Raw genomic sequence first — 144,179 nt, 5'->3', positions numbered from 1 at the left:
AATTTTCACTGCTTCGATTAGAGAGTTTAAGGCTTTATTGTATCCTAAATACATAATTGCCTTTAAGAAAGTGTTCTTCACGCCTCAAAGCCAAAATTCTTTTCTATTATTTTTCTTCTCTTATTTAATTTTTTCTAATAATTTAAAGACAATTATAAAAAATTTGTATTTTGCATGGCGAAGATACAAGGAAAAGAAATAGGCATGATTTGAAGATCAATATCAGAGAAGATTCAAGGTGTCAAAGGATAAATGTTTCTATGGACCAAAATGTTAATTTTCATAAAAATCTTCATTAGTGGTATGTATTTTATTTTTTGCATAATTGTGGGTAAAAAGATTAACTGAATGAGATAAACACTTTAATAATTTATTTCATTAGTATGTAAAGTCAAAACATAATATGCAAAATATTGATTACTTTGCATAGGTTTATGCATATACTGAAATTGACTCCACATTTGGGTTTAATGAATTATATTATATTTATTTGAAAAATTGAAGCTTATAAAGACAGATGAGAAATAGCCTGAAAACATAAAAGACAAAGACATGAATTGATTTACGATTAAAAAAATTATCACTTGTTATCAAGTACTAAATTAAATTAGGTTTCAATGGAATGGCTGATTGTTTAATTATCATATCTTAGTTATATATATAATAGGCAAATTATCCCATAGTTTCTATGAAAGTGATCAAAAATGGGTAAAGGAATTTACAATGAGAAATTAGATGCAAGTATAGAATACATGCAAAAAATAAGATTTGGCTACAAAATTAATTTTATTATTAAATCATGGTATCAAAATTGAGATAATAAGTTGAGTCCCGCTATTTGTATGATTCTATCTTTGTTGATCATTTGTAAATCAAATGTTGATATATATATTTTTTTAAAAAAATTATTATTGGTTCAATTTTTGACTAGTGTTTAATTTTCATGAAAACCAATTAAAATTAAATTGATATATGTGAAATATTATTATTAAGATATGGTGTTTCATGGATTAATTGGTGGACAATAAACCAAATAATGATTATTATCATAAATATGGGCTGAATGACATGTATTTTGCCTAATGGGTGTAATGCACTAGCAGTGATTTTACAAAATAAAATTTTATTGTGAACAATCATAAAGTGGAAATCATAAAAAGCCATTAAAGAGTTAATCAATGGTTATAATAAAAAGAATTGTTGCTTTTCGCATATGGGATATTGATTAAACAAATTAAAAAATATTGAAGCATTTATTGGTTACTAGCATTTTGATGGATGCTTATCAATGTCTAATTAGGCATGTTTATAAATTAGAAAAGAACATGCAAATTTAATGTTTCAAAGGCACCAATACATGCATGTGCTTAATTTTATTTTGTTAGGCATGGAGAACATTGGTACAGTTTACCATATATTATGAAAATGAACTAAATGGGATAAAATTTTCTTTCTTATACATATAAGAAAGATATGGACTATGGAGATTGAATGCCATCATCCAATTAATACATTATTAGTTAAAGACAATGAAGGTATTTTTGCTTCTTGTACCCGAAAAAATGGCCATTTGCAGGCTGTTAAAATGAAAAGTGAACAAGTTTATGAGGTTTTCAATAGTTTCATGACAATGGTAAGGATGTGGCTGGTTATATACCATATTAACACATGGGCTTAGATAATAATATTGGTTTGTGAAAGCCGTAAACCTTAGAGTTAGCCAATCAATGATTTAACAAATGCAAATTCATCACAAATTTTTGCATGAAATATGAGTAGAACTCATATTATAATTATTTTTTATACTATTTTATGAAAATGATTCTTTAGATTCATGTTTTATGACTTGCATTGATATGGTGATCTAGCTATGAACATATTGGTCACAAAATGATTGTAAAAGTATTTGAAATTGGAGTTAAATATGTTATAGACTCTTATTATATATAGGTATATTGGTCCTATGAGTAAAGTTTGAATTTATTATATATCCAAAAATGTTTTGACCAATTAAAAGTGGTGAATAATAGAGATACATAGGCTACATACTGGTGGAGAAAAAAAGTTCTTATAAAATTTTGAAATCAAGTTTAAAGGTCTCAATAATCATGAACTTGGAATTGGCCACTAGGCAATTACTATATGCATTGAAAACTCATGATAAAATTTAAGATAGTTGATTTTCACTAAAAGCCATCATTATAAATGAGATAATTTTAATTGCCAAATCTACATCATTTGTAGGTATGAGGTGGACTATTATGGTTGGCTTAAAATAGCCATAAGCCAAAATTGATGCCACAATCTTGATCACATTGTCGCAATTTTTATTATATATATATGCTCTAATTCATGGATTATACAAATGATTTATCATCTATGATTTCATATAGTGAAAATTTTAAAGTGTATTTACTTTAGAAGCCATGAATGATTCAAAGATATTGTGAATTTGAAAACTTTTTATAATAGCAAAAAGAATGCTATTTGATCCATTTAGATGATGAAAATGGTGTTGTTCATGGTAATAAAAAATTATTAATAGTATCCATAATGAAATAGATTCATATAAATATTTATGAATTGACATAAAAGTCTTAAAAAGGAGACTATAAAAGCATATTTATATATGAAATCTACTTATTGATGTAAACTCTTATATTAAATTAAAATATAAAAGTTTTGAAACTTTTATTGAAATATTAAGATATCAACTAATTATCTTTCACTAAGGGTGGATTTGGAGACCTCTTACTTAAAAAAAAATAAAAAACCACCAAATAGTGAAAAGATAAATGAAATGACAACTTGATTAAGTATATATGATATCTTGATACTTGAATGAGATATTCTTTAATAAAAGAATGCATACTTGCATATGGTGGGGGTGATAAGAATCAAAAGAAATAAAAATTAGCACCATAGTGTTGTAAGATTTTAGTATAATTTTATGAGCAAATTATACAAACTAATAAGTTTAAACACTTATTAAAGTAAAATCATAAAAAGGCTCTTAAAAATCTTAAAAGGACTAAAATCGTTTGGTTTATTCATTGAGTTTATTCAATTGTACTAAAAGTATAATTATAATAAAAATGTATAAAAATATGGAAATAGAATAGTTGAAATTAATAAATAAAGTTGTGGCCACATCCAAAACTAACTAATTCTTAAAATGATAAGAATGAGGCAACAATGTTTGGAGCATATAAATGATATGCAAAATGAAAAGTTTAGACATATTAGTTTGAAGTGATTATATTAGAGATTCAATCTCAAGTGGGGGTAATTATCATAAAAAAAATTGAATTTCAAAATATTTGGTTAGTAGTACTACAAGTAGAATGGATTTAAACCCTTACTATTAGACACCAATAATGGAACCAAACTTTGAATTAGTAACCTTTAATTACAAAATTTAATGGGTAAAAACAAATTGCTGTTATGTGTCTGTTAAATACTAATAAAATCCATTCAAATTTTAGAAACTAGTGTGATCCATTGCGTGGGAAAAATTAGTTTTTATACTCTTAATGGAGTTTTAAATATCTAAAGCAATGGAGATATAATGGAAACTCTACATATATAAATATAGAAGTAGTGCCACTTCAATAAGAAGAATTGGAATATCTTTTGTAAATATTTATGAATAGGATAAACACATGGCCATAATAGTACTAAAACCGGTTATAAACCTTTGATAGAAAAATAAATAAGTATTATGTATGTTATATATTCAATTCTAACACTCAAAGTTAAGGTTTAATCTGCGGATACCATCAACTTTGTTAGAATTCTAAGATATATATGCTAATTAAAAGTTTAAATCGAGAGATACCTTTTTGTATTCATAACATTTACTTGTGTGAAAGGTAAAAATTAAGCACCAACATTCTAAACTAGTAGGGGATTGTTGGTAGTTTAAAATGTGGTGCATCCCATAAAGGTCATGATTATACAAAAATTCATAATCATATGAATAGAAGTTTATGTCTATTCATTCATTATAAATAAATTTTTCAATATAACTATTTTTATTACTTTTGATTGGAGACTTTGAGGCTTTATTGTATCCTAAAAACATAATTGCCTTTAAAAAAATGTTCTTCATGCTTCAAAGCCAAAATTCTTTTATATTATTTCTCGTTTCTTATTTATTTTTTCTAACATTAACTTCACTTACAAGCACAGATTATTCTCTTGTTCTGTTTTTCGTTACCTTTAAATAGTAAACTTTGCAGCAAGAAAACTGCAATACAACTTTCAACTTTGTTTAATTTATTTAACACTATGTTTGATTGGACAACAGAGAAAAGAGGATAAAACAGAGGAAAGTTATTGTTATATTTGCTACAAATGATGGAAAATGAAAGAAACGCAAGTATAGAATAAAACAGAACAATTAGTTCAAATTCCATGATAGTTTTCTTTTCATTTTTCTCTGATTTATGAAATATTGGATTTCTTGGATGTAAAGTTGCATAAATCTATTCATTTTCCTTTCCATTTTTTTTTTAATGAAAAATTAGTGATATTTTTTTGTCCTCATCTTTGCTTCGAACTATTTCATTCCTTCATCTTTTTCTTCCAAAGAACAACAATGTTTTACAGAAATCATAGTTAAAAAAAAAAAGAGATAAATGATTTTGCCCTTCTTTCTTAAGAAGCTTTACAACAACAATCAAATTCAAAGATTTGTGCTAAAAGTTTTTGGAAGGTTTCTGACTTCGAAGGAAAGCAAATTTATTTAAAAGTGCCTATAATTTTTACAGCATGTCCCAACTTATACGATTGCAAATGAAATGACTGGATTCGGAGCATTCATGTTGGAAGGTGTGCTTGCATTCACATTGGTATACACCATTTATGCTGCTGGTGACCCTAGAGCTCGTCCATTTGGGACCGTTGAACCCTTGGCAGTAGGATTGACGGTAGGAGCCATGGTCTTAGCAGCAGGTCAGTTCTCTGGAAGGTCAATGAACCCTGCATTGGCCCTGGGGTCTGCTGTCATTGCTTGTCACTTAAAAAACCAAGCAATTTACTGGGTTGGACCCCTCATTGGAGCCGCAGTTGCTGGGCTTCTATATGACATTGTTGTGTTCCTAGGTGAAGCATCAATTTCTAGAACTGGGGTTTAACCCTTTTTCCTCCTGTGCTAATTTGTTTTTTTAATTCTCTTTTAGGCCAGCAAGTTCCGTTGGGATTGGGCTTAAAGTCAACCATTTAAGACTTGGATTCAATCTATATCGTTTCGTTTCTTTTCTGGCTTTAAGATTGATTATGGGAAATTTCTTTTGACACAATAAATAAGCTGTGATAAGCCTTCTGACTTGCGAGTTGGGTGAGAAGCCAAGAGTTAACTTATACCCCATATAAGCAAATCATTCCATTGCCATTGAAAAGCAGAACTAGAGAACAAGAATGAAAAGAAAAGGCCTCATGAAACTATGCCTAATTACCAAGAAAAGTATCTCTCTCTTACTCTCTTTCTAGTTTTTTTGGTATTGTTTTCTTCCTGGCATGGCAATTCTACCCAAGTAGAGAAACTGAGGCCTTGCTCAAATGGGAAGAAAGCCTTGGAAATCAGTCTATTCTCCAGTCATGGGTCACTCCAACTCCTGCCAACGATACTACTCAGAGTCCATGCAAATGGCGTGGAATAACCTGCAACAATCCAGGAAACATAATTGAAATAAATCTTGCAAACACAGGTCTGAGAGGTACCATTGAAAACTTAGATTTTTCTTCCTTTCCACACCACCTCGGCTTGATCGTAAAGTAAACCAGCTCACAGGATAAATACCTTTCAACATTGGTTTGCTTTCAAAACTCCAGTTCCTTGATTTTTCCACAAATTCTTTTAACAGCCAGCTTCCTATCTCTCTTGCCAATCTCATTCAAGTTTATGAGCTTGATATTTCACGAAACAACATAACGGGTGAATTGTACCCGTCTTTATTCCCCGATGGAACTAGTTGATCGAAAACTGGCCTCATTTGTCTCAAATTTTCTCCTTCTAGATACTTTAATAAGTGGCAGAATTTCTAATGAGATGGGGAATTTGAAACATCTTTCTTTGCTAGCTCTAGATGGGAGTCATTTCTATGGTCCTATCCTTCCATTTTTTAGGTAATTTAGTTTAACTGTTCTATAGCTTTCCAGTCTTCAACTTTCAGTAAACATTCCTGTTAGTTTTGGAACTTTAGGCAAGTTAACTGTTCTGTATTTGCACATAAACCACTTAGCTGGTCTTGTACCGGATGAGTTGGGAAATCTTTCATCATTAGTAGTTCTACATCTGGCTGTCAACAACTTTAGTGGTAACTTACCATCACAAGTTTGTGGAGGTGGAAAGCTTGTCAATTTCAGTGCCTCCTTCAGTAACTTCTCAGGTCCCATCCCGAAGAGCCCGAAGAATTGCAAGACCTTGTACAGAGTTCAGCTTGAATATAATTAACTTACAAGAAACATTGCCCAAGATTTTGGTGTGTACCCAAACCTCACATATAATGACTTGAGTTACAACAAACGGAGTGGTGAGCTCTCATCAAATTAGGGAGAATGTCGGAATTTAAGAAAGCTGCTAGTAATATGATAGGAGGTACATGTTGGGAAATCAACATGGACACATAGCACATACACACAAAATAGCAAGCTCAAATCAAGAATAATAACACACAAATATATTTGTTTCGGTCCAACTCTAGATGGCCTACTCCAAATCTAATTTACTAACAAATAAATCTTTACAACTATGAGACTTTTGAAATGAGAAAAGTCATAAAAAACTCCTTACTTAAAACTTAACCCAAAACCCAATTATACCCTTTTAATAGCCTACTCACCTAGCTATTCTTTTGATATCTAACTATTTGGGATTACCAAACGAAAACTAAAACATCTTATTTATAAGGGTGAAACCCCTTATACCTTTACTAAACTCCCGATGTGGGATATAAAACAAACTCAAACTCACTTAACTTTCGATGTGAGATTATGAAATTCAAGGCAAATCCCAACAAATTCTCCCTTGACTTGAATCTCCAAACATTTCAATAGTATCTACAAAGCTGATATGCTTGCTTGCCCTTCTTCTTTTTCTTCATTGCAGGAATCTCAACAATTGAGCCTCCACCAAGCATGTACAAGTGATTTTTGATCGTATTCCCTTGTAGAATCACACAACCATTCTTGTACACTTTTAACCAATCATTACTACCATATGTGTACCCCTAAGAAGCTAACTCACCCAAAGCAATTAAATTGTAGTTACAACTTGGTACATACTTTACAGGATAAAGAATCCTAGCAATACCTTTGTGAGATCAAAGGCAAACACTCCCAATGCCTTGAATCTACACGTTTTTATTATTGGCAACCATAGTATCTGCATGCTTCTCATCTATTCTAACTCCACCAAGAAACTCTTATCATTGCAAACATGAAATGTACCAGCTGAATCCAAAACCTAACCTTTATCATCTTTCAAAGTCTGAATCTCATCTATACAAGTTGTTAAAATAACATCATTATCATCAGACACAACAACAGCAGTATCACTTTTTCTTTCATTCGATTTTTTTCATCATTAGCCTTTTTGAAAATAGTCATATTCTTTCTCAACTTCTTACAATGCACTTGGATATATCCTTTTTCACCACAATAATAACATTCTATGTCATTATAATATTTGTCTCTTGACTTGGATCTCCTTTTTTATCCATTAATCTTCTTTTGAGTCCTCCTTCGATCAAAACTCTTTACAGTTAATGTACTCTTTCCTATTTGTGTTCCCATAAACCTTTCGTTCTTATGCAACAGAGTAGTCACATTTATCCAACTTCAAAGTAGATCTACCCACTGTCATAACGTATAGATCTGAGGGATCTATTGCTAGATATTGGCTTTAGGAGTCGCTACCAATCTTTTTTGTTTAGGTGTGATTAGGCCACCTAAGGAATCTATCCTCTTAAGAAGCACCTAAGCTTGACTAAGAGTCTTTAAAAAATAGGTTCGGGTTTATTAACCAGAACAGGGTTCAGGAGTTCGGTTATGAGTGAGGAAGGTTATAGCACCTTCACAATGCCCATCGAAAGATAGTACCAGCTCAAATTCATGTTATCCAATAAGCCTAAAAAAATTTACCAAGCAATTAATTATTGAAAATTATTCTTAATTGACTCCAATATTTTTGGCAGAAAAACAAGAAAATTTCTTCACCTCAAGAGTATACAAGAAAACTACTATTTCACTTGCATAAGCTCCATCGTTGGATTATTTGACATTAAAAAAAATTCAAGAAAAGAAAGAAAAAAAGAATAAAATAAAAAAAAGAATAATGATTCAACTTTTGATATAAATTCTTTTCTTTTCATAAAAAAAAAAAAAAAACTCATTGCTTTTATACAAGAAAAATTGATACTTTCAACTTTTCCTTAAAATACTTTTCTTGATAATTTTATTTTTAAGAAAAATTGATAGTTCCAACTTTTCCTCAAAATGTATTTTTTTTGAAATTTTAATCTCAAGAAAAATTGATACTTTCAACTTTTTCTCAAAATATTTTTTTTAAGTTTTAATTTCAAGGAAATTTGATATTTTCAACTTTTCCTTAAAATACCTTTCTTGATAATTTTTATTTTAAAAATTTTATTTTTAAGGGAAATTGATACTTTCAACTTTTCCTTAAAATGTTTCTTTTTTATAATTTTTATTTTTAAGAAAAATTGGTACTTCTAACTTTTTCTCAAAAATATTTCTTTTTGAAAAATTTTTATTATTTTATTTTATTTTATTTTTATTAAATGAAAACATGCAAAAAAAAAAAACTCCTAAAAATAAATAACACATAAAAAAATAAATAAAATATAAAAAATGAACGGCTCGACTCGACTCCAGACACAAAGAATGGTTCGAAAGATGCGACTTGACGGTTCGGTTCGGCTTAGGTCGCCTACTCGAAAACATACGGATCTTAGTCCCTTCTTAATAGTGTATCATGGATTAGTGTTTGAAGAGTATTTTGTTAGCCTTGGAATTAATATCCACGAACATGCTAATCCTCTGGCAATATCATCTGACGAAAATCCAGCTCATAGAGAAAGTGCACATGGTCCTGGATCTGGAAGCACCGTTATTTGCTGGTGACTTATGGCAAGATGTGAAATGTTCTGAAATTTGAGTTACAACTCAAATCTAACTTAGGCCCACCTAAGCTAAAAAGTGGGCTTGGAGTTCTCGGCTTCAAATTGTGGGGTCTTGAGTCTGCCTCAAGTTACACTCAAAATTTGAGTTTTTTGAACTTAGACTAGATCTTCAAGTTCTAAAACATTTTTACAAGATCCTTCCCCTTTCTTTATTCTTTATTGCAAAAGGATAAAGCCCAACATCTTATTTCAGCAACACAGCTCTCAATTTAGTTTTTGTCTCTTTCTTTTTGCCGACAAGTTGCTATTTCCCTTTCTATTTTCTCCGCAAATGCAAGCACAAAGACCATTCTATCACTTCTCGAAATTCCTAATCCTAGCTACTCGGACCATTGAAAAACTCCTCCAATCCTTTCCCTTTCCTTTGCCGTTTAAAAGAATTCCAAAAGGTGCCTAACTAAAAGTGAATCCCAAACCGAAAACCCACTGCTAGAAGAAAATCTTTTGTTTTCGTCTTTCAGTTGTTGTCAATTGTTGATTCTATCTCTATGGCTATTTTTGATGCGTGACTCTGCCCTAGAAAGTAGCGGGTATGAACTCAGGAATCCCCTTCCTTGCTTTGTCGATCACCATATTCCCAAGGTATGTTCTTTTTCTTGTTTCTGACTTTTCCTCACCCGATTGAAGACCCAAAACCTTCTGAATGAGAGCAAACGAAGCCCAAAAAAATTGCTTCCTTGTTTCTGACTTTGCTTTATTGTTTTCTTTACCTTGTTAGCTTTCATTGTCAGCAGTGAACGACCTTTTGGCAGTAGATAGGTGATGAAGCTGGATTCCTTTTGGGCTTCTGGGTGGTGGTCGTAGTTACAGTAGCTTCTGGGTTGTGGGGCTGTTACTGTTAGGCTAGTGAATTCCCTAATTATTGGTCGGGATTGATTTTAAGACCCTAGTTGAGTATGCTGGGTGCTGCTTTGGTTCTACTTTGGTGGGTTTGCAGTTAGCGGAGTGATTTTGCCTAGCTTTTGATTTTTGGTTCCCTCAAATTTTTTATGTACTTGCTATGTGTTTCGAACTGCTGGGTATTTGGTGAATTATTGGTTATGGTAGAGCCTAGCGGAATTGGTGGTGGCCTTGGATCGATTGATGGTGACAGTGTGACGTGAAAAATAGTTTTCAACTTGGCAATGGTGTTGGCTTTTGGATGTTTGCTTGTGATCTCGTGTGAAAGTTTTTTTTTCTTTTTTTTTGCAGCTGGATGAAAATTAGGCACCCAGAACTTGTATCCGGGGCTGAAATTAGATTGGTTTTGAGGTTCTGTTTGGGACTTGGTTTTAGGGTCGGTATTGTGGATGTTGGTGGTGATGGTTGATAACTATGGAAATTTGGCTGACTAATGTTGGTAGGGGTGAATTGGTGAAGACAGTGATCAAGAATTGTGGTGACTCGATCACTTGCCCCCTTCTCTTTGTGTTTTTGTCCCTATATATATAATGAAAATCCAGAAGAATTTCCACTTATCCGTGACTTCCTCTTCAACCTTTATCTTGTAGAGATCAAGTCCTTCCACCATTCTGCCACTCCAACCACGGTCAAATTTATTATCTCCTAAAAAAACTACTGATAAATTCAATAAATAAGTAGATAAATCAACAAAAAAAATTAAAGATAAATAAGAAACCAAAAAATAATAAAATAAAATAAAAATGAAAATGAAAGAAAAGAAAGAAAGAAAAAATGGCTAATTGGGTCTAATACCCTGGCCCTATTAAGCTAAGTCCAATTAGTTTGGACTTAGGCCTGGATCTTGTTGGATCAGACCCAATAAGCTTAAGTCCAAATTAATTAGAGTGTTTACACCCATCAACAAAGTTTAAACTAAAAGTTTATAGGACTTATGTAAAGATGATAACAAAATTAAAACTTTTTTTTATCTTTTAACTCATCAGCATAAATAGTCAGAAATTGAGAAATCAATTTATTAAACTTATTCAGGTGATTATGAAGATTCGTACATTCTTTTATTTTCAGAGAATATAGATTCATCTTCAAACATAATCGGTTAGTCAATGACTTCGATGCATAAATACTCTTAAGCTTTTTTCACAAACTTTTTCAAGTACTCTCAATTAACATAGTATACTTTACCTCTGGGGCTAGTGCTAATCTAATAGTACTAATAATTTTTTTTTGAATTTCATTCCAATTACAGTCGGACATTCCTTCAGGCTTACTATTTTCTAATGCTTCATCTAACTCTTGTTGTACTAACATATCTTGAATCGTATTTTGTCATAACATGAAATTACTCTTTCCATCAAATAATAAAATTTCAAACATGGGCATAAGCATACTAAACATACATTCTTTAGACATTTTGAAATACTTGTTTCACAATCTTTTGAGCCTACCTCTTCTTCCTACAAACCTTAAACCTCACTCTGATATCACTTATTGGAGATCATCACAGCTTTGATAACACTTGTTAGGAAATCAACATGCATACGCAGTACCCACATACAAAATAGTAAGCTCAAATCAAGAATAAGAACACACAAATATATTTGTTTCAGTTTAATTCAAAATGGTATACTCTAAACCTAATCCATTAACAAATAAATCTTTATAATTATGAGACTTTTGGAATGAAAAAAGTCACTAAAAACTCTTTACTCAAAACTTAACTTAAAACCCAATTATACCCTTTTAATAGCTTACTCATCTAGCTATTCTCTTGGTGTCTAACTATTTAGGATTACTAAATGAAAACCCAAACATCTTATTTATAAGGGTAAAACTCCTTATGCTTTTACTAAACTCTTGATATGGGATATAAAACAAACTTAAACTCACTTAACTCTTGGTGTGAGATTATGAGATTCAAGATAAATCCTAATAGTATGATCCGAAATGAAATTAATCAGTTGAACCAATTAGTGGAGCTTGACCTTTCTTCCAATCAACTTTCAACAATCATTCCTTCACAAGTTGGAAAATTATCGAAATTGTTTTCCTTAAGCCTGGATGATAACAAGCTTTCAGGTCAAAAACTTGCAAGAATTGGAAGACTATCAAATTTGCAATCTCTAGATCTCTAGACAAATAGACTCAGCGGGCCAATTCCACATGAATTAGGGGACTATTCCAAGCTACAAAATTTATGTTTGAATGAAAACCGCTTGAATGGCACAATTTCATATCAAATTGGTAATCTTGAGCCTTACAAGATTTACAAGATTTTAGTTATAATTCACTTTATGAAGAGATACCATGACAATTTAGGAAGCTTACAAATTTGGAAAACTTAAACCTATCCCACAACAATCTTTTTGGTGAAATTCTTTCTTCGCTTAGCAATCTTTGGAGCTTGGTGTTTGTTAATCTTTCATACAACAACTTAGAGGGTCCTTTTTCGAACAACAACTTCTTTCAATTAGCTCAATAAGAGGTTTTTAGAAACAACAAAGATTTATGCAATGAAAGACAAGTTTTAAAACCCTGTAGTGCCACATCTACAAAGAAGAACAGTGGAAGTGATAAGAACAAGATTTTTGTTATTGTTGTTGCATCTTTGGCAAGTACATCAATCTTTGTAATGGTTTGTATATGGATTTTAGCATTTCTTCATCAGAGATTATTAAATCAGTCCAAACTTGAAGGCATACCGATAAGAGAAAATATTTTCTCAACCTGGTAGTTTAAAGGGAAATTCATGTACAAAGACATCCTTGAAGCTACAAATTGTTAGAAAATTTTAGAAAATAGAAATAAAAAGAAAGAAGAAAATATGACTTTGAGGCATGAAGAACGCTATTTTAAAGGCAATTATGCCTATAAGATACAACAAAGTCTTAAAAACTCTCTAAATCAGAAATAGTGAAATTGGTCAGGCAAAAAGATTTATTTTTAATAAATAAACAATCACCAATTAAACCAATTCAAAAAAATCATGACATTCCGTATAGTTATGTTTTCTTGTTTAAATAAATTTTATTTAAATAGTTATATTTTTTTATTCAGATATGTTTACTCGGACCATCATGTTTTTCTCTATTCAAATATGTTTATTCATAATTGTAATATTTCAAAATAAATAAAAAAATTTAAAAGATTTAAAAATTAAATCTATTTGCCAAAGTGTCCAAGTGCCTATCATTGACTTTTAAGATTGTTTGATCTACTAGGAAAACTTTTAGCAAGCCTAAATTACTTAACCCACTCCAATACTTAAAAGAGATTACTTATGCTCCAATACTTAAAAGAGATTACTTATGCTTAACTCAATTACTTAAATAGCATAAGTAATCTCTTTTAAACCACATATAAATGATCTTTTTACTCAATGTGGGACACACCACATTCTAAATTACCAACACAAAGAACTTTGATGAGACATGTTGCATAACAGTGGGAGGATTTGGAGAAGTTTACAAAGCTGAAATGGCAAATGGTCAAGCATTTGCTGTTAAAAAGTTAAGGTTTCATGGTGACATAGAGATGGAGGAGGTGAAAAGTTTCAAGAATGAGATTGCAGCCCTGACAAAGATAAGGCATCAAAACATTGTAAAGCTCTATGGATTTTGTTCTCAAAGTAGACATTTATTTTTGGTGTATGAGTTCATGGAAAGGGGAATCCTGGCTAAGATCTTGAGCAATGACATAGGAGCAAAGGAATTAGATTGGACGAGAAGGATTGGAGTTATTAAAGGGGTAGCTCATGCTCCATCGTATATGCATCATGATTGTGTTCCACCTAAAATTCATCGAGACATATCGAGAAAGAATGTCTTATTGAGCTCTGAACTCGAGGCCCGTGTATCAGATTTTGGCACTGCAAGGTTGTTGAATCCTAATTCATCCAACTGGATTGCAGTTGCAAGAACTTATGGCTTTGTTGCTCTAGGTAACCTGCATATGCACTCTCTCTTTCTCTCTTAATCTCTCCGCACTTGAGTATTCATGATCTAAGAATCCTGAGCCATATATCACTTAATCCTTAGCTGATTTCAGAAAATCCATTGTTAAAACTTCCATGCTCATAATAGTAGTAATTTTTTCAATACTCTCAAACGAATTTTTATATGGCAATGAACTGTTCTTAATTTCCAGTTTTGGCTTGAAAGCAAAAAAGGCAAAACAAGAGCATCAATATAACTTAGGGGACCATTTAGTTATATCTATATTTATTGCAAAACAAGGATGAAAATTTCCATCATCAATCAAAGAATGTTTGTTGCTGCAGAGCTTGCTTACTCCATGGCAGTCACTGAACAATGGATGTATATAGCTATGGTGTTTTGGCAATTGGCACTTGAAGTTCTGATGGCACTTAAGCTTTAAACAAGTGAATAACACTTCCTCATCAGACGAACATTAGTCCGATGATTCCTAAGTGGATGGCGGCAATACAAAATTATTTTTCCTTTTAAATTGGCTTATTTTGCTTTTTTTGTTGTTTCCTCCAAGTGTTACATTTATATGGAAATCCTTGATTGTATCAACAATTTAGCCTAATTGGTTGGCAATTGGGCTATGTGCTTCAAACGGGTTGAACATTTTTTTTTACATTTTTAATTCCACATCAAGGTGGGAAAAAGATAAAAAAAAAAAAAAAAAAGAAACTTTGGAATTGATGAATCAAAAAGGAAATGATATATAAAGCAATGCGGCATCATAAAATTAACCTTTTCCAAAAAAAAAAAAAAAGTGATAATTGGATTATTTATTGATTTGGGTCCAATAGACTATATTTTGTTTCTCCTTTTTTTTTTTTTTTTTTTTTTATGAAAGAAAAAAGAGAATTCCATTTTGTTTTTGTCGACTAAGAACTTTGGTTGGTTGGTTGGTTAATTTGCAAGAACTTCATTCTGGTTGGTGTTGCAAGTTAATTTCGTAACTTGGGTAGACCTTGGAAGCTTCGAAGGGATCCCACATTTCTGGAGATAACGTATCTTGTGGGTATGCAGAGTGAGGTGAGGTCTGTGGAAGTTGCCCAAACCCAAAGCATACGGACCTCCAACCCCAAATAAACTGCTAAACTTGGACTATATGAATTTGGAAATTTGACAGAAGTTTAAATTGTTTGACCATCTACATCTGCAAATAATATATAACGCATCTTGTGGGGGTGCAAAGTGATTGAGGTCTGTGGAAGTTGCCTAAACCCAAAACCGAGGGACCTATAACCCCAAATAAACTGCTAAACTTGGACTATATGAATTTAGCTATTCAACAAAAAGTTTAAATTGGTTGATCATTTACATTTGTATTGAGTTTGAGTGGTCCACATTCGTGATTTTTGTCAAACGATAGAGCACAATTGAAGCTCATGGTGGATTAAAAATGTAACCTCCTAATCTTATATCGGGATACTTTGAAAATCTACTATGATATATATGTAGAGATAATTTTTATGAGATAAAATTGTGAGACTTTCAGTTAAAGCTGACAATACTTTATAAATTGAGAGTGGGTCTCCATATAGTGTATCATGATTTTGAGTAATTTGACAATTTGTATATTTATATCATATAAAATATTAAAATTTATGTATTTATTCATATTTTATATGAAAATTATTTGTCACAATTTGTGTCAAAAATTTTTTTGAATTTTTTTAAATTTATATATAATTATTATTAAAATTTTAAACCGTATTACTTATATATATATATATATATATTTTCATATCATATTCATATTTTATATTGTAAGTTTTCTTGCTAATCTTTGAGCTAACTAGATATTATTTATAAAATTCTCAAAACATTGATATTCAGTCGAGACAAAATTAATCGAGTAACAAAGGTTATAAGAACGTTATTTGTAGTTTCACAAAAAAATCCAATTATACGCGTTTTTGTTATTGAATTTTGATTGTTAAAACAGAAGGTTTATTACCATATCAACATAACGCTATAGAATATTAGCATCTAGTTTACGAGTTAAACATGGATTAAGTTCCACAAGTTGAAGTTTTAGTGGTCCACATTCCTGATTTTTGACAAGGAGGGAGCAAAAGTCAGCAATTCAGACCTGCGTATTATGACTCTCAACCTCCCATTCCCGCTAACGGCCGACCTTTTCAAGTAGCTAGCGACGTCCACTGTCAAGGGACGACAGCGTCATCTCCCGTCTCACGAACAAATTGTACGTGACGAAGAATTGTGTTCAAAGTTGGAAAATATACATATCTACGTTTTTTAATAGCGGTCTTCCAAGTCTAGTTGTTCCGCTGGCCCACAATCTAAATTTGGTGGGAAAATTGGACAAAAACTTGGTCGGCATCGGATGGATGGGTATGGGCCTATATATACTCTGCGGTTTCACCTTCTTTCCTCTACCAACAAATAAAATGGGTTCTAAGAAGCTTATATTACTCTTCGCCCAGGTTCTCTTGGTTTTTAGTATTCTCCTTCTAGGCTCTGCCATGGCGTCAAGGAAACTCATAATGATCCAACCTCGTAAGGATTATAGCCTGGCCTAGCTTCTTGAGTATTTACTTCATTTCATGGCCTAGAATTTTATTATTATATATAGGTAGTCTGAGATATCATAATAATATGTTTAATTGTGCTATGTCTATATGCATCAACTACTTTTTCTTTCTGTGCTAAGTAATCACACAAAACATGCTCATTAATTCAAGCGACTGATTAAATATTACTTACCATATATAAACAAGAAAGAAAAATGGGAAATTAGTTTTACAGCCCTCAGTGGCTTTCCCAACTATATAATATGTATATATATATATAGTACTTTTTTAATTAAATTTAGGTATTTACTATATATATTTTTGTTGGAGGTTAAATTTTAGAAGGATATCCCATTAAAATAAATTGATAATAGATGAAGTGACTTTAGTTATATTTATGTGCTCAAAATATTTTAATTTAATTGATGTAAGATTTCTTTTGTTATCAATTCAATAGAGGGAATTCAAATTAATCAGCTGATAATTAATTGACAATTTTTTTTTTTAATTTGTTGGTGCTGATCTTACAGCGACGAATCCTTATGATAAGCCCGGGGGGCACGGTTACTGGCGTCATCCAGAAGAAAATGGTCCATAACCTGCGGATGAATATGGTTTAAAATATAAGTGTAATAAAACAATGGAGAGCTGAGGCTGAGGCTGAGCCACTTCAATTAATTTCAACATCTAGCTTCTTTGGTTCAGTTATTGAGTTGCTGTAATAATTTGGTAGCAATTACTGCAGTAATATTGAAAGTAGAAGTTTTTGTGTACTAACATACAACCTAGCGATTCCATTAAAAAAAAAAACACGATTTTTGGGTAATGCTATGAATAAAGTAAAGCGATTTTTGAGTTTCTTTTATAAATGCAATTTGAATGATAATGTCAGGAACTTGCTCCAAGTTTTGAATTGGTCCATCACCCCCCCAAAAAAAAAACGATATAGAATAAGTGCAGTACAGGCTTTGCCAGAAGGGGAAGTTGAGAATTTGGTTAACCTGCAATAGATTTGTGGTAGGGAAGACAATGTTCTCCAGTAATCCATTCCAGCCAAAATTAGATCGCATAAAGTTGATCACTAGCTTTATCCCCGGAGTTGCTTTCAGCATCCATAATATCTCATTCCTTCTTCCCAGCTCTGAACAGATCATCATGAAAAGGAAAAAAAAAAAAAGAATAGGCTTAACTTCATATAAAAACAGCTCAAACAGAAGATGGCAAATTTAGGCCTATTCCATGACAAAAATAATGCACACACACCCACAAACAAACAACCATGCATAAAAAATCTTTTGAGGCCAAGTAAAAAGGTAACTACATTTCTACTTGTCCTAAATTCAGGCAGGTGCCAGAGGACAATTAGATTCTCTATCTCCTTCCTCTTCTCTTATTCTCTTTTACTTTTTCTTTTTTTTGCTCAGACTCATATCTTCTTACTCTATATCTATTCAGACTTAACTGAAACAATATTCCAGTTTAGCACAAAATTTTTATTTTTATTTTTATTTTTATTTTTTGGCCAAAAACAAATTTTTTATATTTAGATATCCTTTAAAATGCGTTATCTTTTACTTGTATATGCTTCACCAAATTTCAAAATTATTTAAGGCGACATTCATACCTGTGATTGCATGTAACCTATTTTTCATTGGACACGGAGGAAATGCCTTGCTCAATACACTAGAGAAAGCATTATCAAGAAGAGAGTATGTATATCAGCACATCAGTTTATGCTGATCAAGTTGAAAGGCAACTAGTTTTGATATTTTGCAAGATCATATCAAGATACTGTATGACAGGCTAGGGTAGTAGCTTTGGAAGAAAAGTAAATATGAAATACAAAATGGGGATACAAAGATTTAGTTGACATATTAAATTATTGAAATTTGGAAGTTCAAAAGCTTGAATTTCCCCACCCCCACCAACAAAGTCTGGTTATGAAAACATTCTAACCCACTCTCCTTGGATAATTATATATATACCACCTTACAAGCAGAGCATTAATATTAGACCCCACAAACTCCTATTAACTAACATCCTACTTCAAACAAAAATGATACCATAACTGAACCACCAACTAATCATACTTCCTATATAGAATAGCAATGAGAGAACAGGACAACCCCAGCAGTGGATTTTTCTAAGCATGCAGCAAAGCAACTTTACCAGGTCCAAGAAACAAGGAAAAGAGAAGAGAAAGAAGTCTTCTAAAAACAGAGAAAATAAAAATAAATATATGGAAAAAAGTCTACACCCTCAAGAATTCAAGTGAATTGAAAGACCCATTCATAGGTTTTCTTTCTTAGCCAATTAGAAAACTCAATATAGACCCTCTTCTTTGTGATCAAATTAGCACAAAGTAGTCCAAAGAAAAAGCCCAACCAGTAAAGCTAATATGCCACCAGCCCACTCCTCTTTCCCACAAAAGATAAATGATCGCATTCCACTCAGACAAATCGCTTAAATAATCATTTAGCTGTCTTTCAGATGACGGTGGTTGATCCTTGGTGTCCGCCTTTGGGTGGGAACAGCTTGCAATGAAAATAACTCATAAATTAGAAGTTTTAGCTGAGACTTACTCTGAACTGTTTCCTTTTCAAATATCTAACTTATTAACAGATTGTACTGTGAAAGTTTATGAATGTTAAACGGTTTTAGGTTTTTCCGTTGCCACAAACTTAAGAGAGCCCTCTTGTCTCAAGTTTTAACTGTACCAAAATTTGTGGCGTATCACTCAACAAATATGATGCGTTTTTCACATGACGAAACTTTGTGCAAAGCCAAAACATTCCCTATATACAAATTTATTGCACAATAGTATCTCGGTGTCATTATAAAGAAGAGAACAACTTTTAATCTACTTTCATGGCTGAAGTGGAGAATCTAGTTGCATGCTTGTCTCATTTTCCAACTAAAAACTCCTTTAAATCTACAGCCAAATGAAACATAATGAAGTACCAATAACTCGTTTGACTGCAACTTCGAAAATCATCCATGTTTCCAGGTTGAAGAAGGTGTCAGATGGCAAGAACAGTTCTGGCTTTTACTATTAACAATTAGTTACCTAGTGTACCTGAAGAAGATATCCATGCAGCCAATCCAATGTTTGTGGAAATGTGGTCGCTGATACATTGACAACAGTTAAACCCTATTCAAAGGGGTGATGCACGAAAAACAAAAAACCAGAAAGTTCAACAACACTTCAATTTTCAAACAAACCAGCCAAAAAAATAGGGATGAATCAAACTACACCTCTAAAATTATGACAAATGGGGGTAGAAAATCACTGTTGATTTTCTTCCTCTTAAAAGAAAGGTGACACCTTCTTCATACCATAGTAAAAATTTTAGATACCTAAAATGATGGGGCAATCCAAGAAATTTGAAGTATAAGCCCACAACATCAGATGGTATTACCAACAAAGGTAAACCCATGAGATTATCTTGGAGAATGATAGATAAAACAATCAAGAAGCCCCTTGTATAAATACCAATGGACATCTTAGACATGACCCACTTTCTTTATCAGAAATCTAAGAGCACGTTCACCCAAAATATGATGCTTATAATGTTTACGCCTTCATACTCCACACAGTCATAACCGACTATATTTTCCAACTAAAACTGGTTTTACATCAAATCTAAAGATACCTCAATATGATGTTATATTGCACTAGACTTGCTACATATTAAGTTTTGATAGAAAGTGGCACAGAACATACAAGAGGATACAAAAAAATGTTTCATCCGAACAACCAATAGAAACAAGCATGAAATGGAATACCCGTGACCTGAAAGAGCAAAGATAGTCCTGAATGGTCTTCAAGTTAGTTATTAGACTGTCTTTATTCTGTAATGAAAAATTAAAAAAAAAAAGAATTTGATTTTTTTTATAAGTTCATCACAAAATGAAATAGAAAAATCAATCAAGTAAATAGTTGATTAAAGGAATAAACAATGAAAGCATCACTGCAGAAGAAATGGAACTGAGAGTAAGCAAAAGAAAAATCAAGGTATCAACATGCCCACTTTCGACCAGAAATGACAAAAAAAATTGGCATACATGTAGCTGGAAAGCATCATCTCGTGCCCTTGTCAAACATTCTTACTATTTCTTTTTTTTTTTTTTTTTTGCCAATGACAGTCCTACTTGATGAAGGTATCAACACCACACCACAACACCACAACACTTGATGAAGGTATCAACACCACAACAGCTTATGAGAATTCAGGACAAATTTACCATGCGCTAAAAATTCAAGTAATTTTGTTCATAGTCAAGGCAAATTATGACTGTACTTGAGAGGTCACAATATCCATGGAAAGCTAAAAGTCAAGCTTTAAAAAAACTACTCAATGGTAGCATCCCTATTTAAGGAAAGAAAGTACAAGAATTTGATTGCTTTCAACCAAATTTCTATGATCCACTTTACATGCACTAAATGAGAGGGATTATTGAAGGTATTTTTGATTAAAAACGCTTTTAATAATTCATACAAAATATTTTTTGTATGAATTATTTATTGATAGTCAAATTCAATAAGTAAATAAGACTTTTACTAACGGATTTTTAATACCATCAGAATATACCATACTTATACCAACACTTTATTTAACAATCGGTATAAATAAACTTTTTTAACGGTATATGACTATCTATTAGTATAAATATGTTATATACTAATATAAGCTCAAAAGAAAAAAACTATTAGTTTACAAAAAATTGAATGAGATTATTGAAGGCATTTTTGACTAAATATACCTTCAATAATCCATTCAAAAAATTTTGGAGAGGGATTATTGAAGGTGTTTTCAGCCAAAAATGCCTTCAATAATCCCTCATAAAAAATTTGAAAGGATAATTGATGGTGATTTTGGCCAAAATACTTTCAATAATCTATACAAAAAATTTTTGAAAGAGGTGTTTTGGGCACTCATAAAAATTTCTATGGATTATTGAAGGCATTTTAGGCTAAAAATACCTTGAATAGCCTCATTCAAATTTTTCTTTACCTCCACCTTTTATCGACTCTATATGCATAATCTCCACCTCCTACCAACTCTATCCACCTGTCGGTACCCATAGCTTAACCTCCACATCCCACCAACTCTCTCCACCTCTCACCACCTCTCACCGACTTTACAAACTTAAACCCATTGGCACCCATTTTGCTTGAGAGCTAAATCAAAGTTAAAGCATCAAGACTCTTGTAATTTCAAGTATTTTTCATTTTTTGCATTTCAATTTGTGTCATCGAGCATGCTTTTTTTTTAATCTTTCTAATGTCACTGGCTTTGATTTCTTTATTTGGTCAAAATTTGTAAAGGATGGCAGGGATATTTGGTTTCTCCAAAGGTTGCTTACCTATGTCTAGGTGGGATGAACTCAACATTTTCTTTAAAAAATCAAGGTAAGTAAACTTTATTACATATTTATGAACTTTGTAATTTATCTATTTCCTAACATTTAAACAGCTAGATGAAGTTTCCTTTTACCTAGATCCAATTCCTTTTATTTCCAACATAGGGCTACGATCGTTTGCAGCTTAATTGCCCTAAATGGGAGGACTTTAGGTCTAGACAGTTTTGCCATGGGAGCTTGGAATTCTAGTAATGCTGAATTGCTCACTAGATACACTATTAACCAGGGCTATACCATTCATAGATATAAAATGTTCTTTCTTTTTTTGGATTTGGCACAATGACGTTAGTTCTTGACTTATTTTAAATTTATGGATTATAAAATAATTTGGTTGTTGTTTTATTTCAAATGTTATTAAATATTTTTACTTTTTTTGTGTGTTTTTACTTTTTAGTGTGTTTTTACTTTATATGAAACCATATCATATTATGATTGTAGACACCCCAATCTGTTTAGGGGTCTACTAGATTTAGATTGTGTTAATTAAAAATAAAATATAAAAAAATGACAAAAAATGAAAAAATAGGTGATTTAGTTTGTGTGAAATTGTCTTAATTAGTTTGAGATAGGTTTAAGTTTGAGTTTAAAAGGAATTGGGATTCCTATTCGAATTAAGGTTTTTCATATTGAAACCCTATAAATACAAACCCAAATCACACAGAAGAGAACACAGCAACACAGATCAGATAGAAAAGCATAAAGCAATCAAAAAATTTTTTTGGAGTTTTTTGGGTTTTAAAAAAAAGATTTTTTTGAAAATTTTTCTAGAAATTTCATATTCCAGTGAACTTTTCAACACTGGTTAAATTTTTCAGTGAATTTATGACATCGATTGAATTTTTTGGCAAGTTATCAAGAATCTGGTAGAAGATTCTGGTGCCGGTTGAACTTATCGGTAAACTTTCGATAAACCAACCCATATTCCAGTGACTTTTTTCAGAATCTGGTGAAGATTCAATTGGAGTTCTTTGATTTCTAGAGAAAGAAAGAGAAAATAAAAAGGGAAAAAAGAGAGAAAAAAGAGAGATCTGAAGCAAAAAGCTAGAATTTGGCCTTTTATAGCCTCACCAAAACGATGTCGTTTTGGCATTTAAGAAGATTCAGGATTCGCATGTTTTTCATTAAGGCGACTCGACTTGTAGCATTGACCCGTTTTTGACCCATGTTTGACCCATATATTAATCGATCCCTCGAGCTGAGCCAAGCCACCAAGCCTCGTCCTCCGAGCCATTTTTTGTGCCTAGAGCCGAACTACACCAATTCCCTTGAGTTAAGCCATTTCATTTTTTTGATTTTTTATGTGTTTGTTTATTTTTAGGAGTATTTTTGCATGATTAAATTTGAAAAAAAATTAAAAAATTAAAAAATAAAATATTTTTTTAGAATAAATATTAATTATCCAATGATGAAAATTTTAAAAATTTCAAATGGTAAATTTTTATAAAATTCTTAGGTGAGAAATTTTATCTAAATTTGTCATAAATGGTGGAATAATTTAGATAAAGTTTCAATAACACTAATCAATAATTATTTTCAAGCCAAGATAAGAGAAAATAAAAAATAAAAAAAATTTTGGTTGAAAATATTTGACAATCATCCAATGATGAGATTCTTAAAAATTTCTAATGGTAAATTTCTAATAAAACTCTAGGTGAGAAATTTCTTTAAATTTGTCCTAAATGGTGGAATAATTTAAATGAAATTTCAATAAAAATAATTGTCATATTATTTTCTTTCCGAAAACCAAAAAAAAAAAGAAAATATTTCTAAATAGGGCTAAATGGTGAAAATTTTAAAAATTCTGAAAAAAAAAAGAAAATATTTCTAAATTGACCCAAATGGTCCTAAATGGTGAAAAATTTAGAAATCCAACAAAAAATAAAAAAAATATTTCTAAATAGGCTCAAATGGTGAAAAATTTAGAAATTCAGAAAGAAAAAATATTTCTAATTTGACCCAAATGGTAGAATAATTAAATATATTTTTAACAAAATAAATAAATAAACATTTTTCCGATAACGAAACCTTTTCAAGAAAACAAATGGGATCCTTGAATACTCTTGAGGTAAAAAAATATATTTAAAATTTTTGCCAAATTGATAGAGAGTCTTAAGAATTATTTCTAATATTTCAACATAAAATTTAAAGCTATTAGAATCAAGACCTTAGGATAAATTTAAAATAATATGGTACCATCATTTGGATGGGCATGTGGGGGTGCTATAATCTTCCCTACATGTAATCAAACTTTTGAACCTTATTTTAGTTTGTTGACCTGAACCTATTCTTTTAAGGACCCTTAGTCAAGCTTAGGAGCTCCTTAAAAGGATAGATTCCTTAGGTGATCAATCACACCTAGTTAAAAAAGATTGGTGGTGACTCTTTTTGTTAAGTTTAGCTATAGATTTTCGAATCTATATGTTATGACAGTTTGGCGACTCTATTAGGGATAGCCATCGAGAGTCAAGCCATAACCTTTTAAATTTATTCTATTATTTAGTTTAATGGTTTTAAATTGTAATGATTGGTGTTATCTGTTTGCTAACGTTTTTGTCTTTTTTGTCTGTTATTTTTGGGGCATGAAACCTATATGCTCTTTCACACACATTATCACATGCATTTGCATTACATGAGCTTTATACCCCGGCTCTGTCCCTCTTAAAAGGGAGTAAAATACTTACGCTCTTGTGAGATGATAATCTCTGCAATGGCTAGCAAAATACTCTCACTCAAATTGAATCTTTTTCGTTGGTAGCCTGTGATGGGTGTGAACTGGACTGCCTTACTAGTCTATGATGGACAATTATGTAAGGAATAATTTGAGAACCTTTAGTGGTCAAAACACTTAACCCAGCATATAATCTACACTTAAGAGGCCGGATCTAAGATAAAGTCCTTCCTATCCAGTGATAGATATACCTTGAAACTAGGACACAAAAAGGAACAATTTATGTTTATCTAATTGTTTTGATTGTTTGACTTTGTGCATTTGCATGTCATGCATCATTTTCATTGTCATATGTAACATTGTGCATCCGCATCATTTTCATATTAGATTTCATCTAAAAAAATGTACATTTCATTCATGCATCAACATATCATGCATAAAGCATAACATTTCTTATTATAATTATGGTATTTAAGGTTCAAAAATAGCTCCACCCACCAAGAATCTCACACACTCAACTCACCAATACAATACAAGGGCTTGAGCAGATAGATGAAAGAAAAAAATTTCAATCACCTTGAGAAGATAGAGAAAGCTTAAGAAAAGCTAGAAAAGGAGTTGAATAAGATTTTAGAGGCCTTGAATAAGTTAAACAAAGAAAAAAAAATAGAAAGGAATACTAGCCAGTAGGACTATCTATCATAAAAGATAGATAACCCTTTATACCCTCTTGGTTTTAAGCCATAACAAGCCCAGTGCATACAAGACCCATCACCATAGCAATTCACATATCTGATAGGGTATACATATCTTAAAATACCCTCAACTTTAAATCTAAGACAGTACCCACATTTATGTAAATCCTATCTTTATTGAAAAAGTATTAGAATCAGTTTAGGTCCCTAATTTGATTGATTCAAAGAAGAATGAAAAATTAAAACCATAAGGGGACTAGTCATTGAGGGACTCAATAGTTGACCATAAGATTAGTATACTGGAAGAAAGGCTAAGAGCAATGGAAGAAGTAGGTTTTTATGGTTTCGTAAATGCTGCTAAGCTCTATTTAGTCCCAGATGTAGTTATTCCTCCAAAGTTTAAGGTTTCAGAGTTTAAAAATATATGATGGTACTAAATGCCCAAAAACTCACATTACCATGTACTATCAAAAAATGGCTACCCATACTAATAATGAAAAACTGTTAATGCATGTGTTCCGAGATAGCCTCACTGGCTTTATTGCTAGGTGATATGTCCATTTGAATGGGACTTGTATTTGTTCTTAGAGTGATATGGCACATCACTTTATTAATCAATATCAACGTATCATAGATTTAGCTCATTCTCATCTTTTTTTGTAAAATATGAAGAATAAGGTGACTGAATCATTTAAGAAATATGCTCAGAGGTAGAGGGATATAGCTACTCAGGTGTAGCCTCTTTTAACTAAAAAGAGACCATAGTATTGCTCATCAACACTCTAAAATCTCTTTATTATGAAAAGATGATAGGACTGCAATAAAAAATTTTATTGACATGGTGATCTTAGGCGAAATCATTGAGAATGCCATTAAAAATGGCAAGTTGAAAGAAGGGGAAACCCAAAAGGCGCCAGAGAAGAAAAAGACTGAATCTTAAGCCATGAACTTTGATAGATAGTTCAGGGGTTATCAACCTTATCTATAAAGTTACTTTTCATACTATCCTACTATGAACAATACCTCATCCTACCCATACCAACCCGTATCACAACCATCTTACTCATCTATATACCAACCCATTTTCAGCCTTCATGCTCCTATATACAGCCTTAACATTCAATCTCCTATAAGATCCTAAATTCATCTTGCTAGCCCAACAAGTGGTTCACGTGAGTAACGAACTACCCGAGAATAACCTATATTTGACCCAATCCCTATGACTTATATAGAGTTATACCAAGAGCTTTATAATAACTACTTGATTACTTCTAGCTATTTGGAGCCACTCAAGCCACCTTATCCCAAGTGGTATGATTCTACAGCCCACTATGACTACCACTATGGAATTACCGATCATTCTACAGAGAATTGCACTAATCTAAAACATAAGGTTCAACAATTGATCAAGGATGAAATGATAAACTTTGACCAATGAGAGGCATCAACACTTAATGTTAGTGGCAATTCATTGCCCAATCACAATGTCAATGCTTCAAGTAAAAATCAAGAATGAGTGTGACTTGAAAAGGCTTTGTCAGCTTCGACAAATCAGGAAAGCAAGATATTAATAAAGATCATTCACTTGATTGCACATGGGTATAATTTTGAAAAATGATGTTAAGGCTGATTGAAAGTTATGTGTTATTTCTTTTAAAGTAATGTTAGAATTTCTTTTATGTAATAGGATTTCATTTGTTATCATTTTAATAAAAAGGCAAGGATAATGCATTTCATTACATTTTCTCTTTCATTCAACCATTGTTCCATGCTTTGTTACCTTTCATAACTTTTCTTTCACATTCTCAAATTTCATATAATGAATATTTAGACAATGATAACAATAATTCTAAGATTTAATTTTGAGAACTCATTCACATTGATTTGAGGAGACTATTTGAGCAAAAGAAGCCACCTACTAGCAAATGTAGAATAAATATATCTTAAATATGTGCAGTCATTTATAAAGATTCATAAGCTTATTTTTGTTCAATAGATGATTTTCAAGGAAAGTATTCACATTTGAGATGAAAAATGACTATCTTTCTTTTACCATTCGAAAAACCATTCATTGTTACCCCTTTGAGCCTATTATGATTTTTTTTTCTAAAGAACATTGACCAAAGATCACCCTCCATATTGGGGGTTAATTTTTTTTTTTTAAAAAAAGATAAAAGATCGTAAAGGGTCTCAAATAGAAAGAAAAAAAATAAAAAAATAAAAAAGAGAAAAAAATGGATGCCACACATGATTTGGCACAAAGTAATAAGAGTCTTTTTGTGAGGAATGAGATGAAAAAAAGGAAAAAGTAGTGAAATGAAGTAGAATGGGGAAAAATGCCAAGTTGTATCAAATGATGAGAAATGATCCTTTGGTTTTGAACCCTTTAAACACATGTTTGAGTCTATTTTATCTATTATTTTCATGAACCCTCACCATAGCCTACATTACAACCTTTAAAAGTTTATTTGGATCAAACGTGAATGCTCGAATTGAAAGATCATATATTAAGCTAAGGTATGTTTATATGGAACAATGAAATCATACTACATTGTTCTAAAGATTGATGTGTGAGAGATGTCAATAATGGTGAAAGATGAGAAAAAGAAAAGAAAGAGAAAAAAATGAAAAAAAAAGAGAAAAAAATGAAAAATGAAAAAAGGAGAAAATAAAGACTTAAATTGAAAACTCGAAAGGGTGATTTGGGTAAAAAAAACCTAGAGCTGAGAGTTAAATAGACAGTTTAAATAGTTGAAAGATCAAAGATATTTGAAGATCCCTTAAAGTTGGAGCAAAGTTCATTAAGCTCAAAATAATTTTAAAAGTCAATGGAATGAATTTTTAAGAAAGACTTCTAGATTAATGTTAAAAATTGTCTAAGTGTTAATTGTTTGGACATTGTTACACCATTCAATACCATCCTTAGTGATATGCTTTGAATTTGTTTGTTTGCCCATTTATTTTTGTACTAGACTTACACCTCATTAATTACCTTTCTCTCAATTCATCTTGTGTTTTTTTATTTTTACATCTTTAGAATAAATCAAGAAAAAGTATGGTTGTATTACATTTGTTATAATTTGAAATGATAATGAATGAACGACAATGTGCATAAAAGAGTCTTGCATTCCTTTGAAAAGAAATCCAAGATGATAAGGAAAAAAAATGAAAAGAGTGTAGAAACCTAAAAAGATGACTTGAAAAGATGACTGATCTGACCAAATAATGAATATGGTGATGGAATGGTGAACAAAATGAAGAGAGGGCAAAATTTGAAATGATAGTGACTAAGTGATGAATGACGAAATTTGTTCTAAAATGGTTAATGCTAAAAAACTTATGATTGATGACCAAGTGATAAAGGACAAAATTTGTTCTAAAATGGTTAGTGTTGAGAAACCTATGATTGGTGATAAGTGATGGAGGACAAAATTTATTCTAATGGCTAGTGTTGAGAAGCCTATAAGTAGTGACCAAGTGATAGAAGATAGAATTTGTTCTAAACTGGCTAGTGCTAAAAAGCTTAAAATGGTGGAGTCTTAAGATCCATATTACCACATTTAATTAGAATTTCATAACATTGACATCCGCATTACATACATTACATTTGCATTGTTGTTTAGGGAATATTTAAAATTTTGGTTTGGCCATGCACTTGCATTATGCAGTAAACATTTGACTCATGGTTGAAAATATGACATTTACAGTATTGTGAGAAGCTAGATTGTTGCATTTGCATCATTAAGAAAGCATTGGCATCATTGATCATGACATTCATTACATACAAAATTTTGATTTTGGTAAAAGTTTAAAAGTCATCTGATAAAGAATTTTAAATATTTTGATGGAGTCTTTTGAAACAAGATTGTGAATCCTTAAATGAGAATCTTTGAATTTTTGAGTTCTCAAATGAGGAATTTTGAAGTTTTCAAATGAGAATCTTTAAGTTTTAAATAAGAACTTTTGAGGCTTTAGATGTGAAACTCTAAATGTGAACCTTTGAACTTGAATGAAAAGTTTTAAACTTTTGGATGTGAATCTCCAAAATTTGAATGAAATAGCTTAAACCTTTTGGATGTGAACCCCAAATTTGTCTAAATGTGAACCTTTGAACTCAAATGAAAAGCTTTGAACTTTTGGATGTGAATCTCTAAAATTTGAATGAGAATCTTTAAATGTTGGATGCGAGTCTTGCAATTTGCAAATGCAAATCATGACATCTTGTAAATTTGAATTTTTATGAAAATAAAATTTTGAGAATCAAATTTCAGTGAATCCTTGTGAAGCTAAAAGGTTCTTACGAATCTGAACCTTTAAATTTTGAACTCAAATTGTGAATATTTGAGTTTCTATTACAAATTTCATCAGACCTAATTTATGACTCCTTTAGATATAATTGTCGAGGAGCTATTATTTTTCTAAAGTTGTTATACCTTTGTTTAGAAGAGCCTTTTATTTTCTAAAGTTGTTGTGCTTTTGTTTAGAGGAGTTTTTTATTTTTTAAAGTTGTTGTGCCTCTGTTTAGAGGAGCTTTTATTTTTCAAAGTTGTTGTACCTCTATTTAGAAAAGTCTTTTATTTTCTAAAGTTGTTGTGCTTCTATTTAAAGGAGCCTTTGTTTTTCAAAGTTGATGTGCCTCTGTTTAAAAGAGCTTTTTATTTTTTAAAGTCATTGAGTCTCTATTTAGAGGAGCCTTTATTGTTCAAAGTTGTTGAGCCTCTATTTAGAAGAGCTTGATTTATTTTTTCTAAAGTCATTGAGCCTCTATTTAAAGGAGCATTGTTTACTTTTTCAAAGTCGTGAAGCCTCTATTTAGAGGAGTTTTTATGTTATTTGAGGACTCTAAGTAAAAAAATAAAAAATAAAAAAAAATATGTCAAGTTGATTAGGTTGTCTACATCTTTGCATAATTCTTGTTTCACAAAAAATGTGCAAAGAAAGATAGCCATAGACACCCCAATCTACCTAGGGGTCTACTAGATTTGGATTGTGTTAATTAAAAATAAAAAGTGAAAAAAATGAAAAGATGAAAAGAAAACAAAAAATAGGTGATTTAGTTTGTGTGAAATTGTTTGAATTGTTTGAGATAGGTTTAAGTTTGAAGTTTGAAAGGAATTGAGATTTCTATTCGGATTAGGGTTCTTTGGATTGAAAACCTATAAATACAGACCCAAACACACAAAAGAGAACACAGCAACACAAATCACATAGAAAAGTAGAAAGCAATCAAAAATTTTTTTGAAGTTTTTTTGGGTTTAAAAAAAAGATTTTTTTTGAAAATATTTTTTGAAATTTCAGATTCTGGTGAACTTTTAAGCGTCAGTTGAATTTTTTTATAGGTTTTTCAGAATCCGGTGGAAAATTTTGATGTCAGTTGAATTTATCGATGAATTTTCGCCAAACCAACCAAGATTTCGATGACTTTTTTCGAAATCCAATTTGGTTCAAAAAGAGAAAATATTTCTAATTTGGTCTAAATGGTAGAATAATTAGATATATTTTCGACAAAAAAATAATAATAAATAAACCTTTTTCCTACGACAGAGCCTCTTTAAGAAAACAAATGGGATCCTTGAATACTCTTGAGGTAAGAAAATATTTTTAAGAATTCTGCCAAATTGATAGAGAGTCTTAAGAATTATTTCCAATATATTAACATAAAATTTAAAACCATTAGAATCAAGACCTTAGGATAAATTTAAAATAACATGATACCATCCTTTGGATGGGCATATAGGGGTATTATAACCTTTCCCTCATGTAATCAAACTCCCAAACCTTGTTCTGGTTTGTAGACCCGAACCTATTCTTTTAGGGACCCCTAGTCAAGCTTAGGAGCTCCTTAAAAGGTTGGATTCCTTAGGTGGCCAATCACACCTGGTTGAAAAAGATTGGTGACAACTCCTTTTGTTAAGTCTAGCTATAGATTTTTGGATCTATATGTTATGAAAATAATTATAAATAAATTAATATTAATAATTGAAAATATAATTAAAAAAAAGTTTTTAGTGACACCATAAAATTTATATTGACGTATTTTACTATTGAAATATTTCAGGCTATACTAACAATCATTATAGACCGTTGGTAAAAGTTAAAACACATAAGGCTATACTAATGGACATTAATCGTTAGTAAAAGATATACTGACGAAAACATCATCGGTATAAGTTTAAAAAATTAAAACATACGAGTCTATACTGATGGGAATAACCATCAATAAAAGGTATAACGTGGAACACATAATAGTTGTTATACCTATAGCTACACATATAGTAACAAACTAAAATCATTAGTATATCTTTGTTACATATTCTGACAGCTTAAAAACCATCAGTATAGGTCTATTTCGATAAGGGATATACTGACGGTTAAAAATTTATCGAAATAGATATTTTAACTATCAGTATAAGGTTTATTGTACTATACCGGTGGATTTTTAAGTTTTACTAGCAATTTTTTGGACGTCAATATAGAGCAGTTTTCTTGTAGTGACTTAATGTCCAAGTAATGATCCTTTCGTCTTGTAATGCTTGCATATAAAAGAAATTGTTTAAAATTTAAAAATCATGCAAGATCGAGAATAGAGACATTATGGGGGAAAAGGTGAAATGCAATCCTAACTAAAAGACACCATCTTCATACTATCAAGAATAACTTTAAATGAACCTAATTATATCTTTTTAACATTAAGAAAAAAATTTAACAGTATCTTAGCTTAGACTAATTCTAGAATATAACTGTTAAAAGAACCCATTGGTTTATAAAGTTACATTTAGAATAGCCTATCCACCAAATGACATCTTCCCAGAATAAGAATAGTGGAAAAAAAAACTCTCCATCCTCCACTAAATGAACCATCTATATTCTTAGGAATTAAAAATCCTTAACAAGGGTTTTCTCTCTGTACAAATAAAAATTTTTAAAAGTACCAGCTCTACCAAAAGAGAAAGATTTCAAAAGAGAAATCAGAACCTTTAGTTTGCTATCTTTTTTTTTTCTTGCCTTTTACTTTTTTATTTTTCATAAAAAAAAGTAAAAAAAAAAGCATCAATTAAACAACGCCTATGAAAACGTTTAAGAATTTTAAAAAGATAGTTAATAGTAAAAGAAAATACTTATATATTTGATAACAGTGGTTAAGTAAAAATGACTTATATTTGCTAAAAGGATCAACTCTAGGCCAGTAAGTTCCGTTGGGCTTAGGCTTAACATCTGCCAATCCAATGGTTCTCGATAATTAAAGCCATCAACTAATAACTAGGCTGGATGTCTCAGTGTTTTAGCCTTTTAATTAGGCCATGAGCTTCTAGCCCACCCTATTATTTCAAAAATAATTTGCACATCCATTTCCTGTTCTTGGCTTTTCCCTTTTTCATCATCACCACCAAACACCAGCATCTCACAAAAGCTTAAATTTTCAAACTTTTAGAAAGCTAGAAACCCTCCAAAATTTTTACATTTTTTGAAACCACGATTTTAATCTCTAGCATGTTTGCATTATCCGAGTTCGACAGCTATTTTTTCCTTTTTCTAAAAAACCTTATTTTTTCTTTTTTCAAATTTATAGCTTCTAATCTCCCACTTGACTACTTAAGAACTCCAAAAGAAACCCTTATTTGGTAACCGAGGTAAAGCTAATAGGCCCGAAAGGTTCATTATTCAATGAAAGTGGATACATTTAAAATATCTGAATTTCATTGTTCATTGTACTTGTTGAGATTTCCAAGTGGCATCTTCATAATTAACCTACTACAAGTCCATAGAAGGTTTTTGGTTATTATGTTATACTTTAGATAATTACAAATAGCATAGTAACAACATGAAACAAGAGAATAGGCAATTATGGCTTGATATAGGAAGATTGTTAAGACAAGTTAGATTTTAAAGTAATTTCCAATTTTATGTTTCATGAAATGATTTATTAATTATTAAGTGTTTATCCATCTAAAGACACTTGCAAATACCCATACTTGCATAATCATGGTATTCTTCAAGGCTTAAGTTTTCTTTTGGCACCGTAGTTCTTGTTTTACTTTTTCATATTGTACTTTATTGTTTGGAGTAAATTATTTTCATGAAATGATAATCGAAATGACTAACTTCTTTATGAGATGGTTGCAACAAGTTGATGTTGCTCTTCATCTAAACCACACTTAGCATATAGGAAGAAAGGTTAAAGCTCGCTTTCCACACCCTCAGGTTTGATGATTCTTATCATAATGTATAGATTTGCAAACCTATAGTTAGACCTGATTTTAGGAGTTGCAATCAATTTTTTTATTTAGGTGTGATTGGTTACCTAATTAAATTTGTCCCATTTTAATGAGAAGTCACAAACTTAACTTAGGTATCTTTAAAAATAGATTCATGTCTATGAAATGAGCACTAGGTCCAGGAGCACAATTATGTGTGAAGAATGTTATAGCAACCTTACAATGCCCATCAAAGGATGGTATCAGTTTGATTTTATGTTATCCAGGCCTTAAAATATTTTTAACTTTTTACCAAGTAAATTTAATTATTAAAAATTGATCTTAAAATTACTCCAATTGTTTGATAGTGATTTAAGACAATTTCCCTATCTTAAGAGTATTTATAAAGACTTGTGTCAAACTCTGAAGAGATTCTGTCATCGAATTTATTAACATATTTTCTAAAAAATTATTTTTTAAAAACAAATAATAAAATCCTCCAATCGTGTGGTAAGATTCATATCAATGCATATCCCCTAATCATTTGGTAGGATTTTTATTTGAAAACCTCGAAAATTTCTTTTGAAAAAAAAAAGTCATTAAATCCTCCAATAGTTTGGTAAGATTTAATAAAAATTTGAATTCTCCAATTGTTTGGTAGGATTGAAAATTTATTTTTCAAAAATTCATTATGAAATTCTCAAATCATTTAGTAGAATTCATAATTCAAGATTTAAATCCTCTAATCATTTGGTAGGGATCATGAATTTATTATAAAAATTTATTTTAAATATACATAAAAGAAGAAAGAAAAATAACTAAGTAACATAAATAAATATGCAAATAAAGATGAAAAAAATAGAAATTACCTTATTTTCTTTCTTATTTCTCTACAAAATAGTCTATAGCTTCACTAGCACTCTTATCCTGAGGTGATTATCTTTCTTTCTAGTTTAAACAAAAATCAAATAGAAACCTAAAACATATATACCCAAAACTCTCAAAAATTTTGCTACAAAAACCTTTTATTGAATTTCTCCCTTTATTGTTTCATTTCAACTCCTTTCCCCAACACAGAACTCCCAAGAGAAATGTTAATTATCTAAACCCAAAATACCAAAAAAGATAATAAAAAAGCATTTTTTTTGCTTTTTCTTCCCTCTTTCTCTTTTTTTTTTTTATTGATTTTCATTGTATCTAATTGATCCTAATGGGGTCTTTTTATAAGACTCTAATCCAAATCCTAATAGGAGAAGATTTTCTTAATTTCCATCTCCTAATCAAAATCAATTTTAGATTTTTAATCCAAGTCCACCTTTCAAATCAATATGTTCCCTTTTTCAATTAGAATACTAAACTTCAAATCAAATCAAACTTTTTTCTTTTTCTTTTTTTTTTTAAAACTATAAATCAATTAATTAACAAAATAACTAATTCTAAACTAAACAAAAAATACTAAAATCCTAAAATTAAATTAAAACAATACCTTGACTAAATGAAGTGTCTATAGTTGCCCCTTTTTGTATATTTTTTATGAATCATGAATTGTGCAAAGATAAAAAGATATCCATTTTGTTCGAGCTTAGAAAAATCAAAAATAAAATTACAAAAGTTCTTCCTTAATAGAGGCTTAACAACTTGGAAATATAAAATGTTCCTCTTATCAAAGGTTCAACCATTTTGAAAAATATAAAATTTTAAACATTCTACCTAGAGAACTTACGAATCTTGCCTAGAAGACTTGGGATTATACTTGGAGGCCTTACAAATCTCAATACAAAAAAAAGATTCAGCTACGAAGACTTATGAATTTTGCTTAGAGGACTTAGAGATTATTCCAAGAGGTCTTACAAATCTCGACATTTAAATGCTCCTTTAAATAGAGGTTTCACAACTTTGAAAATGTAAAAGAGATTTTTATCTGAAGTAGATCAAAGGTTCATTCAAATATTCAAATCGAAGATTTGAGATTCTTACTAAATGAAAGGTTAAAGCTCACTTTCCACACTCAAGTTTGATGATTCTTTGTTATTTCCCCTCCCTTTCTTGAAAATTTTAGTTTCAAGAATCATAGGTTGCACTAAATGAATATTAGTATTTTCAAGGAATCATCTTAAGCATATTGCAGATAATATTGGACATAGCTACGCCATTTAAAACCTCAATGGAAATGTTATAGTTGCTTAGTGGTGGAATTAATATAGCATGCCAACTCATCTGGTTCCTTTTCAATTATATATGCAGTTGGCACGGTTGGTATGAGCTTTGAAAAGTTAAATTAAAACGTGGGATATATATATATATCTTTTTAAGAGTATATTTGATTGATAATTTACTTTCTCTTAGGAAGGCAACCATTTTTTTTTGGTGTTGGCTGATAGTTACTCTATTTTTGTGATAGTAGTGTAGCCTTTACTATAGAGACCTACTGTGATACCCCAGCCCAAATAATAATTGGGCTAGACTAATACCAAAGCCCATCAGTTTATTAAAAGACTAATTAGTAAAAGAAAAAGAGTTGAATTATTAAATGAAAGAAAACTTGGCTATCGAGAACCAAAAAAGAAATGAGAGTTCTTCTTTCTCATCTTTCTTAGGGTTAGAGAATATGAAAAATCAAGTTGACGATTCAAAATTAGAGATTACAATGAAGGTAATCCCTTAAAGGTGAGTATATGCTCTCTTTTTATTTAAGAAGAATATCAAGTTGATTGCTATTATTTGGAGTTAAAAATTTTGAGAGCAAAACCAAGAAAAATTATGAAATCTTTCATTAATCTTTATGATCTATTTGGGTATATTACTAGGCTTTGTTTATTTCATGTCCTTAAGATTTATTGATGATTATTGAATGGAGTTTAAAGGCTGAAAGTAGGGATTTGAGTTTTTTTAAAAATTGAAGAAGAAATTCTATTTTTGGATGAGATGTTGTGATCTATAATAATAAATTAAAATAGAGTTTTGTATTAATGGATAGATTATTCTATGATTATTATATATCGTTGGAAAACTTGCTGAATTTACATTCCAAGAAAATAACGGGATTCTATTCCGAGTTTTCTATAAATAGTAGTTTAATATTTACTTTAGGATGTGCTGGCTGCCTAGTAATAGCAGCAGTGAGGAATTACGAAATTCTTCTTAATTTTTATACAAGGAATTATGTATTGAGCCAGACATGTTTGAAAAGGAATTGAGTCTACTTTTCAATGAAATAAGGGAAATTGAATTTGGAGTTTCCTATGAATAAATACATAATTTTTATTAGAAGGTATACAGGTTGTCTAGCAGTAGCATATAATGTGGATTGCAAAAATTGTTATAATTAATCCATAAGGAATTATGAGATAGGCCATATAAGGTTATAAAGCTTATCAAGTCTAGTTTCTAACACATTAAAGGGATCTTAATTCTGATTTGGATATTTTGAGATATGATCGTTTTAATGAAAAAAGTTTAGGCTGCCAGTATTAATTAGTTCAGTTAACCCTTGTGTAAGTTATTGATTTTTGTATAAATAGTCTCAAAAAAGGGTTGATTAAATTTTAATTTGTTGAAATTATCTTGAATAGGCCATTAATTATTTTGGGAGAAAACTAAGTGGTGGAATCAAAAAGAGGTAAGTAGAATCTCACACACTTTACTTGTTTTCGAATCTATGTATATATGTATGTTTCTAAATGAATGAATATTTTATTTCATTATTTTTTATGTATGAAAATAGGATCAAGCATATGATTATTTTGCATTTCTCTATAGAAATGATGGATCATACTTATGAATAAAATGAGAAAATAATTTATGTTTAAAGAATGATTTTATGATGGCTACGTTTTTATATCCCTAGAAAGTGGGATCATAACACTAGAACTAATTCTAAGACCCTGGCTAACGGGTAATAATAGTTAGTAAAGATATGATCATACAACCCTGGCTAACGAGTAATAGTAGTTAGAGTAAGACTCTGGCTAGCAGGTTATAATAGTTAGCAATGATCATGAGGATGAAATTATCGATACAGCCAATGTCACGGGTTATAGTAGTGACCGTAGTTAATGATAAATGAATGATAATGATGATTTATGATGATTTTAAACATTGATCCATGATTTGTATGAAATATGTATTTGATCATGTTTTGTGATTTATAATTATAATTGATGAATTGATATGTTTTGATATTGATTTATGAATTTACGAAATGTTTGACAGAACGATGATCTTGAAATGTTTTGACATTATGATTTGATGATTATTTTGAATACTCTATATGATACATATAAAAATGATGTTTGATCCGGTAAGGTGTGTGAGCCTATACTTACTAAGCTGTAGTTTGCTCATTCTCCTTTTACTTTTTCTTTACAGATGAGTTAGTGATAAGTTTGGTTAGTCTTGTGAGAAGCTAGAAGATGAAATAGAAAAGATTACTTAGTCGTCGGAGAAAATGTTGGCCAATGAGACATTATGAGACGGTTTTGTATTTTATATAGTTTGTATTTGGATATATAAAGATATATCATCAGTTAGATTAAAGATATGAATTTTACTTGATAGATTATTTTATTGAAGAATTTTAGAATGGTTAAGAAAGAAGGCTTTGTATTACTTTGGGTTTACTTCAAAGTAATATGGTTGTGTGGCATTTTAGTCTCGGGGCGTGACACCTACGTTAAATAATATATCTAGAGCTGACAGTCATTAGTTTTATTTATTTATTTATTTATGAAACTATATCAACATGGGTTTATGATAAAAGATGCTTAGAGGTTTTCATTAGGGACCACTGGATATATAAATGTGATAAGTTATAGGTGATGGCAATGCATGCAATTCTGGAAGTACATTATATGCCTAGTTTGCATTGAGTTATAGAGATGATCAAAATATGTAAATCTTATATCATTGTACATTTATCTTGGCCTATTCTGCTATTGATCTCATCTTGAACTTTGTGTTTAAATCTTGCAATTTATTGTTGTTTCACTGAAAGAGGGCTCGTTTAATAATGTGAATGTTCTTTTCCGGACAAAATTCGTGGATGGTGTTTCCACGCTCCAAAGAACCGTTGCATCTAAGCCTAGCAAGTGAACGCCATTATATCCACCCACAAATAGAAAAACAAGTTGTGAGCACATTGCAGTTAATTAAAATTTTATTATGAACCGGGAACTCTGTCTTGTAGTGTTTGTATGTTCATGCCTTGATTGTGTAAATTATGGAGTTTGGGTGCTAGTGAGCAGTAGTGACGGTCTAGAAATCCTTGACCAGAATAGTTTCTTATATTTAAGATGCAGTATCCGTAATTACCTATTGTAAGTTCTAGCGTTGTAGACCACATGCTTCTCAATTCACATTGGATTGATGTATTATTAGATGTGATTCTCAACTGAGCTCTTATCTTGAGTTGGGCGCAAAGGTTGGCTTAAAATCACGGTTAGTAGCCACATATTGGATATTGTTACAGGTTGGTTGAATCGGCTGTTTCTGGCTTCCCGTTCTACTCAATTTTCCATGTTTTCTCAAATCACAAGGAAGATCGTTTCGTTTCAAAGGATGGCTTCAAGTCAACCATTTAAGACTTTGATTCAATCTATATTGTTTTGTTTCTTTTCTGGCTTTTATGTTACCAGAAAGGAAAGCGATATGGGCATGCTGATTGAGGTACAATTCTTTTGACACGATAAACAAGTTGTGGTAAAACCTGTTTATTAATAGGAAGTAGCATTTGAGGTTTACGTTCTTCACTAAAGTTTTTAAATCTTTTATGCACAAGATTTTGTTTTCCTGGAACCGAGTCCAGCCTTCTTTTTTTTTTTTTTTTTCGGGAAGCTTTTAGGAATGCAATAATGGCATGGCTGCGAAGAAGTCAACCAAGTTTCCTCTTGGTTTTTAATATATCCATATGCTGTTTGGCCTTTCTTCAACTGGGTTGGATTTTCAACTTTACTTCTTAAAATGCCAATATTGTACCACTTCAATGCCATTAATAACAAGATGAGCACTTTTTTGAAGAAACTATACCGATTAAAAGACTTTTGTTTCGTTTTGCAAGGGATGATTCCAGTGTGGTGTTGATGGAAATTTGCCACAAATGTCAATTCAAATCGTAATCTATATTCCACATTAACGTGGAATTTATAAGTCTTGGGAAATGTCGCCTTCTGACGTGGGAGTTGGGTGAGAAGCCAAGAGTTCACATATTAATCCATTTATAAACCATAAGCTAATCATGCCATTGCCATTGAATACCAGAACCAGAGAAAAAAGAAAAGAAAAGGCCTCGTGATACCATGCCTACTTACCAAGAAAAGTATCTCTCTCCTACTCTCTAGCTTTATTGGTATTGCCTTTTTCCTGCAATGCCAAGACTGTGCCAAATAGAGAAGCTGAGGCCTTGCTCAAATGAAAAGAAAGCCTTGGAAATCAGTCTATTCCCCAGTCATGGTTCACTCCAGCTCCTGCCAATGCTTATTTTTTTTAATTTTATATTTTCTTAAAATAATGACCATAATTGAATTTATTTAATCCAAAAATTAATAAACAACAAATATAATGAGACGTGAGGATTAGCAATACAAAGATTTTACATCAATAAGGCAATTAAAAATAGCTGATTCTTCAAATAATCTAAGAGGAAAAAGAGATTATTCAAAAAGCTAATAGTAACAATTGTGTCATAGTTTATTTCAATATCAATGTAGTAAATAGACGATATTCAAATTTGATTAAAATGAAAAAAAAAATTATTTATGATGAAAATTGGTTTAAATAGAGCTCACCTAATAATTTGTAAGATAAAAGATGGTGAAATGTGTTAGACAAAATAAATAAAAAAAGAGAAATAATAAAAAAAAAATTTTGATTTTGAGAGATGAGGAACACCTTCTTAAAGGCAATTATACTTTTAAGATACAATAAAACCTCAAACTCTCCCATCAAAAGCAACAAAAATGAATATACTGAAAGATTTATTTATAATAAATGAACAAAAATAAACTTTTATTTAGATAGTTATGACCTTCTGTATAATCATGATATTTATGAATAATAATCTATTTATATTTAAATAGTTATGACAATTTATCATATGATAATTGTTTTTGTTCAAATATAATTATTTAAAATATAAATAAAATTAATATAAAAATTAATTTTATTCATCAATAATTAAATCATTCTATCCAATATGGGATGTACCACATTTGAAACTACCAAAAATCCCCCACTAGTTTGTAATGTTGGTGCTTAATTTTTACCTTTCACACAAATAAATATTATGAATATAAGAAGATATCTCTCGATTTAAATCTTTAATTAGCATATATGTCATAGAATTCTAACAAAGTTGATAGTGTTAGCAAATTAAACCTCAACTCTTACTGTTAGAATTGAAGATGTAACACACATAATACTTATTTATTCTTCTGTTAGAGGTTTATAACCATTTTTAGCACTTTTATTGCTATATGCTTATCCTATTCATTAACATTTACAAGAGAGACCTCAATTCTTTTTGTTGAAGTGGCATCATTTTTATGTTTATATAGATAAAGTTGCCATTATTATGTCTCCATTGCTTTAGACAATTAAAATCCTATTAAGAGTACAAAAACTCGTCCTCCCCATGTAATAGATCACACTAGTTTCTAAAATTTGAATAGATTGCTTAACAAACACATAACAATAACTTGTTTTTACCCATTAAACTTTATAATTAAAGGTTACTAATTCAAAGTTGGGTTCCCATTATTGCTATTAAATAGTAAGGGTTTAAATCCATTCTACTCGTAGTACTACTAATCAAATATCTTGGAATTCAATTTTCTTTTATGGTAATTACCCCCATTTGAGATTGAATCTCTAATATAATCACATTAGGCTAATATGTCCAAACTTTTCATTTTGCATATCATTTATATGCTCATGGCATTGTTGCGTCATTCTTATCATTTTAAGAAATAGTTGCTTTTGGTTATGGCCACAACTCTATATTCATTAATTTCAACCATTCTATTTTCATACTTTTATATATTTTTAATACAATTATACTTCTAGTATAATTAGATAAATTCAATGAATAAACTAAACCATTTTAGTTCTTTTACGATTTTTAAGTACTTTTTTATGATTTTACTTTAATAAGTGTCTAAACTTATTAGCTTGTATAATTTGCTCATAAAATTATACTAAAATCTTACATCACTATGTTGGCAATTTTTATTTCTTTTGATTCTTATCACCCCCACCATGTGCAGGTATGCATTATTTTATTAAAGAATGTCTAATTCAATTGTTGAAGATATCATATATACTTAATCAAGTTGCCATTTCATTTATCTTTTCACTATTTGGTGGGTTTTTCTTTTTTTAAGTAAGAGGCTTCCAAATCCATCCTTAGTGAAAGATAAGTAGCAAATATCTTAATATTTCTATAAAAGTTTCAAAACTTTTACATTTTAACTCAATATAAGAATTTACATCAATAAGCAAATTTCAAATGCAATCATGCATCTATAGTCTCCTTTTAAGACTTTTTATGTCAATTCATAAATTTTTATATGAATCTATTTCATCATGGACAATATTAATAATTTTTTATTACCATGAACAAAGCCATTTCCATCCCCCAAATGGATATTCCTTTTGCTATTATAAAAGTTTTCATATTCATAAGATTTTTGAATCACTCATGGCTTCCAAAGTAAATATACTTTGAAATTTTCACTATATAAAACCATAGGTGATAAATCATTTGTACAATCCATGAATTTGCATGTTCTTTTTTAATCTATAAACTTGGCTAATTAGACATTTATGAACATCCTTCAAAATGTTAGTAACTGACAAATGCTTCAATATTTTTAATAACATGCATTTTTGTTTAATCAATATCCCATATGTTAAAAGCAGCAATGCTTTTTTGTAACCATTAATTAACTTTTTGATGGCTATTTATGATTTTTACTTTGTGATTATTCACAATAAAATTTTATTTTGTAAAATCACTTCTAGTGTAACACACCTAACAAGTAAAATACATGTCACACTTCCCTTATTTCTAATAATAACAATCATTTAATTTATTATCTACCTATTAATCCATAAAACACCATATCTTATTAATAATTATTTACATACATCAATTTAATTTTAATTGGTTTTCATGAAAATTGAACACTAGTTAAAATTTGAACCAATAATAAATTTTAAAAAATTTATGTATCAACATTTGATTTATAAATGACCAATAAAGATAAAACCATACAAATAGCTTGACTTAAATTATTATCTCAATTTTGGTGCCATGATTTAATAATAAAACTAAACTTGTAACCAAATATTATTTTCTGCATATATTCTTTACTTACATCTAATTTCTCATTGTAAATTCTTTTAACCATTTTTGATTGTTTTCATAGAAACCATGGGACAATCTACATGTTCTATATATAACTAAGATATGACAATTAAACAATCTATCATTCCATTAGAATCCAATTTAATTTGTTACTTGATAACAAGTGATAATTCTTTTAGTCGTAAATCAATTCATATCTTTATCTTTTATGTTTTTAGGTTATTTCTCATCTTAGTCTTTATAAGCATCGATTTTTCAAATAAAAATAATACAATTCATTAAATTCCATTATGGAGTTAATTTCAGTATATGCATAAACTTATGCAATGTAATCAATATTTTGCATATTGTATTTTGACTTTACACACTAATGAAATAAATTGTTAAAGTGTTTATATCATTCAATCAATCTTTTTATCATCAATTATACAAAAAATAAAATATATACCTTTAACGAAGATCTATATGAAAATTAACATTTTGGTCCATAGAAACAGTAATCTTTTAACACCTTGAGCCTTCTTTAATATTGATTTCTAAATCATTCCAATTTGTTTTCCTTTTATCTTCCTTATGCGAAATATAAATTTCTCATAATTGCTTTTAAATTGTTAGAAAAATAAATAAAAGAAAAGAAATAATAAAAAAAATTTGGATTTGAGGCGTGAAGAACAATTTCTTAAAAGTAATTATATCTTTAGAATACAATAAAGCATCAAACTCTTCAATCAAAAGCAGTAAAAATGGTTATACTAAAAGATTTATTTATAATGAATTAACAGACATAAATTTCTATTTCGATAGTTATGATCTTTTGTATAATTATAACCTTTATGAATAATAATTTATTTATATTCAAATAGTTATAACCATTTGTTATATAATGATTGTTTCTATTCAAATATAATTATTTAAAATATGAATAAAATTAATATAAAAATTAATTTTATTCATCAATAATTAAATATCTTTATCCAATGTAAGATATACCATATTCTAAACCACCAACAAAATGAACTTAATCTGAAAACTAAACATTAAAATAAATGGAAATCATAAATGAATCAAATTAAGAAAGGAAAAATGCCACTAAAGCAAATATCAAAATGCATACTAAAGGTGTCCAACTATTCATAAACAAATATGATTGACACTTCTAAAATTGAGGTTCAAACCTAGATATACATATTTAAATTATAGTTATCATTCAAAAATTAAAAATATTTTACAATTAAATAATTATTTATTATTATACTAATATTTTGAATTGACCTGAATCCAAGTCTAAACAAAATCATAGACAAGCCCAAGTCAAGTCCATGGATGAATTTCAAGCTTTTAGCAAATTAGATCAGTATAATGGTATAAACCGCAGAACACCTGGCCAAAAACTTGTAACCCGGTGCCTTCCACGTGGCTATTGGGCAGTTAATTTTTGTACTTGAAGCGCCATGGAATAGCTACAACCTTTTTTACTTGTTATAAACTTGGCTTGCCGTTCATGTCTCTTTATTTGTAAAGATGTTAGAAAAAATAAATAAGAGAAAAAGAATAATAGAAAAGAATTTTGGTTTTGAGATGTGAAAAATATTTTTTTAAAGGTAATTATATCTTTAGGTTACAATAAAATCTCAAACTCTTTAATCATAAGTAGTAAAAATGGTTATACTAAAAGATTTAGTTATAATGAATAAACAAACATAAACTTTTATTCAAATGATTATGATCTTTTGTATAATCATGACCTTTATGAATAATAATCTATTTATATTCAAATAGCTATGACTATTTGTCATATGATAATTATTTGTGTTCAAACATAATTATTTAAAATATGAAGAAATTTAATACAAAAATTAATTTTATTCATCAAAAGTTAAATCTTTCTATCCAATGTGGGATGCACCATATTCTAAACTACCAATAATCCCTCACTAGTTTGGAATGTTGGTGCTTAATTTTTTAAGTTTCACACAAATAAATATTATAAATATAAGAATGTATCTTTCGATTTAAACCTTTAATTAACATATATATCTTAGAATTCTAATGAAGTTGATGGTGTCAATAGATTAAACCTCAACTTCTAGTGTTATAATTAAAGATATAACGCATATACTACTTATTTATTTTTCTGTCAGAGGTTTATAACCGCTTTTAGCACTATTATGACTATGTGCTTATCTTATTCATAAACATTTACAAGAAAGACTCTAATTCTTCTTGTTAAAGTGGCACCACTTCTATGTTTATATAGGTAAAGTTTTTATTATGTCTCAATTGCTTTAGACATTTAAAATTCCATTAAGAGTGTAAAAACTTATTCTCCCTATGCAATAGATAGTTTCTAAAATTTGAATTGATTTTACTGGTGTTTAATAGACACATAACAATAACTTGTTTTAACCCATTAAACTTTGTAATTGTAGGTTACTAATTCAAAGTTGGGTTCCCATTATTGGCATCTAATAGTGAGGGTTTAAATCCATTCGATTTGTAGTACTACTGATCAAATATCTTGGAATACAATTTTCTTTTATGGTAATTATCCGCATTTGAGATTAAATCTCTAATATAATCACTTCAAGCTAATATATCTGAATTTTTCATTTTGCATATTATTTATATGCTCTAGACATTATTACCTCATTTTTATCATTTTAAAAAATAGTTGGTTTTAATTGTGGCCGCAACTGACATCGAATAATTGAAGCCAATATCATGGTTTCAAGTAATGATAATTTATATATTCATATTATGTAAAATATTAAAATTTATATATATTTATATTATATTTTATATAAAAATTATTTATCAAAATTTATATAGATACAAAAATATTTTTTTTAATTTTATATATTTTTAAATTTTATTAAATTTATATATAATTATTACTAAAATTTTATTTTTTATTATATTTATATTTAAATTTTAAGTTTTCTCACTGACCTTTGAACTAGTTAGATATTATATCTATAAAATCTATAAAATTCTCATTCATTAATACTCATTTGAGACAAAATTAGCGGAGTGATAAAAGTCACAACAGCGTTATTTGTACTTCCACAAAAAAAAATCCAATTATATGCGTTTTTGTTATTGAATTTTGATTGTTGAAACTGAGCGTTTATTACCATATCAACATACCCCTAAGAATATTAGCATCTAATTTACATGTTAAACATGGATTAATTTCCACAAATTGAAATTTTAGTGGTCTACATTCCTAATTTTTGTCAGCAATTGAGAGCAGAATATTTTCGCTGACCTTTTCAACTAGCTAGCGACGTCCAATGTCAAGGGACGACAGCGTTATCTCCGGTCTCACGAACAAATTGTACGTGATGAAGAATTGTGTTCAACGTTGGAAAATATACATAGTCTACATTTTTTAATAGCTTTCTTCCGAGTCATGTTGTTCAGCAGGCCCACTATCTAAATTTCGTGGGAAAATTTGAGAAAAACTGGGTCAGCATCGGATGGTTGGGTATGCACCTATATATACTGTGCGGTTAACATTCTTTCCTCTACCAACAAATAAAATGGGTTCTAAGAAGCATTTATTACTCTTCGCCCAGGTTCTCTTAGTTGTTGGTATTCTCCTTCTAGGCTCTGCCATGGCGTCTAGGAACGTCGGGAGGACCGCCAAGCGTTGTAAGCATTCTAGCCTGGCCTAGCTTCTTAAGTATTAATATATATAGGTAGTTGAGATATCATAACATGTTTAATCGTGCTATGTTTATATGCATCAACTACTCTTTCTTTCTATGCTAATTAATCACCCAAAACATGCTCATTAAATCAAGCGACTGATTAAATATTACTTACTATATATAAACAAGAAAGAAAAATGAGAAGTTAGTTTTACAGCCCCCAGTGGCTTTCCCATCTATATATATGTAAGGTATTTTTTATTATTAAATTTTGGTCTTTATTATTATTAATTTTTTTTTGGTTAGAGATTAAATTTTAGAAGGATATCCGATTAAAATAAATTGATAATAGATGAAGTGACTTCAATTATATTTATGTGCTCAAAATATTTTAATTTAATTGATGTGACATTCCTTTTATTTTCAGATCTATTTCGTAGTCCTGGAAATCAACCTGATCATCCATGGAACCACGGTTTTTATAAAACAGAAAATCGTCCATAACCTGCTGTTGAATATGGTTAAAAATAAAAGCGTCGTAAAGATGGAGTGAATAAAAAATGGGGGGCTGGGGCTGAGGCTCAGGCTGAGTCACTTCATTTAATTTCTAGGTTTGCCTGACCTCTGCTTCAACATCTAGCTTCTTTGGTTCACTACTTGAGTTGCTGTAATAATTTGGTAGATATTGCTGTAGTAATATTGAAAGTAGAAGTTTCTGTGTACTAGTATACAACCTAGCGATTTCATAAATAAAAAACTTGATTTTTTACTTAAGCGACTTTTATGTTCCTTTTGTAAACACAACTGGAATGATAATGTCTGGACCCTACTTGCTCCAAGTTTTGAATTGGTCCATCACAAAAAAAAAAAAAATAATAATAATAATAATATAGAATAAATACAGTACAGGCTTTGCCAGAAGAGGAGGTTGACAATTTGATTAACCTACAATGGATTTGTGGTAGGAGAGACAATGTTCTCCAGTAATCCATTCCAGGCAAAATTGGATCACATAAAGTTCACTAGCTTTATCCCTGCAGTTGCTTTCAGCATCCATAATATCTCATTCCTTCTTCCCAGCTCTGAACAGATCATCATGAAAAGGAAAAACACAAAAATAGGCTTAACATCATATAAAAACAGCTTAACCAGGAGATGGCAGATTTAGGCCTACACCAAGACAAAAATAACACACAAACACACAAACAAACAAACATGCATATAAAAATCTTCTTTGGCCAAGAAACAAAGTAACTACTTTTCTATTCGTCCTAAAATTCAGGCAAGTTCCAGAGGACAGTTAGATTATCTATCTCCTTCCTCATCTCTTATTCTCTTTTACCTTTTTTTTTTTTTTTTTTAGCTCAGCCTATTCCAATTTAGCACAGAATTTTTATTTTTATGGGCCAAAAACAAATTATTTATACTTAGATACACTTTAAAATGCATTATCTTTTATATTTATTTGCTTCACAAAATTTCAAAATTATTTATGGTAATTGTAAACACCATTTGTATCCGGATTTAATTAGACCGATTCTTTTTGTATTATGATATATTATCACTATCATCATCATCATCATCATCATTATTATTATTATTAGTATTTCTATGGTATTTCTATATATATATATTTGTTGTTATTATTATATTATTACTCTTATTATTATTATTATTATTTCTTTGGTATTTTTGTATATATATTTATTGTTATTATTATTATTATTATTATTATATTTCCGTTCCTTCTTTCCTTTTTTGTTCTAATCGGCATGTGGACAAAGAAAGTTTAGAACATGATCAAAATCCCACCACATGGTCAAACTTTAATGTCAAATTGTATCAATATGTGATTACTGAAATTTTGGACCTAAAATCTCGTCTAGACAGAATGCAATCCCAGGATTCAAGCCTGAGATTGATTCTGTCAGTTTCCTAAAACTAATCATAGGACTGCCTATAAATTGAATCTGTTCTAACAAAGGACACATACAGAGAAATTTGGAAGAGAGAAAAGTTTGGAAATTTTTAGGGTAGTAAGAACATTTTGGGAATTCGATTTTGAGATTTTAGGGTTCAATCTGAAGTGGTGGGTTTGATTTTAGGTTTGTAAGCTAGAATCAAGATTATAAAAGTAATTGGGATGAAATTTGGGAGAAATTTGGAAAGATTTGAAGAAATCTGGGTTTTTTTGGAAATTTCTAGGTTAGGATGAATTTTTTGATGAAGGTTTAAATTTTTTGGTGAAGTTTCCAATGACCGATTGAATTTTTTGATCACATTCTAGCTAGTTTTTTAGAAACTAGTGGGTTTTTTAGTTTTCAATTGAATTTCTCGGTGACATCCCCAAAAACCGGTAGGCTTTTTAGTTTTCAGTTGAATTTACCGATGGGTTCTTAAGGAATTTTTAAAAAGAAGGCAAAGAGAAATTAGTTAGAGAGAGAGAGAAGGAAGGAGGCTTTTGAGTATAAAGGCGTTGAACATGATTTATGTATCGCCTCTACATGACATCGTTTTGGCTGCTTAGAATCCATGTGAATCTGAGTCAAGATCCGCACGCCAACCTTGGTATCGACCCGACCCGATCGCAGGTTTTATTTTTTTCATTTTATTTTTTTATTTTATTTTATTCTTAACTCTTTTCATTATTATATTATTGTTCTGGTTTTATTTTTTTTAAAAAAATGTTATTTCTGTTATTTTATTTCTAAAGGTAAAAATAAAAAATAAAAAAAATCTTTTCAAATAAAAACATATTTTCTATCAAAATAAATTTATGGAATTTTATCAAATTATTGGAAAAATTTTATGGATTTTTTTTTTTTTTTGGAATCAACTAAACTATTGGAAAATTTCATAAATCAATTCTTAAAAAAATAAAAAATAAAAAATAAAAAATAAAAAGTAAGTCTTACTAAACTATTGGAAGACTTATAATTTCAATAAATCTAATGACAAAGCCTCTTCAGAATGAGACACTAGTCTTCATGAATACTCCTAAGGTGAGAAAATTATCTTAAATTGCTATCAAACTATTAGGATAATTTTAAGATATATTTTCAATATTAAATTATTTGGTAAATTAAAAATATGATCAAGGCTTGGATAATCTAAAATCTAATTGGTACTATCCTTTGGATGGGTGTTATGCGGGTGTTATAACTTTTTCCATACGTAATCATACTCCCAAACCTAAACTCTAGGTTTATGGATTAGAATATGCTTTAGGTAGCCAATTACACCTAAACAGAAAAAATTGGTGGCAACTCCTCTAATCCATGTCTAGCAGTAGATCCACGGATCTATACGTTATGACAGTTTGATGACTCCATTAGGGACATTGAGAGTCAAGCCAGTAAATGATTTCTTATTATCTAAGCCTCGCTTAAAAAATTTGAAATTATTTTATTCCTTTTTATTGCTTATACATGCTTTATTATTTTTCATTGTGTATATTTGCTTATTCATGGGCCTTTTTTTACTCATTGCTTATATTATCTATTTATTGTATATATACCTATCATTCATTTGCAAGTACATAACATAAAGCTCTCTACCCGAGCTCTACTTTTAAGAGGGAGTGAAGTACCTATGCCCTCGTGAGATTTAATGGCTCTGCATGGGCCTACAAAACACTCTCACTCAGATTGAACCTTTTTCACTTGTAGCCTATGATGGGTGAGAATTAAGGTGCCTTACTATTCTGTGATAAACTATCATGCAAGGAACAATTTGGGAACCTTTTAGAGGCAGTCTAAACCACATATAGTTAACTTTAAGAGCCTAACTATGATAGAGTCATGTCCTTCCACCCTTTACAGTTAACCCAAATCTAGGGTCATGTTGTTATTTTACTTGCTTTATAGTATTTATACTTTATTTTTATTGAGGTGAATAATTGATTTTCTTATCTTCTTTTTATTTTTTTTCTTTTTCTACATATTCATAAACATATATGCAGATCATATATTATGCTTACTAATTTTTTCTCATGTATGCATACATTCATTCATTCTCATGCATAATCTGATAAATCTATAAACATCATTCTAAATTTGCACTATAATTGTGGAAAAGCAAGGTTCAAGGATAGTTCAACACTAGTACTACACCTAGGCTAAAGCTAGAAAAATGGAGCAAGACAATGTAGATCGACTTGAAAGAATAGAAAAGGCTCAAGAGATAATTGAAGGAAAATTGAGTAAAATCCTAAAAGTTCTAGAAAAAAAAATAAAAGAAAGGTAACAGAAGAAGATATCTCATATGAAGATACTGAACCATTATATCCTCTAGGTTTCAATCCACGTCAGATTTAGATCACTTTAAGCTTTCATCAACAACAGACCACATTCTCAAATTTCAATCAAGGGAATGTTCAGAACTATACCAATCATGTCTTCACTGAAAAGGTAAATGAGCCAATCAAAATTCTCAAAATGGATAAGACTAAAAAGAAAAAAAAGTTGTAGATGACTGTAGCTTCAGAAGACTCTAAGATTAATCAAGCTATGAGTATGATTAAAGTAAGATTGTAGAGGGCATTGATTTCTATGGATCCATGGATACTGCCAACCTTTGCCTAGTTTCAAATGTTGTGATTCATTCAAAATTCAATGTACCAAAATTTGAGAAGTATGACGGTACCAAGTGCTTCATTATATAGATCACAATGTACTGTTGTAAAATGGTAGCATATGCTAGCAAAGAGAAATTGTCAATGCATGTATTCCAAGATAGCTTAACCAGGTCTACTACAAGGTAGTATGTCCAGTTGGATAAGACTCACATTAAGTCATGAAAGGATTTGACTCGATCCTTCATCAACCAATACCACCACATCATAGATATGGCTCTTGATCACCTTTCATTACAAGATATGGAGAAAAAACATTTGAGTCTTTCAAAGAAATGCTAAAAGGTAGTGAGATATTACCGCTCAGGTCTAGCCTCCCTTAACAGAGAAAAAAATAATAGTACTATTTGTAAGCACTTTAAAATCACCTTACTATAAAAATATGATAAGAAATACGACTAAAAATTTTACCAACATGGTGATTTTAGGGGAGATCATTGAAAATGCAATTAAGAATGGCAAATTAGAAGAAGGATAATCTTCTACTAAAAAGATACCAAAGAAAAAAAAAGTGAGACTCAAGCTGTGAGTTTCGATAGGCAACAATCCAAAAACTACCCTCAGCCAATCTATCCAACATATCATACTCCTGCAAGTTATGTTTCTACTATACTCCACCAGTCAACTCTACGACCCTCTTATCCATCCCCTCTTAGGCCCTCTATTCATTTAACTACCCCAACAAGTGGTGTGTGAGAATCATAGAACTAGAAAAAGCTTACATTTGGTCTTATCCCTATGAGTTACACAAATTTGTACCAAAAGCTTTACAAAAACCATATGATTGCTCCTATTCCTACAAAGTAACTTGAACCTTCTTATCCCAAATGGTATGACTCCACTACCTACTGTGACTACCCTTTTGGGGTGGCAAGACATTCCACTAAAAATTACATCCCTTTGAAATGTATGGTGCAAAGTATAATCAAATGAGGGTTGATAAATTTTGATACCAGTGGAAACATGGCATCCAATGTCACAATAACCCATCACCCAATCATCTACGGGTATAATTTTAAGAGGTTGATGGGAACTACCTATCATCTTGAATCATTTGAGAATATGGATATTTTTTTATGTACTTAGATTTCATCTTATTTTTCATCATTTTAATAAAGTAATAAAGTGACATGCTTGATGCATTTTTATTCTTTTTTTGTGAATACCCATCATTTACTTTTATCATCTCATACCTTTTTTCTTTACCTATTCTTTTTCAAATAATGAATGTTCAGACAATCGTGACAAGAATTTAGGATTTGACTTTGAAAACACCATTCATGATGTTTTGATTGATAAATTTGAGATTGTTGGGACTATTGAATAAAAAGATAATTTTAGAAAAAAATTTCAAAAGTAATGCAACATGTGATCTTTGCTCATGCACAACCCTGCTCTTAGTCCATAACAATTCTCTATTAAAACTATTCATGTTCGAAATGAGAAATGGTCATCTTTCTTCTATCTTTCAAAAAAATTATTATCTCTTGCTACCTCATTTGAGCCTGTTAAAAAATTTTTTTAAGAAATCTTAACCAATGATCACCCTTACACTGGGTGTCAAAGTCAAAAAGTTTGTTTACCCTTTGTAATTTTAAGGGCAAAGCCTTTTTGTTTATCATAGAAAAATGAAAAGAAAAAAGAAAAAAGAAATTGATGGGGTAAAATGCCAATATGCTCCACCAAGGGAAAAAAAAGAAGGAAAAAAAATTGATGGGGTAAAATATCAAAGTGCCCCACATGAAGAAATGATCATTGGTTTGATTACCTTCCAAATACAATTTGGGCCTATTTTATCCCTTTCCTTGGCATCCTTTACCTTAACCTACGTTATGTCCCTTAAAAGTTCATTTTGATCAAATATGAATACTTGATTTGGAGAATCATGAATTAAATTAGGATAAGTTTGCCATTGGATTGTGTGAAGCTTTGATCCAAGTGTCACTGATGAATAAAAGGAAAAAAGATGGAAAAATGAGAAAAATTATGCAAAAAAAAGAAAAAAAAGAAAAAAATTACAAAATTACTAAAAAAAGGGAAAAAAAAAACTTAAACTGAAAACCCGAAAAGGCAATTTAAGATGAATACTTCAAAACAAAAAAAAAAAAAACTTTATGTGAAGGTCTCAAGAATGAGGATGATAATTAGCTCAAAGATTGAAGATATTAATGGAATGTGTTTTTGAAGGATGATCCTAAATTTGAGTTGAAAATTATCTGAGCAATCATTATTTTGGATGTTAATGTCCTATTTGAATAAATCACAGTATTTTACTTTTATTCACCTTTGAGTTATTTCTTGCCGTACGTTTTGTTTTTTCAAAAATAAATACCCATTGTTCTTATTTTTACCTAATGAGCATTCCTTGAATGAATCAAAGAAATGTATCATGTTAGTCACTGAATTAAAATGATGGTAAATAAATGACTGACACTGTTCGTAAAAGATTCTTTCATTTTTTGAAAGAAATCCAAGATGAGATAAATGAAAGAAGCATGAAAAATTGATTTACAAAGGGGCAAACAAGGCAACCCAGTGATAAATTTAGTGATAAACTGGTTGACACGACTTGTGGGGTATGACTAGATGAAGAGAAAGACATGGATCAATTGACAGAACTTGTCTTGAGATTATTAATACTGATAAGCCAAAAAAGACTAGTGGAGTCTTGAGAACTTTGCTACCACAATTGAAATTTCATGAAATTAGCATTACATAAATTATGTTTACATTCAAATCCCAAATAAGACATGCATTTGCATCGTTACCTATTACCCATTCGATCTTGGCTCAATCTAGATCATTTTTAGAGCCTTTGCAAAATTTAGAGTCTTACGAATCTTTTTTGTAAACTTGAAAATTCTTGTGAATCTTGCATCTTTGCGAATCTAGAACCTTTGCGAAACTTAGAGTCTTGCGAATCTTTCCTTCTTGTAAACCTAAAAAATGTTACAATCTTGCATCTTATGAATCTTTCTTTCATACAAACCTAAAAATCCTTGTGAATCTTGCATCTTCGTGAATCTAAAACCTTTACGAAACTTGAAATCTTACGAATCTTTCATACGAATCTAAAAATCTTAGCGAATCTTGTATCTTTGCGAAACTTAGAATCTTGTAAATCTTTTATTCTTGCAAAACTGAAAACCTTTGCAGATCTTGAATCCTTGCAATTTTGTTAAACTTGGCATATTGGGATCTTTTCAACTCCTTTTCCAAATTGCGAATCTTTGAATTCAAAGTGAAATCTTGAACTTTATTTTTTTTCAACCCATGGCATCTTTCGGTCATCCATCTTCGACGTTGACTTAGTCTTAGTTGTTTCATTTTTGACTCGTGGTTTTGTCCTGGTTACCTGATTTTGGCTCAGTCCTGATCATTTCTTATAACTCGTGGTTTCGTCCTAATCATTTATTTTCAACCTTAACTCGGTCTTGATCACTTTATTTTTGACTCATGGTTTCGCCTCTATCACCTAATCTTGGCTCAGTCCAGATCATTTCTTGTGACTTGTGGTTTTATCTTGGTCATTTATTTTCGACCTCGACTCGGTCCTAGTCGCTTTATTTTTGACTCGTAGTTTCATCTTGAACATTTATTTTTGACCTCGACTCGATCCTAGTCACTTCATTTTTGACTCGTAGTTTCATCCTAGTCATCTGATCTTAGCTCAGTCCAGATCATTTTTTATGACTCATGCTTTCTTTTTGATCATTTATTTTCGACCTCGACTCGATCCTAGTTGCTTCATTTTTTACTCGTGGTTTCATCTCAATCATCTAATCTTAGCTCAGTCCAAATCATTTCTTATGACTTGTGTTTTTATCTCGATCATTTATTTTTTATCTTAACTCAATCCTGGTCACTTCATTTTTGACTCATGATTTCATCTCAGTCACCTAATCTTGGCTCAGTCTAGATCATTTCTTATGACTCATGATTTCATTCCAGTCATTTATTTTTTACCTTAATTCTATCCTGGTCGTTTTATTTTTGACTCGTAGTTTTGTCTCGATCACTTGATTTTAACTCAGTTTAGACCATTTCTTATGATTCAAGGTTTCATCTTGGTCATTTTTGACCTTGGCTCGATCTTGTCGCTTTATTTTGACTCGTGGTTTCATTCTAGTCACTTGATCTTGGCTCAGTCCAGACTATTTCTTATGATTGGTGGTTTCATCCCAATCATTTTTTACCTCGACTTGGCTTTGGTTGCTTTATTTGACTCATGGTTTTGTCCTGGTCACTTGAACTTGGCTCAGTCCAGATCATTTTTTATGATTCATAATTTTGTCCCAATTATTTTTAACCTCGACTTGGTTTTGGTTACTTCATTTGACTTGTGGTTTCATCTCGGTCACTTGCTCTTAGCTCAGTCCAGATCATTTCTCATGATTCATAGTTTTGTCCCAATCATTTTTTACCTCAATTCGATCTTGGTTACTTCATTCTGACTTGTGGTTTTATCCTGGTCACCCGATTTTGGCTCAGTCCAAATCATTTTTCAAATTCATGGATCATCTTTGATTTGACTCAAACGGAATGGTGTCTAGGTCTTTGCAACATCCTTGTCTAATAGGGATGTGCAAAGAGGGGCAGCTATAAACACCCATTTGTGTTCGGGCCTAATTGGACCAATTCCTTTTATATTATGATATATTATCACTATTATTTTTTTTCTTTCTCATGTATTTCTATATATATATATATATTTGTTGTTGTTATTATTATTATTATTATTATTATTTCTTTGGTATTTCTGTATATATATTTATTATTGTTGTTGTTATTGTTATTGTTGTTGTTGTTAATATCATTATTCTTATTCTTATTATTATTATTATTATTTTATTTCCATTCCTTCTTTCCTTTTCTGTTCTAATCAGCACATGGACAAAGAAAATTTGGAGCATGATCAGAATCTCACCACATGGTCAAACTTTAATGCTAGATTGTATCAATATGTGATCACTAAAATTTTGGACCTAAAATCTCATCTAGACAAAATGCAATCCCATGATTTAAGCTTGGGATATATTCTATCAGTTTCCTAAAATTGATCCAAGGACTACCTATAAATTGAATCGACTCTAAAAGAGGACACACACAGAGAAAAATTTGGAAGAAAGAAAAGTTTGGAAAATTTTGGGGTAGTAGAAACATTCTAGGAATTCGATTTTGGGATTTTGGGATTCAATCTAAAGTTGTGAGTTTGATTTTAGGTTTTTTTGGCTAGAATCAAGATTCTAGGAGTAATCAGGATGAAATTTGGGAGAAATTTAGTAAGATTTGAAGAAATCTAGGTTTTTTTAGGTTATGATGAATTTTTCGATGAAGGTTTGAATTTTTTGGTGAAGTTTTCGGCAATCATTGGAATTTTTTGACCACATTCCTGTCAGTTTCTCAAAAATCGGTGGGTTTTCTATTTTTTGATTGAATTTCTCAGTGACATCCCAAAAAATCGATGGGCTTTCTAATTTCTTGTTAAATTTGCCGGTAGGTTCTTGAAAAATTTTTAGAGAGAAAACAGAGAGAAATTAGCTAAAGAGAGAGAGGGACAGAAGCTTTTGAGTAGAAAAGCGTCGAACCTGACTTATATATCACCTCTACACGATATCGTTTTGGCCACTTAGGATTCGCATGAACCCAAGTCAAGATCCATGCATTGACCTTGGTATCGATCTGACTTGATTGCAGGTCTTTCTTTTTTTTTTTTTTTGATTTTATTTTATTTTATTTATTCTTAATTCTTTTTATTATTATATTATTTTTTGGCTTTATTTTTTTAAAAAAAATGTTATTTCTATTATTTTATTTTTGAAGGTAAAAAAAAATTCAAAAAAACATCTTTTCAAATAAAAAAATCTTTTTTGTAAAAAAAATTCATGAAATTCTACCAAACTATTAGAAAATTTTTATGGATTTGTTGTTTTCTTTTTTTGGAATCCACCAAATTATTGAGAAATTTCATAAATTCGTTCTAAAAAAAATAAAATAAAAAATAATTTTTATCTTCTAAACTATTAAAGAATTGTTTCAAAGTAAGTCTTACCAAACTATTGGGAGACTTATAATTTCAATAAATCTAACGACGATGCCTCTTCAGAATAAGACATTAGTCTCCATGAATACTCTTGAAGTGAAAAAATTATATTAAATTGCTACCAAACTATTGGATAATTTTAAGATATATTTTCATTATTAAATTATTTGGTAAATTAAAAATATGATAAATGCTTGGATAATCTGAAATCTAACTGGTACCATCCTTTGGATGGGTGCTATGAGGGTGCTATAACCTTTTACATGTGTAATCATATTTTCAAACCTAAACTCTGGTTTTATAGATCAAAATCTGCTTCAGATGACCAATCACACCTAAACAAAAAAGATTGGTAGCAACTCATCTAATCCATATCTAGTGGTAGATCCATGGATCTATATGTTATGACAGTAACATTCATACCTGTGATTGCATGTAACCTATTTTTCATTGGAAAACAAAGGAAATGCCTTGCTCAAAACACTAGAGAAAGCATTATCAAGAAGAGAGTATGTATAGCACATCAATTTATGCTGAACAAGTAGCATAAAAAGGCAATTAGTGTTGATATGTTACAAGATGATATGAAGATACTAAATGATAGGCTAGGGTAGTAACTTTGGAAGAAGGATAAATTGAAATACAAAAAAAGGGATTTGGAAGACAATTATTGGAATTTCGAAGTTCAAAAGCTTGAACTTCCCCACCCCCACCAACAAAGTCTGGTAATGACAACATTCTAACCCACCCTCCTTGGATAATTATGTACACACCATCTTACAAGGAGAGAATTAATATTAGACCCACAAACTCCTATTAACTAACATCCTATTTCAAACAAAAAAGATACCTCACCATAACTGAACCACCAACTAATAATGCTACCTATATAGAACAGCAATAAGAGAATAAGGCAATCCCAGAATTGGATTTTTCTAACCAGCAAAGCAACTTGATCAGGTACAAGAAACAAGGAAAAGAGGAGAAAGAAGTTTTCTACAAACAGAGAAAAAGAAAACAAAATATGGAAAACAGTCTACACCCTAAAGAATTCAAGTGAATTGAAAGACCCATTCACAGGTTTTCTCTCTTATTCAATTAGAAAGAGCTACATAAACCCTTTTCGTCGTGATCAAAGAAACACAAAATAGTGCAAAATAAAAACCTAACCAATAAAGCTAATATGCCACTAGTCCACTCCTCCTTCCCATAAAAGATAAATGATCACATTCCACTCAAACGAATCATGTCAATAATTATTTAGTTGTTTTTCAAATGATGATATTATTTAAGTTTAATTTCAATCAACATAAATATACTATTCCCTTTTATCTATTTTGTATGTTTATATTTGATTTTTTTCAGTAGATTTCAATTTGACTTTGTTATTTTTAAAAAATTATATTGAATTAAAATTTTTAAAAATCATGTTTTAAAATTTTGAAATTCAAACTTTACAAATCTCATTTTTTTAATTTTATTATTTTCTTAAAATAATGACCAAAATTGAATTTATTTAATCCAAAATTAATAAACAACAAATATAATGAGACGTAAAGACTAATAATGCAAAGATTTTACATCAATAAGGCAATTAAAAATAGCTGATTCTTACCCAAAATAATAATAATAAAAACGTAATCAAATTGCCGTTCAAGAATTTGGTAGCAAGATGTAAAATCTACTTTTTCATCAACCAAATAATCTTAAGAGGAAAAAGAGATTACTCAAAAAGTTAATAGTAACAATTGTGTCATGGCTTGTCTTTTGTTGAAGGTCACTACTGTTTCAGAGGTAAGGAATGACTCTGGTTCATCTGTTATATATGTAGTTCAATTTTTGAAGATTAAAAAAAAAAGTCTTACTACTAAAGTTTATGGGATTCCACTTCTGTCATGATTGCTAACCTCATTTACAAGTAAAGGTTATTCTTTTGTTCTGTTTTTCATTACCCTTAAATGGTAGACTTTGTTGTAAGTTTAAACACCATTTTTTTTGTTATCATTATTATTTTTATTTTTTTTCTTTTTCTATTTTTTTTCTTTCTTTCTTTTTCCTTCTTCTTCTTTCCTTATCCGATTTAATTTGACAAGATCCAGTGTATTAAATGCACCATCACTAAACTCCAAAATGCTAGCCACCGCTACCACTGACAGCCATTTAACACACTGCCTAACTTGGCAGTGTGGATTTTGGGTTGAAAATATGGGATTCAAATCCCAAAAAATCTGAGATTTGAAACTTAAAAAGCTATATAAATAGAGTTTGTTACTTGCAAAAAGAAAAGGAGGATCGATTATAAAAAAAGAGGGAGATCGATTGAAAAAAAAGCATTGTTGAAAAAAAAAATAGATTCAAAAAAAAAGTTTACCAAATTCAAAAAAATAACCTTTTATCAAATACAAAAAAAAAAAAAACAAAAAATTTAGAAACACAGTCCCCTAGAATGAGGAACCCAATGCCAGCATAAAAAAAAACACACACACATAAAAACACAAAAAAAAAATTATGGCTGAAACTTCTAGGCTAGATCTATGCCATTTGGGATACTTTCAGGTGAAATGGAGGCTGGATCTGTGTTTAAAGGGTTGAGGAGAACATTTTAGGTGATTTTAGCTTTTTTTCGATCACCGATGATGGTGGTTAGCGACCGGTGGCGACGGTGACAGCAACCAGCAGCCATATAAGTTTTGGCTTAAGAAAAAAAAAAGGGATTTTTTTTGTGAGAAAAGAGAGAATGGTAGAAAAAAATTTTAGGCCTTTACATAAATTGTCAAAACAAAAATGACGCCATTTTAATAAGGATCAAAACGACGTCATTTTGAGCTCTAAGGATCTGCGTGTTAACCCGTGACCCGATCTGGTGACCCGCGTCTCCTTCAGCCTCTGACTAGTCCAGATGAATTGGATCAGACTGACCCAGACCGTGTCAAACTAGACCAGACCAAATCGAATCGTTGAGCCAATCGAACCCGTATTAACCATTGACAAGTTCGGTTCAGGTAAAAAAAAATTTTTTTTGAATTTTTTTAAAGATTTTTTTATATATTATTTTTGTTATTTTAATTATTATTTTTTATATTTATGCATGTTAAAATGTTTTAAATTTACTAGAATAAATTTTTGTTGTTTTATAATAATAAATAATAAAATATAATAAAAGTTTTTGATAATTTTGAATAAACCTTATAAAATAATTGGTAAAAAATTTTAATTAAATAAAAATAATACAAAAATAATTAAAATGTAAGAAAAGGAAAATTTTATCCGATGATGAGATTCAAAATATTTCGAGTAGTGATGCCTACAAAATCTCTAGGTGAGAAGATTTAAAAAAAAAATACTACCAGTGTATTTGAGTATTTATAAAAAATTTTCAATACAATAAATTTTTTTTTTGTTATAAAATAGTAAGTAAAAATTAATTAATAAAGTAATAAAGTGATAAAAAAAAGAAAAAGAAATTTTTATCCAATGACAGGATTCTAAAAGTATTTCGAATAGAAATGCTTTAAGAAATTCTTAAGTAAGAAGATTTTTTAAAAATATTACTAGTGTATTAAAATATTTATAGAAAATCTTCAATATAATAAAAATTTCTCTTTTCTTCAAAGTTTTAAATAAAATAAATAATCAAAAATAATAAAAATCAATAATAAAATGTGTGCATTAACATATTAGCATTTTTTTTTGCATTACATGCACTACATGATTTTTTTTTACGAAAAATAAATTCGAATCTTCGAGGATGAGATACTAAGGTATTTCAAGAAGCGATGCCTAAGAAATATCTAGGTGAGAAAAAGTTCTTCTAATGTTACCAACGTACTAAAACATTTTAAAAATTATTTCAATAAAAAGATTCTAATTTATTTTTCTTGAATAAAAATGAAATAATAAATAATAAATAAAAAAATCAAGAAAATTATTTTTCAAATGCATAAAATGAGACTATTTTTTATCAAAATCAAAGGATAACACATAGTTAATTGGTATCATTTTAAACGGCACTGTAAGGGTGCTAATCCTTCCTCACGTGTAACCGACTTCCGAACCCAGACTATCACACAAACCCTAAAATTATCCTTTTAATAAATTTTAATTAATTTTAACATTTCATTTAAAGAATATGTTTTAATAGGTGGTCAATCGCACCTAGCCAAAAAAAAGATTAGTGACGACTCCGTTATTTTTATTTCGTTTCCAATTTTGTCGGACGGACACAAAATCATTACAACAGCATGACAACTCCGCTGGGGACTGTTTTTGTTTTTGAGAGTCAGGTCAAAATTAAGTATGTGTTATCCTCAAGTTTTGATTTAAATAGTCCTAATCGGTTTCTTAGATTTTTATTTTTCACTTTTAACAAAAAAAGGGTAAAAAAAATCGAAAACAAAAAGAAAAATTCACACACCTTTCTTTTATTATGCCTCTTATGCTTTATATTACTCTTAATAAATTTGAATATATTTGCACATATAATAACATGATGCATCTCATTCATAAGCTCTATGCCCGAGTTTTATCCCTTATAGGAGGAAGTAGATTACCTATGCCCTTGTGAAGTGATAACCTCTGTAATGGCAAGCGAAATACTTCCACTCAAATTGAAATTTTTTCGTTCATAACCTATAATGGGTGAAGATCAGGGTGCCTCACTAGTCTAGCGTGGACACCAGTGAGGAACAATTTAGGAACCTTTAGACACATGTTAATCCAAACCCAACATGTAATAAGCCTAGGAAACTAGCCTTAGGTAGACCCTAATCCATCTTTTTGTAGGAAATACCTAAGAATAAAAGTTGTGTGTAATGCAAAACAAAAATCTCAAAACTAAAAAAAAAAAGTTTTTTCTCAAACCGTATCCTCACACTAACTTAATTTTGTTTTCTTTTCTTTTTTTTTTTACATAAATTATATCATATAGTTCTGTATCGAGATATTTGCTCTATGACATATTTTTCCCAAGAAGTTTTCATGGATCCAATAAAACTATAGATTTGCTCATCCTCAGTCAGTGTCTCATGTGAACCATATAATGAAGTACATGTTTGGTCGAAATAAGCTCAACAAAAGAATGAAGTTGCTTACCTATTGGCTATGTGTTTGAATTACCTGAAAATGTGCATTTGGATCTCACATAGAATGATTTAAAAGACTTAGCCATCATCTAGGGTCAGTTAAGTGAAGAAAGAAAAGAAAGCTTTTGTAAGAAGTGCAAGCAAATTGTATCCCTCATCCCAGTAGTGATCGATGAATAGCTGGTCAAGGCAACTATATAGTTTTGGGATCCATCCTATAGATGCTTCATTTTTAATCAAGAAAATTTGGTGCCAACTATTGAAGAGTATTCGATTTTGCTTGGAATAGAACTACATTGTCCAGATAAAGTGTTTACTCGAAAGCCAAAATCAGGTTATCGCAAAAAGTTGATCAAGCTTATAGGGTTTAAAGTGGAAACCATTGATTCATTCGTAAAGCCTAAAGGTGAACATCTTGGCATTCGTTGAGACATTCTCTAAGATTTTATTCAAGGGCATTTAAATGATGATCAAGGCATGGCTATGTTTTTTCTAGCATTGTATGGCATGGTAATCTTTTTGAAGACTTTGAGTTATATTAAGATAACTGTGGTAGGTTTTTTCGAGCAAATTGAAACCCAAACAATTAATCCCACACCAACAGTCTTAGCAAAAACCATCCGATCATTGAATTTTTATTGATGAAATGTAAATGGATGGTTCATAGGATATGCGTCGCTATTGTATGTGTAGATCAGAATTCATTTCAAGTGAAGGAAGAGTGCTTTTTCAAAGTCGTATTTTTGAAATAAGACACTAATTGAAGAATTATGCAAAAGTGAATGGCCGACATTGAATACCAAGAAATAGTGGGTTTTATTCTTGCAAAGGCTTACTAGAGATGAAATTGAATGGATGGTGCCTTGGATGTCTCATGTGCCTTTATTGTTTCGTGAAGAAAATGAGCCGTGGATATCGTTGTTAGGGTTGTGAGGTATTGTAAGTTACACTCCATTGATGGTGCTTAGGCAATTTGGTGCAAAGTAGTTTGTTCCTACTACTCATGGCTTAGTCCAAGTAGAATTCATTTACGGAGAACCAAATCCACCAAGAACCTCAGAGCAATTGATACAAGTATGTAAGAAAACATAAAAAATGAGATTAGGGCCTCTCATTGACAAAGTCACCCTTGATTATCATATTTGAAAAGTAAAATGACCTAAAGACATAGTACTCCCTCCTGATGATAGCTTACACCAATCGACTAATCTTTTCACAAAAGTGTAATTATCAGAAGTTAAGCTTGTTAAGAAAGAATTAGAAGCTAAAAAAGAAGAAATAAGAAAAGAAAATTTCAGACTTCACAAGAAGGTAGGCCAATTAAAATATAAAGCAGACATACAATGCAGCATATTGACAAATATCATAAAAGAATGAGACGTGGCTAACAATGATTTGAAAGATCTACACTAAGAAAATAAGAGATTGCACATTCAAATCAAAACTGAAAAAGTCACCAAGTCTTACCTTAGTCAACAATGTGAAATGGATGAGCTTCGAGAGGAAATAAACTAATGGAAAGGCAAAGCTCAAGAAAAGCAAAAGGAGATTATCAAAATTTCTTAAGAATATCAGCATTGGAAGGGGTTATATTCTACAACCTCTACAAGATTGGTGGAATGCCCAAAAAAAAAAAGGAAAGGTTGAAAGCCATGTTCACAAAAGAGAGAAGAAAGCACTTTAAAGTACTGAATAAAAAAAAATCACTTTACTAAGTGATCTAAGGGTTAGAGATACAACTGCAAGACCACAATAGCCATATTTCAGTAATAATAGATGAGTGGCATAGAAGGGAAAAAGATTAGATCTTCACATGTGATTCAGAAAGGGATACTCACATGAGATGAAAAGCAGAAAGCTTAGAAAGGCAATAGTACATAAAGCACTTGACTAATCAAGTTTACAAGGCAATGAAGAAAGCATGGGAAATGGTTGGAAAGGTAAAAGCATTAAAAAAAAAGGTCAATCCCATAGGAGAATATGGACAGCACCTAGTGAATTTTCTAAACAAGGCGAAGGATCATTATGAACAAGTCAAATGTTTTTATAGATATAATTCTAGGATGGTAAATCTTATGTAATAAAAGTTGTATGGAATCAATAAAAAATTTTAGTGTTGAAATTTATCCAAGAGCAAATATCTTTCACTTGCATTCATGCATCATGTACATCATTTTCATAAAATAAATAAAATAAAATTTTCAACGCATGGCATTCTGAAATTTTTTTTCAAAAAACTTTTATGGTAATAAAAGTTCAAGAATAGCTCATCCATCAAAAATTTTGACCCAACTTACTCGTCATTCATACAAACTAAGACTCAAACAAGAATCATGGAACAAGAACAAGCCAGTCGATTTGAGAGAATAAACAAAGTTTAAGAAGAACTAAGAGGGGATCTCAGTACAATAATGGATATGCTTAGGAAACTTGACAAAGAAAAAGTAGTAGAAGAAAATCTCAGCTTTCAAGAGCAATCGTTAGATATGGTAGATCCTATTTACCCTTCAGGGTTTGAACCACGACTAGCCCAACCTTTTCAAGAAACTAAAGTACAAATTTTTACTCCCGATGGATATCCTAATCCTTATCCAAGAATGACATCCACACCTGTTCCAGGATGATTTCTAAATTTTGTTAATCCTGTTATGATAGAAAAATCACCTAAGCCAATCTTGATCCCTTACTTAGATGATCCCAATAAGAGAGAAAAGCTAGGGATGAAGACACTCGAAAAAGTAGAAGATACCAATGCCTAACAGAAGATGAAAGTATTAAAAGAAAGACAGATAATGGCTAAGGTTTTGATTGATAATGGTTCATCTATCAATGTTATACCTGTGACTACTCTGGCAAAACTCCCTGTTGATGAATCTTATATGAAGCCTAGTCATATGATAGTGGAGCTTTTGATGGAACCCAAAGAGAGGTGTTAGAAGACATAGAAATGCCATTGCCAATTGACCCGTGCACTTTTAACATGAAATTTCAAGTCATGGACAATTTTTCTTCATACAGTTGCTTATTGGGTAGGCCGTGCATCCATATGGTAAGTGCTGCTCCATTTTTATTACATCAAAAAGTCAAATTCATTGTTGAAGGAAAGCTAACATGTGTGGCAAGAGAAGAAGATTTATTGGTAACTCAATTAATAAATACTCTTTATGTGGAATCAACAGATAAAGCACTAGAATATTCTTATAGATCTTTTGAGATTGCCAATACAACATATATGGCTGAAGGATCTAAATTGTATTCACCACACTTGTCTACTACAACTAAAATGGTTGTCAAATAGCTTACCAAGATGGGATGGCAACCTGAAACTGGACTAGCGAAGAACCTGCAACAAATCATAAAGCCACCAACAGTATATGACAAGAAAGAGAAATTTGGCTTGGGATATAAGCCAATAAAAGGAGACAAAATGAAAATGGTGAATGAGAAAAAAGATAAGAGGATAGCTAATCTTGGGGGATACGAGCCAAAGTCAGAGCCTATAGTCTTTTCATACCTCTATGATTCTTTTTATTCGGGAGGATATATTTACCCAGATTTGCTTGGAGCCCTAAGTGCAGGATTTGTGAAAGAATTTTCAAAGCTAGCCATTCAAATGGTGGATGATAGAGAAAAAAAGAGTCAAGATAAAGAGCTATTCATGCTCCTTTGTCCTTCAGATGTTGAGCTAAATAATTAGAGAGTCATAGAGCTGTCTGTTATTTTTAAAATTTTTTAAAAGTAATGTATTATGGAACTTTAAATCTTTAATTGCTTTTATGAGCATTGGGTGATCTTTTATGGTGTCTTTATGTTTGTCATTTTAACAAAAGACTTAGAAGATGCATATGTATTTCTTCTATTGTTTTCATCTTCATTTTGCTTTCCATTTTTTATTTTCATCATTTCTTGTCATTCCATTTTCATATGCCAATATTCTCTTCATCTTACCCTTTGTAAGGTCCCAAATAATGAACATGAAGATAATTATGGCAATAATATCATATTTGATTTTGAAAACTTAATTTATATTGACAAACTTGATAATGAGAAAGATTTGGATAATTACACATTACCTCTTGATTTGTTAAAATTAATAGAACATGAAGATAAGCCAATAGAGCCCCACCAGAAAATTATCGAATTAGTGAATTTAGGGGATGATGAAAATAAAATAGAGGTCCGAGAATATGTAAATGTATTCGCATGGTTTTACTATGATATGCCAAGACTCAACACTAATATTATAGAACACAAGTTACTTTTGAAACCAGAATGTAAGCCAGTACAGCAAAAGTTAAGGTGCATGAAGCCAGAGATGCTGTTGAAAATTAAAAAAGAAGTGAAAAAATAATTTAATGCAAGATTTTTTAAGATGGCAAAATATCCTGAATGGGTAGCCAACATAGTGCCAATTCTTAAGAAAGATGGAAAAGTGAGAATGTGTGTCGACTATCAAGATCTGAATAAAGTAAGTCCTAAGGATAATTTTTCTTTGCCCCATATCAATACCCTAGTGGATAATACTGCTAGGCATTTCATATTTTCCTTTATGGATGGCTTCTCAGGCTATAATCAGATCAAGATGGCTTTAGATGATATGGAAAAAACTACATTTATGATCATGTAGGGGATATTCTATTACAAAGTCATGACTTTTGGGTTAAAAAATGTCAGTGCCACTTATCAAAGAGCAATGGTGACTCTCTTTCATGATATAATACATAAAGAAATAGAAGCATATGTGGATGATATGATCGTAAAATCTCGTGAAGGAGAAGATCATGTAGTCGATCTCAAAAAGCTATTTGACAAGTTGAAAAGATTTCAGCTGAAGTTGAATCCTGCTAAATGTACATTCGGTGCGAAATCAAGAAAACTATTAGGCTTTTGTGGTTAGTGAAAGAGGAATCAAAGTGGATCCAGATAAAATACAAGCCATTCAAAACTTATCTCCTCATCATACCCTAAAAGAAGTGTGAGGTTTCTTAGGGAGATTGAACTATATTGCTCATTTCATCTCTCAACTCACCTACAGTGCGATCTTATTTTCAAGCTTCTTAGAAAACATGATCCAAGAGAATGAAATGATAAATGTGAAGAAGCTTTTGATAAGATTAAAGAATCCTTGTCAAATCCACCTATGTTGGTGCCGTCAATCTCGAGGAAATATTTGATTTTGTACTTAACAGTGCATAAAAATTCAATGGGATGTGTGATGGGGCAAAGAGATGAAACTGACAGGAAAGAACGAGCAATTTACTACTTGAGTAAGAAATTCACTGATTATGAGTCCAAATATTCACCATTAAAGAAGATGTGTTGTGCATTGACATGGACAACTCAAAAGCTTAGACAATACACGCTTTACCACACTACTTGGCTCATAGCTAAGTTGGATCCTATTAAATATATCTTCAAGAAGCCCTTATTAACAAAAAGAATAGCACAATGGCAAGTTATGCTTTCAAAATATGATATTATTTATGTAACTCAAAAGGCTATTAAAAGGAATGTAATAGCCGAATTCCTTACTGATTGTGTAGTCGAAGATTATGAGCCAATGAAATTAGATTTTCCTGATGAAGATTTGATGGCTATTGAAGAAAATGAGCCTGTTGAAAAGTCTTGGAAGATGTATTTTGATGGAGCTACTAATGCTTTGGGTCATGGTATTGGGGCAATTTTAATATCTCCCGATAAACATTATTATCCAATCACAGCTTAGTTGAATTTCGATTGCACAAATAATATGGTCGAATATGAGGCTTATGTTATGGGTCTGCAGGCAAAATTTAAAAAAAGATCAAAAAATTGGATGTGTTTGGAGATTCAGCTTTAGTCATCTATTAGTTGTGAGGAGAATGGGAAACGAGAGATTCCAAGTTGATATGGTACTATAAATACATCTCTAAGTTGGTTAAACAATTCAAAGAAGTTCAATTTGAACATTTACCTAGAGAGGAGAACTAAATTGCTAATGTATTGGCTACTCTAGCTACAATGATTAAATAAATGCGAATATTGGGATCTAACCCATAAAACTAGATGTGAAAGATGTACCAGCACATTGTTTAGGCAATTGAACAAGAAGTTAGTGGGAAGCCATGGTATCATAACATTATGCAATACATTAAAAGTCAGCAATACCCAAAAAATGTAATAAAAAATGATAAAAGGACTATCAAAAGATTGGCTATGAGTTTCTTTTTGGATGGAGATGCCTTCTATAAAATGGGTCGAGATCAAGTGCTTTTAAGATGTATGAGTGCAGCTGAAGCAAAAAAGATTATTGAAGAAGTGTATGATGGAGTTTGTGGGGCACATGCAAATGGTCATATGATGGCTAGACAAATCATGAGAGCTGGCTATTATTGGTTGACAATGGAGAGTGACTTTAATAATTATGCCAGAAGATGTCATAAGTGTTAGATCTATATTGACAAGATTCATGCTCCACCATCAGCATTACACGTTCTGGCTCCTTCATGACCATTTTCTATGTGGGGCATAGATGTCATTGGTACTATCACTCCAAAAGCTTTGAATGGACATAGATTTATCTTTGTAATGATTGATTACATCATGAAGTGGGTAGAAGCTGCATCATATGCTAGTGTGACCCGATCTATGGTATGCAAGTTAATAAAAAAAGAGATAATATATAGATATGGGCTTTCAAAGATAATTATTTTTTATAATGCCAAAAACTTGAACAGCAAAATGATGAATGAAGTGTGCATTCAGTTCAAGATTCATCATCGTAATTCAACACCATATCATCCAAAGATGAATGGGGCAGTGGAGGTTGCAAATAAGAATATCAAAAGAATCTTGGAAAAAATTATTGATACTTACAAAGTTGGCATGAGAAGTTGCCCTTTGCTTTGCATACTTATAGAACATCAGTCTGAACATCTACTGGGGCCATCCCATTCTCTTTGGTATATGGAATGAAAGCTGTGTTATCGATCGAAGTAAAAACTCCCTCACTGAAAGTCCTGATAGAGGTAGAGTTAGAGGAAGCAGAATGGGTTCAGAATCGCTACGAGTAATTGAATCTCATTAAAGATAAAAGACTTACGGCACTTTGTCATGGTCAATTATATCGAAAGAAAATGATGAGAGCACATGACAAGAAAATTCGTCCTCATCGCTTTAAGGAAGGAGACTTAGTGCTAAAAAAGATCCTTCCAATAGTGCTAAAAAGGATCCTTCCAAATGAACATGACAATAAAAAAAAATGGACACCAAATTGGGAGGGCCTGTACGTGGTGAAAAAGGTCTTTTTTCAGTGGGGCATTAATTTTGGCAGAAATAAATGGAAATGATTTACCTACTCCAATAAATTTAGATGCTGTAAAGAAATATTTTGCTTAAAAAAATGAAAAAGTTAAAAAAATGAAAAATAATGACTCATTTAAGCTAAAAACCTAAAAAGGTGGCTTAGATGTACTTACAACACATGGGCAAGTGTAGTTTGATGAACTCTAAAAGATCAAGGAAATCATCTGATTTAGTTTTAGAAAAAGAATCTAGAAATATTTTGTTTGTGATTATCTTATGATTATTATTTGAGGCATATTTGTTTCGACTCAAACACTTTGCCATGCACTTATTATCAGTCTAATGAAATATGTTATCTTTCCTTTGGAAATAATGTTTATCCATTCCTTTATTCACATTTGATATTTTTATTCATCGTACAAATAGGAGAACTGTGTGATTGCATTTTGTTTGTCTTGAACTTAAAATGATGAAAAGAAAAACAAACATGAAAGATCTCAATATTATTTTTTTAAAAGTTGACAAAGACAAATGAAAAAGGATGAGAAAAGCATGACAAGACATTGATGTTGTAGACTTTTGAACAAAAAAGTATTGTTAAGGAAGAATACAATGGTCAGATGTTAAGAACAGATTGGTCATATGGCAATTATTGATAATTCTTATAAAAGAAGCAAAAAGTGAGAGATTTTGATAACCTTTTTACTACAATGAATAATTTTGATTGCATTACATGCATTACATTTGGAGCACTTAGTACATGCATCCATGAGCAGTTATAATAAAGACAGAGACTTTCCATTTCCTAATGAAAAACAAGAATTTGATATTCGGATGAAGACAATGATCAAACAAAAGATTTCAAAAGAGAGAAATTTATTTATTCAAAGATAAGAACTCAATTTCAAGAATAGACAAAATTTTTAAAGTTGTTGAGCTTTTGCTGAGAGGATCCTTATTCAAGATAAGATTTTTTAACATGATGAGATTTTTAAAATTGTTGAGCATCTACTTAGAGGAGCTTTTCGAAGATAAGATTTTTTTAAAGTTGTTGAGCCTTTGCTGAGATGAGCTTTTTCAAGATATTTTAAAGTTGTTGAGCCTCTATTGATAGGAGCTTTTTCGTGATAGATTGAGTTTCTGCTGAGATGAGCTTTTTCAAGATATTTTAAAATTGTTGAGCCTCTACTTAGAGGAGCTTTTTCAAGATGAGATTTTTAAAGCTGTTGAGCCTCTGCTTAAAGGAGCTTTTTTTTTTTTTAAATTGTTGATTCTCTGCTCAGAAAAGCCTTTTAAATTTTTAAAAATGTTGTTGAAAAATTTTTTTTTGTGCTCAATGTTTCTTCTTTCATAACAAAATGGTTGTTTATTAGTCTTTACCTTATTTCTGATTCTCAAAAATAGGCAAAGAGGGGCAGCTGTAAACACCATTTTTTTATTATCATTATTTTTTTATTTTTTTCTACTTTTTTTCTTTTTTTTCTTTCTTCTTCTTTCCTTATTTGATTCAGTTTGACAAGATCTAGTGCATTAAATGCACCATCACCAAAGTTCAAAATGCTAGCTATCGCCACAACCGACAACTGCCTGACACACTGCCTAAATTGACAGTGTGGATTTTTGGTTGAAAATATGAGATTCGAATCCCAAAAAATCTAAGATTTGAATCTCAGAAAGCTCTATAAATAGAGCTTATTACCTGCAAAAAGAAAAGAATGATCGATTAAAAAAGAAATGAGGGGGATCGATCGAAAAAAAAAGCTTTGCTAAAAAAAAAATAGATTAAAAAAAAGTTTGCCAAATTCAAAAAAAAAACTTTCTATCAAATACAAAAAATAAAGAAGCAAAAAATCCAAAAACATAGTCCTCTAGAATAGGGAACCCAGTGCCAGCATAAAGCTGAAGTGTCTACCATTGATTCAAAGAATAAGTTTGTGCGTAGACCAGTAACAATTTATTACAATGAAAAGTCAACATTGAGGCTAGAAAAACCCATCTCCCAACCAATAGTGATAATTAAAGTTTCTGGCCCTTTTTCATACCATAATGACAAAGTAGTATTGTGGAAGTATGATCATGATGTTATAGTCAATCCAAATACTGCAAACATAACGAGCGTAGGATGTATGACTCAAAGTGGAATATGTTATACTCCAAAAGCTTTAGAGAAAGCCAAAAAAGAGAAAGCTAAGGTAGGAGAAGAAAAGGAAAGTCATAGTAATCTTATCACAGTCCCAAAAAAAAAAATGTCAGAAGCCAGTCTCTGAGAGTGAAGATTGTGAATTTTTAAAGTTAATAAAACATAGCGAGTATGGCATGGTAGAACAGCTTAACAAAATACCAGCTAGAATTTCGCTACTATCATTATTGCTAAGCTCAAAGTCACACTGCAATGCTCCTACTAAAAGCGCTCAATTAAGCATATGTGTCTCACAATGCTTCTGTTGAATATGTGGAACAACTTGTTGGCAATCTGACAATTTGAAACTATATCTCTTTAAGTGATAAAGAGATTTCTCCTAAAGGTCGAGGAAGTACCAAGGCCCTCCACATTACTCTTAAATGTAAAAGTCATATAATGGCTAAGGTTTTGATTAATAATGGCTCATCCATCAATGTTATGCCTATGAGTACTCTGGAAAAACTCTCTGTTGATGGATAAAAAAAAACGGGGAACCCAACGCCAACACATAAAAAAAATGCACAAACACAAAAAAAAAAATTGTGGCCGAAACTTTCAAGCCAAATCTACATCATTTGGGATACATTCAAGTGAAACGAAGGCTGGATCTGTGTTTAGGGGGTTGAGAAGAACATTTTAGGTGATTTTGGCTTTTTTTTTACCACTAGTGGTGGCGGCTGATGACCGGTAGCAATGGCGACGGCAACCGACCAGCCACCTGCATTTTGGCTAAAGAAAAAAAATGGTTTTTTTTTTATGAGAAAGGAGAGAATGACTGAAAAAAATTTTTGGGTCTTTTATATAAACTGCCAGAACCAAAACGATGCCTTGCAATAAAGACCAAAATGACGTCATTTTCAGCCGTGAAAATTTGCGTGTCAGCCCATGACCCGACCCGATGACCTGCATCTCCTTTAGCCTCTAACCGGTCCAAATGAATCGAACCAGACCGAACCAGAATGACGTCGAATCAGACCAGATCGGACCGAATCGTCGAGCCGACCGAACACGCATTGACCGGACTGTTCACCTATCCAATTCAGGTATTTTTTAAATTTTTAAAGATTTTTTTATATATTATTTTTGTTATTTTAATTATTATTCTTGATATTTATGCATGTTAAAATGTTTTAAATTTACCAGAATAAATTTTTGTTGTTTTATAATAATAAATAATAAATAATAAAATATAATAAAAGTTTTTGATAATTTTAAATAAACCTTATAAAAAAATTGGTAAAAAAATTTAATTAAATAAAAATAATACAAAAATAATAAAAATGTAAGAAAAGAAAAATTTTATCCAACGATGAGATTCAAAGGTATTCCAAGTAATGATGCCTATGAAATCTTCAGGTGAAAAGATTTTTTTAAAAAAATATTACCAGTGTATTTGAGTATTTATAAAAAATTTTCAATACAATAAAAAAATTTTTTTGTTATAAAATAGTAAGTAAAAATTAATTAATAAAGTGATAAAGTGATAAAAAAATAAGAAAAAGAAAATTTTATCCAATGATGAGATTCTAAAAGTATTTCGAGTAGAGATGCTTTAAGAAATCCCTAGGTGAGAAGATTTTTTAAAAATATTACTAGTATGTTCGAATATTTATAAAAAATCTTCAATATAATAAAAATTTCTCTTTTCTTCAAAGTTTTAAATAAATAAATAATCAAAAATAATAAAAATCAATAATAAAATGTGTGCATTAACATATTAGCATTTTTTTTGCATTGCATACGCTACATGATTTTTTTTTGCGAAAAATAAATTCGAATCCCCGAGGATGAGATTCTAAGGTATTCCGAGAAGCGATGCCTAAGAAATCTCTAGGTGAGAAAAAGTTTTTCTAATGTTACCAACGTATTAGAACATTTTAAGAATTATTTCAATAAAAATGTTTTGATTTATTTTTCTTGAATAAAAATGAAATAATAAATAATGAATAAAAAAATCAAGAAAATTATTTTTCAAACACCAAAAATGGAACTGTTTTTTATCAAAATCAAAGTATAACACGTAGTTAATTGATACCATTTTAAACGGACACTGTGGGGGTGCTAATCCTTCTCCACGCGTAACTGACTCTCAAACCTAGACTATTACACAGACCCTAAAATTATCTTTTTAATAAATTTTAATTAATTTTAAGATTTCATTAAAAGAATATGTTTTAATAGGTGGCCGATCGCACCTAGCCAAAAAAAAATTGATGGTAACTCCGTTATTTTTATTTTGTTTTCAAATTCGTCAGACAAACACAAAACTGTTACGACAGTAAGAAAACTACAATGCAACTTTGTTAATTTATTTAACACTATGTTTCATTGGACGAAAGAGAAAAGGGGATAAAACAGAGGAAAATTTTTGTTGTATTTGCTATAAATGATTAAAAATGAAAGACAGAAGGGCAAGTATAGAATTAAAAAAAAACTATTAGCTCAAATTCCATGACAGTTTTCTTTCCATTTTTCTATGATTTATGAAAATATTGGATTTCTTGGATGTGAAGTTGCGTAAATCTATTCATTTTCCTTTCCATTTTTTTATGAAAAATTGTGATATATATTTTTTTATCCTCATATTTCCTTCGACCTATTTCATTCCTTCATCTTTTTCTTCCTGCGAACAACAATGTTTAACAGAAATCATAATTAAAAAAGAATATATGATTTTGCACTTACTTTCTTAAGAAGCTTTATAAGAACAATGAACAATCAAATTCAAAGATTTGTGCTATAAGTTTTTAGCAGGTAAAATACTTCCGATTGTGAAGGACAGCAAATTTATTTAAAAGTGCCTGTAATTTTTACAGCATGTCCCAACTTATACGATTGCAAATGCAAGCACTTGTTTCGGAGCATCCATGCTGGAAGGTATGCTTGCATTCGCATTGGTATACACCGTTTATGCTGCTGGTGACCCTAGAGCTGGTCCATTTGGGACCGTTGGACCCTTGGCAATAGGATTGACGGTAGAAGCCATGGTGTTAGCAGCAGGTCCGTTCTCTGGAGGGTCAATGAACCCTGCATTGGCCTTTGGGTCTGCTGTCATTGCTGGTCGCTTCAAGAACCAAGCAATTTACTTGGTTGGACCCCTAATTGGAGCTGCAGTTGCTGGGCTTCTACATGACATTTTTGTGTTCCCAGGTGAAGCAGCAGTTTCTGGAACTGGGGTTAGCCCCTTTTTCTCCTGTACTAAATTTGTTTGCTTAATTCTCTTTTAGGCCAAGTCTAATTCATTTTAAGATTTGATAGGGAGATTTACATGACTTCCGATTGCTACCAACTGATTAATTTATTATTATTTCCATACATTAACAGTTCGACCTTACTTTTGTTTCAATGTGTTTTTGAATTAATGGTTATACTTTTTTTATATATATATTTTATATATACAGAGAGTTAATTAGTAATTACACAGTTACTTCTATTATTTTTGCACCGTACAAATCATTTGTAAATACTGATAGTAACCTTTTCTATTTATTTTTCATAATACATATTTTTATTTTTTAATTAAAATCTTAACTACTTAGTCAAATATCTCTTTTTTTTTAATCATTTTTTTAATTTTTAATTATGTACTATTTAACTAGTTACGGTCCATTTAAAAGCTTGGGAGGGCTCTCACCTAATTGAAATATGCTTTTTAAGGCTATACCTTCAAAGTGAGCACCAAAATAAAGCCAAATGTCTTTTAAAATCATACGTAAATACTGATAGTAACCTTTAGTTTGCTTTTTTTTTTTTTTTTTGCCTCTTACTTCTTTTTTTTCACAAAAAATCAATAAAGAACAAGTGTCAATTAAACATCGCCTATGAGAAAGTTTAAGAATTTTAAAAAATAGTTAATAGTAAAAAAAAATACTTATATATTTGATAAGAATGATTGAGTAAAAATGATGTTTTATTTGCTAAGGATGCATTTAATACATAAAGTTATGACAAAATAAAATAAAATAACATTATAATTAGGATTAAATTAAATATTATCATTTTATTTTATATTTGATATGTGTAAGAATTATGATAGAATAATTTATTTATCAATCAAAATTATCTTTCATCAAAGTTTATAATATTTAAATTGTTGATATAATTTTTAAGGACATAATACTAAATGTAAGTTTAATTTTATAAATTAAAAATAATCTTATTTATTTTGAAAGGATTAAATCATCTTATATTAAGAAAATGATTAATCATCTTTATAATTTAATTTTTTTATTTAAATATAAATCAAACATAATAAATTATTATTATTCTATCGTATTCATCGTCATATTCACCAACCATGACATAAAAAGATCAACTCTAGCCCTATAAATTTCGTTGGGATTGGGCTTCAAGTCAGCCATTTAAGACTTTAATTCCATCTATATCGTTTCGTTTGTTTCCTAACATTAATACTGATTGCGGGAAATTTCTTTTAACACAATAAATAAGTTGTGATAAAAGCTGTTTATTTAGTCCCCTCGTCGTTTTTAATTGATCCATTTGTTGTTTGGCCTTTCTTCAGCTGGGGCTGGATTTTCAACTTCTCCGGTCTTCACTTCTTATAATGCCAATATTCTACCTCTTTAATGCCATTAATAACTTGCAAGATGAGCACTGATTTTTGAAGAAAATATGCTGATTAAAAGACTGGTTTCATTTTGCAAGGGATGATTCAACTGTGGTGTTACTATCTAGATGGGAATTTGTCACAAATGTCAATTCAAATCGTAGCCTGTATTCCACATTAACGTGGAATTTGTGATCTTTAGAAACGTCGCCTTCTGACTTGCGAGTTGGGTTAGAAGCCAACAGTTCACTTATACCCCATATAAGCAAATCATGCCATTGCCATTGAATAGCAGAACCAGAGAAAAAGTAAGAAAAAGAAAAGGCCTCGTGAAACTATGCCTAATTACCAAGAAAAGTATCTCTCTCTTACACTCTTTCTAGCTTTATTGGCATTGCCTTCTTCCTGGAATGCCAATTCTGCCCCAAATAGAGAAGCTGAGGCCTTGCTCAAATGGAAAGAAAGCCTCGGAAATCAGTCTATTCTCTAGTCATGGGTCATTCCAGCTCCTGCCAATGCTATCACTCAGAGTCCATGCAAATGGCGTGGAATAACCTGCAATAATGCAATAAATGTAATATAAATAAATCTTGCATAAACAGGTCTAAGAGTTAACATTGAAAACTTAGATTTTTCTTCCTTCCCACACCTTCTTCGGCTTGATCTTAAAGTAAACCAGCTCACAGGCAAATACCTTCGAACATTGGTTTGCTTTCAAAACTCCAGTTCCTTGATCTTTCCACAAATTATTTTAACAGCCAGCTTCCTATCTCTCTTGCCAATCTCACTCAAGTTTATGAGCTTGACATTTACGAAACAACATAACGGGTGAATTATACCCGTCTTTATTCCCCGATGGAACAAGTCGATCCAAAACTGGCCTCATAAGTCTCAAAAATTTTCTCCTTCAAGATACTTTGCTTAGTGGCAGAATTCCTAATGAGATAGGGAATTTGAAACATCTTTCTTTGCTAGCTCTAGATGGGAGTCATTTCTATGGGCCTATCCCTCCATCTTTGTGTAATTTGAGCAGTTTAACTGTTCTCAGCTTTCCAGTCTTCAACTTTCAGGAAACATTCCTGTTAGTTTTGGAGCTTTGCACAAGTTCACTATTCTATATTTGCACATGAACCACTTAACTGATCCTGTACTGGAAGAGTTGGGAAATCTTTCATTATTAGTAGTTCTAAATCTGGCTACCAACAACTTTAGTGGTAACTTACCGTCAGAAATTTGTGGAGGTGGAAAGCTTGTCAATTTCAGTGCGTCCTCCAACAACTTCTCAGGTCCCATCCCAAAGAGCCTGAAGAATTGCAAGACCTTGTATAGAGTTCGGCTTGAAAATAATCAACTTACAGGAAACATAGCCCAAGATTTTGGTGTGTACCCAAACCTCACATTTATTGACTTAAGTTACAACAAACTGAGTGGTGAGCTCTCATCAAATTGGGGAGAATGTCGGAACTTGACACTGCTGAAAGCTGCTGGTAATATGATAGGCGGTAAGAACCCAGATGAGATTAGTCAGCTGAACCAATTAGTGGAGCTTGACCTTTCTTCCAACCAACTTTCAGGAATCATTCTGCACAAGTTGGAAAATTGTCGAAATTGTTTTCTTTAAGCCTGAACGATAACAAGCTTTCAGGTAAAACACCTGTAGGAATTGGAAGACTATCAAATGGCATATTAGCGGCAGTGTTGTAGCAGCCTTTTACTTACAAACATCGCTAGCTTCCGTGTTTTTATAACACTTCAGGTGTTTATTATCCAAATGCCACTAAATATTCAAAGAGTGGCGTTGTTACTTATAAACGCTACCTAAAACTTGATATTAGAGGCGTTTCTCAACTAAAGCACCTTGAATATTTTTTATTAAAAATTTCAATGAATAGTTAAGGCATATTTTTGACAAATAACACCTTCAATAATCACGTCATAAAAAATTGTATGAGATAAATGAAGGCATTGTCTACAAGAAACGCCTTTAACATTTGAACCAAATAATTCCATAGACTTATTAAATTTATTTTGTTCAAAATTACATTCAATATTAAGCTTATCAAATTGTTTAGATTGTACAGATGTTTACCATAAGGTTGTTGGTTCGATCTATCCTTTAGCCTTTTTTTTTTGTTTTTGCATATATTATTTGTTATTGATTATTTTAGGCATTTTCTTGCAAAAACGCCTTCACCAATTGCTTTTAAAAAACTTTCATAGAATATTGAAGGCATTTTTCATGGAGAGACACCCTTAATAATCCATAGGAAAAATATTGAGTCGATTCTTAAAGGCATTTTTGGTCGAACTCATCTTCTATAATCCTATCAGTAAAATTTTTTTGTGATTTTTAAAGGCGGTTTTGTAAAAAACGCCTTCAATATTCCATAGACAAAACTTTGATAGGATGCTTGAAGGCATTTTTAGCTCAAATCGCATTTAATATTCCCAACGATAAATTTTAATTGTCAGATTATTGAAGGCGGCTATATCCAAAAACGCCTTCATAAACATTTTGTATGGGATTATTGAAGGCGTTACCCATAGAAAAACACCTTTCATAATCCATTCGATTAATTTTTAGTTGGTATTATTGAATGTGATTTTGGTAAAAAAACACCTTCAATGTTTTTTGTTAGGGGTGATTGAAGGCATTTCCTTGCTAAAAATGCCTTCATTAATCGCATCTAAAAACCATATTTGATATTGTATATGTGAAGTCAGTTGTAGGTTTATATATGCCCAGAAAAATGTTTGCTGTCAGTTATATATTTATGCCTAGAAAACATTTGGTTTATATATCTAATACTATGAATTACATTTTGGAATTTACATAATGAACATTGTTGTATTTCAATAAATTAACCACACATCCAAAATTAAAACTGATAACATTGTCATATTAATATACTTTTATGAAATAATCATACTCATTAATTTATTAAGTACACATAGTGTATTCATATTAAGTATAATAATAATATTAAACCAATACCCCTAATGTACAAACTTAAAGTTTCCATTCAACATGGCATGTTAAAAACATTATAACAATTTGTGCAATATATATTTACATTCAACCAACAATGTCTAACCTAAAGGTTTATCAACATTGATAAATGACAATACAAAATCACACCATTTTTTACGGATTTCATCCAGTTATTCTTTCGTGAAGCTTTCTTTTTCCTTCCACTACAAAAAAATATCATAAGTAAATGTTAAGAAATGAGACCATAATGTACCATTTTATTTTTTAAAATATATAATGAGTTTATGAAATTTATACTAACCTTAAATGTGTGGTCATAAAATCATGTAACACTATCTCCCGCATAAAATTAAGGACATAATATCCACATTCAATATTACTGGGTTGATAAGATACTTGAAAATTAAATTAAGTCGATTTAAAAAATATTTATCTACACAAACTAAGCATTAAAAGAATATATTTCACATTTATCGGTAATGACACCTATTTGGATTTCTTTCTCTTCTTATTGAATACAGATATTACCTTAAATTGAAAAGAAAAAAATTAATGGGAACATAAATAAAATTACTTATAAAGAAATAGAACATATATATTATAATAAAGTACTATAATACTTCTTTATAAAAGTTTGAATGTCGAGGTTAGGCATCACCGTTGGATTTACTGAATTAAGAAGGTATGGCATTAAGGATTTGGTGTCAATCACAATAAGCACCCAATGACGACTGTAAAATAATAACAATGATATACTTAAAATATGCATCAGATCATAGAATGGAGCAGGTTGGAGTAATTAAGGTTGGAATATAGCTTACTGCGCATTATAAGGAAGCAAATAATAATTAGTCAATCTTTTCATGCATAGGATCACATGATTAGCATGATACATAACTGTGCCACTCTGCTCACTAATAAAGTTGGGGTCAATGAATCTAAATATGTTTGTCAATTGTCTCCCATTCAGCTCTCTATATAAGAAGCTACACGATAGCAATCAACACTGCTAGTTAGTATTACACCCTAATACTAACTTATTACATATTGAATGTGCATATTTGTATTTATAAGCTAACTTCATATAAGCAATGATTTCAACAGCTGATAATTCATCCATTTCACAAAATTCTTTCACCTCATCCACACCAATGAAAGAAAATGATTGTTTGTCAAATAAGTCTTCCTCAAACTCAATGGATATAAAGTTTCTACCAAATAAATGCTCCAGCGAATATTTTGTTAACTCATCCATGGAAACCTGGGCAAGGGTCATACTTTGAGTTTGAACATCCTCCTATAATATTTAATGAAATACAAGTCTAAAACCAAATCAATTAATATAATAAACAAATTAATATTCAAATTACAAATAATATCATACTTCTTGGGTGGTAGCGGATGATGGGATCACTTCTTTACTTACAACGAAAGCTTCTCGTACGGGGATGATGCTATCAGGCCGGGCTACTGGCATAACCTACTACATTGCTGCCAACATGGACTCCAAAGCAGTGAGTCTTTGCTGTTGGTCATTGAGGTGTTGTTCCTAGTCATTAATTTGTTGTTATTGTTGCTCAATTATTGCTTCATATTGTGCATTTCTCATTCGGGGGGTTTTTGGTTGTTTACTAAAATACGTTGATGGCAAGACAAATTTACTAACCCCACGAACTCGACCAGGCCTTTCTTTAGCACTTAATGCTAAAGACAAAGGATCTTTACCATACTAGGTTGCCAGTTCACTAGATTTTACTTTGGTAGCATAATCATCCTGAAAGACAATAATAAGTTGGGCTGTTAGAACAAATATACACAAGCTAGTATACACTCATGCATACAACCACAATGTCAATCATACATTATATCAAAAAAGCAGTTATACATACAATCTTTTTTGCCATTTCCTCGGTTGCTTCATCTACGAAAGATCTATCCTTTCATAGATGTCTTTGTTTCTAGACATCCCATCTAGAAACTTTTAAGTTTGAGCTCACTGATTTTTATTAAATTATCGTAATAAAAGAATCATAATGTATGAAATGAATATTCATAAATATTCATTAATGAGTATAAAACAAGTGTCCGAATACATATAACCCCATACTTTACATTTGCATATCCTTTTCTTATTGTTCGATGGTGATATTGTTGTTTGGCCCAAATGTCCCGATGTTGTTCTTTGATTTTCTACAAAATCAAGAAATTACATCAATCACATATGAAGATGAAAGGCTGTATTGCATTAAAGACTTATAAACTTGGACTATTTTGGTAATGGGTTTGCATACTAAGAAATCTTCTAAAAGCTGATATTGAAAAAAATTTATCCAATCTTTAACACTTATGACATCTGCATATGCTGCAGGTAGAACAGCCAAAACATCACATTCACTAACCAACGGTAATATATATTGGGTTGTCAATCTGCTTTTAAAATCTTTGAAAGCTTTCTTAGCAGATTGCACCACAATCTTTTTACATTCAATTGGGAAGTTGAACCGTTCCTAAATAAGTTAACACAATTGTATCAACATATTGAATTTCAATTAAATTATCATTTAACAAATTTTATGAAATAGTTGAATAAACATACCACAACATACTGCCATATCTTATCTTTTAAATCATCAAGAACTCATCACCAATTAGTGTTCGTAATTGAAATCCTTTGACGGACGATGGCTCCAATATGAGTAGCCATCTTGGCAGCTTCCTTCGACACAGGCTGCCCACTTTGATTGAAGTCAACATGAATTTTTGTGTCATTCACTTTGATTTGTTTATTTGGGCCCCTTCCCTTTCTTTTTTGGCCTACACTTTTTTTTTTGCATGTTCATTAGAAGGAGAATGATGTTGTTCGGAGTCTATAATACCTGTAATATTGATCATAATTATACGAATTACACAATATAACCATCTAAATTGATCATTATACTTAATTTAATACAACTAATACCATACTATGTACAGAAACAACATTTAGCACATCATTCAACAAAGTGCTCATACACACCCTTTAGCAAACCACTTAGAAACACCATTTAGCATACGATTCAGCCCATCAATTTCATTCAAACCCATTCAGCAAAACAATATTAGACAACAAGATTTAGCAAACTATTCAGCATGAAATATGATTCAGACCCCCAATATCATACAATACCATTCAGCAATACATTAATAGTCAACAAGGTTCAACAAACCACAATATTTAATGCATACTACATAGAAACAGCATACTTGCAATATGAATAGAATCTTGGACGACTATGCTGACGATGATATTAATGAAAATATATAAACGCATATGTCAATATTAAGGAACCGAAAAAACAAAAATTCTCTAATAAATATTGTAAATAATATAGTAAACTAAAAAAAAGACTTATCGATTAAAATAAAGGTTCATAGCGATGATTTGTTGAAAGTCGATGGCGAGGAATGGGAGAAAAAAACCAATGGTCTGCTAGAAATGTGTTTAAGGGTATGGTTTGTTTGGTTGAATAACTCAGCTTTTAATCGTTCTGGGTTCCAGCCCCTTACAAATTCCTATGTTCAAGGTAGGAAAATGAATATAAAATTAATTATTAAAGGCATTTCCATGGAAAAACGCCTTCAATAATCACTTGAAAATTTTATTGGAGATTATTGAAGGCATTTTTTTACAAAAAAGATGCTTTTAATTATAAGCCTTTAAAATTGTCCAACCAACTTGTTAAAGGCATTTTTTTATTAAAAAAAATACCTTTTCTAATTCTTAATATAAAAGGCATTTTCAGTAAAAAATTACCTTTACTAATTATCTACAAACTGTGATAGAAATTATTAAAGGCATCTTTCTTGGATATACGCCTTCAATAATCATGTTAGAATTTGTGTGGCGGTATATAGAAGGCATTTTACACTAGAATATGCCTTTAATAATTCTCAAAATTTTTAGCAAAAAAATTTTGAAGGCGTCTGTTATTAATAAACACCTTCAGTAATGGATTACTAAGTTTAAAGGTAAATTAAAGATGCCTTTTCAAATAAACGCCTTCCATAACCATCATGGTATATTAAAGGCGTGTCATAATAAAAGACGCCTTTAATAATCCGAAAAATTTTTTTAGAAAAATTATTAAAGGCGTTGTTATCTACAACAGTCTTCACTAATTATATACAAACTGTGATAGGAATTATTAAAGGCATCTTTCTTGGGTATACGCCTTTAATAACCATGTTAAAATTTATGTGGTGGTATATAAAACGTATTTTATAGTAGAAGATGCCTTTACTGATTCTCAAAATTTTTAGTGAGAAAATTTTTAAGGTGTCTGTTATTAACAAATGCCTTCAGTAATGGATTACAAAGTTTAAAGGTATATTGAAGGTGACTTTTTGAATAAATGCCTTTCATAACCATCGTGATATATTAAAGGCTTTTCATAATAAAAGACACCTTTAATAATCCAAAAAACTTTTTTTAAGGAAATTATTAAAGGCATTATTATCTGAAACCACCTTCACTAATTATCTATAAACTGTGATAGGAATTATTAAAGGATATATGCCTTCAATAACCTGTTAAAATTTATGTGGTGATATGTTCAAGGTGCCTATAATATATTCAAAAAATATTTATGAGGGAATTATTGCTGGTGTTTTTTGTTAGTAAACGCCTTTTATAATCCTGTCCAATAAAAATCTTTCCAAACTTAGCGCATCCAATCACTAACTTCAAGCTGGATCTTTATTATTATAATATTTCTCTTTCTAAACCATGTACAATTTACTTTCCCTTTCCTTCCACTTTTAGAATTCGAGCATTGTCTTTTAGAACCCTATTTTGACTATTCATTACTTGTTGACTTTAGCTTTTACTTCATTCGACTGATTCTTCAACTTTTGCAATTCAAGATTTTCTTTTTGGTGAAAGAATTTTTCTCCAAAACCCACCTTATTTCACCTTATGTTAACCCCAACTACAAATACTCTTGGGTACTATCTACATTAGTAGCAGAGTTTTAACAATCATAATATCTGGTAGCTAATAAATTACTTCACAACAAGGAGTTCTTGTTTTACGTAAGTACTAGTCTTGTTATTATCTTTTGTTTAAAACATAGTAAACTTAAGTATTGTTCATGTTCATTTTCATATTAATTATTTATATACATTTGGTCTAATAATGTAGCAACTAATAAATGAATAAGAGTTGAATGCAAAAGTCAAGATTAAGTCAAGAGTACGGAGATAGAGTGAAAAATTTTCTTGATTTTACATTTGAGAATACAAGTGAAGATAATATGATATTATGCCCATGTATGAAATGTGCTAATATCAAGTGGCAAATGCATCAAGTTGTTTATGAGCATTTAATTTGTATTGGATTTCATCGAGATATGGTAATTGGTATTGTCATGGAGAGTCTGTACTATCAAGTCTTTTACTATAGTTCTTTCAACATCAAAGGCTCTCCATCACTAACATGATCCTTTTACAGCAGATGACATCGAGGGCATGTTGCGAGATGCTTTTAACATTCATAACCAAAATTTTCGTAATCTTTCTCCCCAAAATGAAGGATTTAATCAGTCTAATGTTGAAATGCATGAATTTGGTAAACCTGGAATAGGTGTACATGACCAACAACCTAGAGAAGAAACATCAAAGTTTTATAAGTTACTTGAGAAGATGAATGAAAAACTTTTTGAGGGATCGAAGCATTCAAGGTTATCTTTCTATGTTCGTCTTTTTCACTTAAAATGCTCATGTGGATGGATAAAAAACTCTTTGACTTTATTATTACAATTTATGAAAGAAATGTTTCCTTATACAAAAATCCTTAAATCTTGTAGGGAATCAAAGAAAATGATTAAGGATTTAGGTCTCAGATATGAGAAAATTCATAGTTGTCCTAATGATTACATGTTGTAATGAAAGAATAGGAAAAATCAAGAATCTTGTCATTTGTGTGGTATCTCTCGTTGGGTCGACATAAACCTCGATGAAAAGTTGAATGATGATGGTGATGAGGTATATATAAAAAAAAAACCTGTTAAGGTTTTACGCTATTTTTCATTAATACCAAGACTTTAACGATTCTACATGTCTTTCAAAACTACAAATTCAATGAGGTGGCATCATAAGAAGTGAACAGATGATGGATCATTGAGGCATCCTAAAAATTTTTTGGCATGAAAGTCATTTCATTCTAGGTTTTCAGACTTTGCATTTGATCTTTGAAATGTTATGCTTGGACTGGTATCTGATGGATTCAACCTATTCAAAATGATGAGTACTTCTTATAGTACTTGGTCAATTATATTGATTCTTTACAATTTGCCACCATGGATTGCTATAAAACAACAATCATTTATATTGTCTATGATAATTTTTAGAGAAAAAGATCCGGGTAATGATATAGACATCTACTTACAACCTCTTATTAAAGAGTTAAAGCAATTATGGGAAGGAGTTAAGACCTATGATGCATCAAAAGCAAAAAACTTCAATATATGTGCTACTTTATTATAGACTATCAATGATTTTCATGCTTATGCGAATTTATTTGGTTGGAATACAAAAGGTCATTATGCTTATCCATGTTATGCTGCACAGACATGTTCGACGTGGTTATGTAATGGTAGGAAGTTCTGTTATATGGGACATCATCAATGGTTAGATGATAATCATTGATTTAGATTCAAAAAACATCTCTTTGATGAAACTGAAGAGTTGATGAGATCGTTTTTACCCATTAGTGGGTCTAATATCTTGTCAAAGTTAAAAGATATCAATTTCACATATGAAAAAATGACTCCATCAAGGAAAAGAGTGAGGGACATCTTTGAAGGTGTCTGGCCTCATATTACGAAAGTTGGTGATAGTCATACAGAAGTTGGTAATCTTGATGTTCAAAGTGATAAAGAGGATGATGAAGTAAATGACCCCAATAAGTATGAGTTGGGGAAAAAAGAAGTATATTTTGTTGAGTTGCCTTATTGAGAATATAATTTATTATGCCATAACCTTGATTTGATGCACATAGAGAAAAATGTTTATAAAAATTTTATCAAGACAAATCTCAATATGAATAGAAGATCCAAAGATGACTGAAAAAGTCAGCTTGACCTAGTTGATATGGGAATTCACCCAGACCTTAATCCAATGTTGCTTTCTAATGGAAAATATCATTGGCTGCTACTTGTTTTCAGATTTCTAAAGCTAAAAAAGATGTGTTTTGCAAGGTTTTGAAAATGTCAAAGTTTCTGATGGCTATACGTCAAATATATCAAGATGTATGAATATGAAAGAGCAAAAACTTTCTTCATTGAAGTCACATGATTATCACATTTTGATGCAAAACTTACTTCTAATTGCTTTATGTTCATCAATGTCAAAGCAAGTGACTTCTGTGGTAATTGAATTGAGTAACAAATTTAAATTTCTATGTCAGAAATGTATAAATATAGAAAAGCTTGATAAAGTTCAAGATCGAGCTGTGATTACTTTATGCCATTTAGAAAAGATCTTTCCTTCAAACTTCTTTACTATTATGATGCATTTGGTTATCCACCTTTCATATGAAGCAAAAGTCGGTGGGCTGGTTTATTATCGATTGATGTATCTTATTGAAAGGTATTATTAGTTAATAGATTGATTACCTTTTTATTCATTATCAAGCCAATCTACTTAAAATAACATATGACTAATATTTTATGCTATAGGTTTTTGGGGAGGTTAAAGTCTTATTCTCATAACAAACGCTATCCGTAAGGTTTTATTGCTAAAGGATATTTAGCAGAAGAGTTTATGACATTTTGTTCTCATTATTTGGAAGATGTTGAAATGAGATTTAATAGACCTTCGAGAAATGTTAGTATACAGCATACAGACTCAGCCTACAATTATCTTTTTCAAAGTTTTGGACAACCCATAAGCAAAGCTGCATTGGTGGAGTTAGATGATAAATCTTGGGCACAAGTACATCGATATGTTCTTTTTCATCATGACTTAATTGAATCATTTTGCACATAAGTTGTTTAGCAAGGAAATTATTCATTACATTAGGCATAATTTATTGTGTCTTTTTTATTGCTAATACTTTATCATGATGCTTTATAGTGAGTATAGAAATAATTTGAGAGATCATGCACATTATCGACGATCAAACCCTCAAGTGCTTGATAAGTTGTTCATTGAAAATTTTCATGAATGGTTAGGAGCAACTGTAAGTAATGCCATACTTCCCATTATTTTTTATCTACATAGAATGCTAACGGTAAAAATAACATTAATAACATATATATATATATTTATTCCACTTTTACAGGTTTGGAGTGGAAGGCTTGTTAGTGAAGACGTGACATGTCTTTTACACGGTTCGAACTGGATTGTGAAATGATACAAAGGTTTCATCATCAATGGATTTAGATTTCACACAAAATCTCGTAAGAGATTTAAAAGTACACAAAATTTAGGAGTTATTGTGATTTCATCAACTACTAGCTATGCTAGTGCTAGGGACACAAACCCTTTAGAGGAAAATGTTGACTATTATGGCATGATTAATGACATCATTGAGTTGGATTATTATGGCAAGTGAAAAGTTATCTTATTTCGGTATGATTGGGCTGATGTGAATAGTGCGAGGGATCTTAAGAAATATCAGTATGAATTTATACTTGTGAATTTTTCTCGATTAATTCACACTGGACAACAACTCATCGATGAACCTTATGTATTTTCACCTCAAGTCAAACAAGTATTTTACTCTGAAGATCCAAAAGAATTGGGTTAGTTTGTTGTTCTTCGAAACACACCTAGAGACTTATTTGATATGGGGTTAGATACCAAAGATGATATTGAACATGGAACTGAATGTTATTCTTTTGCTTAACAAAACTTGGATGAGAATATCTCCAATACCTATGCTCAGTTCGTCCACGAAGATGTTACTGAAGATATTTACGAACCATGATTCCATGCATCTATAATTTGTAATTCGAGTGTTTAAGACATAATGTAGTAAATAATAGTATGTAAATAATATCGCATTCACTATTGTATAATTATTATCTTCTAAATCATACATTATATTTTGATTTAATTAAATCGATATGTTCTTTATATATCATAGGTTTTGATTTCTTAAGTTGTCAATGTCTTTATATACCTTTTGAACTAACATTTTTTCTATATTCACTTTTATGATGTAGGTAAGCTACAACGCGGAGAAGTAGGTTGAAAGGAAAACATATCAGAGATATTAGTTTAAAATCGTCTGTGGCACCTATAGATATTGGCTATGGACTGAATCTTTTAGAGCTAAATGAACGTACTGTCGGATCTAACTCTGTACTTCTAACCTTTTAACTGATATTGGATCTGGCAATATAAGAGGTCAGGTTTAGATAGTACCCCATCAATTAATTATGCTTTAAATTTGAATGCGGGTATGATATACTCTAATTTTAGAATTCAAGTATAATGATAAAAGTATTACGATTTTACAAATATATTTTATATTTGTTGCAGTTGATAACAATGGTCAACGAAGGACTAGAGGCCGGACAACTTTAAAGGAATTGTTTGCACCGCCTCTTAACGAGCATATTGTAGTGTCTGCAAACTTTGATGGCAACCAATTAGTGAAGAGGATCAACTATTAGCTGGATTTCTAGGCATGCTAGCCCGTAATCGAATGAAATTGCCTATTCATTATGAAACATGGCATAATGTTCCATAAAAAGTTAAGGTCGATGCGTTAAACTTTATTGAAGTATTAGTATGATTAATTAGATAATTCAAATTTTTTATTTTACATTTTGTTTACTTATTCAAACTTTTCTTATTGTATTATTATAGTTAAGATTTGTACTTGAAATACCAACTTCATTTGTGCTTAAGTCATTAAGAAAGAAATGGAAAGATTATAAGCATAGTTTAAAAAATAAGTATTTCGATCGAAATACTACTGCAGAGGCGATGATGCAAAATCTACCCCGTAATGTGATTAGGTTGCAATATGAACAACTGGTTAAATTTTGATTCTCAAGAAAATGAGAGGTACTAGTTTATAACTTTGTATAATAGAATGAAATGACGAAAGTGTTTGATAGTTCAGTTGGTAATATTTGTATTACTATCATATATGCAATTATTTTTTATGATAAGAAAGAGAACAGATTGGGATTGGTAGCAAAAAGCAACAGAAATATAACCACACAAGTGGATCAAAAAGTTTTGCAAGAAAGCAAAAAGAAATCATAAGTTTATGATAATTAACTTATTCCAATAAATGAGTTTTTTCTGCCATTAAAAGGTAAATATGCTAATTAACATTTATTGTTCTATTTTAATAGATTTGATTGTTTCAATACATGATATTAAACTTATCGAAAGTTTTGAACTTAGTTACACAGATGATATGTATGAAAAGTTACTGTTTATGTATATTTAGGCCTTTAATATCTGGTTGTTGTTATTGTTGTATTTTAACAATTTCGATAACTTCAGTACTTGATATTAAGCTTTTTTGGTTGATTGAACTTAGTTTCTATGGTTGATATGGGAGAAAAAGTTATCAGTTATGTCTGTTTGGGAATATTTTTGCATATAAAAGGCAAATATACAAATAAATTTTGGATGCCATTCAACATATTAAATGGCTTCAATCCTTCATATTGAACTGGGAGAAAATAATTGAATTTGGTTTCCATGATCGATATGTGTGAAAGTCTAAAATACTTTTATTCTTTGCGTATGTTTAATACTATTATGTTATTACAAGGCCAAAATATAAATAAATGAGATTAAAATTATTCAAAATTTTAATACTTGATTGCTATGATTGATATGCATAAATAAGTTGCAGTTGATATGTATCTTATCAAATAACATATGTTTTTGTATAGGAGAATGAGATGGGTGGTACAATTGGACGTGTGAAACTTTTTCGCATAACACACACAAAAAAAGATGGATCTTACATGAATGTCAAAACATAAGAAATTGTAGTAATTTGTATCATCTATTTTAACATAAAGTAAATATTTACTCTTTTTAACATATAATCAATTAATCGTTAAACTTGATAGTTGTATATGACAAATTCATAGAAGAAAGTGAAAGAGAAAATGGCTGCTGAAATTAAAGGTTCTCTCAACATACAAGAAATGAAAAATCGAATATTCATAGAAGTTGCTAGAAAAGAAAGGCATGGACGGGTCTGAAGCCTTGGATTGGATCCAACACCATCTGCCTACTATAGATATAACTCTCCGTAATTTATACTATTTGCAAGTCAGTCTTCACGAGACATTTCAATATTGAGAGGGAAGTTGCAAACTAGCAACAACGTTTTCAGCAAATGAAAGCAAAAAGAGAACAGGAGCGTACCAAAATTAAAGAATAACGTGCTAGAATAAAGCTAAAGCGTGCAAAATTTCAGCAATTGCATGATCGATTCAATCATTTTATGAATTTTGTGTAACAATAATTTCCAGGAAATGATCTTGGTGCTCCACCAACTCAGGTATTATATTTAGTAAATATTAAAATTTTTAAATAAAAAAAAAGCATACAATGAAGTGTTAAAATTGTATGGTATTATTTAGCAGGTTCTTGAGCACGTTAGTGATCAAGGTGAAAAATTTTCTTCATCAATTGGTAGCCAGTAAAATGTATGCAGTCATCCATTTATACATTTTAATTTTTTATTTTGTTAATGTATTAAAAATATTTGAATGTTATTATACTAATTATTAAACTTTGTATTAATTGAATGTATATTTAAACGTGAATGAAGTTAATATTAATTTTAGTTTCTGAATAACAAATTAAAAAAAATACATTTTTACATAATGGCGGCGTTTGCGTTGGGTAATGCTACGAAATGAATAATTTAGTGGCATTTGTAGCATAAAACACTACTATAAGTAGTTGTGCTCTTTCCAGCAAACGCCGCTAGTTAGGTGGTATTTTTTATAGAAACCCCACTAAAGAACGGCGTTTTTCTCATAACAATGCCACTGAATTAGTGGCGCCTACAATATACAAATGCCACTAATATTAAGGCATTTTAAGATTCAAATGCCTCTAAAGTAGTGATGTTTTCTGATACAAATGCCGTCAATGCAACGGTGTTTTTCTCATAAAAATGCCACAAAATTAGTGGCGAGTAAAAGATACAAACGCCGCTAATATTGAGCCATTTTCAGATTCAAACACCTTTAAAGTAGTGACGTCTTAAAGATATAAATGCTTCTAAAAATGTGACATTTTAGATATAAATGCCACAATATTGAGGCATTTTTTTGAAAACGTCGCTATTTACCACGACACATGTATAGGCGACACTCTGTGTAGCATTTTTTGCAAACATCACAAACCTTATAGTGGCATTAATAAACGCCGCTAAACGATAAAAAAATGTCTCTAAAAACCAAAACCCCTATAGTGAAACCTAGGTATTTAAATAGCTATCGCAATGACATTTTCGGTCGCATCGCATTTATCGCTTTTTCAGATATAACGAAGATCATTGCAGTCATCAAGGTCATCACGATCGTGAATTTTTTTAACTTTGCACAATTTGTTATAAAATATAATAATTATAATTATAATCATAAAACCTCTTATTTAATGATTTTAAAAATAGTTTATCATACTATATTTTTTATTTTCTAAAAACAATTATTCACAATTTAAGTTAGATTATAATAAAACATTCATATTTGGTTTAGCAACAAAATTTTTGCTTAAGCCAAGTTCATATTCAATGTTAATTCTAGACAAATCAAGATATTAACAAAACATAATATATTAAATACCAAGCATCTATATTTAATAAAATTACAAACTTAAAAATATAATAATTTCAAATTCTATCAACTATAACTATTGATATATATTTCAAATTTTACCACATGGTAGAATGACGAGGAGGATCAAATTCTCTATTTTCATTTTGAGAGTCAAGTTGACTCCATCCCCATCCTTGTGGCCTTTGTTTTTGATGCATTTGAGGTGAAGGATATATTTGAGGATGATACATTTATGGTGGGGGATACATTTGTGGTAAATGATACATTTAAAATGGAGCATACATTTGAGGTAGATGATACATCTGTGGTGGATATTTAAGGTGAATGATACATATGTGGTGGATAATAACTATATAAAGGTGAATAACCATGAGGAGGTTGAAAATTAGGTTGTTCCGATGGATAGTAACATCCTTGAGTACTAGCAGATGATTCACTATACTCAAAGTTACTAGAATTTAGTCTCCTACCTAAAGATGAAGAACCTCTAGAAATATCATAATGGTGTTTCTTGGCTTTTCTCTTTGATCAAGCTGTATGTGAACTTTGACCCCCACTAGATTTAGCAAATGGATTTACTCCATATTCTACCATGTTAATAAAAAGTCCACTAGTAGCAACAAAGCCAAATTCTCCTCTAAGTGGGCTATATGGTTGATTTGCATCCATATTACCACCAAAATTTGCACCATCACCATCACCATCATTTGGACTTAAACCCCAACCATCATCAATCTGACTTAGTGTTGGACTTGAACTTGAATGAGACACATTCCTTTCTTGAGATTGGCATGATTGTTCAAAATTCATTTCATTATCATAATTATTTGTAGGTAACCAATTAGAGTTTTGACCATTTAACAAAGGATTTTCTTTCTCTTGCAACCATTCTATTAGTAGATCATCATCTTCAAAAATATGGTCAAGGCTAATAAGATTAAAACTATTATTTATCTTGTCAATGCTCATTCTTTTTTAATGCTTATTCTTTTTTGATGTCTCATCATCAGCCTCATGTTATAATGGGTATATACAAGTTTCTAAAGTTTTTCAAACTTCAATCTGTTTCTTGCTTTGGTGTGAATATAGCTAAATGTGCTCCAGTTATATTTACAATTTCTAGCAAATATCATTTGACTAAGCACTTTTATTGCTAGTTTTTGTAATTCAGGAACATAAGTGCCATATATTGTCCCCCCCCCACTTAGCTATATAAAATTATTTAAATTAAATTTGAATGTGCTATTCAATTAAATAATATAAATAAATTATAATTATTTAATTTTCTAATTACCTGGATTCATTTGCTTCCAAGTTCTATGTGCCTGTGTAGTACCAAATGTTTCATACTTGTCTTGAAATAATAGCAACTACATCAATTAAAAATACAATAATAAATGAATAAATAAAAAATAATTCTATTTTTAATGCATAAAATAAATGTCAAAGTTATAAAATAGTATTAAATACTAACCTAATTAATCATTTTGATTTAAGTATCTATATAAGGTTCTAATCTTTCAATAACTGCTCTTGTACCGTCTAATATTTCTTTAAGTACATTTTCATAATGCTCCACTCCAAATTGAAATTGTGGATTTAGACAGTAACCTACCAATAATTCATAATAATATAATATTAAAGTAATAAAAAATAAATATATAAGCAATTTAAGCATAAAAAATAAACATATTTTTTAAATACAATCTATATTCTTGATTTACTTACCAGCTAAATGTAAGTCAAAATGTATGAAATTCCATCTATTATCAATAATCTTTTCATATTTAGTAGAATAATGATAATTTTGCTGGATTGCTTATTTAGCTCTATCCATCGCCTTGTAAATAAATCCCATTGTTGGATTTTCATCACCATCAACAAGGCACAACACTTTTACCAAAGGCTCATAAACTTTTATTATATCACTTGCTTTTTTCCAAAAATCTTTTCCCAAAATGATTTCTTTGGCTTCATAAACAGGTCTTGATTTTTGTTGCCTCATTTTGATTCTCTAAATTCCTATATATTCAATAATAAATTTTTAGAGTAATATATTTTAAATTAATATTTTAAACAATGATATCATACAAAGATGCTAGATTAAATAACTATACTAATTACTAAGTACTAACTTTTAAATTGAACATCTCTTTCAAACTTTTCTTTTGCTTTGTTATTTCTTCTAACTGTATAAAATGAGTGGCAAATCAGGTAAGAGCAGGATGAAGTATTTGCTTCCCTTGTGTATATTTCTTCATCAAATTAACAGTCGAAATGTGATTGTATATAAAACAAGTCACTTTTTTTGCATCATCCAAAACCTTTGCCATATTTTTTTTTCTTGCCAATATCCTTAAGGCACAAGTCCAAACAATGAGTTGAACATGCTATCCAATACAAATATTGTCTCTTCTCCATTAGTCTTTTTCTTACAGCCTTAAGTGTTGCCTCATTATCAGTGACTATTTGAACAATGTATTTTTTCCTAATTTCTTCCACAGCTTCATCCAATAATATGTAGTAGAAGTTTGCATCTTTACTACGAACATTTAAGACATCTATAGATTTTCAAAAAATGGTCCCTTTACTACAATAAACAAGAAAATTAATGATATGCATTTGATTCAAACGGTTGGTCCAACCATCACACATCAAAGTGGCACCCAATTCATTCCAATAAGCTTTTAATCCATTAACCCATTCATGAATTTGTTGATACTCAAACTCTAAATACACATCTGAGACCTCATAAGGTGTTGAAAGTTTCACATGTTGGTCAATTTTTGCTGCCACATAAATCAAATTATGCAACCATAGAGAGTTTGTTATTTGAAAAAGAAGTCGATTATATATCAAAAATTTTGATACTAATTCACCCATCTTCTTTTTTAATGTCTTTAAAAATGAATCACTTATTTTTAGTTGCTTTGAACTCTTACTTCTAACTAATTCAGGTATAGCCCCTCTTAATGAAAATTCAAACTCACTTGTAGTTGATTTCCTTGTTTTTTTCTCAAAATATTCAGCAACTAAGCCATGAAAGCTTTGTCCCTCTTCATGTATATTACTCCAACCACCAGTTCTTTCTCTGAATCTTGTCTTCTATGCCACTCATATTATGATTGGATACTGTCTTGCATAGCTTGTCTAGTAATAATGTTTTCATCAATAAAACCTTCATAGTTTGCTTTCTTGTCTTCATCAATTCCCTTCTTAATTATGATAAGAATTCATCCTTTCTCTTTTTGTTCTCAACTTTTTTTTATTTGCTTTCTTGAAGAAGCTTCATTATACTTTCTTTACTAAACCTATTAACAATATAGTTAAGAAAAAAGGAAAAATTAGTTGTACATGTTTATATAATTTTGTAATTTTTATTGAGAAATTAACAATAATATTTTCAAAGGAATTATAAAAACATAACATACCAATAACATTGGGGCATGGTGCAACATTGGGTGTTTTATGAGCAATATGTTACTTGAAACGTGTTATTTCCCCTTTTACAACTTTACCACAAAGTTTGCATAAAACATTTCCTTTTATATTTGGCATAAGTGTTCCAAAATGCCAACCTATATCATTACTTGGTGCGCCCTCTACTCCTTTGCTTGGAAACTCTTCACGTGGTGGCATGCTTGCTATTTTGTATAAAAATAAAATAAACTTATATTTAAAAATATTAATGTTACTTATTTCATCATTAAAAATTGAATCTACATTAAATTTTTTAATTTTTAGTTTTTAATCTTAAAAGTAATAGATCGTAAAATGCTAAATTTATTGAGTAACTTAATCTTTTTTATATACTAGTTGATGCAAAAAAAAATTTATCACAAATTACTTTCATTATATTATATAATAAATAGAATATTCAATAATTACACAAAATTAAAAATAATTAATATGAATTAATTTAATAGCAAAAGAATTGACAACAATATAAATACCAAAACAATAAAAAAATTATTAAATTTCAAATATAAAATTATAAATTAATAAATAAAAAAATAAAATATAATATTTAATTTTAATTATTTTTCATCTAACTTATATAAAAAAATTTATTAAAATTTTTCATCTAAAATCCCTATATATTTCATATAAATTATTAATCTCTTAATTTTTTCAATTATAAAATCTCAATCCCTATAATTAAATTTTATCTAAAAAAATTTTAAAAATTATGAAATTTTAAATTTACATTTTAATAAAATTAATTATAAAATTAAATAAAAATCATCCACTCCACCCTACTCCCCAATGCACCCCACCACACCTTACCCCACAAGCACCCTACCCCACTGATTCCCACCCCACCCCACCCCCTCACCCTACCCCCTAAGCACCCCACCCCACCCAATCCCATATCCCATCCCACCCCCAACCCACCACCCCATTCTGAGATGAGAAACCCTCCCCGATTCTCTTTTCGACCCCCAAAATTTTCTTTACTCCTCTTCAAGTTTTTTCATGGCATTGATGGTCAATCTTCCAAATCAACTCAACCAATTCCTTATTTTTTCTACATCTCTCTCTCTCATACCATCATCTCTCTCGCTCAGATTATCATAAATACAAAGATCAACACTATTCTACAAAAATTTTACAAAAAAATAGGTAATTTAATTTTTTCTTACCTTTTTTTATTTTGATTATTGATTAAAGATTTGAAGCTGATTTGAATTTGAGTAGCTACCGATTGAATGACTGATAGTTGATATTATTTTCTAAGATTTTTTTGACAAATTTTGAAACTAAGAAGAGAGAAAATGAGAATGAGTTATAAGCAGGGATTCTTTTCTTTTGGCTTTTGTTTTTATTCTTGCTTTTGCAGTCTTGTTTTATTCTGATTTTTGGAAATCTTGGTTGTTCATTGTTGAAACTTGAAAGCCTTTTTTTTATTATTATAATTTATGCTGAGTGTTGATGAAAAAAATGGGATAACGATAATAACGGATCGTTATTGCTGCTATCCCCCGTTACGCCATTTTTTAGCAGCTGTTATATACCATTTTGAGTGTGATTGAATTTTTCAACCATTTTTTCATGATAGCAGTGGTGGGTGGTAACGCTACCATGATTTCACGATCGCTATTCTGCTATAGCATTGTTATTTGAATCCCTGTCTAAACCTCTTGACAAATAGGCTCAGAGGGCCAATTCCATATCACTTGAGGGACTGTTCCAAGTTGTAGAATTTACGTTTGAATGAAAACTGCTTGAATGGCACAATTCCTAATCAAACTGGTAATCTTGTAACCTTACAAGATTTACTAGATTTGAGTTATAATTCACTTTTTAGAGAGATACCATGGCAACTTGTGAAGCTTACAAATATGGAAAACTTAACACTATAAAAAATTTTTCATATATTGACGCTTGGTTATATTAACGGTCAAATGTTGTTAGTAAAAAAGACTTTTACTGATGGATTTTTCATACCGTCAGAATATACCATACTTATACTAACATTTTAGTTAACTAGAAGTATAAATAGATTTTTTCTGACAGTATATGACTATCTATCAGCATAAATATGTTATATATTGATAGTTATTAGTGTAATTGTCAGTATAGGCTTAAAATAAAAAAAAACTATTGGCTTACAAAAAATTTGAATAGGATTATTAAAGGTGTTTTTGGCTAAAAACGCATTCAATAATCTATTCAAAAAATTTTGGACAGGGATTATTGAAAGCATTTTCAGTCAAAAATGGCTTCAATAATCCATACAAAAAATTTTTGGTATAGATTATTTACTAACGGTCAAATATTGCCAGTAAAAAAGACTTTTACTAATAAATTTTTAATACTGTCAAAATATACCATACTTATACCAAGACTTTACCTAACCGTAGGTATAAATAAACTTTTTTTGATATTTTATGATTATCTATTAGTATAAATATATTATATACTAACGGCTATTAATGTAACTGTCATTATAGGCTCAAAACCAAAAACCTATTGGCTTATAAAAAATTTGGATAGGATTATTGAAGGCATTTTTGGCCAAAAAGAATAATCTACATATATAATAGTATTTATATTCATATAAATATTTTTTTATGTTATTTATAAAATTTTTTTTAATAAAATAATATTTATCATTCACTGTATTAGCAATTTGGGATTCTAAAGTTTAAGAAAGGAGAATGAATTTTAAAAATAATAACAAGGCATTTGACCAAAAAAACCACCTTCAATTTTTTGTAAAGGAATATTCAAGGCATTTTCTAGGCAAAAACACCTTAAATATTCTATAAAAAATACTTGGATTATTGAAGGCATTTTTTATAGAAAAAGACTTGAATAATCCCCTTTAATGAAAATTCATGGATTATTGAAAGCATTTTTGGCCAAAAACGCTTTGAATAATCCACGAATTATTCAAGACTTTTTTAGCCAAAAATGCTTACAATAAACCCATTCAATATTTTGTAATAGATTATTCAAGGCATTTTGTAGCTAAAAAATATCTTCAATAATCCCATCATAAAAATTGAAAGGGATTATTCAAGGTGTTTTTGGAAAAAAAACACTTTCAATAATCTACTCATAAAAATTTAAGAGGATTATTCAAGGTATTTTTGTCAATTTAAGTCATTTGACCTAACTAAAAAATAGGAAAATAACCGTAATCATTTTGAAAAGCATGTTTAGAAATGAATGCAAGTTAGTTGTAAGTTTATACGTAAAAAAAATTTGGTTTATATATGTGATACTACGAATTGCATTTTAAAATTTACATTACAAACATTGTAGTATTTCAATAAATTTACCAAACATTCGAATTTATAACTGATAACGTTGCCATATAAATATACATTTTTCAAATAATTGTACTCAATATATGTGTATTCATATAAGCTACCAATTGATATAAAACAAATATATACCAATAATATTAAACCAATACCCCAATCTAGAAACTTAAACTATCCATTCAACATAGTATGTTAAAAATATTATAAAAAATGAAATGCATATATTTACACCTAACCATCAATCTCCAACCTCAAGGAGTAGTGAACGATAATGCACACTTAGACCACTCTTTACGGACTTCATCAAGTTCATCTATCATGAAGCTTCCTTTACTCTCCCACTATAAAAAAATCAAAAGTAAATGTTAATAAACGAGAACATAATTTAGCTTTTTTTGGAAGATATTAGAATTGTATGAAATTAATACTAACCTTGAGTGATGTGATTATAAAATCATATAAAACTATCTCCCTCATAAAACAAAGGACATAATATCCACTTCAGTATATCTTAGTTAACAAGGTACTTGAAAAATAAATTTAGTGGGTTTATGAAACATTTATCTAAACAAACTCAGCATAAAAGAATAAATTTCACATTTGTCAGTAATGACATCTATTTTATTTTTACTTTCTTTTTAACTACAGATATCCCCCTAAATTGAAAAGAAAAAGTACTTAATACAAAAATAAAAGTAATTATGAAGAAACAGAATATAATATAATAAGATGTAATACCTCTTTATAAAATTTTGTATATTGGGGTTAGGCTTCATCATTGGTTAAGTATAATTAAATAAATATGATGTAAAGAAATTGATATCAATCACAATAAGCTACCAATGATGATTGCAAAATAATAAGAATGATATACTCAGATTAGGCATCATCTTAGATTTGGGTAAGGTTGAATTAATTATTAATATGAATATAACTTACACAGTATTACACAAGACCAAAAAATAATCAACCCATTTTTTCATATATTGACTCACATGACGACCACGAAAAATGACAATACCACTCTGCTCACTAATGAAATTCGGGTCAATAAATTTGAATAAATGGGTCATTTGCCTCACTTTGATCTCTCTATACAAAAAGCTATGTGATAATAATCAACAATACTAGTTAGTAATACATCGTAATATAGATTAATACATATTGACTTTGCGTATTTAAATTTATAAGCTAACCTCATATAGGCAACAATATCAATAGATGATATTTCATCTAGGGTATAAAATTCCCTAATCTCATACCCCAATGTAAGAAACTGATGGATGATCAAATAACCCATCCTCAAAATCAAAATTATGCAATTTTCTCTAGATAAATGATCAAGTACATAATTTGATAACACATCAATGGCAGCTTGAGCAAAGGTCATACTTTGAGTCCTAACATCCTACTACAACATATAATAAAATATAAGTATTAAAACCAAATCAATAAATATAATAAATAAATAAATATTAAGTGCATAAACAAAATTATACTTTGTGGCTAGTACCAAAGGTTGGGTTTCCTGCCTGACTTACAACAGAAGCTTGTCAGAGCTAGATGATACTATCTGATTGGCCTACAGGCATGCTAGGCTGTATTGCTGCTAACATCGCCTCTAAAGCTATGAGTCGTTGCTGTTGATCATTCAGGCATTGCTCTTAGTCATCAAGTCTTTATTGTTATTGCTCAATGATTGCTTTATATTGTTCATTCATCATTTGAGAGGTTTTGGTGAAGAACTTTGATGGTAACACAAATCTATCAACCCCATGAACTCGACCATGTCTTTCTTTCACTCTTAATGCTAAAGATAAGGGATCTTTATCATAGTGGATTGCTAGTTCATCGGATTTAATTTTAGTAGTAAAATCATCATGAAAAACAATAATAAGGTGGACTGTAACAACAAATCTATATAAGTATAGAGTCATGCATATAAGCACAAAGCCAATCATACATGATATAATGAGTAGTTATACATACAATCTTTTTAGCCATTTCTTTGGTTGCTTCATCTGCAAATGATCCATCATTTCGCATATGTCCTTGTTTCTACATATTCCATTTAGAAACTTCGATGCCAAAGCTAGATGATTAATAATAAACTAACGTTATATAAGAATCAAAATCTATTAAATAAATGTTCATAAATATTCATAAATATTCATTTATGAGTATAAAACAAGTGTGTAAATACTTGCAAGCTCATACTTGACATTTGCATAACCCTTTCTCGATGTCCGATGGTGATATACTCGTTTGACCCAAATGTTCTTTTGTTGTTCTTTGATTTTCTAGAAAAGAAAGAAATTTCGTAAATCACATATTAAGGTATCAAATATATTATATAAAATCTTATAAATAATTTTTTAATGGGTATGCGTACTGAGAATTCTTCTGATAGTCGATCTCAAGCAAAATTTATCCAATCTTGATAACTTATAACATCTATATATGACAAAGGTGGAATAGCTAAGATATCACCATGACCAGTGAACAATAAAATATATTAGGTTGTCAATCTACTTTTAAAGTCTCTGAGTGCTTTTCCAGTCGATTGCAACATAAGCTTTTTACACTCAATTGGGACATCAACCATTCCTAATAAATTTAACACAATTAGTATGAACACATTGAATTTCAACTAAATGATTATTTAACAAATTTTATGAAATAGTTGAATAAACGTACCACAGCCAACTCCTATATACCATCATTCAAATCATTAGGAATTATTTGCCAATTATGGTATGTAATAGAAATGCTATTACAAACGACCACTCTAATATGACTAGCCAACTTGGTAGATCCATCAGACACAGGCTGCCCACTTTGATTAAAGTCGACATGGATTTACATGTCAATCACTTGAATTTGTTTATTTTGTCCCTTTGCTTTTTTTTTTCACTACATGTGCGTCTTCTTCATGTTCAATAATAGGAAAAGTATGTTGTTCAGATTCTATAATACTTACGATTTTGATCATAATTATACGAAATAAACCAAACTGTCTCTCAAAATTTCACACAGTATGTAATAATCATACTACAATAACTACACCAATATATGTAAAACATCCTCAAACCAATAATATTTTATGAGTACAAGCCATACTGTGATTCTCGCCTTAAATAAGAGTTTCATGCAAAAGAAATGATGAGTAAAAAAATGCACACAATTTTCACAATACCATTTAGCAAACCATAATATTTAAACCAAACTATAAAAAAAACACCATAAATGTAATGAAGAGAGATTAAACGATTAAGGTGATGGTGGAATAAATAAAAATATATATAGTAAGGAACAAAAAAATACCTATATTAAATAATATAAATAATACAAAAAATAAATAAAATTAAAATGTACTGATAAAAAGAAGGTACGACGACATTCGGTTGTTGAAGGTCGAGGCAACAAGAAAGATGAAAAAACCAAAAGGCAAATTAAATGGGTTAAGGAGTTTTGGTTTGGTTATAATACAACTTTTAATCATTCTCTATAATAACAGTTTGGGATTTCAAAGTTCAAGATAGGGGAATGAATTTTAAAAATGATCATTAAAGGTGTTTTGCTAAAAAAAATGCCTTCAATTTTTTGTAAGGGAATATTTAAAGTGTTTTCTAGGTAAAAACACCTTGAATAATCCTAATAAAAAAATTATGGATTATTGAAGGCATTTTTGGGAAAACACCACTAATAATCACCGCAAAAAAATTGAAAGGGATTATTAAAGGTATTTTTGGCCAAAAATACCTTCAATAATCCCATTCAATATTTTGTAAGGGATTATTCAATGCATTTTTTTTTTATAAAAACACCATCAACAATCTCTTCATAAACTCTTGAAGGTGATTATTTAAGGTGTTTTTGGCCATAAATGTCTTGACTAACCCCAAGAGATTATTCCATGTGTTTTATCATAAAAATGCCTTAAACGATCTCAAAAAAAGGGAGGGGATTATTGAAGGTGCTTTGGCAAAAAATACCTTGAATAATCCTCTCTAAAAAATTTGAGGAGATTAGTAAAGGTGTTTTTTGCTAGAAATGCCTTCAATAACTCCACTTAATATTTTGTTAAGGATTAGTCAAAGCATTTTCTGGGCAAAAACACCTTCAATAATCTCCATATAAACACCTGAAAGGGATTATTCAAGGCGTTTTATTATAAAAACACCTTGAATGATCCCAAAAAAATGAGAGGAGATTATTTAAAGTGTTTTTTTACAGAAAACGTCTCGAATAATTTTCTTTAAAAAATTGAAGGGATTTATTGAAGGCGTTTTCGACCAAAAATACCTTCAATAATCCATAAATTATTGAAGGCATTTTTGCCAAAATTGCCTTCAATAACCACATTCAATATTTTGTTAGGGATTATTCAAAGCTTTTTCAGGTTCAAAATACCTTCAATAATCTCCTCATAAATGTTTGAAAGAGATTATTCAAGGCGTTTTATCACAAAAATGCTTTGAATGTCTCCAAAAAAATGGGAGGGGATTATTGAATGCTTTTTTATAGAAAATGCCCTAAATAATCCCCTCTAAAAAATTGTAGCGGATTATTCAAAACATTTTTTGTCAAGAATACCTTGAATAATCCATTAATATAAAATATAATAGGATTATTCAAGGTGTTTCTGGCTAGAAACACCTTTAATAACTAAGGTGTTTCTAGCCAAAAATGCCTTTAATAACCAAAAGGTGTTTCTGGCCAGAAATACCTTTAATAACACTATTCAATTTTTTTTGTAAGAGATTATTCAAGGAGTTTTTCAAGCTAAAACGCCTTGATTAATTCCCTCATAAAAAAGGGAAGGGATTATTGAAGGCATTTTTGATAGAAAATGCCTTCAATAATCTCTTATAAAAAACTTTTGAGGATTATTCAAGGTATTTTTTACCACAAATGCCTTGAATAACTAGATGCCAAGATTTTCTAGAGATTATTCAAGGCACTTTTTGGCAAAAAACACCTTCAATAATCCATGGTCTTTATGCTCCCACATTTTGGGAATGAAAATCTTTTAAAAAAATCTAAACTTATTAAGACAAAAGTAATGAAAATTTTGTTCCTTCCATCTTTACCTCAATTGAAGCTTATCTCGTCTCACTCTCTTTTACCTTTGATCTTTTTAACTTTGTAGCTAAAATACTTGTTTAAATTTTCAAGCTTTAAAACTTTGTTTTCCTGGAAAAAATCCCTCATTTCTACATAGTTTTTATAAGCTGCCCAGATTTTGTCCTTTTGCAATTATGAGTTATTTCAAATATTCTTGTTTTTGTTTTGAGTTACTTTCCTTCTATCCTTTGCCCCTCTCTTGATTATTCAACCAAAATTGATCTTGGTTGTGCTTTTCTTGAAAATATATAAGTTTAATTATAAAGGTACATCTAAAATATTATTTTTAATGAAAATGTGACATTATGCTTACAATATCAAATTTATATTTATGCTTAAATTAAATGCTATTATTTTAATTTAAATTTTTAAATTAAATATAATTTTATTACTAGGGCAAATCAGCTTACATTCTATGGATAAAGCATCGATAAATCTCACGTCAAAAGCCAGTGAAGAATACATAAAAGAAGTCATTAGTTTTTTAGACTTTGCCTTTTCGATATCATCTGAAGATGTAAAAATTTGGTGTCCTTATTTTAAATGTGTCAACACATTTAGAATTTATAGGAGAGATGCATTTGATCACATAATACGTAATGATTTTCTCAAAGGATATGTTCGATAGGTATTTCACGATGAAGTGTTTGATGTATATTTACCTACTAGAACAATTAATGATAAAGAAAGAGGGCTAAGTCCTAACATTCATGATTTATTATATGATATGATGGCTAAAAGAGTTATGAATGCTGATGTGGGTAACATATAAGCTAAAGACACTAATGGAGAACAACACCATGGTCATAGAATTAATAGTGACAAGTTTTATAGTTTACTTAAAGATGCAAAGAAAAAACAATATCCAAATTGCAAAAACTTCACAAAGTTTTCTTTTGTAATCTATTTGTTCCACATTAAGTGTTTTAATGGTTGGACAAATAAATCTTTCAATACATTGTTAGAGGTTTTGAAACTTGCTCTGTCAAAGGGTAATACATTGTCAAGATCTTATCAAGAATTGAAAAAGATGATTTTTGCCTTAAGTTTTGGATATGAAAAAATTCATGCTTGTCCCAATGATTACATGTTGTTTTGGAAGGATAAGGCAAATGAAGAAATATGTTCAAAATGTGACGCTTCTAGGTGAAAAGAGAGCTTGAATGATGTAAAAAATGATCCTGAAGATATAGTGTCTAAAAAAAAAAAAAGCTGCTAAGATTTTATGTTGGTTTCCTTTAATTTCAAAACTACAAAGGTTATTTATGCCTTCAAAAACTTATCCTTTGATGATTTGGCATGAATATGAGCATACTAAAGATGGACATGTAAAGCATCCTGCAGATTCTCTAGTTTGAAAAGAATTAGATTCTTGATATCTTGAGTTTTATTTTGAACCTTGTAATATTCACTTGGGATTGGCTTTTGATGGCTTTAACCTTTTCAAAACTATGAGTGTAACATATATTACTTGGCCTGTTATATTGACACCGTATAACTTGCCTCTATAAATGTGCATGAAATAACCAAACTTTATTCTTTTCCTACTTATTCCTAGTCAAAAAGTCCTAGAAACAATATAGATATATTCCTACAACCTTTGGTAGAAGAGTTGCAAAAACTTTGAGAAGTTGGTGTTTAGACTTTAGATGCCTCAAAAAATCGAAACTTTCAACTGCATGCAGTATTAATTTGGACCATTAATGACTTTCTTACATATGCCAATTTGTTTGGGTGGAGTACTAAGGGAGAGTATGCATGTACTTGCTATGGATTTGATACTGTATCTAAGTGGTTAAACATGATACAAAGTATTGTTACATGTGCCATCGTAGGTGGTTGCAACCTAATCATAGGTTTCAAAATGATAAAAACTCATTTGATAAGACTCGAAAATTTCAAAGTGCTCCTACACCACCATCCGGGAGTGAAATGTTAAGACAATTAGAACAATGGAATGGTAATAAAGATGGGCCATGGAAGAAGAAAAGTATTTTGTTCACATTACTTTATTGGGAACATCTTCTATTATGTCACAATCTTGATGTGATGCATATAGAAAAGAATGTTTGTAATAACATTTTTGGTCCATTGATTGGGCAAGATGGAAAGTCAAAAGATAACTACAAAACATAACTTGACTTTGTAGAAATGGGTATAAGGAGTGTTCTTCATCAAAAGACTCGTCCTGGCACTAACACTCAATACTTGCCTCAAGCTTCATATCATATGAGCTTAATTAAAAAAAATTATTTTTTAAAAATTCTTAAGGAAATGAAAACTCCAAATGAATACACTTCAAATATTTCATGTTGTGTGCAACTTAAACAATGGAAGCTAATAAGGCTCAAAAGTTATAATTGTCATCATTTAATGTAAGAGTTTCTTCCTATAGCAATACAATGGTCTTTACCTGATAAGGTGTGCATGGTTCTTATTGATTTATGTTCCTTTTTTAAAGAACTTTGTTCTAAAGTTCTCTAAAAACATAAGCTTGAATTACTTGAGTCTCGAGCTGCATCAATTTTATGTGAAATGGAGAAGATTTTTTCTCTATCTTTTTTTTTACAATAACGGTGCATTTAGTTATCCATTTGGCAAATTAAGCAAAAATTGCCAATCTAGTCATTTATCGATGGATATATCCTATTGAAAGGTATATCTTAAAGTGTTATAGATTTTTTTACTCAAATTTCAACTAAAATGTTTGCTAATGATCTGTTCTATTAAACTTCCATTTATATAGGTTTTTTTATACTCTTAAATCATATGTGCGCAATAAAGCTTGTCCTGAAGGTTTAATTGAAGAAAGGTACTTAGCAAATGAATGCATAACTTTTTGTTCAAGATACTTTAATAGAATGTAAACTATTTTTAATCGACCCATCTGAAATGAAGACAAGAATCCTTTTGTAGAGGAAGAAATATCCATTCTTTCTACTATAGGAAGACCATTGGGAACATTAAAACGTAAAGGTATTAATGTTAACAAGCATAAAAAAGTCTCACAAATTGTACTTGATGCTATAACATTGGTTCAAGCACATCAATATGTGCTATTTAATTCTACTAAAGTTGCTCCTTTTATAAAGTAAGATCACTTATCTACATGCATACTATACTTGATAATTTTCTTTTGTAGTATATTGTATAGTCTTATAAGAATTTTTTTTCATGTAAAAAATATGGGCAATTTATTAAAAGGCGTAATTGATCTCTTTGCCTTATGCCATATGATATACAAAAGTTGCAAAGTAAAACTTTTTATGATTGGTTTCATGATCATGTAAGTAGCACATCATGGTTTGGAATATGTAATTAAAATTTTTATAGTTAGATTATTATTTTAACCAAATATGAAATTGGATAAGTTACCAATTTGGATGAACAAGGAGATGTAAACATCATAGATTAACTTAGATGGCTTGCTCGTGGTCCAACTAATATTGTTAGAAAATACATTGGTTATATTATTAATGGTTTTAGATTTCATATCAAGGCATGTGAGAGATACTTAAAACTCAAAACAGTGAGGTTGTTGTGATAACCAAGATGATGAGTTATGTAAGTATAAAAGATGCACAACCTATTGAGGGAGAAGTTAACTATTATATGGTTTTATAAAACATCATTCAGTTGAATTATACTAGTAGAATGAAAGTTGTGTTATTTAAATATGATTAGATTGATATAAATAGAGGTTGCAAGAACGATAAATTTGATTTCACTCTTGAGAAGTTTTCACATCTAGCTCATAGTGGAACTAATTTAGTTAATAATCCTTTTATTTTGGCATCACAAGCTAAGAAAGTTTTTTTTTTTTTGTGAAGGATAAAAGACATAATCGTTGGGTTTTTGTCAAGCATGCAAAACTTAGAGATGTATTTGATATGGGTGATGAATCATCCTTATATAGAGAGTAAGAGAATGGAGAAATCCATGTTAAATTTGATGACACACATGGTAGTTCAAATTGGATTAGAAGTGAAGTTGATGATGAAGGAATAGAGGTCACACCAGAGATGAAAAATGAGCATGTAAAAGAAGATCCCAAAGATGAACATAATGTGGAGGACATTTTTTTAATTCTATGTAATAGTTTAAATTATTGTTAAGGTTTTGCAATGTAAGACATAGTTCACTAATATTTTGGTTTTGTGTTACTAGCTTGAATTACTTAATTTTGTGTGATCATGTAATATATTAAATTGTACTTGGTGCTTTATATGGTTTGCCACTATCAAGTTCTCTGTTTTATTGTACTTAGTATATTTTGTGTATTATTAGACTTGAGGTGGCAAAGCGTAGATGATTGAATATCACTAGGGCAAATCATGCTTTTAGTTCTCAACTGCAAATATAATCTCAAGAATAACATGTGCTTGTAGATCCATAAGCTTCACAACATGAGCCTCTACAATAATCTCAAGAATCAATTTCTCAATCTATAAATAATGAAGATCAAGATGAACAAGTTGAACATAATTCAAGTATAAAAACACTATAATCTATTAGTATAATTCTTTATGTGTTAAAATGTTATACAATTAAAATTTTTAATGAATTTAATTGCTTTCTTTACATGTAATTTTTCTATGTAGGAAATGTTCAACATAAAAAAGCTCAAGGTCCTACATGTATGGTTGATATTTAGGATTTGAAAGAAAAAAGGAACATAGGGAGCATGTTGTTGTTAAGGTCAATGATGATGTTATACCTATCGGTGATAAATCTTACTCTTTAACTCGATTCATTGGTAGCATGGTGAGAATGCTTAGCTTTGCACCAATTAATTATACAAATTGGCAAGAAATGTCAAATGATAAGAAAGAATAAATGTGAAAAACATTAGAGGTATCAATACGATAATGTTTTAGTTGCTAGCTAATGCCATGACAATAATCTTTTATTTTCTAGTTAATAGTAGCAATTCATATAATATATATTAACATTTTCTTTCCAATTACCTCTTTCAAATTGTAGTCAAAGTTTGAATTTCACAAATCTAATTTTGATGAGCTTGTTAATGAAGAAATATTTCAAAAAATTAAGTCTTTAGCACTAAGAAACATGGGTGCTAAGTAGAGGCAATGGGAGAACAAATTGAAGTCTAAATTTTATGATGAACACAAGACACTAGAGGAAATGGCTGCAAAGGTTGATGATTCTTGAGTAGAAAAAGTCAATTATTATTTCTTACTACACATTAATTGACTAATAAAGCGAAGCTAAATATTTACAAAATATACTATTTACTTTATTTTAACACTATGATAATAATTACAAAGTTATTATAATATGTCTTTTCTTATTTATTTGTTTAAAGGAACAAAGTGAGACAAACAAAACAAACTGCTCAAAAGTAGATGAGCCTTATTGCACAAGAACAAAATCATTCTCTAGGATCATTCAAACCTTGGTACATATATCAATTTTTCTTGTCGCACTCAGTTAAATAAATATGAAGTTTACTTTTTATATGTGCAATTTTATCATTACAATAATTAATATTGTAACTTTGTAGAAAGAAAAAGCTAATGAAATTCCACCATCATGTGTTGAAGTGTATATTCTTTCTTGTACACTTTAAGATGAAAATGTTATGAATGACAAGGTAGCTGAAATTGTGGTATTTAATTTAGTTATTACTTGCTTTTACTTATGTTTAGTTTCTTTATTCTAAAATGTTTATTTACAATTTTAGGAACTCATGAAATAAGGTTTAAGTGAAACTAGTACTTAGAATTCTAAAAGGAGTTCATGAAAAGATAATGTTCATTCAAAAGTTAAAGGATCAAAGAGAAAAGGGCATGTTCGTTGCATGGGTACAGTATCTACTTCATCTAAATAATCTAGTCCTTCATTTTTTGAATTGGTTCAGCATAAGGAAGGGGTACAAAAGCTGAAGGCTGAAATTAAAGACTTGAAAGAAACTTTAAGTATTGTCTTATTGGTAGTTAAAAGATAATTTCCTAATAAGAATATGGATATCTTGAATACTATTACACACATGGTAAATAAAAACGTATATATAACATCTATTTTAGTTTATATATATGTAAATTATCATCTTGCTCATGAATCTTAAACCTTATTGAAATTTCTTTTGAATTATTTTTAGGTTTCTGATGCTAATAGTGCGCCAGAAATCACATGTGAAAATAATCATTTTTCAAATTCAAGTCATCAACCTAATCAAATGAAAATAGTAAACTCGTCATCATAAGATATATATGTAGAAATGCTTTGCTTGATACTTGTTTCTTAGATAGAATGCCAAAATCAATTTTGAATCTAGGTTTTAAATCATGTAATTGTGTTCTTGAAACATTACCCATAATCTTTGCAATAATCATTAAATAACACTATGATTTAAAGCCTGCTCTTATTCCCTTGAAAAAGCTTTCTTGCTTCTTTTTTTTTCCTTTGAAAAGGCTTCCTTATGATGTAAACATGCTTTGTAATTGTAGACTTGAATATTATAGTGAAAATATTTGTTTAATATTGATAGTTCTGTTGACTAAAATAATCTTATGTTGGTTTCATTAAGTTATTATTCGGAATTAAACTAAAAGAATAAAGAGATTACATATGCAAATTAGGTTATTTCTTATTCATTCATGCATTACACTAATGAATAAAATGTTTATAAAATTATTTTTGCTGGTATATAAATGGATGATTACCATCTGTATATATGAATGAATAAGATGTTTATAAAATTATTTCTACTGGTATATGAATGGATGATTACTTTCTTACCTTTTGTATATATAAGATAATTTACAAGAATTCTAATTGGATTTTTTATACTACACAGATGCTTCTTTGTAGAAATCTATGATGCTATCATCTATTTTAGGAAATTATTTATTTACTTTGAGCATTATATTTGTAAGGGGATTTGGTTTTGTTTTGGATGTTATGCACTTTGTTGAAATAAGGCTATTGTGTTTTGTGATGTTTGATTGGTATATTAAATACTGTTAATGAGTTGGGTTCATTAAGCTTGTTGTTATATAATGTAGCTACACTTGTTGACTCTTTCAAGACTTGTGATATTTTGTATGAATTAAAATATTTTGGTTTTGGAAAGGGCTTGTAATAGGTGCATGTATGTTTTTTTCTTATTAAGGTGGTTTTGCAATTGTTTGTTTGTTTATAGATTTTTGTGGATTATAAATAATTTACTTGTAATTTTAATGTTATTAAATATCTTTTACTTATTGTATTTTTTTTGTTTATATGAAAACATATCATATTAAGATTATAAATAAATTAATATTAATAATTGAAAATATAATTTTTAAAAAAATTTACCAACATCTTAACATTTATATTGATGCACTTGATTGTTGAAATATTTCAAGCAATACTAAAAGTCACCAAATGTCAAAAAATATACTAAAAAAATAAAACATATAAGTCTATACTGACAATCTCTAATTATCGGTATAGGTAAGAAAATTAAAGCATACAATTCTATACTAACAGTATCTAACTGTCGATATAAGTAAGAAAATTAAAAAATATAAGTCTATACTGATGGATGTTAAATGTCAGTATAGGTAAGAAAAATTAAAATATATAAGTTTATATTGATGGACGGTAGTTGTCAGTATATGTGAGAAAATTAAAACATACAATCTATACCGACGGGCTTTAAGTATTAGTATAGGTAGTCTATACTAACAGGCATTAACCGTCAGTATAGGCAATAAAAATTAAAACATATAAGTCTAAACTGATAAGCACTAGCCATTAGTATAGGTGAGAAAATTAAAACATACAATTTATACTGATAGGCTTCAAGCATTAGTATAGGTAGTCTATACTGACGGGCATTAACCATCGATATAGGCAAGAAAATTAAAACATACAAGTATCTACTAATGGGTGTAAACCGTCGATAAAAGGTATAATGGTGGAATACATAACAGATGCTATACCAACAGATACACATTTACTGACGGTCTTGAATTGTTGGTATATCTTTACAAGCTATTCTGACACCTTAAAAACCGTCAGTATAGGTCTATACTGACAAAGGATATATTGACAGTTAAAAATTCATCATAATACACATTTTGACTGTCGGTATAGGGTTTATGATGCTATACTGATGGATTTTTAGGTTTTACCCATGCTTTTTCGAGCGTTATTATATGTCAAATTTCTTGTAGTGAACCTATCCCACAACAATCTTTCTGGTGAAGTACCTTCTTCACTTAGCAATCTGTGGAGCTTAGTGTCTGTTAATCTTTCATACAGCAACTTGGAGGGTCCTCTTCCCAACGGCAACTTCTTTCGGTCAGCTCAACCAGAGGCTTTTAGTAACTACAAAGATCTATGCGGCGAATGCCACATCTTCAGAGAAGAACGGTGGAAATGATAAGCACAAGGTTGTTTTTATTGTTGTTGCATCTTTGGTAAGTATAGCAATCTTTGTAATGGTTTGTGTATGGATTTTAGTATTTCTCCGTCAGAGATCAGTAAATCAGTCCAAACTTGAAGGCTGACCAATGAGAGAAAATCTTTTCTCAATATGGCAGTTTAATGGGAAATTCATGTACAAAGACATCCTTGAAGCTACAAAGAACTTTGATGAGACATGTTGCATAGGAGTGGGAGGATTTGGAGAAGTTTACAAAGCAGAAATGGCAGATGGTCAAGTATTTGCTGTTAAGAAGTTGAGATCCCATGGTGACAACATAGAGATGGAGGAGGGGAAAAGTTTCAAGAATGAGATTGCTGCTCTGACAGAGATAAGGCATCGAAACATTGTAAAGCTCTATGGATTTTGTTCTCAAAGTAGACATTTATTTTTGGTGTATGAGTTCATGGAAAAGGGAAACTTGGCTAAGATCTTGAGCAATGAAGTAGAAGCAAAGGAATTAGATTGGACGAAAAGGATTGGAGTTATTAAAGGGGTAGCTCATGCTCTATCGTATATGCATCATGATTGTGTTCCACCAATAATTCATCGAGACATATCGAGCAAGAATGTCTTATTGAGCTCTGAACTCGAGGCCCGTGTATCAGATTTTGGCACTGCAAGGTTGTTGAATCCTAAGTCATCCAACTGGACTGCAGTTGCAGGCACTTATGGCTATGTTGCTCCAGGTAACCTGGATATGCACTCTCCCTTTCTCTCTTAATCTCTCCGCACTTGAGTTTTCATGATTTATGAATCCTGAGCCATATATCACTTAATCTTTAGCTGATTTCAGAAATCAATTGTTAAAACTTCTATGCTCATAATAGCAGTAATTTTTTCAATATTCTCAAACGAATTTTTATATGGCAATGAACTGTTCTTAATTTCCAGCTTTGGCTTGAAAGTAAAAAAGCAAAACAAGAGCATCAATATAACCAAGGGGACCATTTAATTATATCTATATTTATTGCAAAATAAGGTTGAAAATTTCTATCATCAATCAAAGAATGTTTGTTGCTGCAGAGCTTGCTTACTCCATGGCAGTCACCGAAGAATGCGATGTATATAGCTGTGGTGTTTTGGCACTTGAAGTTCTGATGGAAAACCATCCTGGGGTACTTATATCCTATCTCCATTCATCCCCTGATGAGAAAATCGGCTTGGAAGATGTCTTAGATCCCCGTCTCTCTTCTCCTGTGGACCAAAAACTTGAAGATGAATTATCATTCGTGTTAAATATTGCAATCTTACGTTGCGGTGCCAATCCCCAGTCTCGACCAACTATGAGTAGGGTATCTCAGCAGTTTGAAGTAGGCTGTTTGTGGTAGATAGAGATATCGGTATTCAACTGCATGTATCTAATTAAGCTCTAAACAAGTGAATAACACTTTCTCAACAGACGAACATTAGTCTGATGATTCCCAAGTGGATGGCAACAATGCAAAATTTTTCCATTTAACGTGGCTTATTTTGCTATTTTTGTTGTTACCTCTAAGTATTACATTTACATGGAAATCCTTGATTGTATCAACTACTTAGCCTAATTGGTTGGCAATTGGGTTATGTGCTTCAAACTGGTCGGACATTTTTTTTTTCTCTTAAATTTTGAATTCCACATCAAGGAGAGAAAACGATAAAAAAAGAAAAAGAAAAAGAAACTTTGACATTGATGAATCACAAAGGAAATAATATATAACGTATCTTGTGGGGGTGCAAAGTGAGTGAGGTATGTGGAAGTTATCCAAACCGAAAGCATAGGAACCTCCAACCCCAAATAAACTGCTAAACTTCGACTATATGAATTTGGAAATTTGATAAAAGTTTTAATTGTTTGACCATCTACATCTGCAAGTTATATATTACGTATATTGTGGATATGTAGAGTGAGTGAGTTCTGTGGAAGTTGCCCAAACCCAAAACTGAGGGACCTGTAACCCAAAATAAACTGCTAAACTTGGACTATATGAATTTAGCAATTTAACAAAAGTTTAAATTATTTGACCATCTACATTTGCACTGAGTTTGAGTGGTCCACGTTCGTGATTTTTGTCAAACAAGAGAGCACAATTGAAGCCGACGGTGGACCAGAGAGTTATTATGGTTTTGAGCAGTCTAATAATTTATATATTCATGTAAAATATTAAAATTTATATATTTATATTATATTTTATATCAAAATTTGTATTGATATAAAAATATTAATTTTATTAATTTTATTAAATTTATATATAATTATTATTAAAATTTAAATTTTTTTTTGTATTATATTTATATTTAAATTTTAAGTTTTCACACTGAACTTTGAACTAGCTAGATATTATCTATAAAATCTATAAAATTCTCATTCATTGACACTCATTTAAGACAAAATTAGTGAAGTAACAAAGACCACAACAGCGTTATTTGTACTTTCACAAAAAAATTCAATTATACGCGTTTTTGTTATTGAATTTTGATTGTTGAAACTGAAGGTCTATTACCATATCAACATACCCCTACAGAATATTAGCATCTAGTTTGCGCGTTAAACATGGATTAAATTCCACAAATTGAAGTTTTAGTGGTCCACATTCCTGATTTTTGTCAGCAATTGAGAGCAAAATATTTTCGCTGACCTTTCCAACTAGCTAGCGACGTCCAATGTCAAGGGACGACAGCGTTTTCTCCGGTCTCACGAACAAATTGTAAGTGATGAAGAATTGTGTTCAAAATTAGAAAATGTACATGTCTACATTTTTTAATAGCTTTCTTCCAAGTCATATTGTTCAGCAGGCCCACTATCTAAATTTCGTGGGAAAATTTGAGAAAAACTTGGTCGGCATCGGATGGATGGGTATGCTCCTATATATACTGTGCGGTTAACATTCTTTCCTCTACCAACAAATAAAATGGGTTCTAAGAAGCATTTATTACTCTTCGCCCAGGTTCTCTTAGTTGTTGGTATTCTCCTTCTAGGCTCTGCCATGGCGTCTAGGAACGTCGGAAGGACCGCCAAGCGTTGTAAGCATTCTAGCCTGGCCTTGCTTCTTAAGTATTTACTTCATTTCTTGGCCTAGAATTTTATTAATATATATAGGTCGTTGAGATATCATAACATTTTTAACCGTGCTATGTTTATATGCATCAACTACTTTTTCTTTCTACGCTAATTAATCACCCAAAGCATGCTCATTAATTCAAGCGACTGATTAAATATTACTTACTATATATAAACAAGAAAGAAAAATGAGAAATTAGTTTTACAGCCCCAGTGGCTTTCCCATCTATATATATGTAAGGTATTTTTTATTATTAAATTTAGGTCTTTATTATTATTATTATTATTATTATTTGGTTAGAGTTTAAATTTTAGAAGGAAATCGGATTAAAATAAATTGATAATAGATGAAGTGACTTCAATTATATTTATGCGCTCAAAATTTTTAATTTAATTGATGTGACATTTCTTTTATTTTCAGATCAAATTCGTAGTCCTGGAGAACAACCTTACGATCATCCATGGGACCACGGTTTTTATAAAACAGAAAATCGTCCATAACCTGCTGTTGAATATGGTTAAAAATAAAAGTGTCGTAAAGATGGAGTGAATAAAAAAGGGGGAGCTGCGGCTGAGGCTGAGGCACTTCATTTAATTTCTAGGTTTGCCTGACCTCTGCTTCAACATCTAGCTTCTTTGGTTCAGTACTCGAGTTGCTGTAACAGTTTGGTAGATATTGCTGCAGTAATATTGAAAGTAGAAGTTTCTTTGTACTAGTATACAACCTAGCGATTCCATAAATAAAAAACGTGATTTTTTAGTAAAGCGAATTTAAGTTCCTTTTGTAAACACAACTAGAATGATAATGTCTGGACCCTACATGCTCCAAGTTTTGAATTGGTCCATCACCAAAATATATATATATATATATATATATAGAATAAGAACAGTACAGGCTTTGCCAGAAGAGGAGGTTGAGAATTTGGTTAACCTGCAATGGAATTGTGGTAGGGGAGACAATGTTCTCCAGTAATCCATTCCAGCCAAAATTGGATCGCATAAAGCTCACTAGCTTTATCCCTGCAGTTGCTTTCAGCATCCATAATATCTCATTCCTTCTTCCCAGCTCTGAACAGATCACCATGAAAAAGAAAAACACAAAAATAGGCTTAAGATCATATAAAAACAGCTCAACCGGGAGATGGCATATTTTGGCCTACATCATGACAAAAATAACACACAGACACACAAACAAACAAACAAGCATATAAAAATCTTCTTTGGCCAAGAAACAAAGTAACTACTTTTCTACTCATCCTAAAATTCAGGCAGCTTCCAGAGGAAAGCTAGATTCTTTATCTCCTTCCTCATCTCTTATTCTCTTTTGCTTCTTTTTTTTTTTTTTTTTGCTCAGCCTATTCCAGTTTAGCACAAAATTTTTATTTTTATTTTTTGGCCAAAAACAAAATTTTCATTTTTAGATACACTTTAAAATGCATTATCTTTTATATTTATATACATTCATACCTGTGATTGCATGTAACCTATTTTTATATGCATTATCTTTTATATTTATATACATTCATACCTGTGATTGCATGTAACCTATTTTTCATTGGACACGAAGGAAATGCCTCGCTCGATAGACTAGAGAAAGCATTATCAAGAATAGAGTATGTACAGCACATCAGTTTATGCTGATCAAGTAGTATAGCAAGGCAAGTACTTTTGATGTTTTGCAAGATCATATCAAGATACTGGATGACGGGCTAGGGTAGTAGCTTTGGAAGAAGGATAAATATGAAATACAAAAAGGGGGATACAAAGATTTAGTTGACAAGACAAATTATTGGAATTTGGAAGTTCAAAAGCTTGAACTTCCCCACCCACCCTCACCCCCACCGCCACCAATAAAGTCTGGTAATAACAACATTCTAACCCACTCTCCTTGGGTAATTATGCACAAACCATCTCACAAGCAGGGCATTAATATTAGACCCCACTAACTCCCGTTAACTAACATCCTATTTCAAACAAAAAGGATACATCACCATAACTAAACCACCAATCAATAATGCCTACCTATATAGAACAGCAATAAGAGAACAGGACAATCACAGCAGTGGATTTTTTCTAACCAGCAAAGCAACTTTATCAGGTACAAGAAACAAAGAAAAGAGAAGAGAAAGAAGTCTTCTACAAATAGAGAAAAAGATAACCAAATATGGAAAAAAAGTCTACGCCCTAAAGAATTCAAGTGGATCGAAAGAACCATTCACAGGTTTTCTTTCTTAGCCAATTAGAAAGAGCTTTATAGACCCTCTTTTGGTAATCAAAGAAACACAAAGTAGTGCAAAGTAAAAGCCCAACCAGTAAAGCTGGTATGCCACCACCCCACTTCTCTTCCCATAAAAGATAAACAATCACACGCCACTCAGAAAAATCACATAAATAATTATTTAGCTGTCTTTTAGATGATGGTAATTGATCCTTGCTGCCCACCTTTGGGTGGGAAAGACAGCTTGTAGTGAAAATAAATCACAAAATAGAAGTTTTGGCTGAGACTTAATCTGAACTATTTCCTTTTCAAATGTCTAACTTGTTAACAAACTTTACTGTGAAAGTTTATGAATGTTAAACGCTTTTAGTTTTTTCCATTGCCACAAACTTAAGAGAGCCTTCTTGTCTCAAGTTTTAACTGTACCAAAATTTGTGGCGTTTCACTCAACAAATATGATGTGTTTTTCACATGAGGAAACTTTGTGCAAAGCCAAAATATTCGCTATGTACAAATTTATTGCATTATAATATCTCACTGTCATTAAAAAGAAGAAAGCAACTTTTAATTTACTTTCATGACTAAAGTGGAAAATCTAGTTGCATACTCGTCTCATTTTCCAACTAAAATATCGTTTAAATCTAGAGGCAAATGAAACATGAAGTACCAATAATTCGTTTGACTGTAACTTGGAAAATCATCCATGTTTTCCAGGTTGAAGAAGGTGTTAGATGGCAAGATCAGTTCTGGCTTTTACTATTAACAGTTAGTTATCTGGTGTACCTGAAGAAGATATCCTTGCAGCCAATCTAATGTCTGTGGAAATGTGGTCATTGATACAATGAAAACTATTAAACCTTGTTCAAAGGGACGATGCATGAAAAACAAAAAACCAGAAAGTTCAACAACACTTCCATTTTCAAACAAACCAGCCAAAAAAATATATAGAGATGAATAAAACTACACCTTTAAAATTATGACAAGTGGGGGTAGAAAATCCCTGTTGATTTTCTTCCTCTTAAAAGAAAGGTGACACCATACTCCACACTCTTCATACAATACTAAAAATTTTAGATGCCTAAAATGATGGGGCAATCCAAGAAATTTGAAGCATAAGCCTAAAACATCAGATGGTACCACCAACAAAGGTAAATCCATGAGATTATCTTGGAGAATGCTAGATAAAACAATCACGAAGCCCCCTCTATAAATACAAATGGACATCATAGATATCGCCCACTTTCTTTATCAGATATCTAAGAGCATGTTCACCCAAAATATGATGGTTATAATGTTTATGCCTTCACATCCCACACAGTCATAACCGACTATCTTTTCCTACTAAAACTGGTTTTACATCAAATCTACAGATACCTTAATATGATGTTATATTGCACTAGACTTAATACATAAAAGGTTTTGACAGAAAATGGCACAGAACATACAAGAGGATACAAACAAATGTTTCATCCTAACAACCAATAGAAACAAGCATGACATGGCATACCCATGACTAGAAAGAGCAAAGATAGTCTTGAATGGTCTTCAAGTTGGTTATTAGACTGTCTGTATCCTATAATGAAAAATTAAAAAAAAAAAAAAAGAATTTGATTTTTGTTATAAATTCATCACAACATGAAACAAAAAAGTCAATCAAGTAATAGTTGATTAAAGGAATAAACAATGAAAGTAGAAGTTTTTGGTTACTAGTATACAACCTAGCGATTCCATTAAAAAAAAAACGTAATTTTTGAGTATAGTGTATGAATAAAGTAAAGCGATTTTTGAGTTCCTTTCGTACATGCAACTGGAATGATAATGTCAGGACCCTACTTGCTCCAAATTTTGAATTGGTCCATCCAAAAAAAAAAAACTATATAGAATAGGTGCAGTACAGGCTTTACCAGAAGAGGAGGTTGAGGATCTGGCTAACCTGCAATGGATTTGCAGTAGAGGAGAAAATGTTCTTTAGTAATCCATTCCAGCCAAAATTGGATCGCATAAAGTTCCCTAGCTTTATCCCTGGAGTTGCTTTTAGCATCCACAATATCTCATTCCTTCTTCCCAGCTTTGAGCAGATCATCGTGAAAAGGAAAACGAAAAACAATAGGCTTAACATCATATAAAAACAGCTCAACCAGGAGATGGCAGATTTAGGCCTACACCATGCCAAAAATAATACACACAAACAAACAAACAAACAAACAAACAAACATGCATATAAAAATCTTCTTTGGCCAAGAAACAAAGTAACTATTTTTCTGGTCATCCTAAAATTCAGACAAGTGCCAGAGGACAGTTAGATTTTGTTTCTCCTTCCTCATCTCTTATTCTTTTTTACTTTTTTTTTTTCAGTTTAGCACAATTTTTTTTTTTGGCCAAAAACAATTTTTTTATATTTAGATACTGGTCATCCTAAAATTCAGACAAGTGCCAGAGGACAGTTAGATTTTGTATCTCCTTCCTCATCTCTTATTCTTTTTTACTTTTTTTTTTTCAGTTTAGCACAATTTTTTTTTTTGGCCAAAAACAAATTTTTTATATTTAGATACACTTTAAAATGCATTATCGTTTATATTTATATGCTTCACAAAATTTCAAAATTCTTGAAGGCGACATTCATATCTGTGGTTGCAAGTATCCTATTTTTCATTGGACACGAAGGAAATGCCTTGCTCAATACAGTAGAGAAAGCATTATTAAGAAGTAGCATATCAGTTTATGCTGATCAAGTAGCATAGAAGGCAACTACTATTGATATTTTGCAAGATGATATCAAGATACTGTATGATAAGCTAGGGTAGTAGCTTTGGAAAAAGGATAAATATGAAATACCAAAAAGGGGATACAAAGATTAAGTTGACAAGACAAATTATTGGATTTGGGAAGTTCAAAAGCTTGAACTTCCCCAACCCTACCAACAAAGTCCGGTAATGACAACATTCTAACCTACTCTCCTTGGATAATTATGCACACATCATCTTACAAGCAGAGCATTAATATTAGACCCCACAAACTTCTGTTAACTAACATCCTATTTCAAACAAAAAAGATACATCACCATAACTGAACCTAGTCCAAGTTCTTATAGTCTAATCAGTGATTCAGTCCATAAGTATTACTGGAAAAAAAAAAAAAAAAAAAAAAAGCTAAAGGAGAAGAAAATAAAAAAGAAAAACTTATCGACAGTTTTTGTCGATAGTTTTCTTAGATAAAAAAAAAAAAAAAAAAAGATAAACTTTAAGAAACTCTCAAGAATAAGATGAAAGAAAGAGATAGGGCAAATCAATCCTAGAAATCACTTATTTATATAAGATTTTGCTTAAAACTCTTGAAATTTTCAAGTTTTATGCAATTTTCTAAAAATCTCAACATATATTTTTATATTTTTTCAACTTCAAAAATATACCTTTCGGTGGCAATCCTTCAAAATTATGGGTATCAATAGAAAGGTCTCAAATGGTTAGTGTAGCACTTCATTTAGTTGAGTAATTTAAGAGAATTTAATATTTCAAATTTTTTATTTTTGAGTTTATGACAATTACATACGCCCAACTTTAAATTGTCAAAATTCCTTACTCTGGTGGCTAATTTGGTCGAACTGTAGGTGCTTGTGATAATACAAAAAGTGAAATTTCTAGTGGTATAATTGGTTTGTTCAGATGATTTATAGGCTAAAAGAATGGAAACCCCAAAGTAGGCTTCATGAATTTGAAACCCAAAAAATCTGGGCTATTTGTAATAATTTATCTAATTTTGGCCATCAAAACTTAGGCATTTGAAAATTAGTTTTGCTAAAACAAAATTCTAGGCTATAGTATTACATTTCTACTTTAAATTCAAGCTTCCCTTTGTCGTTAGGAATTGTAGGATGTTCAAGCTTCTGTAGCTCAAAGTAAATCAAATGATCACAAAATGTGAAAATTTTAGAATTTAGAAATTCCCTTTTTTAATTATTTTAGAAATTACTTTCAGCCAATATTTGATGTATTTAGTTAGAAATTACTTGAATTTTAGTTATATTATTTTTGATGAATTTTTATTTATTTTAATATATTTTTATTATGTTAATTTCATGTTATTAGTATTGTTAAATGGTTATTAAATTATATTCGGATTTACAAAAAAAAAATGATTACTATTAAATGTTAAAAATTAAATATTTGTAAAAATTTATATTACTATTAATTTTTTATATTTTAATCCTTAATTTCATATTTATACTCAATTCTAAGCATTTTGCTATATTAAAAAAATTTTATTTTATATGCTAAAAAAATATTTTTAAATAGTTTTGAATTGTCGAAAAAGTTACCACAAAGCCCAATTTGCTTAGGATGACATGAGAAAGGTTTGCCTCATTAAATTTATGCTTTTGGGTTGAATTCTGATTTTTGAATATTTCCTGAATTATTAGGATATTAAAAAAATGAGTGATTTGCTACTTAAGTTTTAGTTTAGCGTATCAGGTAAGTGACTTGATATCCATTTGATTTTTATATCATTAAAAATCAGCCTCAATTATTTAGAGTTGAAATATATAATATATATCATTTTGTCCATTTGTTTTGTAAATATGGTTAAGCATGCTGTGGAAACCTAACCTGCAAAGTATCGTCCATTTTGACTCAAAAGTATCACAGTTTTGTCCCACAAAATGTGCTTCATAAGTTTGGGTCTAGATCTCTACATATATATCATACCATATCTACACATTCTTTCAATGTGGGATTGAAGGCGTTACAATCTCCCCCACTTTTAAAGCTTGACGTCCTTGTCAAGTCGAATCCAACCACATGACCAAAATCACACCAGATGTTGGGATTTTAATGACTTTCACAGTCCCACTATTTAGCACTTAATTACTCCCATGACCCCACTGTATAGCACTTAGTAACTCCCACGATGTAGCACTTATTTTTCGTCGATTGGTAATTGCTTTGATACCATTTATGGAGACCTACATCCAAATTGCAAGGTATTGTCTGCTTTAACCCGAAATTATCACGGTTTTGTCCTACAAAAAGTGCCTCACAAGTTTGAGTTTAGATCTCTACATATATATCATACCATATTCACACACTCTTCCAATGTGGGATTAGGGGTGTTACACATACAAAATGTGTAGATGATTTCTTTGTTATGAGTTTGGAATATGATTTGATATTATTTTGATTTTTAAATATGATTTTGTAATAATATATTTATATATCCATCATTTGTCGAAATATGAAATTGCTTTGGAATGATTATGGAATTTACTTTGTATGGATTATATTTTGAGAAAATTTATAAATATTGAATTTGTTTATGTTGGGCAATATGAAAATATATTTTTGGCTTTTGTCTCTAGTATGACTATGTTTTGAACTTGCCAATGGGGATTAATTGTTGGCTATGTCGACATATATTTATAATATTGATACCAGTTTTGAACCATGCCACCAATTAAGAATAGTGATTTTTGTTCACCGTGCCATCGGTGATATACTTTTGTCCTATTGCACTAAATGAGTTACTATGATTTTTGTTCTACCCTATTGCATTAACAGGTTAATTATGATTGTCAGTGCAATGATCTAATTACTTTTTATATATTTCTATCCCATTGCACTACAGAAGAAATTCTGATTCTGACCTATGCCATAAGGGTTAAGTGTGATCGTAGTATGTTACGGAAGACTAAATAAATTTAAAATTTTGTGATATTTAATTCCGTTTTGTGATTTGAGAATCTAGTTTTGAGAATATGTTTGTAAATACAAGATTACCAAAAATATTTTTGAATCATTTAGTTAATGTTTAGCCTAAATGTTTTGTGGCATGCTTAATCTAACTGAGGGGATGTCGGTTACTTGCTGAGTTGTCATACTCATTCCTTTATTTTTCTTTAATTTTTCATATTTCAATGTTTGTGTCTTAGGAGACTTAATCTTGACAACTACTTAGATTAGCTAGATTAGCATATGTCTTTAGTTTGGTATTGCTTTCAAAGTGAGTATTTTATTATTGATTCTAAAATATTTGTTAGTAAGAAATTTAGTATATTCGATCAACTTGCAAAAAGCATAATTTTGTAGACTTGAGATTCTATAGAGTATTATTTTGGAGATTATTGGAGATTTTGATTTAGTTTGATATATGTCACCTTGCATGCTGGTGTGATTCATCTCACGAGTATGTGTCATTGTTACATTCAGAGCTCAGGTTTGTGATTTTAAAGATTTTAGGTTACTTTATTTGATTAATATGAAGGTATTAGTTTGAAAATTTGTACCAAAAAACATTGGATTAGTTTGATAAGGAGTATTGGTGGTTGTAAGTGAAATGATTTTGATATGAATTTGGTAAAAATGATATCTTAAGCTCAACAATTATTATGGAGAATGATTTTGATTTATCAAAATTTTATAAGTTTGAGACAAATTATATTTTTGATCCATGGAGATTTTGATATTTTGTGATTTTTATGGATCCTAGATTTCTTAATCCAATTGATTTTTAGACATTAGTTTTGAAATTGTGATGAGGCAAAAGTTTGGTGAAGTTGATTATGAGTAATGATAAGTTGTAAGTGATTTTTGTATGAAAATTTGAAAAGATGGTTACCATAAGCTTAAGTTGATAGTGGATTTTTTTATCTTTGGAGATCCTATAGAATTGAGGTTGAAATTTCAATTTTGGTGGTTTGTTTTGTGTTTGCCTATGGGTTTTGATGAATCTTTAATCATGATATTTATTATACCATTTGGAGCCAAAAGATGAAACATTATATATGAGATGAAGTGATATGCCTTTAAATGAAGTGACTTTGGTGGGATTTTTATATAAATTGGATACTTTAAGCTTAAGAGTTATTGTAAAGAATGATTTGGACCTTTTGAGGTGTTATGATATTGAAGTTAGATTTTCGATCAATTAAGATTTTAGAGTTTTGTGATGAATTTTTCTTGAATTTTTTTTATCATGGATACAAATTATTTATATCGAGATAAAGTATGAAAATTTAGATTGACAAGAATTGATATGAGGCTTTGAGATATTTATTATTATTAATTGTAAATTTTCTTTATGGATTATGATTTTTAAACTTACAGTTAGAGCTAATAAAAATTATAACGCAAATGAGGATTTTGATAATATTAGTGTGATTTTGATTTTAATGAGTTATATATAACTTGATGGTAGGATTTGACTTTTTGAGATTTTACTAGAATTCGATTATTATATGGGTATGGTATTATAGTTTTAGAATTTATGTTAATGGATTTTATTTATTATATTGTATTGGTGGTAAATAGCATTATATGCATAAATAAAGACATTTGTCTATATTGATATATTTTATTTTATTCGAAATTATTTATCCTTGATGACAAGAGTTAGAATCTTATGTGATTAGCCTGAAGTGTGAAAAATTACAATTGTACTTGGAAGGCAAATGATTTATTAATGGTCGTGTGATAAAATAATGATTATGATTTTTTATTAAGACAAAATATGAGTTTGTTTGAGTAATGTTAACAGAAAATATCACATATTATGGTATAAGACATATGTTATGATTCTTGCTTGGAAACTAAGTTGCAGTCATTGAAAATTGTCATTTAAAAAAAAATGGATTTTGATTGAGTATTAAGAAAATTGAAATTATGTTTTACTAAGGCAAAATCGATATGAAATAATCATAGAGGACATATTGGACTACAAGGAAATTTTGGAATATTATGATGCTATAAGCCTATAAGTTTGGTTAAGATTTTGATTGTTATTTGATAATTGGCTTATAGAAATTGAAATATATTTAGGTATGAATATGAAGTTATATTGGGTATTCAATGGACTATGTTGAATTTGTCTACCAAGGAACTTAAGGTATGATCTATAGCATTGTCTTGATCCTCGTTACAATCTATGATTATATTGATAAGAAATATTCTGCCAATCAAAAGAAGAAAGTGTAAACTTGATTATGTAACTTGGTGTTCCAAGAAATTGCTTGAAGTCAATCTTTCTAGTTTTACTTTGGAATGGTTGGAATTTGAAATGGTCAATGTGATTAGGTTATGATTATAATTTCAAATTGAAAGGCAATATGAGATGTCACGGTTCGAGATTGAGACATAACACGACCATATTACTTTGAAGTAAAACCCCAAAGCAATATGAAGCCTAATCTATAACCATTGAACAACTCTAAAATATAATAAGGTTCTCATTAAGTAAAATAACTAAATAATAAATCTCCAAAGATTCAAAGTCGAGTATTACAACTAAAAGAAACAATACTTCATAAAATCTTAATTTTTGAGTAGTTCTCCAATGCTCGATTCTTCTAACTCCTCTCAAGACTAATCATACTTATCATTCATAACATCTGAAAAAGAAAATAAAATAGGGACTGAGCAAACCACAGCTCAGTAAGTAAAGGCTCACACACCGTACTGGATCAAACAAAATTTTCATACGTACTATATAGATCATCTTCAAAAATATTTATCAACTCATAATGTCAAAAATAATTCAAAAATTATTCTATTAAGCATTCATAGATCATAAATCAGGATCAAAACATGTCACCAAATCATAGATCAATTTATAAAAAATCATTCATCACAAACCATCATTATCATTCATTTATCGTTAGCTACAGTCACTGCTATAACTTGTGACATTGGTCGTATCGACAATTTCATCCTTATGATCATTGCTAACTATTATAACCCGCTAGTCGGGCCATACGCTAACTACTATAACCCATTAGCAGGGTCATAGAACTAGTTCTAGTGTCGAGAATCCCACTTCCCAAAGATGTAAAAATATAGCTATCATAAAATCATTTTGTAAACAAAAATTAATTTCTCATTTCATTCATAAGCATGAACCATCATTTACATAGTAAAAATGCGAAATAATTATATGCTTGATCCTATTTTCATATATCGAAAATAAAGAAATAAAACATTTATTCATTTAGAAACATACATATATACATAGATTTAAAAATAAGTAAAATGTGTGAGATTCTACTTACCTCATTTCGATTTTACCATTTTTCTTCCCAAATAATTAATGGCCTATTCAAGATAATTTCAATACAACAATAATTAATCAACCTATTTGAGACCACTTATACCAAAATAATTAAGTTAAATAAGGAATAACTCAAGTAACTAATGCTGGCAACCTGCGCTACTTTCACTAAAATGACTGCATCTCAAGATATCCAATTCAGAATTAAAATCTTTTTAATGTGCTAGAAACTAGACTCGACAAGCTTTCTAATCATATATAGCCCATCTCGTGATTCCTTGTGGATTAATTATAACAATTTTTACAATCCACATCATATGCTGCTGCCAGATAGCCTATATACCTTCTCATAAAAATTACGTATTTATTCATAAGAAACTCCAAATTCAATTCCGCTTGTTTTATTGGAAAGTAGATCCAAGAATATATGACTTAATCTATAAATTCTTGTATAAAAATTAAGAGGAATTTTGTAATTCCTCCCTACTACTGCTACAGGCCCCCTACACATCCTAAGGTAAATATTATATAACTCTCATAGAAAACTCGAATTCGACTCTTGTTTATTTCATTAGAAAGTAGATTCAACATACTTTCCAATGATATATAATAATCATAGTGTTATTTAATCCTTTAATACAGAATATAACCTCAATCCATCATGCAAACATAGGGTTCATATCAGGGTTCATACGAAATAAAAATTTTCCTTTCTATTCCTATCAAATTTCTATTTCAACAATAAAATCATAGTACCAACTTTCTCAACACTTAATTTGACCCTAATTAAAGCCTAAATTATCTACTCGAAGAGGGATAATGGAAACCCTAAAATTTTAGGATTTCTCGATTATAATTTACACCTCAAGACTTAACAATCAATACTCCAAAATTAAAAGAAATTATTTACTCACCTCTGACAGATAATTCTCCTTGTAGATTTGTTCTTACTCTTCACTTGAAATCCTTCAATTCATCTTTTCTGTATAAGAAACAGAGGGAAAATAAGTTTGTATTTTTCTTTTGGTTAGTTGTCACAGAAAACTGAATAAGTTAACCTTACAATGAAAATTAAGTTATTTATTAATAGGTCCTCTGCATTTCTCATTCTTTATTAAAGAGTCCCCCCACTTATAAAAATACTTAAAATAGTCCCTCCCCTTTTTATGGGTATTACATTTTCCCCAATGTATAAAAAGTTTTATCCTCGAAACTTGATTTACCTTCATTTTTGAATAATTGAGGGTGCTGTTTCTTCATATCATCTTCCATTTCCCAAGTTGTTTCTCTTGATGTATGATTGCTCCATTGAACTTTTAGATTTATCATTCCAACTACCTTGATCTAAAAGTTCAATGGAGCAATCATACATGCCACGTCAGAACTTTGCTAAAGGTAAGTAATCATCCTAACTACCTTTTAGATCAATCACACATGTTTAAAGCATATCTTCCAGAATCTAATTTGTTCTCTCTATTTGCCTATCCGTCTGAGGGTGAAAGGCTATACTCAATTTCAAATTTGTTCCCATAGCTCACTGTAAGCTTACCTAAAACTTAGAGACAATTCTAGAATCTCTATCTAACACAATACTTACTGGAACTCCATGCAATCGGATGATTTCATCCATGTACAATTATGCTAGTTTATCAAGTGGAATAGTCGACTTGATAGGTAGAAAATGAGCTGATTTAATGAGTCTATCAATAACTACCCACATTGCATTATTCCCTTTCAGTGACTTAGCCAATCCCATCACAAAATCCATAGAGATGTGCTCCCACTTCCATTCCAATATCTCTAAAGGTTGCAACAACCCTAATGGGCTTTGGTGTTCAACCTTAACTCACTGACACACTAGACATTAGGATACAAACTAAGCTATGTCACGTTTCATGTTATTCCACCAAAAACTTTCTTTCAAATCTTTATACATCTTAATGCCTCCAGGATGTATAATGAATCGAGACCCATGTGCTTCTTCCAAAATCTCTCGTTTCAACTCAAAATCATTTGGTACACATAATCTATTCCCAAAGCGTAATGTGCCATCCTCGTGAAGCTTAAACTCTGGTTGTAAACTTTTTTACACATCTTTCTTGATTCTGTCTAACTCACTATCTTCTTTTTGTGTCAATTTTATCTTTTCAATCAAAGTTGCTTGAACCAACAAACTAACCATAACAACACCCTTTCCTTGTATAGTCATCTCGATTTGCTGCGCATCTAGTTCTTCTAACAATGTTGGTTGTGAAGTAATCAAAGCAGCCATACTCCCAATGGATTTTCTACTAAGAGCATCAGCGACTACATTGGCTTTGCCTAGATGATAATTAATAGTCAAATCATAATTTTTGATTAGTTCCAACCTTCTCCTCTATCTCATGTTCAACTCTTTTTACGTGAATAGATATTTTAAATTCTTATAGTCTGTATAAATTACACAAGGCTTCTTGTATAAATAATGTCTCCATATTTTTAAAGCAAACACAATGGCGGCCAACTCTAAGTCATGAGTCGGATAATTCTGTTCGTAAGGTTTTAATTGCCTAAAAGCATAAGCAATTACCCTATCATTCTGCATTAACACACAACCCAACCCTTTCTTGGAAACATCACTATAAATGGTAAAACTACTAATATTAGAAGGTAAGGTAAGGATAGGTGCTAACACCAATCGTTGCTTTAACTCTTGAAAACTCTATTCACATTCTTTAGTCCATTTAAATTTCGCTCGCTTTTGAGTTAAACGAGTCAATGGCATAACAATTTGAGAAAACCTCTCAACAAACCTTCTATAATAGCTTGCCAAGCCTATAAAACTTCTTACTTCTGTCACATTTGTTGGGCGAGGCCAATTCACTAGTGCCTCAATCTTTTTCGGTTCAACTAAAATCCCATCTTCAAAAACAACATGGCCAAGAAAAGCAACACTTGTTAACCAAAATTCATATTTGCTAAACTTTACAAAGAGTTGTTTATCCTACAAGATCTGTAATACAATCCTCAAATGTTTTTCATGTTCCCCTTCACTTCTAGAATAAACCAAAATGTCATCAATAAAAACAGCAACAAACTGATTTAGATACTGCTTAAAAATTCTATTCAACAAGTCCATGAATGCAACAGGTGCATTTGTTAATCCAAAAGGCATAACCAAAAATTCATAATGGCCATCCCTAGTTCGAAAAGCAATCTTGGGTACATCACCTGCCTTAATCTTTAACTGATGATATCAAAATCGTAAATCAATTTTTAAAAAGACCTTTGCTCTTTGTAACTGATCAAACAAGTCATACCTTTGCTCCTTGTAACTGATCAAACAAGTCATCAATTTGAAGAAGAGGATATTTATTCTTTACGATCATTCTATTTAACTCTCTATAATCAATGCATAAGTGCAAACTCCTATTTTTTTTAACGCACAACATAGGAGCTCCCTAGGGTGACACACTAGGACGAATGAACTTTTTCTCTAACAATTCTTAGAGTTGTACATTTAATTCATGTAACTCAAATAGAGCCATGGGATAAGGAGGCTTAGATATTGGTCCAGTTTCAAGATAAGATCGATTTCAAATTCAATTTCTTAATTAGGAGGTAAGCCAGACAAGTCCTCAAGAAAGACATCAAAAAAATTCCTAACAACTGAAATATCTTCTAATTGTAAGCCTACATTCATTTGAGTATCCTTCACATAAGTGAGGTAACCTAGACATCCTTTCTTTAAAGATTGCATGGCACTTAAGATCGAAAAAATTTGACACGGAAGGTTCAAATGATTACCTTCATATACAAGTTTTGGTTGTCCCAGACACTGAAACACTACTCTCTTTCTATAGTAATCAATAAATGCATGATGTACAGATAATCAATTCATCCCTAAGATCACATCAAATTCTAGCATCTTTAACTGTACCAAGTTTGCTAGTAGTTCACAATCCCCTATGTGTACAACACAGTTCTTATAAATAGTATCAGTACATATAATTTTTTCTATAAGAATAGCAACATATAAAGGCTCATTCAATTTCTCTGGTTCAATACTCAAAAATACAACAAACTTGATAAATACAAAGCTATGAGAGGCACCGAAATCAAACAGAACATTAGCATGGACATGATTAATAGGAATAGTACCTGTCACCACATTGTCACTTGCATTAGCATCCTAGCAAGGCAAAGTGAAAACTCGAGCTTTTTCCTTTTATGGTTATTCCATCGGTTTAGCTTTAACAACATCATTCTTCTTATTTAGGCAATTTCGAGCAATATGCCCATATTTTTCACATTCAAAACAAACTCCTGCTTTCTTAAGACATGGTTCAGAATGAAATTGCTCACAAAAATCACATTTCTCGAGCTTAGTACTAGATTTCATCTCTCATTTCTTACCTATGTTTCCTCTAACATTCTTTTGGTGATTACTCTTATCTTCCTCAAACCTCAAGCATTTTTTATCACCTTCTCCCTTGTTTATATCTTTTCATGTCTGACTCAATCTTCAGTGCTCACCGTAACACATTTTTGTAACTATCAATTATGTGAGAAGACAAATGAGATCAAATACTTGGCTCGAATTGTATCACCTTATTCTTATCTGAGTCAATGATGTGAGTACAAAAACATCCCATTTCATTAAACTTGTTGCCATACTCTAGCACAGACATATCATGCTTTTGCTGCAACTGTAAAAACTCATTCTCCTTCTTCAATTTCATTGACTCTGAAAAATATTGATCAAAGAAAATTTTTTTAAACTTTCCCTAAGTCAGAGGCTCACTTGAATCTTCAAATGTAGGATTTATAGTGTCCCACTAGTACTTAACATTTCCCTTTAGTTGAATGACAGCCAAGCTCAATCTCAAATCTTTAGAGATTTGTATCACCCTAAAGAGTTTTTCTAACTTTTTAACCTAAGCTTCTATGACCAAAAGATCAGGGCCACCTTAAATTGAGGTGGGTTAACCCTTCAAAATCATTCATAAGTTATCTCACGTTGCTACCGATTCTCTTATGTCTATTACTATTGTTGTATCAAATTAGACACCACCTGACACACTTCATCTAAATTATCCTGCATCACCGAAACATTAGAAGCATTTCCAATATCAATTTGCTCATCTTGAACATTAGTGGTTTCAGATTCATTCCTTTTCATATCAGTTCTTTCTCTTTGACCATTAAGGTCTACCAATGTCTAATTTCTATCCTTCATTCTCACCTAAATTAGTACCAATAAAATAGTTCGTAAGCGATCAAAATAAAATAATCTAATCGTATTAGCGTAAATGCTAAAAATCCTTAAGTTCTACACTAACTATAACATGGTTCTTTCTTTTTTTGGATCTTAAACCTTAACACTAATACCACTTTATGTCACGTCCCGAGATCGAGACATAACACGACCATATTACTTTGAAGTAAAATCTCAAAGCAATAAGAAGCCTAATCCATAACCATTGAATAACTCTTAAATATAATAAGGTTCTCATTAAGTAAAATAACTAAATAACAAGTCTCCAAAAGTTCAAAGTCAAGTATTACAACTAAAAGAAACAATACTTCATAAAATCCTAATTTCTAAATACTTTTCCAATGCTCAATTCTTCTAGCTCCTCTCAAGACTAATCATACTTATCATTCATAACATTTGTAAAAGAAAATAAAATAAGGAATGAGATAGATCATCCTCAAAAATATTTATGAACTCATAATGTCAAAAATAATTCAAAAATTAGCATTCTATTAAGCATTCATAGATCATAAATCAGTATCAAAACATGTCACTAAATCATGGATCAATTTATAAAAAATCATTCATCACAAACCATCATTATCATTCATTTATCATTAGCTACGGTTACTATTATAATACATGACATTGGTCGTATCAACAATTTTATCCTCATGATCATTGCTAACTATTATAACCCGCTAGCGGAGGCCATACGCTAACTACTATAACCCATTAACAAGGTCATATGATCATGCCTTTGTTAACTACTACAACCCATTAGCCAGGGCCATAGAACTGGTTCTGGTGTCAATGATCCCACTTCCCAAGGATGTAAAAACGTAGCTATCATAAAATCATTCTTTAAACAAAAATTACTTTCTCATTTCATTCATAAGCAAGAATTATCATTACATAGTAAAAATGTGAAATAATCATATGTTTGATCCTATTTTTATATATCAAAAATAAAGAAATAAAACATTTATTCATTTAGAAACAAACATAAATACATAGATTCAAAAACAAGTAAAGTGTGTGAGATTTTACTTACCTCATTTCGATTCCACCACCTAGTTTTTCTTTCTAAATAATTAACGGCCTATTCAAGATAATTTCAACATAACAGTAATTAATCAACCTATTTGAGACCACTTATATCAAAACAATTAAGTTAAATAAGGAATAACTTGAGTAACTAATTCTGGTAGCCTCAACTACTTTCACTAAAATGACCATATCTCAAGATATCCAATTTAAAATTAAAATCTTTTTAATGTGTTAAAAACTAGACTCGACAAGATTTCTAACCATATATGGCCATCTAATGATTCCTTGTGGATTAATTATAACAATTTTTGCAACCTACATCATATGTTACTTCTAGACAACCTGTATAACTTCTTATAAAAATTACATATTTATTCATAAGAAACTCCAAATTCAATTTCGCTTGCTTCATTGGAAAGTAGACTCAATAAGCTTTCAAAAAATATATGGCTTAATCTGTAAATCTTTGTATAAAAATTAAGAGGAATTTCGTAATTCCTCCTTACTGCTGCTACTAAGCCCCCTACACATCCTTAGGTAAAAATTAGATAACTCTCATAGAAAACTCGAATTCAACTCTTGTTTATTTCATTAAAAAGTAGATTCAACATGCTTTCCAATGATATATAATAATTATAGTGGTATCTAATCCTTTAATATAAAATATAACCTTAATCCATCACTGCAAACATAGGGTTCATATCAAGGTTCATACGAAATAAAAATTTTCCTTTCTATTCCCATCAAATTTCTATTTCAGCAATAAAATCATATTACCAACTTTCTCAACACTTAATTTGACCCTAATTAAAGCCTAAATTATCTACCCAAAGAGAGATAATGGAAACCCTAAAATTTAAGATTTCTTGATTACAATTTACACCTCAAGACTTAACAATCAATACTCCAAAATTGAAAAACATTATTTATTCACCTCTGACAGACAATTCTCCTTGTAGATTTGTTCTTACTCTTCACTTGAAATCCTTTGATTCATCTTTTTTGTATAAGAAACAGAGGGAAAATAAGTTTGTACTTTTCTTTCGGTTAGTCATTGATTGAAAACTGAATAAGTTAACCTTATAATGAAAATTGGGTTATTTATTAATAAGTCCTTTGTATTTCTCATTCTTCAATAAAGAGTCCCCCTACTTATAAAAACACTTAAAATAGTCTCCCCCTTTTTTTATGGGTATTAGATGAGAATTGATGAATAATGTTTTATGGAGATTACACTTTTCATGGGCTTATGATATATTTTATGTATAAATACTACATGTTATAAGTACAAAGAATGACTTTTATAATAATATGGTCAACTTTAGAGATGATTTTGTTATTCGGTAATTTTAAGTATAATGCAATTTCGAATAATTTAAGAAAATAATGATATGAAGTGATATATTTAGGTGATTTTACAATTGTACTTTTGCTATGAATTATACTCTTCAAGTATATTGATTGAAATTCTGGTAAAAGATTCCTCATAGTAAATAGATTTTTTATATTGACGTAAAGTTAATAAATAATATGTTTTTTTGAAGGAAAATTTGAGATATTAGATCGTTATAAGCCTACTGAATGTTGAAATGGATATGTGGAATTTGATCACTGAAATTTGGAAAGTAATAATATGTGAACAAGGAGTTGTATCATGAACTCAAATTTTTATGCTTATATTTTTGTGTTGAATTTATGGATACAATCAATTGTATTGGTTTGACATTTATTACAATCTTACAATGGTTAAGTAAAAAATTTATGATAGGAAAAAAAAAGAATCAGCATATGATGTCCTTGAGGTAGCTAATTGGTAATGTTGTTACTAGATTTAAGGATATACGTGGACATGTTTATGAGAATGAATTAGAAACTTTATTCTAAGAGGAATGATGGACAAGTAAATAGTTGATTAAAGGAATAAATAATGAAAGCATCATTTTTATCCAAAATCATTTAGTATGCAAAATTTAGCTGACCCAATCGATTGGGTACCAGAACCAATCGATCGCCTCTATTGTAACAATCAAAAATTGAGTAAAATTCAAGAATCAATTGATCCCCTATCAATACCAATCGATCCCTTCATCCTAAACAAGATTCAACGGCTAGTTTCAAATGAAGAAAACATGGTTTTTCATTTTCCAAGCATTCCCAACGGCTATTTCCTCAGTTCCTCTATAAATTGGACATTCCAACACACCAAAAAGGTTGATGAATTAAGATAGTAAGATTAAACAAGTCATATATTCACTCTCTCAAAGAAATTCAGAGTTTTAGAACTTTAAAGTCTATATCTTTGTATTTGTTGTATCCAAATCATTGTTGTTGTTCATTCATCAAAATTTTTTTTACTTCATTAGGCAAACACTCAACCTTGAGAGATATTTTAGTTTGCAAAAATCATTTAGGTTGTTTTGTAAGTAAGAGGTGATGTATTCTTTTGATTGTGTAAGGGTATAGGTTTATATCTTAAGCTTTAAAAAGAAAAAGATATGATTGTATTCTCAATTCAAGATTAGTGGATTAAAGCCTTGATGTGGACAATAAAAAAAGATGACATATGTGCCTTGTGGAGAAGGATCGAACTTTTATAAATCCTTGTGTTTGATTTCTCTATCCCTATCTTTTTACTTTAATTATAGTTTATATTTGCTTCAAGTTCATAAATTTATTATTATTTGCATCATATTTTGATGTTGGTTTTAATCTTCTATTGAATTATATTAAAATCTATTTTTAGGAAAGAATTTAGAGAAATCCAATTCACCCCCTCTTGGATCACCATCTCACCTAAAAAACTAACAATTAGTATCAGAGCTTTTGTCTTTTTTTATAGGTTTAACCACTTTGAGTAAAGATCCTATGGCTCACTTTAGGTTCCAAGATGGTGACAAAGTCCTCAAAGTCCCATGATAAAAAATTTTGAATTTTGTAAATAGACAATATGAATGAAGATGTTCATAATGTCATAAAATTTTGGAGCTTAGTTAATGATAGAAAGAGGGTTTGGAACTCATTTAAATGATGCAAACTATATGAGATAAATAATAGATAATGCAAAGGTCAAGTGCTTACTCTATGAAGCTCTTAACTATCACAACTTCAACTTGGTCTCAAATTGCTACACTTCAAATGAGATATGGAGGAAGTTGGATGAGCTACTTGAAAGATAAATTTTCAACCAACATGCATCATGTCTTATGGCTATTGAAGAACTGAAGGCAACCTCTAACTTTTATAATTCAAACTCTTATACTTTTGATGAGTTATAAGATGCTTACAATGATTTAGTAATTGAGTTTGAAAATATATTTGAAACATAAGAAAATGATTTCAAAATTAAAAGTTGAAAATAAATTTAGAAACCTCTAAAATTAGTAATGAATTTTTAGAAAAAGAAATTTTGATTTGAAAAAGGAATTTAATGTGTTGATGAATGAGAAACATAAGAGTGTCAATAATTCAAGTATTAAAATAATTAAATATAATTTTTGTCATTTTCATGGTCATACTATACATATTTATCCCATAAAGAGAAAAGTTCTATATAGAATTAGGCAAGTATGAGTTCCTAAAGGAACAAGAGACTTGGTGACTAACTCTCAATGATCTAAAGCAATTTGGGTACCAAAAATCAAATGAGATAGTCTCTTGTAGGTGTGCTCGAGCAAGAAGCTACAATGTCATATTTAAGATTGGAACTCCAAACACATAATAAAGATGGATAACATCTAAACTTTTATGAATATGAATCTGATTACCTGTTCTTGATGAATTTTGAGTGCTAAATTGTTATATGCTTTATTGATATGTTTTGATTGATTCTAAATTGTTTTGAAAGAAATACATGCTCACATATGCTTGTTAATATTGTGTTTAATGCTTGAGATATATTTTATATATGCCTAATGTGATTAATTGTGTGCTAAATTATTTTTATATTTATGCACAAACTTAGAGGGAGCACTCAAAGCTTAATGAATTTGAAATATTATGTTTTAATGATTTTTGCTAGAGTCAAGCCTTAAAATATAAAATTTTATTTTAGCAAGTTTTAATTGTAAAATGAATTTGAATATCTTGAATTTAATGATTGAAACTTGCTCAAACAAAGAAAACATGATAACTTGTAATGGTTTCAATTTTTCATAAGTGCTACATGCAAGTTTTAAAGGATTTTAGATTTTAAAATATCAAATCCTATTTTTGAACATTTATGGGCATAAAAACCATTTGGACTTTTTCAAAGTATGATATAAAACTTTTCTAAATAGTTGGAAGAGTTTAAATATGAGTTTAAACATATTTGCCCATCTTAATAGCCTTTTTCAAGGAAATATATTGTTTAAGAATTGATTTTTTGTTCTTTTTATTTCTAAGGCCAAATAACCACCTAAATAATTTTGTTTTCTCATTTTAAACTTGTTGAAATGGTTAAAGATGGTTAGAAGTGAATTTGACTAGTTTTAAAATTTATTAAGGTATTTTTCAAGCAAAAATGAGTTTTAAAATGCAAAAATCAAAATCCTAGACATATTAAGCTTTGAATGGATTATACTATTGTATTTTGCATAAATATATTTGTTGGAATGATTTTGGCAAGATGGAAATGATTTTTGTGCTTTTTTATGCATATTGATTTGTGATTATTGAACATGCCCATATAATCATAATGTTTGAAATTGCTCCACTCATTGGTAATGCTTGGATCTTGTGAAATATTATTTAAACTTGATTATTTTATTCGTAATTATTTTAACTCTTGATTTGTGATTTTAAAAATTGATTATCATTTTGTGCTTAAATCATATATGTTGATGTTTGATTGTTCATCTGTTAATTTGTTATTAAATAGTCATGAAATATGCTTTAATTTTTTATCCTTATTAATTCAAAATTTATTTCTTCTCTTGCTTTGATGAATTGATGAACTTCATGTGCTTAAAAGATATATATTGATTCTTTGTTCATCTATATTTTTGGTCAAGATATGTACTCATATGATAATTAGTTCAACTTAACCTTAATACTTGTGATTTGAAAGTGCTTAAATTGTCTATTTCTTAATTTGTGAAATACTTTTGTGATATGCTTACTCTTGAGCTTAAATGTTTTATCTCTTAATTTCTATTTTTAAATTGATGAACTACTTGTTTTTTAAAATAATATGTGTTGTTGGTTCATCTATTATTCTTGTCAAATGTGTGCTTATATGAATATGATTGAATTTTACTTGGCATGCTTGCAATATGACTTAAGTGAGTGATTTTCTTATGGTGTGTATTTTTACCTTAAATAATTGACCGCTTTAGCTTATGATTTGTGTTGACATATTTATTTTTTTTAATGATGAAATTTTTTAAAATTTGTTTGGATGATAAATATATCTTCCTTGAGTTTTCAATTTTACATGACCTAAAATTTATCTTGACATATTCTTGGTGATTTATTGAATATACATGAATATTAAATGTGTCTTCTTTGTGTTCATTATTTCTAAATGATTTAGAAAGGATTCATGTTTTGCACATTGCTTGAGAACTTTTGCTTTAGTGCTAATATTGAGTTATTTGATGTTTGATTTGATACATGACTTTTAACATAAGTTTATAAAGTATTTTTGATGAAATATATCTCCCTTGCAATTAGCAACTTGTGCTTAGTGAATAATTTTTTTTTTACCTATAATGACTTAGAATATGGAATTCATTTTCTAACAATTGGCATAATTTTTATCAATTGATTTTTTTGATGTTTCTAATGAGAATCTTTTGCCAAAAAATTTTCTAAGTCTATGCTAGGAGAACTTGAAATTAGCATAAATGGATCAATATTCTTTTTGAAGTTTCAAGTATAGTAAGCAAAGCATCTTCATCAATCAAATCCAAGTACATCAAAGATTTGCTCAAAACATTTGGAATGAAAATTCAAAACCAAATGAGCACATCAACATAGCTTGATAAGAATGAAGGTAATTATATTAACTCTATGCTATGTGTCTATACTGCTTGCTTTGACTTATGCAAAAATGAGATATTGTGCTAGAACATATGAACACATTGCATAAATTAATCACCAAGCTACTTGATAGATATTGTTTTAATATTCCTAAAAGCTTAGATTGATTAATTCACTTTCATTGATATTCGTGCCTAATTCTTAATTATTTTGATGAGATTAATAGTTATTTTAATGCATGAATATTTGTGTAAAATGAATCTTTGAACATGGATATAAGTTGAATAAATTGATTTATTGATCTTTCAATTGCCTTGACTATGGATTATGAACTTACGTTTTTGAAATTTTATACACATGTTCATTAATTAAGTCCATTGATACAGCACGTATCATATTGTGTCTAATGGTTTGCATTTTTTTTTTGTATATTGCTATACGTGATTTGAAATGTTTTGGCATATGCTTATATGATTTTGATTGAAATATATATTTAATACTTGCATATATTTAAATTAAGTTCATTGCTATGCATTGAAATAAATAAGAATATATTTGAATAATTATGCTTTCATTTTTTTTTTTTTGTTATAGCATATGTGTTTATCATGCTTGAAAAATTATGCTCATATAATTCTTTGCTATAACATGATGATTGAATATTTGTCTTCAATAGGATATGCTTATGAAATAATGCTATTATGCATATATTGATTTAATTTTTCATATGCTTAAAATATATTGTGATCCTTGAAAGTTTGTGAACAAAATAGCTAACAATTGGTATCAAAATTGCTAAAAAAAATTTTAACTTTTATGGACATTTGTTTATGTGACTATCCTTGATATAGCTTGTACCTTTCATGCAAAATTGTGTGTGCCTTAAATTGATTACTCCTTATTTTTAAAAAAATCTTAGAATACAATTTTGCTTGGATTAAAATGCATTATTTTGGGATGGCAATTGTTATGCTTCTTGATAACATATCTTTAACAATTCGTATCCTTAACATTTGGTATAAGCTTAAATATATGTGCTTGAATTTATGTTTAATTGCTATTAATGTTTTATGTTCTAAGCACATCTACAATAATATGATTTATGAGTAGGTTGCATATCATTCATTATCCTTTGCTCATAAATTTCATATAGTAAATTTAATAACTTGTGCTAAAATGCTAAATTGGATACATTATAATACTTTTTTGCTCTTGTGTTTGAATACATGTATTTGAACTTGATTACATGCATTCAAAAATACTCTTAATATTATTAGGATTAAGTATTTTGTTACATGCCTTGAATTGATCTCTCTTTCTTTTGTTATGACAAAAAAAAGGAAAGTTTATGGATATTTATTCTTGTATGCTTATAACAATCGATATACAAGCTTTAACATTTGGTATAAAGTGCTTAAATAAAAAGAGAGAGAAACATTTTATGAATATATTTGTTAATGATGCCTTTTGTGTTTATTTTCACATTAATATGCTCATGCATTTTTTTGCTATGACAAAAAATGAGAGAAATATCATGTGGACAAATTTGCTTGTGTTTGACATGCATATGTCTAATTGTGCTGATTTGATATATTTGATTAACATATATTTGTTGAGTTGTGTTGGATTATGGTGTATAAATTGAGAGGGAGTTTTGCTATATATTGTTTAAGGGTAAGTTTTTCAAAATATTTTTCAAAATCTTAAATATTTCAAAGAAAAATTTTCATCAAGCAAATTTATCTTTATGTTTTGTCATATAAAAAAAAAGAGATTGTTAGCCTTGAATTTATCCTTATTTTGAAATGACAAAAAATTAAGCTAAATAAGATTTATTAAAATTTAAAAAAAAATTATTTAGTACATGTTCTTAAATTTTATTATTTTTGGTACTAAATAAATAATTTATTTTTCAAAGTGTAAACAAACCTTTCTTTATTTTCATATTTTTCAAACTAAATCTATCTTTAAAAATTATTTATTTGAGCTTAAATAAAATTTCAATTGTTGTTTTTAAAGTGAATTTATTCATTTTAGACTCAATACAATTTTGATAATATTAGTTTTGAGAAATAAATTAACTTAAGAAAGTTATTTTACAAGAACAAAGTTTTTCAACATTGAACTTTTTTTTATTTTTTTGTATTAACTCACAAAGTTTTAATATTTGAATGTTATATGGTTGGAAAGCTCTTTGAGTCTGCTTTCTAATGGATCAAACAAAATCAAAATTCAAATTTTTTAAGAAAAGATTTTGAATTTTTACTAGACACTATACAGTTGTCTAAAAACTACACAATGTGTAGTTTTGAAAATTCACTATAATTCGAATACAATGAATTAGATGATAATTTTTTTATGGATAGAAAGCCCTTTAAGTTTAGTTTTTAAATCTTCAAATGATTTTTTATTTGAAGTTTTATAACTTAATATATGGTCAAATTAGTAAGTAGAGTGCAAAACAGAAAACAACCAGCATCACCATTCATCCAGAATCATTCAGTAAGCAAAATTTGGCTGACCCAATCGATTGGGTACCAAAACCAATCCCCTTTATTGTAATGGTCAAAAATTGAGTCCAATTCAAAAATCAATCGATCCTCTATCAATACCAATCGATCCCTTCATCCCAAATAAGCTCCAATGGCTAGTTTCAAAGGAAGAAAATATGGTTTTTAATTTCTCAAGCTTCCCCAATGGCCATTTCCTCAATTCCTCTATAAATTAGGCATTCCAACACACCAATAAGGTTGATGAATCAAGAGAGCAAGATCAAATAAGTCAAATATTCATTCTCTCAAAGAAATCAAAAGTTTTAGAGATTTAAAGTCTATATCATTGTATTTGTTGTTTCCTAATCATTGTTGTTATTCATTCATCAAATTTCTTTATACTTCATTAGGCAAACACTTAACCTTAAAAGGTATTTTAGTTTGCAAAAATCATTTGGATTGTTTTGCAAGTAAGAAGTGAGGTATCCTCTTGATTGTGTAATGGTAGAGGGTTGTATTCTTAATTTAAATTTAGTGGATTGAAGCCTTGGTGTGGACAACCAAGAGGGAGGACGCAAGTGCATTTTGGAGAAGGATCAAACCTCTATAAGTCATTGTATTTGATTTCTCTATCCCTATCTCTTTACTTTGATTATAGTTTATATTTGCTTCAAGTTCATCAATTTATTATTATTTGCGTCATATTTTTATATTTGTTTTAATCCTCCCTTAAATTATATTGAAATCTATTTTTGGAAAAGAATTTGGAGAAATCCAATTTACCCTCTCTTGGATCACCATCTCACGTAAAAAGCTAACAATTCTTTTAGGATCTCAAGCGCTACCAACTCTCCTAAAAGCAATTGTTGTTAGGAAAGCGCATACCCTAGTCTTATAGTGTATTTAACACACATAAGCACCCACAACGTTTGAACACTTGGAGTTGATGGACACGATCAACCTTCGATTTGCTAATAGGTTCTTTCTTGTTGTTGGTGTATTTTAGAAAATATGAAAGAAGAAAGAGAATGCATACCTTTTAAAGAAGAATAACTTTGTAAGACCAAACTTAGGTTGTTTTCTTTTCTATGTTTATACTTGTTAGGTATATAAATTCTAAATTTTTTTTCTTTGGGGTTTCCTTGGTACTTTATGCATGTAGGCTACAAAAAGCAAAGTAAATATTTTATTTTAAAATAATTATGAATTCTCAAAAAATAAAATTTGTTTATGATGAAAATTGGTTTAAATAGAGTTCACCTAATCATTTGTAAGATAAAGGATGGTGAAATGAACTTAATCCTAGAACTAAACATTAAAATAAATTGAAATCATAAATGAATCAATATAAGAAAGGAAAATGGCACTAAAGCAAATTTCAAAATGCACACTAAAGGTGTCCAAGTATTTATAGTCATATATCGATTGACACTTCTAAAATTGAGGTTCAAACCTAGATATGTATATTTAAATTATAGTTATCATTCAAAAAATTAAAAATATTTTACAATTAAATAATTATTTATTATTATACTAATATTTTGAATCGATATGAATCCAAATCCAAAAAAAAAAAAAATCATAGACAACCCCAAGTCGAGTCCACGGATGAGTTTCAATCCTTCAGCAAATTAGATCAGTATGACGGTGATCACCCGGCTAGGAAACTCGCAATCCGGCGCCTTCCACGTGGCTACTGGGCGGTTAATTTTTGTACTTGAAGCGCCACGGAATAGTTGCAACCTTATTTGCCTGTTATAAACTTGGCTTGCCGTTCATGTCCTCTTATTTGTAAAGATTCCAAAGCAAAACGAATTCAAGTCTCTCTTCTACGCATAAAATATCTGTTCGCCACAAAATTTCCATTTCAATGATTCTTGGCTAAATGGCTTTGGCATCTTTCACTTCCCGGTTCCAGCTTCATCTCCACATTCTGTTATGTGTTTGCAGTTGTTGGTTCCGCCATGGCTTCACATTAGTGCTTTTAATTGCCTGTTTCACTTTCCCGGCGTTTTTCCAAAACGTTTGAAAAAAAATGATTTCCAACTTGTCATTTGCCAGGGAAATTGATGTAACGCTTGGCAACAGATCGGTCTAGCCTGGTGTTAGTCGCCATTGCAAACACCTTTGCGTTGTCCTCGTCAGTGTACATTGCTGCAAACATCTCTGGTGGACATGTGAACGCGACCGTCACCTTTGGTTTGGCAATTGGAGGCCATATTAGTGTCCTAACTGCTCTGTTTTACTGGGTTTCTCAGATGCTGGCCTCTGTCATGGCTTGCCTTTTGTTGAAGGTCACTACTGTTTCACAGGTATGGAATGACTGTTTCATCTGTTGCATATGTAGTTCAGTTTCTGAAGATTAAAAAAACAAAAAAAAGTGTTACTACTAAAGTTTACGGGAATCCACTTCTATCACGATTGTTAACTTCATTTACAAGCACAGGTTATTCTCTTGTTCTGTTTTTTATTACCTTCAAGTGGTAAATTTTGTAGCAAGAAAACTGCAATACAACATTGTTTAACTTATTTAACACTTATGTTTGATTGGACGAAAGAGAAAAGGGGATAAAACAGAGGAAAGTTATTGTTATATTTGCTA

The 144,179-nt window shown here is 30.2% G+C and overlaps 1 protein-coding gene, 1 long non-coding RNA gene and 6 pseudogenes across 2 annotated transcripts; all 8 read left to right on the top strand.

Moving 5' to 3' along the window:
* Window positions 1–5,138, top strand: part of LOC111303952 (putative aquaporin TIP5-1) — a 5,961-nt pseudogene extending 823 nt beyond the window's left edge.
* A 3,645-nt stretch (window positions 5,139–8,783) lies between these two features.
* On the top strand, window positions 8,784–14,726 carry LOC111314609 (MDIS1-interacting receptor like kinase 2-like). Its single transcript, XM_022916134.2, has 3 exons — window positions 8,784–9,788; window positions 9,925–14,046; window positions 14,386–14,726. The coding sequence occupies exons 2-3, from the start codon at window positions 13,584–13,586 to the stop codon at window positions 14,481–14,483; spliced, it is 561 nt and encodes a 186-aa protein (XP_022771869.1). The 5' UTR covers window positions 8,784–9,788; window positions 9,925–13,583; the 3' UTR covers window positions 14,484–14,726.
* Window positions 14,727–16,481: 1,755 nt separating this feature from the next.
* Window positions 16,482–17,489, top strand: LOC149516931 (uncharacterized). Its single transcript, XR_016345359.1, has 2 exons — window positions 16,482–16,606; window positions 17,151–17,489. It is a non-coding gene; the product is annotated as an uncharacterized LOC149516931 (long non-coding RNA).
* A 57,217-nt stretch (window positions 17,490–74,706) lies between these two features.
* LOC111303947 (putative aquaporin TIP5-1 pseudogene) lies at window positions 74,707–76,457 on the top strand (annotated as a pseudogene).
* A 286-nt stretch (window positions 76,458–76,743) lies between these two features.
* Window positions 76,744–113,878, top strand: LOC111303939 (uncharacterized; annotated as a pseudogene).
* On the top strand, window positions 104,713–106,249 carry LOC149516930 (uncharacterized; annotated as a pseudogene).
* LOC149516929 (uncharacterized) lies at window positions 106,388–106,980 on the top strand (annotated as a pseudogene).
* A 29,624-nt stretch (window positions 113,879–143,502) lies between the features above and the next one.
* The window catches only part of LOC111303927 (putative aquaporin TIP5-1), a 2,142-nt pseudogene continuing 1,465 nt past the window's right edge, over window positions 143,503–144,179 (top strand).

Source organism: Durio zibethinus, chromosome 9 (assembly GCF_047325235.1).
Source record: "Durio zibethinus cultivar Kanyao isolate XHJ-2024 chromosome 9, ASM4732523v1, whole genome shotgun sequence".
NCBI lineage: Eukaryota > Viridiplantae > Streptophyta > Magnoliopsida > Malvales > Malvaceae > Durio > Durio zibethinus.
The sequence above is the reverse complement of the archived record's forward strand: the minus strand, read 5'-3'. Positions and strand labels throughout refer to the sequence as shown.

Coding starts and splice junctions, on each gene's coding strand:
- LOC111314609 (XM_022916134.2), top strand. CDS start 13,584: ATGGCAAATGGTCAAGCATTTGCTGTTAAAAAGTTAAGGTTTCATGGT. Junction 14,047..14,385: donor TTATGGCTTTGTTGCTCTAG/GTAACCTGCATA, acceptor TTGTTGCTGCAG/AGCTTGCTTACTCCATGGCA.